General features: G+C 42.0%; 1 protein-coding gene across 1 annotated transcript; it reads left to right on the top strand.

Moving 5' to 3' along the window:
* Positions 1-12,713: 12,713 nt before the first annotated feature.
* LOC142760896 (putative cation-transporting ATPase 13A4) lies at positions 12,714-116,304 on the top strand. The gene is made up of 30 exons (XM_075864066.1): positions 12,714-12,776; positions 27,305-27,478; positions 36,350-36,484; positions 49,763-49,833; positions 49,921-50,001; positions 51,421-51,490; positions 53,951-54,085; positions 56,332-56,404; positions 62,918-63,046; positions 63,850-64,014; positions 67,452-67,609; positions 70,582-70,770; positions 71,846-71,907; positions 77,340-77,490; positions 77,777-77,848; positions 78,045-78,201; positions 79,136-79,253; positions 81,100-81,224; positions 82,207-82,370; positions 96,371-96,493; positions 105,087-105,166; positions 106,013-106,055; positions 106,147-106,256; positions 106,935-107,031; positions 109,578-109,650; positions 110,777-110,951; positions 112,153-112,355; positions 114,326-114,414; positions 114,558-114,638; positions 116,086-116,304. The coding sequence occupies exons 1-30, from the start codon at positions 12,714-12,716 to the stop codon at positions 116,302-116,304; spliced, it is 3,585 nt and encodes a 1,194-aa protein (XP_075720181.1).
* Positions 116,305-144,179: the final 27,875 nt, after the last annotated feature.

Raw genomic sequence — 144,179 nt, forward strand, 5'->3', positions numbered from 1 at the left:
AACGAAGGGAAAATGTATAAAATGCATACATATACAGTATTGTGCAAGAGTTTTAGGCAGTTGTGCAAAAATGCTGCAAAGTAAGAATGCTTTTAAAAATATAAATGTTAATAGTTTTTATTATCAATTAACAAAATACAAAGTGAATGAACAGAAAATAAATCTATATCAAATCAATATTTGGTGTGACCATACTTTGCCTTCAAAACAGCGTCAATTCTTTTAGATACACTTGCACAAAGTCATGGATTTTGTAGTATAATTAACCAGTTATACCAAACAGGTGTTAATGATGATAATTTTCATATGTAGGCTAAAACAGTCATTAACTGTAACAGAAACGGCTGTGTATGAGGATTAAACCTAGGAGAGGAACAGCCAGACCCTGCTACAAAGGTGAAGTTGTGGAAAACAGTTTCATGTCACAGGTCGGTCCACCATGGCAAGACTGAGCAGAGCCACAAGAAACAAGATAGTTATACTGAATTGGCAAGGTTTCTAAACAGCAAAGATTTAAAAGCAGACTGGGCTTTTAAGACGTGCCATTCAAGCTCTTTAGAAGAAGCACAAAAAACGGGGCAACATTTAGGACCATAGACGCAGTGGTCGACCTAGGAAACTTAGTGCAGCAGATCAAAGACACATCATCATTAAATACAATAATTCACATACTAAAAATAAGTCCCTGGCCAGAGCATTGCAGGCTCTCCTATCTTGGAAAAGCCCTTGTCATCACTGTCCATATATGGACAGTGACGTCAGAGGCTACTCCAGGAGCGGAATCCCCAGCCAGCATCTACAGTGCCCTCTGTAGATGCTGCCACAGTGCCCTCTGTAGGTGCTGCCACAGTGCCCTCCGTAGATGCTGCCACAGTGCCCTCCGTAGATGCTGCCACAGTGCCCTCCGTAGATGCTGCCACAGTGCCCTCCATAGATGCTGCCACAGTGCCCTCCGTAGATGCTGCCACAGTGCCCTCCGTAGATGCTGCCACAGTGCCCTCCGTAGATGCTGCCACAGTGCCCTCCATAGATGCTGCCACAGTGCCCTCCGTAGATGCTGCCACAGTGCCCTCCGAAGATGCTGCCACAGTGCCCTCTTTAGATGCTGCCACAGTGCCCTTCGTAGATGCTGCCACAGTGCCCTCTGCAGATGCTGCCACAGTGCCCTCTGCAGATAATGGCACACACACCCCAAGTAGATAGCTCCATTGGGGCTCCCTCTAGGAGCGTTGCCAATGCTTTGGCTAGGGATTCCTCTACTGTTGGAGCCCCTGACGTCACTGTCCATACACAGTGGTGTCAGGGGAGCCTCCTGGACTGGAATGTGATATCAGGGAGAACCCCAGAGTCGGTGTCCTTGAGCAGAGCACTAGTATATGCTCTGCGCCGGGAACTCTGGGGAAGCCACTGACATCAGTGTCCATATATGGACAGTGATGTCAGGGGCTTGCCCAGAGCTGGAGTCCCGGAGCAGAGACGCTTCTAGCTCTCTGCCTGGGATTCCAGCTTTGCTCCTGACATCACTGTCCATATATGGACATGGATGTCAGGGGCAACCTCAGAGCAGGAGTCCCTAGCAGAGCGCTAGTAAGCTCTTCCTGGGACTCCAGCTGTGCTCCTGACATCACTGGGACTCCTACTCTGGGGAAGCCCCTGACATCACTGTCCATGTATGGACAGCGATGTCAGAGGCTTCCCCAGAGTCACGGAGCAGAGCCTATACTAGCGCTCTGCCCGGGACTCCAGCTCTGGGAAAGACCCTGACAACACTGTCCATATATGGACAGCGATGTCAGGGAATTCCACAGAGTCACAGAGCAGAGCCGATACTAGCGCTCTGCCCGAGACTCCGGCTCTAGGGAAGCCCCAGACATCGCTGTCCATATGTGGCCAGCGATGTCAGGAAATTCCAGAGTCCCGGAGCAGAGCCTGTACTAGCGGCTCTTTGTCCCGCGGGCCACAGACGACAGCCCCAGGGGCCGCGTGATTGAGATCCCTGGATTAGGGTTTCATGTCCCCTAGTGGGACAAAATTTTTTTTAAAAAGTTCATAAAAATAAGGTAGAATAATAAAAAACTAAAGTTTAAGATCTTTTATAATAAAAGACCATAGTAAATAAAAAACTAAAGTTTATGGTCTTTTATTATAAGAAAAAAATGAAAACATTTAAAAAAAAGTACACATATTTGGTATTGCCATGTCCGTAACCACCCGAACTATAATTATATTTTTTCCGCACTGTAAACGCTGTGAAAAAATAATAAAAAAACAATGCCAGAATCACTGTTTTTTGGTCACCTCACCTCCCAAAAAATAGAATAGAAAGTGATCAAAAAGTCGTATTTACCCTAATAGAGCCTATAGACTGTCCCGCAAAAAAACAAGCCCTTACACAGCCTTATCAGCTCAAAACGAAAAAAGTTTTTTTTTTTTAAAAAGTGATTTTATTGTGCTAACGCTGTAAAACACAAAAACAATATACATATAGTATCACCGTAATCATATCGACCCGTAGAATAAAGTAAAAATAAATGTCATTTATAGCGCTTGTGAACGCAGTAAAAAATAAAATAAAAAAGAATACAAGAATTACTGTATTTTGGTCACCTTGCTTCCAAAAGAATTGAATAAAAAGTGCTTAAAAAAATCGCATGTACCCCAAAATGATACCAATGAAAACAACAGATTGTCCCGCATAAAATAAGCCCCCACACAGCTCCGTCGATGAAAAAATTAAAAAAAGTTATGGCTCTGAGAAATGGCGACACAGATGGTGCAGAGTATGTGTCAAGTCCGTGGCTGCGGGCTGTCAGCTCCAATCCCCCCCTGACAGCCGCAGCCACGAGTTGTCAAGCGCTGGCCCCAGCCTCCTCCTCAGGAGATGCCAGCGCTCGCTTCCACTCACCTCAGCCAAATCCCGTACGGTGCGTGCGCACGCTCGTGCCCGCTCTTAAAGGGGCAGCGCACGCACCATACGTTGATAAACATCAGGCCGTGAGTACCCTGGACTATAAGAGGGGTACAGCCCCCTGCTTTGATGCCTGAGCATTGTTGTTGTTTCCTAAGTTTGTCTATGTGATGTCCTCCTAGTGTGTTCCTGTTCCCTGCATTCCGTACTATCCTGGTTGAGTACTGTGCTGAGCCAAAGTTGTGCCATGCTGTATACCACGCCTGTCCTGCTTCACCACGCCTGACATCTGCCTGCTGCCTAGTTCCAGCCGAGTCTGCCTTACTATTGTCCGAGCTGCCAAAGTTACCCGATACGAACTATAGACATTGACCTGCGCCCTGTTGGCCAGCTGCCATACCACCAAGGCGGTACGGCCCAGTGGGTCCACAGACCCTTCGTGACAGTATGTTCCAAAAGGAGGATAAGATTGGGCACCATTTATCAGTGCGACACTGACCACACATCTATGGATCATTATTTATGTACCCCATTCTAATACCACTTTATTATGCACTGATGTACTTTGCCCAGCCTACATATGCCCCCACATTATAAACAGAAATACCAATAAAATCCCAAACAGTACTACTACCAAGCAAAATCCGTGCTCCAAATGCCAACTGGCGCTCCCTCCTGAACCCTACAGTGTGCCCAAACAGCAGTTTACTTCCACATGTATGGCAGTGCTGTACCCAGGAGAACAGGCTTAACAGTTTATAAGATAGTTGTCTTCAGTGGCGCAAACTGGGCACAATATATTGTGTACTAAATTTGCATATCAGCGGAAAATTGCAGTTTTCACTTTGCACCATCCACTGTGCATTATTTCCTGGTAAAAAACACCTGTGGAACAAATATGCTAAAAAACATTCTTGATAAATTCCTTGAGGGGTGCAAACCACTTTTTTCGGTTTGTTAAACTATTTGACCTCAGAGCCCTGCAATTTTCGGCCAATGCTGTGTTAATCGCCAAAATGACATCAATTGCGCATGGTGCATTTTCAGTCCTGAAACCTGTCATATGTTCAGCCATAAGATTACGGCCACATGTAGGATGTATCTTAAGCCAGGAAACACGGCATAATAATTAGAGAGCGTTTTTCTTTTATAGTGGCACAAGCGGAGTACCACATATTGGGCAATGAAATTACATATCTGTGGAAAAATTTTAATCTTCGCTTTGCACCATCCGCTGTGCTGTCAATATGCTCGCTACACCCCTTAAAAAATGCCTTGAGGGGTGCAGTTTACAAAAGGGGGTCACATTTGGGGCGTTCGTTTTACTATTTGGTGTATCAGTTCTGCAATTTAAGGCCAATACTGTGAAACTCACCAAAATAGGCCTCAATGTACACGGTTCTCTTTCACTTCTGAGCCCTGTCATATCTCCAGGAAAATTATAAATGCCTTGAGGGGTGTAGTTTCCAAAATGGAGGCCACTTCTAAGGGATTTCCGCTGGACTTTGATAATTCATAGGCTTTACAAATGTGGCATGGCGCTCGAACAGCAATCCAGCAAAATCTGTGCTCCAAAAGCCAAATGGCACTCTTTTCTTTCTGAACCCTGCAATGTGCCCAAACAGCAGTTTACGACCACATATAAGGTATTGTCGTACTCGGGAGATATTAAAGGGCTTATCCGGGGACCAAAAATTGCATTGCAATAATATATTTATGTGAAACTAAGTAACTTACTAATATACTTTAATCAAAAATTCTGTGCTAAATGGTGCAGTTCAAAACTCATGAATTATTCAGGAAGTGCTGGAGCTTTTCTAAAAGTGATGACGCCCCGACACGGCCCCACGTGACTGAGCTCTTGCTTCATGTGCTGTTCGTGAACATGAGCACAAGGGGCTGTCACACTGCCTATTGCTGGAGTCCCTGAGCAGAGCCTCAGCTGATGCTCTGCTTCGGGACTACAGTACTGTTGCCGACGTCACTGTATGGACAGTGACAGTGACGTGGGCAGAAGTTGTGGAGTCCCCAGGCAGAGCATCAGCTGAATCTCTGCTCGGGGACTCCAGCGATAGGAAACCCCTAAATTGATCAAATATGGATGTCGGAAGCAGTGCTGGAGTCCCGAGCAAAGCGCTAGCTGATGCTCTGCTCAGGACTCAAGCAATAGGAAGTGTGACAGCCTCTTGCGGTCATGTTCACGAACAGCACATGAAGTAAGAGCTCAGTCACGTGGGGCCGTGCCGGAGCATCATCACTTTTAGAAAAGCTCCAGCAATTCCTGAATAATTCATGAGGTTTGAACTGCTTCATTTAGCACAGAATTGTTAATTAAAGTATATTAGTAAGTTACTTAGTTTCACATAAATATATTATTGCAATGCAATTTTTGGTCCCCGGATAACTCCTTTAAGTAACAAATTTTGTGGTGTGTTTTCTCCTGTTACCCCTTGTAAAAAGCAAACATTGGGAGCTAAAATTACATAATTTTGGAAAAAATTTAATTTTTCATTTTCACTGCCTAATTCTAATAAAATCTATGAAGCATCTGTGGGGTCAAAATACTCACTATATATATATATATATATATATATATATATATATATATATATATTTGCAGTCGCAGGTGTTCATGCACCTGCATACACGTTTTGCATCATTTTGTTGGAATTTGCTGACTGTCTCCATTTTTATTCTTGCACTTCTCCCATTCTGCCCTGGGTGATTTTAATTAGTTTAATGCTGGTTCCTACCATCCCCAGATATATATGTAGGCTTAGTCCCAGTTCTGGGTGTATGTGCAGAGTAGGTCCCCACCTTACAGTCGCCTTGTCGTGGCAGTTGGGCAAACACTTTTTGATCAAAATGTGCACTAAGAACCTCCCTATTTGTAAGTAGATTTAGCAGTAATGCATATTTATTTATATTTAGTGGCTTAGGTGGCATTAGTGTTCGCAGTGTGCTGTCACCATTTCTTTTTCTGCTATACCCCTAGATAAATGCCCTGAGGGGTATATTTTCTAAAATTTAGTAATTTCTTAGGGGTTTCTACTGTACTGGTACCTCAGGTACTCTGCAAATGCAACACGGCTGTAAAGGATCTGCCAGGCACTGCGGGGTTAACTCCCAGAACTAATCAGTCAGCACCTGAGAATACATCCCTGAGACTGACTCCTGCTTCCACCATTCAGGCTGGCAGGCTTAGGAGTGGGAGAGCCTATCGTAACCTGGCCAGACTCAGCTAGCTCCCGCCCTCGGTCTATTTAAGCCTGCACTTCCTGTCCCTCGGTGCTTGTTATTGCTTTTGTTTCCTTCCTTGTGGTTCCTGGCCCAGCTACAGCTCCTGCTATTTTTGATCCTGCTCCATACCGACCCTGGCTTACCGACTACTCTTCTGCTTTTCGTTTTGTACCTCGCACACTCCTGGCTTGACTCGGCTCGTTCACCACTCTGGTTGCTCACGGTGTTGCCGTGGGCAACGGCCCCTTTTCCTTGCTCGTGTTCTTTGTATGTTTGTCGTGTTTGTCGTGCACTTACTGAGCGCAGGGACCGCCGCCCAGTTGTACCCCGTCGCCTAGGGCGGGTCGTTGCAAGTAGGCAGGGACAGAGTGGCGGGTAGATTAGGGCTCACTTGTCCGTCTCCCTACCCCCTGCCGTTACAACGGCACCCAAAAACCAAACCAGAATATCTACATGCCAAATATTGCTCCTCTCATTCTGAGCCCTGCCGTGTGTCCAAACAGCAGTTTATGATCACATATGGGGTTTTGCCGTACTCTGGAGTTTTTTGTTTTTTTTTAAATGTTGGGGTGCTTTTTCTCCTTTATTCCTTGTAAAAATTAAACAATTCTCCAATAAAGTGTTAAAAATTGGTTTTCATTTTTACGGCCTAATTACAATAAATTCTGCATAAACTTGTGGGATCTAAATGCTCACTATACCCTAGATAGATTCCTTGAGGGGTGTAGTTCCCCAAATTGAGTTACTTTTGGGGGGTTTCCACTTTTTTGGACCTTTAGGGGTGTCACGTTGGGTACGTGGACCCACTGGGCCATACCACCTTGACAGTATGGCAGCTGGCCAACAGGTCACAGGTCACAGTCTATAGTTCATATAGTGTACCTGTGGTAGCTCAGACAGTAGCAAAACAGGCTCGGCTGGGACTAGGCAGCGGGCAGGCGCCAGGTGTGGTGTAGCAGAACAGGCGTGGTATACAGCACAGCACGACTTCAGCTCAACACTGGTACTTGACCAGGATAGCACGGGATACATGTTACAGGTAGCCGGAACGGGAAACACTGGAGACCACTAGGAGACCATTTGCTTAGACAGACTAGGGAACGACAACAAGGCTCAGGCAAGGCAGGAAGTGGCTAGGCCCCTCTTATAGTCCAGGGTGCTCATGGGCTAATTATGTACCATTTTCAGGTGCACGCACTGGCCATTTAAGAGCGTGCACGGGGCTTTTCAAATGCGACATTGCACCCAAAAATTATTCCAGAAAAATGTGAGCTCCTAAAGCCAAGTTGTGCTCCTTCACTTCTGAGCCCTGCCGCGTGTCCAAACAGCAGTTTACGACTGCTGGGTTATTGTTCAGGGTATTTCCGTACTCTGGAGAAATTGCTTTACAAATGTTAGGGTACTTTTTCTCCTTTTTTCCCTTGTGGAAATAAAAAAATTCTGCCTTTTAATGGAATTTTTTTAATATTTTCTCATTTTGACTGCCTAATTCAAATGAATTCAGCAAAAAAACTGTGGGGTCAAAATGCTCACTATACCCCTAGATGAATTCCTTAAGTGGTGTAATTTCCCAAATGGAGTAACTTTTCGGGGGTTTTCCCTGTTTTGGTACCTCGGGGGCTTTGCAAATGCAACATGGCACCCAAAACACATTACAGCAAAATTTGTGCTTCAAAAGCCAAATGGCGCCCCTTCCCTTCTGAGCCCTGCCATGTGTCCAAACAGCAGTTTATGACCACATATGGGGTATTGCCGTACTCGGGAGAAATTTCTTTACAAATGTTGGGGCACTTTTTCTCCTTTATTCCTTAAGAAAATAAAAAAAAAAAGAAATAAAACTTGATTTTATGAGAAAAAACTGTAGATTTGGATTTTCACGGCATAATTCCAATACATTTACCAAAAAAACCTTTGGGGTCAAATTGCTCACTATACCTATATATATATATATATATATATATATATATATTGGGGTTTTTTCTATGGGGGGGGGGGTTTCCTGTGTTTTAGAACCACAAGACCTTAGATACAGTGAAGGAAATAAGTATTTGATCCCTTGCTTATTTTGTAAGTTTGACCACTGTCAAAGACATGAACAGTCTAGAATTTTTAGGCTAGGTTAATTTTACCAGTGAGAGATAGATTATATTTAAAAAAAACAGAAAATCACATTGTCAAAATTATATATATTTATTTGCATTGTGCACAGAGAAATAAGTATTTGATCCCCTACCAACCATTAAGAGTTCAGCCTCCTCTAGACCAGTTACACGCTCCAAATCAACTTGGTGCCTGCATTAAAGACAGCTGTCTTAAATGGTCACCTGTATAAAAGACTCCTGTCCACAGACTCAATTAATCAGTCTGACTCTAACCTCTACAACATGGGCAAGACCAAAGAGCTTTCTAAGGATGTCAGGGACAAGATCATAGACCTGCACAAGGCTGGAATGGGCTACAAAACCATAAGTAAGACGCTGGGTGAGAAGGAGACAACTGTTGGTGCAATAGTAAGAAAATGGAAGACATACAAAAGGACTGTCAATCGACATCGATCTGGGGCTCCATGCAAAATCTCACCTCGTGGGGTATCCTTGATCCTGAGGAAGGTGAGAGCTCAGCCGAAAACTACACGGGGGGAACTTGATAATGATCTCAAGGCAGCTGGGACCACAGTCACCAAGAAAACCATTGGTAAAACATTACGCCGTAATGGATTAAAATCCTGCAGTGCCCGCAAGGTCTCCCTGCTCAAGAAGGCACATGTACAGGCCCGTCTGAAGTTTGCAAATAAACATCTGGATGATTCTGAGAGTGATTGGGAGAAGGTGCTGTGGTCAGATGAGACTAAAATTTAGCTCTTTGGCATTAACTCAACTCGCCGTGTTTGGAGGAAGAGAAATGCTGCCTATGACCCAAAGAACACCGTCCCCACTGTCAAGCATGGAGGTGGAAACATTATGTTTTGGGGATGTTTCTCTGCTAAGGGCACAGGACTACGTCACCGCATCAATGGGAGAACGGATGGAGTCATGTACCGTCAAATCCTGAGTGACAACCTCCTTCCCTCCACCAGGACATTAAAAATGGCTCGTGGCTGGGTCTTCCAGCACGGCAATGACCCGAAACATACAGCCAAGGCAACAAAGGAGTGGCTCAAAAAGTAGCACATTAAGGTCATGGAGTGGCCTAGTCAGTCTCCAGACCTTAATCCCATCGAAAACTTATGGAGGGAGCTGAAGATCCGAGTTGCCAAGCGACAGCCTCGAAATCTTAATGATTTACAGATGATCTGCAAAGAGGAGTGGGCCAAAATTCCATCTAACATGTGTGCAAACCTCATCATCAACTACAAAAAACGTCTGACTGCTGTGCTTGCCAACAAGGGTTTTGCCACCAAGTATTAAGTCTTGTTTGCCAAAGGGATCAAATACTTATTTCTCTGTGCACAATGGAAATAAATATATATAATTTTGCCAATGTGATTTTCTGTTTTTTTTTTTTTTTATATATACTCTATCTCTCACTGGTAAAATTAACCTAGCCTAAAAATTCTAGACTGTTCATGTCTTTGACAGTAGGCAAACTTACAAAATCAGCAAGGGATCAAATACTTATTTCCTTCACTGTATATTCTACTTAAAAGGAGGCCCCAAAATCCACTAGGTGCTCTTTTGCTTCTGAGGCCTGTGTTTCAGTCCAGTAGCACACTAGGGCCACATGTGGGATGTTGCTGAAAACTGCAGAATCTTGGCATCAAATATTGAGTTGTGTTTCCCTGGTTAAACCTTCTGTGTAACAGATAAAAAAATGGATTAAAATTGAATTTCTGCAAAAAAAATTACATTTGTAAATTTTATCTCCATTTTACTTTAAATCCTGTGAAATGCCTAAAGGGTTAAGAAACTTTCTAAGTGCTGTTTTGTATACTTTGAGGGGTACAGTTTTAAAATGGGGTGATTTATGGGGGTTTCTAATGTATGGGCCTCTCAAAGCCACTTCTGAGCTGAACTGGTCCCTGAAAATTAGGTTTTGGAAATCTTTTTGAAAATGTGAGAAATTGCTGCTAAAGTTGTAAGCCTTGTAACGTCCTAGAAAAATAAAAGGACGTTAAAAAAAACGATGCCAATATAAGGTAGACATATGGGAAATGCTAACTAACTACTATTTTGTGTGGAATAACTGTCTGTTTTACAAGCATATACATTTAAATTTGGAAAAATGCAAATTTTTCCACATTTTCTCCAAATGTTGGTGTTTTTCACAGATAAACGCTGAATTTAATGGACCAAATTTTTCCACTAACATAAAGTACAATGTGTCATGAGAAAACCTCAGAATTGCTTGGATAAGTAAAACCATTCCAAAGTTATTATCACATAAATTGACACGTAAGAATGGGCTGTGTCCACAAGTCCAAAATTGGCTGTGTCTCCCAAGGGGTTAATGTCCGCATTATTTTGCGAGTAAAACTGCGGTTTACCTGCAAAATCGTGCAGACAATTAAGGGTATGTTCACACGGCTTATTTTTGGACGTAAACGGCCGAAAAAAGGTTTAAAAATCCGACAGGCTGTTTTTTTACGCGATATATTCGTGGTGTTGTATATCCCCCACCTGGATAGAGATAAATTCGTTCTCCGTAATATTGAAAGAAATGAAAATAGATCCTGAGTAATAAAATATAACTTTTACTGAGCTTGTTTAAAATGGATAACAAACATGTATCAATAAGTAAGGATATCATATGCCAATACTGCATGCCAATTCTTATTCAGTGATTTATATCAAAATAAAAAAATTCCTGAAGACAGCAAAAAAGTCAGTCCGCCTTGATAAGGTTTCCTAATATTATGATGTATTATAATTACTTTCATCAGGAGGTTTATCCAATATCTTTTCCTCTTGCAAAGACCACATATACAGGTAAAGTAAAAGACCTGGGGCGATTGCCCTCCTACCCCTTATTTTCAGTTGGTAGTCCTTTTGGTCAATGTGTCCGAGGATAGTTATATGGCTTCTCCTGAGATGATAGATGATAGATATTTCTCCCAACGCGTTTCCTTGCTGACCAGGCAGTTCCTCAGGGGAGATGGGTCAAAACAGCAGCTGCATCCAAATTTGAGGTTTAGCTGCCCAAAGATCAGTATTGCTGTCGATTAGTGTGAAGAAAAAAGCTCATAGGTTCCTGGAACAGGCGTCTTTTTGTTTACCTCCAACTTGTAAGGACTAAACTTCTTGCCACTGCAAGAATGTTTTAAACAGGATACCCCTTGCCACTGCAAGCATGCTCAAACCTATGAGCTTTTTTCTTCACACTAATCGACAGCAATACTGATCTTTGGGCAGCTAAACCTCAAATTTGGATGCAGCTGCTGTTTTGACCCATCTCCCCTGAGGAACTGCCTGGTCAGCAAGGAAACGCGTTGGGAGAAATATCTATCATCTATCATCTCAGGAGAAGCCATATAACTATCCTCAGACACATTGACCAAAAGGACTACCAACTGAAAATAAGGGGTAGGAGGGCAATCGCCCCAGGTATTTTTACTTTACCTGTATATGTGGTCCTTGCAAGAGGAAAAGATATTGGATAAACCTCCTGATGAAAGTAATTATAATACATCATAATATTAGGAAACCTTATCAAGGCGGACTGATTTTTTTGCTGTCTTCAGGAATTTTTTGATTTTGATGTAAATCACTGAATAAGAATTGGCATGCAGTATTGGCATATGATATCCTTACTTATTGATACATGTTTGTTATCCATTTTAAACAAGCTCAGTAAAAGTTATATTTTATTACTCCGGATCTATTTTCATTTATTTGTTTTTTTACGCGGCTGTTTTGAAAAACGGCCGTGTAAAAAAACGGCCGCAAAAAAGAAGTGCATGTCACTTCTTCAGCCATTTTTGGAACCGTTTTTCATAGACTCTATAGAAAAACAGCTCCATAAACGGCCGTACAAAACGATGCGAAAAACCCTGCGAAAATCACGAGTGGCTTAAAAAACGTCTGAAATTCAGGAGCTGTTTTCTGTTGAAAACAGCTCCGTATTTTCAGACGTTTTTGATTCTGTGTGTGCACATACCCTTACAATGTGTTTAAAAACCCTGCATCCCACATAAGGCTGTGGTTTGCAGACGCCACTACGTGGGACCATACCCCATCGCTGTGACACATAAACTTGCCCCAGTGATAATTACTTTGATACATCTTATTGTAAAAATAATCACTATAGGTAAGCGCAATTTTAGGGCAAAATATTTTTTTAAAAACTGGCAAAGAAGGGGGTTAGGCAACGATAATGTACTTTATTTTGTATTTGACAGCTTTGCTGGTTTGAAGTCACATTAACTTTTCAGTTTTAACTTGGCAACTTTAGCCATGAATACAAAGTTTTACCTGTATGTAAAGGGTTACATCACCTGGCTGATCCTGAAGGTGGAGCCCGCTTTCAGTTCCTTTACAGTAGAAGCTTATCTGTATCACTGACTGTCCAGGAAGGTGTGTGTGGATTTCACTACTCTGGAGGTTGAAGTAGGAACATTTGCCTGGGATTGATGGGGGAAACTCTAATGAAAAATCATCATGCTTTACTTAATCAGGATGAGGAAAATGAGATGGTAAGTTTTAGAGTTTAATCCATTTTCGCCAAAACACAAAGCCTCTGTGTTTAAAGAAAAAAAAAAAGTTTGGCTCAGCATACAAGAGTTACCTTATACAACACATCTTAATAGGTTAAAGAATGTAATACATGCAGATTTAGCAGAGCTGAGTTTGTCATTCCAGCACCTTCGTGTTACTTGGGGTTTTCATAAGACTAAAGGTAAACATATCACAATGAGTTATTGTACCAGATTTCATGGGGCACATATAAAACAGGACAAACTCTGCTACAACTGTAACTCCTTGCACCGGTAATACACCAGTCAGCATTACTATTAAATATGTCCGCTTGGCATGATCTTAGTCAGCGATAGGATGTCAGAATGTTGGAGGTTCTGATTCAGATCATTCAGACTTGACCTACTGTATAAAGTTGTGTTTGTGTTTTGTGTGGTGTGAAAATGTATTTTTAGTAAGCATTTAAACCTATTAGGCATTACTATAGAGACTGCATTTTTGGAGTACACTTGTACTTGAATATGAATTTCTATTAAGGAATTTTTTTTATTGTTTGAGGTAAATGTCCTGTTTGTTTTCCTGCTCAGAAACAGCCTAGACCAGTTTGAGACGAATCTGTCTCTACAACTCCTCAATTCTGCCAAAGGGGACAAACATTCCTCTACGCCTAAGACGGATGAAATTACTAGAAAAATATTATCCTCACCAATATGGCTAGGTTTGCACCACGTTTAAAATTGTATGAAAATTTTTATATGGGCCGATACTGCACTTCTTTGGGCCTGAGATTTACACAGAGTCATGCAGAGGTTTCCTTTCACACAGATTATGTGAGAATCTGTGAGAAAATAAAATGGTGGCAAGCTCCACTGAATTTACTATTCTGCTTCTAGGGAAGAAAACAATACCTCATGGAGGCACCACAAGGCAGCGCATTGTATGCCTACAGGTCCAAAATATAGGCTAGTAGGAGCTCCTTGTCACTGTCCAGGGTGTGTGAAAGAGGCAATGCCATGAGCATGGACTGTTATGGATGTTCTATTCACCACTCTGTTTCACTAATAACGCTAGCTTTTTAAAGCGTTTTACACTTTCCACTTGGCTAGATATGGCCCGACTGCTAGGACACCACTTCACTTCACTTCACCACTTTTTCACTTCAAAGTACCTTTTTTGCAGCTCTTTTTCTTGTGAAACCGTCCACATCTATTTTCTCACACTTCCTGATTCTGGCAGTTGCTAGGGCGTGTCTAGGGGCGTGTTTTACTGTGGGTGATGTTACGATTTGTCTGTATCTTTCATGGGCAGTGAGCTCTGAGGTGATAACTACAATACTGTGAGTGTGCACTGAGCTATTCACAGCACAACACATTATATATAGAGATGTAAATATCTCTGCACACTCCAGAAGAAAGGAATCAGAATTTTTCTTTTTCACTTTCCCTGGCAAGTGCAGGGAAGATAAGACGGGACTGCAGGGTGCTTGCGGGAGGGAGGGGGGGGGATGCACGGATGGTGCAGTCCTAGTCTTATCTGATGCTAATTAGCAGCTCAGATTACAGTGTCCTGAGACTCTTTGCCGGAGGGAAGGGGAAGAATCACCCCGGCACAGAGACCAGTGCGCACAGAAAATTCATCCTAATGGCGAGGAAGTAAAACAGCAGTGCATGCAAGTCCATCACTGCAGCCTGACACAGCGGACAGTGTGATTATCCTGGCTCCTCCTCCTCCTTAGTACAGCCCAGTCAGCGTTAGTGTGGCTTAGGGGCCCGGTCGCAAGTGCGACCGCTGCCACTCCCTATAGCTACACCACTGGGCGCAGGTCTGGCGCCCCCTACCTGTCCCCTCTTCCCCCTGTCCACTGTACTATAACCGGCAGTAGCAGAGCACAGGGAGGGGAATGACCGCTCTGCTACTGTCTGGACTAGAGTGTGTGTGAGAGGCACTTCTGCTACAGAAGCGCCTCTCACACATACCATACACCGCACAGTAACAGAGCTGTCATTCTCCTCCCTGCCGGTTACAGTACAGTAGACAGGGGGAAGAGGGGACAGGCAGGGGGCGCCAGACCTGCGCTTCTTCTACTGAAGCACCTCTCACACACACTATAGTCCGTACCGCAGCAGAGCTCATCAGTGTCTTCCATGCGCTCTGCTGCTGCAGGTAGTGTATAGAGGCAGAGAGACCTTCCTGACGTCACGATGGGGGCGTGCATATCTGATGTCAGGATAGGGCCACCACCCAACCGTACTCATAGGCAGCAGAATCCGTACACTGATACATTCATACGGTGTACGGATTTCTGCTAGCAACAGGAGAAATACAAGAAATAAAATGTGGTAGAAAAGTGTCCATTTAAAACACATATACCACAAAAAGGAGCCCAAATTCATTAATAAAGTATAATACAAAATATATTTATATTACACATGCTGCTAGAAAAAAAAAAGTTGATCGAACGTTTAGTTACGCTTTAAGGCTGTAACCGAAACAGGTGTTTTTCTATCAATTGGACACCATGAATAAGGATAAATAAAGATAATGGGGAAATGGCCAACAAAGTTCATGGTTCGTGCTGTAGTCTCACTGGACTCATTGAATTAATTGTAAATATCATCCAAAGGTGAAAGGCAGGTCTTTAAACCAAAAATATACAGTGACAGGTTTATGCTATATGATAGAGGCCACGTAAGTGAATTCCTATTTTAATACAATGCATAGCTGTTAAATAAAAATTAATCTATCAGAAAGGGGAGACTTAGCGTTCTGCAGCCGCTGACTCCTAGTGCTACACACAGACAAGACAGAATTACTTTATCTATAGCTAACCTACAGGCATTTAACCTAGGTGTTCATCTCTAGCAGCTTGCATTGAGTATTTTAATATTTTTGGTTCATCAATTTGCTCACAGTAGCAAACACAGCCCATAGATTAGAGCTCTTGCTTGGAGAATAACAAAATCAGACCTTTTTTTTCCTTCTCATACAAGACCTCTTTGCATGGCACCTGGGCTTGGTCTCATGGTTTGGCCTTCCTACTCTGGGTGTAATGTCAGGGTAGGGAGACAGACAGGTGAGCACTAATCTACCCGCCACTCAGTCCCTGCCTACTTGCACGGCCCGTCCTAGGCGACGGCGTACAACTGGGCGACGGTCCCTACGCTCAATATGTGCATGACAGAGAAACAGACAAGGGTACACAGAAGCTAAGGGAAATGGGGCAGTTGCCACGGCAACACCGTGAGCAACAAGAGTAGTGAATGAGCCGAGTCAAACCAGGAGTGTACGAGGTACCAAACGCAGAGCAGGAGAGTAGAGCCAGGGTAAATTTGAAGCAGAGGTAAATAGTACTAGCAGGAGCAGCAGAGCCAGGAACCCAGACCGAATCACAGGCAAAGGAGGAGCAGGAAATGAAGGTATAAATAGACAGAGGCCGGGAGCTAGCTCCGTCTGGCCAGGCTGTGATAGGCTCTCCCACTCCTCAGCCTCCCAGCCTGAGTGGTAGCAGATCGTGTCACTCTATCAGACTTAGATGCAGGTGCAGACTGATTAAACACGGGCGTCACCACAGAAGCTGTGTCTGGCAGATCCTTTACAGCACCCTACCTTTTATGAGGGGCCACTGGACCCTTTCTAGGTGGATCTGGCTTATTGGGGAAACGAAGATGGAACCTCCTGAGCAATACCCCAGCGTGAACATCCCGTGCGGAAACCCAAGTCCTCTCCTCAGGCCCGTATCCTCTCCAATGGACCAGGTACTGGAGGGAGCCTTGGACCATCCTGCTATCCACAATCTTGGCCACCTCTAATTCTACCCCTTCAGGGGTGAGAACAGGGACCGGAGTTTTCCTCGAGGTAGCCAAGGACGGAGAGCAGCATTTCAGGAGGGAGGCATGAAACACGTTGTGTATTCGAAAAGACGGGGGTAACTCCAGTTGGAAGGAGACAGGGTTAAGAACTTCAATGACCTTGTACGGCCCTATATACCGGGGAGCAAATTTTTTGGACGGGACTTTAAGGCGCAAATGTTTTGAAGGCAGCCACACCAGATCCCCGACCACAAACAAGGGGTTAGCAGAACGTCTTCTATCTGCCTGAGTCTTTTGTATGCTCTGGGACGCCTCTAGGTTCTTCTGAACCTGGGCCCAGACTGTGCACAGTTCCCAATGAACGACATCTACCTCGATATTGTTGGAACCACCAGGTGAAACGGAGGAGAACCGTGGATTAAACCCAAAATTACAGAAAAAGGGGGAGACCCCTGACGAGTTACTGACCCGGTTATTAAGGGAAAATTCGGCGAGGGACATGAAGGAGACCCAATCATATTGACAGTCAGAGATAAAACACCTTAAATATTGTTCTAGAGACTGATTAGTCCTCTCTAGAGATGAGCGAATTTATGAAAAGTTCGGTTCGGCTGGTTCGCCGAATTTCACGAAAAAGTTCGATTCGAACCGAACTAGTTCTGACCGAACCTGTAATTTCCGTGCGCCGAGCATGGTACTGTCCAGGATGCTGAAAGAGTTAATGGGCTGCACTAACTCTTTCAGCAACTTTGACAGTACCATGCTCGGCGTGCGGAAAATAAAATTTTAATGTAATAAAAAAAAAAAAAAATACGTTCATACTTACATTCCTCCTGTCCGGCCTCCAGCGATGACGTTTCATCCATGTCTCCGCTGCAGCCAATCACAGGCTGTAGTGGCGGTCACGCACGTCACGTGACCGCCTCTGCAGCCAATCACAGGCTGCCGCGGCCTCTGCAGGCAATCACAGGCTGCAGCGGCCTCTGCAGCCATTCACAGGGTTTGTTTGTAATCGGTTACCGTAGAGACACACATGGTGTTTTTAACTGGGCGTGTTTATGTGTATGACGCTGACCAATCAGTGTCTGTATGTTCATTACCCTGCACATAAACTAATCACGTTCTCCGAATATTCACAGCGCAACCAATCTGAAAGTTTACAGTGCTTGGGAATAAGTGACTGGAGCAGAAGAGGATGGAGGCACAGCCTTATATAGTGGATTGAGCGGGTTCCCCAGCAGCATTTAAAAGAAACAGGATCCTGACCTGTCCACAGAGTTTAAGGCAGCACAGAGTATTTCAGGAGACGAGCGTGCGGATCTTGTGCGGGGTGGTGACTTGCCAATCATGTGAAGGTGTTATTGAGGACAGGAGTGGAGGAGAGGTAACAGACTGAGAGCTATGTAATGGTAAGAGCAGAGTTCACAGCAGCACAGAGTATTTCAGGAGATGAGTGTGCGGATCTTGTGCGGGGTGGTGACTTGCCAATCATGTGAAGGTGTTATTGAGGACAGGAGTGGAGGAGAGGTAACAGACTGAGAGCTACGTAATGGTAAGAGCAGAGTTCACGGCAGCACAGAATATTTCAGGAGAGGAGCGTGCAGATGTTGAGGAGTGTATGACGCTGACTGGTCACTGATTGGTCAGCGTCATACACATAAACACGCCCAGTTAAAAACACAATACACGCCCAGTTGGACATAACGAAAAAAAACGCCCAGTTGTCCATTTCAAAGCTCATTTGCATATATGCACACGACCGTAAAAACTCCCGTTATTACGGGTCGTAATTATGACCCGTAATAATGGGCTCATAGACTTCTATTGGCCACGGGTACCTTCCCGTTTTCTTACTGGAAGGTGCCCGTGTCGTTGAAAAAGATAGAACATGTCCTATTTCAGGCCGTAATAACGGCACGGACAGCCCATAGAAGTCTATGGAGCTCCCGTAATGACGGGTGACTACGTGTGTGCACCCGTCATTACGGCAGCGTTGCTAGGCGACGCCAGTAAATAGTCACTGTCCAGGGTGCTGAAAGGGTTAACTGATCGGCAGTAACTCTTTCAGCACCCTGGACAGTGAATTCCGATCAGAATATAGAGCAACCTGTAAGATAAATAAATAAAAGACGTTCATACTTACCGAGAACTTCCTGCTTCCTCCAGTCCGGTCTCCCGGCCGTTGCCTTGGTGACGCGTCCCTCTCGACATCCGGCCCGACATCCCTGGATGATGTTTCTGCCCATGTGACCGCTGCAGCCAATCACTGGTCAATCACAGGCTGCAGCGGTCACATGGACTGCCGCGTCATCCAAGGCAACGGTGACGCGTCCCTCTCTTGACATCCAGCCCGACCTCCCTGGATGACGCGGCAGTCCATGTGACTGCTGCAGCCTGTGATTGGCCTGTGATTGGCTGCAGCCTGTGATTGGCCTGTGATTGGCTGCAGCGGTCGCTTGGACTGAATCGTCATCCGGGAGGTCGGACTGGAGGAAGAAGCAGGGAGTTATCGGTAAGTAGGAACTTCTATTTTTTTTACACGTTGATGTATATTGTGATCGGAAGTCACTGTCCAGGGTGCTGAAACAGTTACTGCCAATCGTTTAACTCTTTCAGCACCCCGGACAGTGACTATCTCCGCCGGGTTCGGTCAAAACGTGTTCGGCCAAACCCGGTGAAGTTCGTATTCGCTGCGAACCGAACTTTTCCTGATGTTCGGACCGAAACCGGGTTCGGTTGTCCCGGTTCGCTCATCTCTAGTCCTCTCAATTTGGCCATTAGTTTCAGGATGGAAGGCCGAGGAGAAGGACAGATCAATCTCCAACTTTTTACAGAAAACTCTCCAAAACAAAGAAACTAATTGTACCCCTCTGTCAGAAACAATATTGACAGGAACCCCATGGAGACGCAGGATGTGTCTGACAAACAAGGTAGCTAACATCTTAGCATTGGGTCGTTTCTTGAGGGGCACAAATTGGCACATCTTACTGAAGCGGTCTACTACAACCCACACCACCGACTTGCCTTGAGATGGAGGCAGATCAGTGATAAAATTCATGGAGCGAAGTCCTGAATAAACTCAGGTAGAGTGTTCACCTCCTCAGGGAGAGAAATAAAATTAACAGAAAAACATGACGTCATGCATTTATTACCCCATTTGGTAAGATCCCCAGTATTCCAGTTAAACGTGGGATTATGCATCTGCAACCAGGGAAAGCCTAAAACCAAATCGGACGATAATCCCTGCATCACCAGTACAGAACACTGCTCCAAATGCATGGAGCCAACAAGGAGTTCAAAAACAGGGGTATGCTGCGTAAAATAACCATTAGCAAGTGGAGTGGAGTCGATACCCACTACCGGGACAGGTTTAGGCAAATCAATCAATGGCATGGCTAGAGACATAGCAAATTCCACAGACATAATATTAGCAGAAGACCCTGAATCCACGAAAGCACTGCCGGAAGCAGATCTACCCTCAAAAGAGACCTGAAAGGGAAGCAAGGTCTTATTAGGTTTCATATTTACGGGAAATACCTGTGCGCCCAAGTGACCTCCCGGATGGTCACTTAGGCGCGGAAGTTCTACCGGCTGCTTATTCTTACGCCTAGGACAGTTGTTCACTTGATGCTTGTCATCCCCACAGTAGAAGCAGAGACCATTCTTCCTGCGGAGCTCTCTACGTTGTTGGGGAGACACGGAGGCCCCGAGTTGCATTGGTTCATCCGAGTTTTCCGTGGAAGAACGAAGCAACGGAACCTCAGGAGCCATCATGGGGGAGCCAGAGGAGAAGGCACAAAAACGTTCAAGTCGTCGTTCCCTGAGAAGTTGGTCAAGACGTACCGCTAAAGCCATAACCTGATCTTGAGAGTCAGAAGAGGGATAGCTGACTAATAGGTCTTTCAGGGCGTTCGAAAGACCCAATCTAAACTGGCACCTCAAGGCAGGGTCATTCCACCGAGAAGCTACAAACCACTTCCTAAAGTCAGAACAGTACTCCTCAACGGGTCTCTTACCCTGACGTAAGGTCACTAGCTGACTCTCGGCAAAGGCAGTCTTGTCAGTCTCGTCATAGATGAGCCCGATAGCAGAAAAAAAAAGCTCAACAGAGGAAAGTTCAGGAGCCAAGGAGAAGGCCCATTCTTGGGGGCCGTCCTGGAGCCGGGACATAATTATACCCACTCGCTGGCTCTCAGAACCTGAGGAGTGGGGTCTGAATCGGGAAAAAAAGCTTACAACTCTCCCGAAAGGAGAAAAAAGTCTTCCAGTCCCCTGAGAACCGGTCAGGCAACTTGAGGTGGGGTTCAAGAGGTGAGGTGGAGGGCACTACCTGGTTAGCATCACGCTGGTTGCACCTCTGAGCCAAGGCTTGGACCTGTAGGGAGAGACCCTATGTAAAGGATCTGCTTCTGTGTCAACGCCCATAGGTAATCAGTCTGCACCTGCTTCTATGTCTGTGAGACTGACTCCATCTTCCACCACTCAGGATGGCAGGCCTAGGAGTGGGAGAGCCTATCACAGCCTGGACAGACGGAGCTAGCTCCCGCCCTCTGTCTATTTATACCTGCCTTTCCTGTTCCTCCTTTGCTTGTGATTCTTCTCTGATGGTTTCCTGGCCCTGCTGCAGCTTATTGAACTACTTACCCTCTGCTTGTTATTGACCTCGGCTTACTGACCACTCTTCTGCTCTGCGTTTTGTACCTCGCTCTTCTCCTGGTTTGACTCGGCTCATTCACCTCGCTTGTTGCTCACGGTGTTCCCGTGGGCAACTTCCCCATTTCCCCGACTTCTTTGTACCCTTGTCTGTTTGTTTGTCGTACACCTATTGAGTGTAGGGACCGTCGCCCAGTTGTACCCCGTCGCCTATAGCGGGTCGTTGCAAGTAGGCAGGGACTGAGTGGCGGGTAGATTAGGGCTCACCTGTCTGTCTCCCTACCCCATCATTACACCCTGCATTTGCTGAGCCAGGGTCTCAAGGGGGTCCATAATTGTGTAGGAACCAGGGTAGAAAAGATATATGGGCCTGTGATTATGTAATGTTGGGGTAGGGAGACAGACAGGTGAGCCCTAATCTACCCGCCACTCAGTCCCTGCCTACTTGCATGGCTTGTCCTAGGCGATGGCGTACAACTGGGCGACGGTCCCTACGCTCAATAAGTGCACGACAGACAAACAGACAAGGGTACACAGAAGCTAAGGGAAATGGGGCAGCATGACTGGGCTGTAAATCTACAGGGTTTTACACTTTTTCGTAAAGACAGGACAAATAGGAAAGGTGGTGGTGTATGTCTGTATGTGAGAAGTGATATGAAGGCGAGTGTGAAAGAGACAATAGTGGGTGAAGACTGTGAGGAGGTTGAAACCTTGTGGGTGGAACTAGAAAGGGAGGTAAACACTGAAAAAATTACTTTTGGTGTAATCTATAGACCCCCCAATATAACTGAGGAGATGGAAGGTCAGATATATAAACAGATGGAGCGGGCTGCACAGGCGGGTACTGTAGTGATAATGGGAGATTTTAATTTCCGGGATATTAATTGGTGTCATGGTTCGGCTTCAACTGCAAAGGGGAGACATTTCCTCAACCTGTTGCAGGAAAATTTTATGGGCCAGTTTGTGGAAGACCCGACTAGAGGTGAAGCTCTGTTGGATCTGGTCATTTCTAATAATGCAGATCTTGTTGGGAATGTCAATGTTCGTGAAAACCTCGGTAACAGTGATCATAATATAGTTACATTTTACCTATACTGTAAAAAACAAACGCAGGCTGGGAGGGCAAAAACATTTAATTTTAAGAAAGCCAATTTCCCCAGGATGAGGGCTGCAATTCAGGATATAGACTGGGAAGAACTAATGTCAAATAATGGAACAAATGATAAATGGGAGATTTTCAAATCTACTTTGAGTTATTATAGTGCAAAATTTATTCCTACAGGTAATAAGTATAAACGACTCAAATTAAACCCCACATGGCTTACACCTTCTGTGAAAGCGGCAATACATGACAAAAAAAGGGCATTTAAAAAATACAAATCTGAGGGTACAGCTGTAGCCTTTGTAAAATATAAAGAGCTTAATAAAATCTGTAAAAATGTAATAAAATTAGCAAAAATACAAAATGAAAGGCAGGTGGCCAAGGATAGTAAAACAAATCCTAAAAAATTCTTCAAGCATATAAATGCAAAAAAGCCAAGGTCTGAACATGTAGGACCCCTAGATAATGGTAATGGGGAGTTGATCACAGGGGATCAAGAGAAGGCAGAGTTACTAAATGGGTTCTTTAGCTCTGTATATACAACAGAAGAAAGAGCAGCTGATGTAGCCGGTGCCAGTGCTGTTAATATATCAGTTGATATACTGAATTGGATGAATGTAGAGATGGTCCAAGCTAAATTAAATAAAATAAATGTGCACAAGGCTCCGGGACCAGATGGGTTACACCCTAGAATTCTTAAAGAGCTTAGTTCAGTTATTTCTGTCCCCCTTTTCATAATATTCAGAGAATCTCTAGTGACTGGTATAGTGCCAAGGGACTGGCGCAGGGCAAATGTGGTGCCTATTTTCAAAAAGGGCTCTAGGTCTTCCCCGGGTAATTATAGACCAGTAAGCTTAACATCAATTGTGGGGAAAATGTTTGAGGGGCTATTGAGGGACTATATACAGGATTATGTGACAATAAATAGCATTATAAGTGACAGCCAGCACGGTTTTACTAAGGACAGAAGTTGTCAAACTAACCTAATCTGTTTTTATGAAGAGGTGAGCAGAAGTCTAGACAGAGGGGCCGCTGTGGATTTAGTGTTTTTGGACTTTGCAAAGGCATTTCACACTGTCCCCCATAGACGCCTAATGGGACTATAGGTTTAGAAAATATAGTTTGTAATTGGATTGAGAATTGGCTCAAGGACCGTATCCAGAGGGTTGTGGTCAATGATTCCTTCTCTGAATGGTCCCCGGTTATAAGTGGTGTACCCCAGGGTTCAGTGCTGGGACCACTATTATTCAACTTATTTATTAATGATATAGAGGAAGGGATTAATAGCACTATTTCTATTTTTGCAGATGACACCAAGCTATGTAATATAGTTCAGACTATGGAAGATGTTCATGAATTACAGGCAGATTTAAACAAACTAAGTGTTTGGGCGTCCACTTGGCAAATGAAGTTTAATGTAGATAAATGTAAAGTTATGCATCTTGGTACCAACAACCTGCATGCATCATATGTCCTAGGGGGCGCTACACTGGCGGATTCACTTGTTGAGAAGGATCTGGGTGTACTTGTAAATCATAAACTCAATAACAGCATGCAGTGTCAATCAGCTGCTTCAAAGGCCAGCAGGATATTGTCGTGTATTAAAAGAGGCATGGACTCGCGGGACAGGGATGTAATAATGCCACTTTACAAAGCATTAGTGAGGCCTCATCTAGAATATGCAGTTCAGTTCTGGGCTCCAGTTCATAGAAAGGATGCCCTGGAGTTGGAAAAAATACAAAGAAGAGCAACGAAGCTAATAAGGGGCATGGAGAATTTAAGTTATGAGGAAAGATTGAAAGAATTAAACCTATTTAGCCTTGAAAAAAGAAGACTAAGGGGGGACATGATTAACTTATATAAATATATTAATGGCACATACAAAAAATATGGTGAAATCCTGTTCCTTGTAAAACCCCCTCAAAAAACAAGGGGGCACTCCCTCCGTCTGGAGAAAAAAAGGTTCAAGCTGCAGAGGCGACAAGGCTTCTTTACAGTGAGAACTGTGAATTTATGGAATAGCCTACCGCAGGAGCTGGTCACAGCAGGGACAGTAGATGGCTTTAAAAAAGGGTTAGATAATTTCCTAGAACAAAAAAATATTAGCTCCTATGTGTAGAAATTTTTCCTTCCCTTTTCCCTTCCCTTGGTTGAACTTGATGGACATGTGTCTTTTTTCAGCCGTACTAACTATGTAACTATGTAACACCGTGAGCAACAAGAGTAGTGAACGAGCCGAGTCAAACCAGGAGTGTACGAGGTACCAAATGCAGAGCAGGAGCGTAGTCAGTAAAGCCAGGGTCAATTTGAAGCAGAGGTCAATAGTACTAGCAGGAACAGCAGAGCCATGAAACAAGACCGAATCGCAGGCAAAGAAGAGCAGGAAATGAATGTATAAATAGACCGAGGGCGGGAGCTAGCTCCGTCTGGCCAGGCTGTGATAGGTTCTCCAACTCCCCAGCCTACCAACATGGGTGGTAGCAGATCGAGTCACTCTATCAGGCCTAGGAGCAGCTGCAGACTGATTAAACATGGGCGTCGATACAGAAGCTGTGTCTGGCAGATCCTTTACACTGGGCTAGGCTTCCTGTCTCTGGACTCCACTTTCTGGCTTCTGGACTAGCCCTCTTGTCTCTGGGCTTGGCCTCTGGCCCCTTCTTCCCACAAAGTGCTGACCCCCCCCCCCCACTCTGGAAAGAGGTTTGGGCTGTTGAAGGGCTTGTCCAGGATTAAAATAAATAAAATAAAACAAGACTGCTTTCTTCCAGAAACAGCGCCACACATGTCCACAAGTTGTGTGTGGTATTGCAGCTCAGCTCCATTGAAGTGGATGCAGCTATTCTGCAATACCACATGTAACCTGTGGTGCTGTTTTTGGAAGATAGCTGACTTTTTTTTATTATTATTATTATTATTATTATGGAAAATCCCTTTAAACAGCCTAGGACAACTTGGTCATAGAGTTGTATGGGATACAGCTTCTATGTATCCTGTATCCATAGATACTGTATTGTTCTCTCTCCCGAGAGCGGGTCTTGAGTGTCTATGTCACACAGAATCCCCCTAATATTGATCACATCTAAGTTATGAACTTAGATGTGATTGATATTAAGTCGATCCTGTGTTTCAGAGACGCGCAGGACCCGAACTCTGAGCCGTCAGTTGTTTTTTCAGTATCAGTTGGAGTTCCTTAAAGGCAATGTGTTGCCAGAAAAACATGTTTTTTTTTTAAAATTAAACATTTAGTGTGTGGGTGATTAAACATTGTTCAAATTTTTTTTATTTTTTTCACGAGTCAGGAAATATTATAAATTGGATTCAATTGGATTCAAATTTATCGTATTTACCATTTCTGGTCACTAGATGGAGCCATTCCCAAAAATATGTGGTAAAGCAACCACATAGCTTTTCTGCTGCAAAATTGGGTAAAAAGCCCTCGCTCTAGTGAGCTCTCAGCATCCCCCCTCCTTTATCCTGGCTAGTGCCGGGATAAACGAGGGGTTTGAACGGTGTAACCTCCTACACTGTGTGTCGCCATTTTTTGAGCTAACACACAGTGTAGTAGGTTTACATACAGTAGTAAACACACACAAACACGAACATACATTGAAATCTCTTACCTGCTCCTGCCGCCGCGGCTCCCTCCGGCCCGTCCGCTCCGTCTGCTGCCGCTGGTCCAAGTGCACAAGTCCGGAAGCCGCGACTGGAAGTAGTAATATTACTGTCCGGCCACGACTTCCGGTCCACAGGAAAATGGCGCCGGACGGCGCCAATTTCAAATTGGACTGTGTGGGAGCGGCGCATGCGCAGTTCCCACACAGACGCCGTACACACAAGTGAATGGGACGGGAGCCGTTCGCAGTCCCTATGGGACTGTGGCTGCCGTATTCCATGTCTGTATGTGTCGTTAATCGACACACACAGAAATGGAACAAAAAATGGCAGCCCCCATAGGGAAGAAAAAGTGTAAAAATAAGAAAAAGTAAAACACAAACACACAAATAAATATAAACGTTTTTAATAAAGCACTAACATCTTGAACATATGAAAATTTTTTGGGTGATGACACTGTTCCTTTAAGGCTTTCAACATGTGGTCTGGAATTGACCACAGCAGGGAGTATAGGATTTTGTTTTCACTTGCCCTTTAAGAAGGCGTCTTTTTGGGGGAAAGGGGTTAATGTTCTAAATAAGCAGGAACGCCCTTGGATTCTGAGGATCCTCTTTCTTTAGGGGAAATAGTATTTTTTTGTTAAAATTATATAGTAGTTCTCTTTAATTATTATTAAAGGGTACATGGATTACAAATTCCCTTTCTTTCTTATGTGGTCGTTTAGTTATTTCCATTGTTTTATTTAACCTGGAAGGATGGTGGTGTGGCATTTATACCTCCCTTAGGCGTCATGCACACGACCTTGTTTTGTGGCAGGTGTGCTGTCATGACAGCACCCTCTCACTCCCTGCCATAAAATTAAAATAACTATTTTAATGTTGATACTTGGTGATGATGAAATGATGATACTTATGCTATTTATGGCTCCTCTTGAGGTTTTTTTGAAATCCCACTAAAGGAGGAAATGTTTGTTCCCTTTTTTATTTGTTCTAGGTTTCCTGTCCTGAGCGCTCTATATCAGGTGTGCTTTAATGGGCTCAAAAAAATCCAATTACCGGAGAGTGTAATTTTTTTTTTATTCTAATCTCAGACAACCCCTTTTAAATGTACCTGATTTTATTGACGTGTGTAGTTTTTCGAGAAATAGAAGTGATGAAAGCCAAAAACTTTTCCGGCTTCACCCGCTCCCCCTCAACTGTACTTATTGTACCTTTTGGAATTTCATCCTTTTTTTTTTCTCGCAATACTTTTTTTTTTTTTTATGGTCATAATGTTTCATCAAACATTTTTTGAATGAATTGCTGTGCAACCCAAAGAAAAATGAACATCTCTGAAATATATTGTTTTACAGGACATATTTGGATACCGGAGCAGCACCTGTCGAAAATCTTTGTGCATATGTGGATATATATTCTCCCTTGGATTTCTGTGGCTCATATTCTACTGGAAACCAGAATGGCATGTATGGGCTACCTGCATCCCATGTTCCTTGCGAGAAGCTGATGTTGTGTTACTCAGAACCACAGTAAGTTCTCCTAATAAGTGTTATTAACAGTTTTGCCAGGTAAACAGACTACTCTTCAGTCGGATGTAGGTTTTGGCTTTATTATCTATTAGTGCAACTGGAAATATGATTTATTATAGGTTCTCATCTCTTTACCTCTTCTAGTCCAGCTTCGAAAACTTCTGACGTAAGAAGTTTTCGTGGATAGGGGGCTGTGGCCTCCTACTGATCTCTGGAATAAAGGAGCTGCAGCTCTTGCTATAGACTAATACAATTGATGGCTATGTACACCTTTTGAAGGGGATAGTTTTTTTTGTTTTTTTTATATAATTAAAGGTTCAATCAGTGTGATTGGTGCAACTTCATAATTAGTTTTTATTAAAAATTATTTTTAATTTGAGATACAGCTGTTGTTGTTTGTTAAGACCTGAATCCGTCATTTCTGCGGTCCTGACGGGTTCATTGTCAGCGGGTCATGCAGGATCCACCTGTAATCTATCAATCTAAGTTATGAACTTAGATGTGATGAGACACACAGGACCCGCTTTCACTGAACCGTCAGTCCCGAGGACCTGATGGGAACAGGATTTAGCGAACGATACAGCTGCTCTGTATAGAGAATACAGAGCAGCTGTATTTCAAAAAGTAAAACTAATTTTTAATAAAAACTAATTATAATGTTGCACCAACCACATTGATTGACCTTTTATTATTAAAAAAAAAATCCCTTTCAAATGTTTACATAGCCTTTAATAACACATTTGAATGGCCAATCTTTCTTTCTTCCGAGGCTCATGGGTGTCGGAGAGGTGTAATTCTGGGACTAGTGCTACAACCTCTTTGTACTAGCGTAAATTCCATAAATCCAACTAGTTTAACCAATTAAACTGCAGTCTTATTCCAGAGGGAGGCATGAAAAAGCAAGAACGCCACAAAACTTTTTATAGTATGTCTTACAAGAAAGGCATCCTGAGCAGGGGTGTAGCTAAAGGCTCATGGGCCCCGGTGCAAAATTCCGTCATGGGGCCCCCCCAGTTCTCTTCATGGCTGACGGCCCACAGCTTTCAGCTGAATCGCTGGTTCTCCTAAGTGACAAAACGATGCAGTACTAGCAGCCAGGGACGTAGTTATGGTCTTATAACATCAGGGGCAATAAAAAATGTATGTATGTATGTATATATATATATATATATATATATATATATAATTCTATATCGGAGACAACATATCTGTAGCACTGTGACCCTATAGCTATGGATAGGATTAAATACAGTGGCTCAGCAGACAGTATCACACATGATGGGATTAGATACAGCAGCTCAGCAGACAGTATCACACATGATAGGATTAGATATCGGTTGTTGGACTACATCGGATTCGAGGACTACTTAGATGACGGAAATTTTTTACTCTCAGTAAAATGGTTAACAAGGGTTGTGTGTTTTTTTTATAGATTTTATTTCATTAAAATAATTTTTCTGTCTTTGTATTTTTTTAAACTTTATTACTACCGCCATAGTAATGGCTGCTAGCTGATTGACAGTGTCCATTACTAAGGCGGGGCTTAATGTTAGCCGGTGAAAAGGCTAACACTAACCCCCATTATTACCCCGACATCCTTCGTCACCAGGGGTACCGGGAAGATCCAGGTACGATCCAGTACCCGACCATCTGTACTGATGGTTTTATTAGTCTGGTAAAGGCCAGAAACAGTGACCCTTCCCACCCTGGTAATGCTAGCCTGCTGCTGCTATGTTGTATCTGGCTGGTTATGAAAATTGGGGGGGGGGGCCCCACGTCTTTTTTTTAAAATGATGTGCGGTCCCCCTCATTTTTCATAACCAGCCAAATACAACATAGCAGCAGGCTAGTATTACCAAGGTGGGAAGGGCCATGGTTTCTGCCCTTTCCCAGATTAATAGTACCAGCCTGCGGCTGCCTCAGTGCCCGGCCATCACTACAGATGGTCGGGTACTGGATTGTACCTGGCACTTCTCAAAACCCCTGGTGGCGGTGGGTACCGGGGTAATAATGAGAGTTAGTGTTAGCCTTTTCACTGGCTAACATTAAGCCCCGCCTTAGTAATGGACGCTGTCAGTCATTGGCCATTACTAAGGCAGTAGTAATATCAATATAGAAAAAATATTTTATTGAAATAAAACCCCCGCGCACAACCCTCGTTAACCATTTTATTGAAAATAAAAGAAAACGTCATCGAAGTAGTCTTCGAATCCGTCCAACAACAAAACCTATAAAAAGCACAAAAAAAACATTAGTAACATTTAAAAAAGCAAAACAATTATTATACTTACCTTCCCTTGTCCGTGACTGTTAACAAAGCAGTTTACATCACATGGTCCCAGATTATCCCCAGGTCATTGGCCTACTTTTAAAAGTAGGACAATGAAATAAGGTGCCGGGCACCACATGATGCAAACAAACCAATGGGGGCTTAGAGCTGTCACTGCTTGGTTTACTGAGGCTTGTGAGAAGCGCATGATCATCCGACATGCGCCAGAATTTTTGCACATCACGGGCCTGTTCGCCACTAAAACAAAAACCTATTGCGGGGACTCCTTCAGATATAAAGGAGTCCCTGCAATAGGAGTTGCCATTCAGAGTCATGAGGTTGTGTGCGTCGCACATAGCACTGTGACACTGAAAGACATCTAAAGCAGTGCTGCGCTCAGGAATGAGGAGGGTAAGTATACTGTTACTATAGTAACAGAGGCCATTGTAGTTTATTACATAGGCCCCAGTTACTGTAGTAACTGTGAATAGACGTGGTGCGGGGGGCTTCGGGGCCCAGTCTCAATTGTGACCGCTGCGACCCCAATAGCTATGCCACTGTCCAAATCGTAATATCACAAGAAGAAAAGATGAAAACACAGGTATGATGAGCGCTACAGGAGGAAGCCAGTAGTTTGTGGATTAATTTAAATAATTACTTTTATTGTTAAATACTAAGGCCTAGTTCACTCAGTTGTTTTGCAGGCAGAAAAATCTGCCTCAAAATTCCTTCAGGAATTTTGAGGCAGATCTTGACTTGACTTGATTTTTTGGCCGCAGCTATTGAGCGCCGCAGGCAAAAACCACAGCGGAAAATGCTTTCTCTGACTCCCATTGAGGTCAATGGGAGGTCAGAGACTATGACGCCTGAAGAAAGGATACAACTTTTTTTTTCTCGCGAGCGTTATTTTCCGCTCGCGGAGGAAAAAAGACCTCCACCCCCCCATTGAAATCAATGGGAGGTGATTTCGGACGTTTTTTGGCACAATTTCCAATGCAGTTCCGCGTCAAAAACAGTGCCAAAAGACTGTGTGAACTCCCCTTAGGGTATGTGCACACGCTAGCTGCCTTTTACGTCTGAAATGACAGACTGTTTTCAGGAGAAAACAGCTGCGTCGTTTCAAACGTAAAAGCTCCTTCTCGCATTTTGCGAGGCGTCTTTGACGTTTGTAATCTTGAGCTGCTCTTCATTGACTTCAATGAAGAACGGCTCAAATTACGTTGCAAAGAAGTGTCCTGCACTTCTTTGCCGAAGCACTCAATTTACGCGTCGTCGTTTGACAGCTGTCAAACGACGACGCGTAAATGACAGGTCGTCTGCACAGTACATCGGCAAACCTATTCAAATGAATGGGCAGATGTTTGCCGACGTATTGTAGCCTTATTTTCAGACGTAAAACGAGGCATAATACGCCTCGTTTACGTCTCAAAATAGGTCGTGTGAACCCAGCCTTTAGCATTACAGCACCGAACTGTAATCCTATAATTGATAAAGGCACATCTTAGTAGTTATTAATCAAGTAATCATTTAAAGAACTACTGGCTTCATTCTGCAGCGCTCATCATACCCATGTTTACTTGCTACTTGTGATATTAGGAAGTACCGTATTCACAGTGCGGTCAAATTGCTTTTTTTGCCACGGTTTTCACAAAATCGCAGCACATCATGTGATTTGACCGCACTGTGTGATTTAAGCCTAATGTTTTTATGCGTCTTATACTACTTTTTTTTTAAGCAATCTTTGAATTTGTGATATGAATGGTGTGGTTTGCTGCAAGTTTCATAATCGCGGCAAAACCGCACCATTTTTGCCGCGATTACGAAAATCGCGGCAGAAACGCCCAGTGAATTAAAAAACTGCCTTCTCTTCTGCCGACTCTGCTGTTGCTATACTTTTGTAGAAGGACCTGATCGGTGGGCGTGGCTTCTGTTCCTCAAAGGCCAGTCAGGTCACATGGGCATGATGTCCTTAAAGGTCCTTTAGCAAACATCCTCTGTCCAGCTTTAATGCTGCTTATGCAGCATTTTTACATTAGTAACCTCACGAAAATGTGGTGGGGGCCGCGGGCCCCCCTGGCTAAGTGGCCCGGTCCCAATTGCGACCGCTGCGACCCCTATAGATACGCCACTGATCCTTTGTCTTTTTGATGTCCTTCAATGAATGAACCATCAGAAGTTCTTGAGGCAGAGAGTTCCGTAGTCTCATTGCTCTTACAATAAGGCTGGATTCACACGAGCGTGTGCCTTTTGCGCACGCAAAAAACGCAGCATTTTGCCTGCGCAAAAGATACTTGACAGCTCCGTGTGGCAACCCCGTATGATGCGCGACTGCGTGCTTTTCGCACAGCCGCCATCATTATGACACTCCATTTGGATGTTTGTAAACAGAAAAGCACGTGGTGCTTTTCTGTTTTCATTCATCCTTTTGACAGCTGTTGCGCGAATCACGCTGTTCGCACGGAAGTGCTTCCGTGTGACATTCCTGGTTTTCACGCACCCAGTGACTTCAATGGGTGTGTGATGCGTGAAAAACGCTAAAAGAATGGACATGTCATGACTTTTACGCAGCGGACTAACGCTGCGTAAAAATCATGCACATGTCTGCACGGCCCCATAGACTAATATAGGTCCGTGCGACGCGCGTGAAAATCACGCGCGTTGCACGGACGTATATCCCGTTTGTCTGAATAAGCCCTAAAGTGAATCAATCTGTCCTGATAGTAAACCACGTCTTTAAATAGTGGATGACCCCTTGTCATGGTTACAGGTAGGGATATGATAAAATCTCTAGAAAGATCTCAATACAGAGCATTCAAATCTGTACATAATAATTAAATCAACCCTGCGTTCTCCTGTTTTTTTGGGGGTTTTTTTTCCATGCTAAAAAAACCTTCAAGTGTAATAATCCTATATGGTACAATCCACCAATTTCCTTAACAACTCTTCTCTTTTTTCTTTGCACCTGCTCCAGCTATGTGTTTCTTAAAGGGTTTGTCTACCACTGGATAGGTCATCGGTATATCAACGGTGCGGGTCTGACACTCGAACCCTGCACCGATTAGCTGCTCTGGTGACCTGCGGGCACCAGATGTTATGGCACTGCTATGGAATCAATAGTTGAGCAATTGTCAGTGAAAGTTTATAGGATTGCTTGGTGAACGATTCCCCAAAAGGCCGCTGGAGACTGTCAGGATCAAGCGAGCAAGTAAATCCGCAATGTCAAAATCGTCACAACTCTGATCAACAGAGTCTAAGGCTACTCTATGGTTTTAGTCAGAGCCTACCGCAAGGCAGGATGGTCTTTGCTGCATAGAACCCAGGTTGTTTTAGCACAGTTCATTGTTGGGTAAGAGGTGCAATGCGGGCAATACCAGAACAGGTAACAAGACAGCCAGAGGGTTAACAGAGAATCCAACTCACAAAGCTAGGGGATGTCCGGAATAGCAGAGGTCAGTACCAGCTGGGATCAGATCCAAATCTGTAAGCAAGGGGTAATCTAGAGACAAGCCGAGGTCCAGTTCCAGGAAGTCAAAAGCCAGAGGTACAGGGGATAGACACAGCTTTACACCTGATAGGAAAACTGACAGCGAAATAGGATAGGAAGAATAGCTAAAACCAGAACCACCCATAAGCTAGACTAGTAGTCATGGTAATCTTAAAGTGATGGATGTTTCCTAACCGGAACATTATGCAATATATTGAGCCGGAAGCAGTTGGCTCCGTACATTGCATAGCGGCCGTGCTGACGAACTGCAGCTCTACTCCTATTCACTTGGATAGGAGCAGAGCTGCAGCTCAGACGCTATTCCATGACCGAAGCTATCTGCTTCCGGCATGGACGTTCGGTACTTGGAGGCAGCCGGAGCAGCTTAACGGTGTGGGGTCCGGGTGTCGGACCCCACAGATCGTGTACTCATGTCCAATCCAGTGGCCTAAAAACTACACACAATATTCCATGCGTGGTCTGACTAGTGATTTGTGTAACTGTAGAATCATATTCTTGTCGTGCATCTATGCCACTTTTTATGCATCCCCTGATTTTTGCCTGGCACTGGTTGCTAAAGTTGTTTTATAAACTAACATTTATAACCTTACCTTTGTCTACTTTAAATGCAATTTGCCATTTCTCTGTCTAAGCCTTCAAATTCTCTAAATCCCTCTGTAGTATTACATTATGCTCCTCTGTGTAAATTACTCTACAGGGCTTAGTATCATCTGCAAATGTTGAAATGATACCATGTAAACCATCTGCAAGTTCATTAAACATATTCTACAGTAGGTGGTCCAATACTGACCTAATCTGAAAGTGTTTCATTAATGACAACCCATTGTCTTCTATTCTTTACCCAGATATTAACCTGTTATACACATTTCCTCCCAATCCCAGCATCCATATTTTACACATTAAGCTTTAAAGAGGCTCTGTCACCAGATTTTGCAACCCCTATCTGCTATTGCAGCAGATAGGCACTGCAATGTAGATTACAGTAACGTTTTTATTTTTAAAAAACGAGTATTTTTGGCCAAGTTATGACCATTTTTGTAGTTATGCAAATTAGGCGTGCAAAAGTCCAAGTGGGTGTGTTTAAAAGTAAAAGTGGGCGTGTATTATGTGCGTACATCGGGGCGTGTTTACTACTTTTACTAGCTGGGCGCTCTGATGAGAAGTATCATCCACTTCTCTTCAGAACGCCCAGCTTCTGGCAGTGCAGACACAGCGTGTTCTCGAGAGATCACGCTGTGACGTCACTCACAGGTCCTGCATCGTGTCAGACGAGCGAGGACACATCGGCACCAGAGGCTACATTTGATTCTGCAGCAGCATCAGCGTTTGCAGGTAAGTAGCTACATCGACTTACCTGCTAACGCCGATCTCTGTGCGGCTTTTTCCGGAAAGCCAATGTATCGGTGTACGGACTCATAGACTTTCTATTGAGGCCGTACACGATACATTTATTTCCGGAAAAAGCCGAACAGAAACTAAGCAGCTGAGTGCTCACACGAACGCTTCAGCTGCTTCGTTCTAGCGATTGGTGGGGGTCTCCGTGCTCGGACCCCCACCAATACAAACTTCAGACATGTCACTATGACATGTCAGAAGTTTGTCGAACATTTAGCTAAACTTTAAAGTGGGAGAGTATAACATGCTTTAAAAAAATTTAGCTATACAAAGTCACCAGCTTTACTAAGATCCGCTATAGAAATCCCATCCTCATAGACTACTCTCCTATAAAACCATGCTGATACTGTATTATAACTTTATTTTTATTAAGATACTTCGGAATAGGAGACCTTTAAGCGTTTTCCCCAAAATGGACTTACTATGGTCTATCATTTCCAGTTTTTGACCCCTTTTTAAATATTGGCACCACATTTTCTATGTGTCAGGAGAAATTCCTGCACTTCGAGTCCTTTTTGGACATAACATAGTTTAGATTTAGGCAGGAGATGTTTATTGTTCACAACTTGAATGTAACCTCATGTCTGTCTTCTTGATATTTTTTTTTGTGCACATGTAACTGTCTGGAAATTCAATTTATTCACATGGGCTACGATATTCCCACAACTTAAATGGTTTTACCGGGACCAGTTAACCATAGCTAATGTATCTTCAATTCACATGGCTGATTTAAACAAATGGCCATGCGATAAATACAAAAGAAAATTGGAAACGAAGCATGGAAAAAAAATTGTATTGTGGGGGTTGTGGAGGACACTAGTAATGCAGCCAATGAGTTTTAAAAATAATTGTTAAAACCCTTTTAATGGGGCACATTTACTGATTCTGACTGCAGCAGTTTTTTTTTGTCATATTTTGTGACCAAATGTGGCGTTTCGTAAGAACGTCCGTTCCTGTAAAGGGGATAGTAGTCAGCCAATGAACAAGCAAACGCTCATTGGCTTTTATATGACCACAAAAATGGTCGCCTGTGGCCAGCAAGTCTCCCTGTGGGGGATGACGATCGACATTCTGTATTGTAGATCGGCGCTTGTGTAAAAGGGGCTTTAGACAGCATGAGTAAATCTGCCCCAATGTATACCTCTGGTCTACATCTGTCATACCATAGCTACAAAAAAAAGCTGTCTCCCCAGCCTTTAACCCCTTTCCAACATCTGCCGTGTATATATACACTGCAGAGGTTGGGTAGGGGAGTATAGAGCAGACCTACAGGCTGAGTCCGCTCCATAAAACTAACCTGTCGGCTTCATCTTGCACCCTACACTTCAGGGAGGGAAACGGCTCGTTTAACCTCTTAAATGCGACGGTCAATAGCGAATGTGGCATGTAAGCTGTTCGATTGAGGGGGATGGCTTCCTCTGACATCCTATCGGCCCCAATGGTAGTCATGGCAGCCTGGGGGCTTAATGAAGGCCCCCAGGTCTGCCATCTTTGTACTCGTATTAAACCCTGCTGAGGCAGTTCTTAGTAGGAGTCTGTCAGAATCATTATATACTGCTATACATTAGTGTTGCAGTATATCATGGAAGCGATCCAACAATCAGCAATGCAGCAAATAGGTTTGTATGTTACTTATTTTAAAAGTGTATTGTATTGGGTAAAATGTGCCGTTAAATTGATCTATTGATGTGATTTTCTATAGGATGCTTTCAAAGAACATACATGGAAGAACGTAAGCTCCATTCAGTTATCTGCCTCTGAATACAAGTCTTACAGTGCCGTCGCACAAGATGTGGATTCTGTCATTAATAAAGCAGTGATTAAACCAGACCTGTGGGTAAGTTTGCTCTTGGGTTTACGTTGCACGTAAATAATGTACATAGCAATAAAAATTCTGAATATGTGCTATATAGCACGGTTGTGAAGATATATATATATATATATATATATATATATATATACTTTTTCACAGTGTGTAAGGTACATCAGTATCTCTCTTGTGCAGCATTTGCCACATTAATTTTATTTTATTTTTTTGATCCGTGTGGTTGATCTGCATATTATAGAACCGGTCCTATTCTTCGTATTTGCAGCCTGTCTCGCCCATTCTAGTGTATGGGTCCGCAAAAAAAAACCGGACAGCACATGGAAGCAACTAGGATTCGTGTTATGCAGTCCACAAAATGGCAACGGCTGTGTGCATGAGCCCTTTCTGTAAAAAAAACCCCTTTGTTATTTTGATTGCGGAAACACTTCTCCTCCCACATGCCATGAATGTCCCCTGGGCCTTTGTAAAGTCCAAGGAAAGAATTAGGCCCCAAGCAGACAAATGTGTTTTTGCGGCCACAATTCACCCGCAAATCTGCGGGTAAATTGCGGTCCCATTCATTTCTGTGGGCCCATGCACACGGTCCGTGCATGGTCCGGGCTCATTGAAATGAATGTACACGGCCATGTGCACTGCGCGGCCGTCCGAACTGCAAATCACGGGCCGTGCACACCACTACGGTTGTGTGCTTCAGCCCTTAATCATGTGCTAGTTCTTTTGTATTGACTACACATAGTTGTTAATAACATTACCTCTAACGGTGCTGAAAACAAGCGCCGATCAGCGAGGCAGCTCCTTGATCGCACTTGTTTGCTCCTTTCACAAGGATCAAAGCTTGGTTATGTATGGGAACAAGCGATCGTTACTTCGATTGTTCATCCCCATACATTTCTATCATATCGGCAGTACATCCTCCTATTTATACAGGGAGATGTTCTGCAGACAATGATAATATTTATTGTTGCATAAACGAGCAGATTAGCCAATAAACGAGCGTTTACTCGTTCATCGGCTGATTGTTGCCCAGTTTACACAGAGCAATGATCGGGAACGAGCGTTCATATGAACAATCGTTTTCCTGAACATTGATCCTGGTAAAAAGGGCTTAAGTCATCTTTTTTTTTCCAAGCTGAACAAGCCCCATTTTTTTTTAGCCATTCAAGAGACCTCCTATCCCCATTAACAATCTTGTCATCCGCCTTTGAATCCTATCCAGCATTCTTATATTATTTTTACAATGTGGAGGGCAAAACGAAATTCCATTAGGGATGCACGATGCATCGAAACTCTGATACCGTGCATCCCCAAATGGTTCAATACCGTTATTTCATGTATTTCGATACTTACCTGTGCGGCCGCACAGCTAAGTATAGTAACACATGAATGTATGAGCGGGGTTGCGGCTGTGTAATACAGCCATTGCCCTGCTCCTGAGTCCTGATAAGTGTGCGGGGTCAGGATGATGCAATGCGGCCGGCGCTGCACTAATGAGCGGCGGCACTGAAGACAGAACACGGCGGGCGCACTACAAAACACCTCATGTTCTGTCTTCAGTGCCTGCGCCGCCGCTCATTAGGGCAGCGCCGGCTGCGTCACCTCATGGTTGCGCGCGTGCTTACTGTCAGGAGCGGGGCAATGGCTGTATTACACAACCGCAGCCCCGCTCTATAACGGCGGAGATCAGGGAAACCTCTCATCTCCGCCGCTATTCTCCTGAATGCTGCGATCAAAACTGACAGCAGCATTCAGAGGTAAATGAGAAGAGGGAAGCCCCTTTGGATCGAGTCACAGGGAATTCCTGTGATGCGATTGAGGGTCATACCATATATGGGCAGACAGCCCAGGGTCCATTGAAGGACCTCAGGGCTGTCTTACCATATTTCCTGTTGATAGGGCATACTTAGGTATGTTCTAACAACTGCCTGTGTACTATCCGTACACAGGCTAATGTACTGGCATATAGATATATGCCAGTACATTAAAGTAAAAACTTAAAGTAATATTACATTTAAAAAAAATACACATACATCTTTTTTACAATACACATTAAAATAAGTCTCAATACATAAAATAAACACAATCGGTATTGGCGTGGCCGTAATAAATGACGCAAAAAAATTGTTGTGCAGGTTATGATGTGTACACTCTAAAAAAAAAAAAATAACTGCTTTCTTTCACTTATTGTGAAGCACAAGGTGTGATGAATTTAACCTCATGTGCCTCACATTAATAGTAATTAACCCCATCATGTGCCTTACACACTAACCCATTATGACTGGATACCATGATGGGGTTAATTACTATTAATGTGAGGCACATAGAGGTTAAATTCATCACACTTCGTGCCTCACATCAGAAAATGGAAGAACTTCTTATTTTTTTTACATTTTATTACTTTTTGCAAAGTATCGTTTTGGTATCGAAATTGCAATACTACACAAAATATCGGTATCGAAGTCCAAATTCTGGTATCGTGACATCCCTAAATCCCATATTCAAGATGTGGCCTTACAATCTTTTTTTTATACACCCTAAAATCCGATTTGCTTTTTCAGCTGCTGCTTGACATTGAGTACTGCTGCTTAGCTTACTTGTAACCAGAAAATACATGTCCTCCTCTCGTTCTGTTCTCCCCATTTTTATTTAATTTAATGTATAAGCATGTATACTGTTACTGTGACCTAGGTGCATTATTTTAGATTTAGCAATATTAAAATTTATCTGCCGTGATTTTGTCCATGCTGCCAACTTATCGAAGTCTTTCTGTAATATTTTACAATCAAGCAGATTTTTAACCCCTTCCCGCACCTTGGCATACATGCACTTCCAGGTGAGCAGTAACTTTGCGCACCTGGGTGTGCAGTTACGTCTGCGCTTTAACAGTTAACCGCCACGCGGCGCTACACCGGTTAACTGTGCAGGGTGTCTGCCCTGCTCTCCCCGTTGCCGATCAGCGGTCCATCGCCACTGAAATCGGCAATTAACCCCTTCCATGCGGCGGTTGATTGCGATCGCCACATTGAAGAGGCTTAGAGAAGATTGGCAGCCCCCCCGGGCTGCCATGTACAGAAGCCTTTTGAGGACCAGCCGGAGAATGAGGACCAGCTGGTTCTCATAGGCTTCCTGTCAGAGTGACTGTCACGTCACAATGACAGTTAGAACACATTTCACTACGTAGGTAGTGTAATGTGTTCTAGCAGCAATCAGAGCTGCAAGTCTAAATGTCCCCTAGTGGGACAAGTAAAAAAACATCAGAAAAAGATAATAAAAGTGTAAAAATAAAAGTTAGATGTTTACATAAAATTCTTATTATAGGAAAAAAAGCATTGTTGTTTATTATAGGAAAAATATGAACACGTTAACAAAAAAAAAAAAAAGTACACATATTTGGTATCACAGCGTTCATAATGACCCCAACTATAAAACTATAATATTATTTTTCCCGCACAGAGAACACGGCATAAAACATAATTAAAAAAACAAAGCTAGAATCACTATTTTTTTGGTCACCACTCCTCCCAAAATATACAATAAAAAGTGATCAAAAAGTCGCATGTACCCCAAAATGGTACCAATAAAAAAGACAACCCGTCACTCAAAAAACAAGCCCTTACACAGCTTTTTTGACTGAAAAATAAAAAAGTTATGGCTTTCAGAATATGGTGACACAAAAAATAAATTATTTTTATAAATAAGTGATTTTATTGTGCAAACGCTGCAAAACATAAAAAAAAAAGATATACAAATGGTATCGCCGTAACCATATCGACCCGTAGAATAAAGTAAAATGGTCATTTATAGCCCAGGGTGCACAGCATAAAAAAACATTGTCAGAATTAATGATTCTTGGTTACCTTGCTTGCCAAAAAATGGAATAAAAAGTGATCAAAAAAATTACACATACCCCAAAATGGAACCAATGAAAACTACAGATTGTCCCATAAGAAGCCCTCACATAGCTCCGGTGAAGAAAAAAATAAAGAAGTTCTGGCTCTCAGAATATGGCGATGCAAAATGTGCAGTGTTCCAAAAGCGTATAAGATTGGGCACCATTTATCAGTGCGACACATATCTGCAGATTATTATTTATTTACTCCATTATTATACCCTTATTATGCCCCTGATGTTCTCCACACAGATTACATATGCCAACATATTATAAACTGAAATACCAGCAAAATGCCAAACAGAACAACTACCAAGCTAAATCTGCACTCCAAAAGCCAAATGCCACTCCCTCCCTGCTGAGCCCTACAGCGTGCCCAAACAGCAGTTTACACCCACAGATCTGGCATCACCATACCCGCGAGAACCCGGTTAATATTTTATGAGGTATTTTTCTTCAGCGGTACAAAATGGGCACAACATATTGTGCACTAAATTGGCATATCAGTGGAAAATTTTAATTCTCACTCCACTATCCCCTGCCCATTAACCCCTTCGCGCACCACGACATAGAATGTCGTTGTGTGGGGGGTGATGTATGTAGCGGGCTCACGCGCTGAGCCCGCACCATACGCTGTGGGTGTCAGCTGTGTATTAGAGCAGACACCCAGGACTAACGGACAGGAACAGCGGTCGCGCTTTTACAGGAGCCTGTAAAAATGACAATATACTGCAGTACATTAGTAATGCAGTGTATTGTACCAGCGATCTACTGATTGCTGGTTCAAGTCCCCTAGGGGGACTAATAAAACGTGTAAAAACAAAAGTAAATGGTTATTAATAGTGATTAAATATTTATTAAATTTTTAAGTCCCCAAAAAAAAATGTCACATTTTTTCTCTCTAAAGTAATGTAAAAAATATACACAAAATTGGTATCGCTACGTCTGTAAAGTCAGAACTATTACAATATACCATTAATTAACTCGCACGGTGAACGCCGTGAAAAATAAAGGATGTAAAACTGCAAAATCTATATTTTTTGGGTCACCTTGGCGCTACCAAAAATGTAATAAAAAGTGCTCAAAAAGTTGTATGTACCAAAAAATGGTACCAATAAAAATTACAGCTCGCCCCGCAAAAAATAAGCCCTCAACACTCTATTGACGGAAAAATAAAAAAGTTATGGCTCTTGGAAAGCGGGGAGGGAGAAACGAAAAAAGAAAAAGCAAAAAATGGTTCAGTCCGGAAAGGGTTAATTACTTTCTAATGAAAAAACATTTACGACCACATAAGGGGTATTGCCGAAATTGCTTTACAAATGTTGGGTGGCTTTTTCCTCCTTTTATTCTTTGTGAAATGTAAAAAATTCAAAATTTTAGTGGAAATAATGTTGATCTTCATTTCTAATTCTAATTAAATTCTGCAAAAGACGTGTGTGGTCTAAATGCTTACTATACCCCTAGATAGCTAGATCGGCCTCTCAGGGGCTTTGCAAATGCGACATGGCACCTGAAACTATTTCAGCTAAATTTGAGCTCCAAAAGCCAAATAGCGCTCCTTCCCTTCTAAGCACCGCTGTGGGTCCAAACAGCAGTTTATGACCACATATGGCGTATTTCCGTAATCGGGAGAAATTGTTTTACAAATGTCGATTTTTACCTTTACAGACTAATTCCAATGAATTCAGCAAAACAACTGTGGGGTCAAAACGCTAACTTTACCCCTAGAAAAATTCCTTGAGGGGTGTAGTTTCCAAAATGGGGTCACTTTTGGGGGGGGGGGTTCCACTATTTTGGTCCCTTCAGTGCATTGCAAACGCGACACGGCACTGAAAACTATTCCAGCAAAATCAGAGATCCAAAATCCAAATAGTGCTCCTTCTCTTCTGAGCCCTGCTGTGGGTCCAAACAGCAGTTTATTACCACATATGCAGTATTGCTATAATCGCGAGAAATTGCTTTACATATGTTGGGGTGTTTGTTTTTTTTTCTCCTTTATTCCTTGTAAAAAATTCAGAGGTTTTTTTTCAGAAAAAAAGTAGATTTTCATCTTCACATACTAATTCAAATAAATTTAGCAAAAAAACTGTGGGTTCAAAATGCTAACTATACACCTAGATAAATTCCTTGAGGGGGTGTAGTTTTCAAAACGGGGTCACTTTTGTGGGTCTTTACTGTTTTGGCCCCACAAGACCTCTTCAAACCTGACATGGTGCCTAAAATATATTTTTAAAAAAAAGAGGCCCCAAAATCCTCTAGGTGCTCATTTGCTTCTGAGGCCTGTGTTCGTCCAGTAGCACACTAGGGCTACATGTGGGATATTTATACAAACTGCAGAATATGGGCAATAAATATTGAGTTGCATTTCTCAAGTAAAACCTTCTGTGGTACAGAATTTTTTTTTATTACAAATGAATTTTGGACAAAAAATATGAAATTTGTAAATTTGACCTCTACTTTGCTTTAATTCCTGTGAAACGTCTAAAGGGTTAAAACACTTTCTGAATGCTGTTTTGAATACTTTGAGGGGTGCAGTTTTAAAAATGGGGTGGTTTATGGAAACTTTCTAATATATAACGCCCTTGAAGCCACTTCACAACTGAACTGGTCTCTGAAAACATAGGCTTTTGAAATTTTCTTGAAAATATGAGAAATCGCTGCTAAAGTTCTAAGCCTTGTAACGTCCTAGAAAAATAAAAGAATGTTCAAAAAACAATGCAAACCTAAAGTAGACATTTGGGATATGTGAACTAGTAACTATTTTGTGTGGTATTACTATCTGTTTTACAAGCAGATACGTTTAAATTTAGAAAAATGCACATTTTTGCAAATTTTCTCACTCTTGGTGTTTTTTACAAATAAATATTGAATTTATCTACCAAATTTTTTCACTAATATAAAGTACAATATGTCACGAGAAAACAATCTCCGAATCACTTTGATATGTAAAAGCATTCCGAAGTTATTACCACATAAAGGGACACATGTCAGATTTGGAAAATCGGCTTCGTCCTGAAGGCCAAAACAGGCTCAGTCCTGAAGGGGTTAAGTATCCTGCAAAGTTTTATATCAGCAAAAACTGACACTTTATTATCACTTCCATCCACAATGTCATTAATTAAGAGATTAAGAATTTGGCTTAATTTAGATACTTGTGGTACTCCACTTCTGATTTTTACAAACCATCTTTGTTTTCTGTCCCTTAACCAATTCTTTACCCACCTGCATACATGGTCCCCCAGTCCCTGCATTTGTAACAGCAGTACAAGGCTGTTGTGTGGTACAGTATAAAATGCTTTTGAAAAATCCAGATATATCATATCAGCCGCATGACCAACATCCAGATTTGCAGTTAACTCTTTATAGAAATCGAGCATGTTGTTCAGGCATGACCTGTTTTTCATGAATCCTTGCTGGTTATTAGATTATTCACCGCTATATACTTTTGCAGTTTATCTCTTAGAATACCTTCAAATATTTTACATATCACAGATGTCAAACTTACTGGACGGTGGTTACTCGGTTCCACCTCCTTATCCTTCTTAAATATTGGTAGAACATCAGCCGTTCTCCAATCCAGTGGCACTGATCCTATTGCAAGAGAGTCTAAAAACATGAGATGCAATGGTCTGTCAATTACTGAGCTAAAACTCCTTTAACACCCGTGGATGAATGCTGTTTGGGCCGGTGGCTTTATTAATATTTAATTTGCTCAGACGCAGTTGTACATTTCTCCTATGTTAAACAGGCAATATTGGGTGCAGAACCTCGATTTCTGTCGTCCTCAATATCCGCCATTGGCAGCCCATCAGTGAACACAGATGAAAAGTAAATGTTAAAAAGGGTTCTCCACTACTAGACAACTGATGACCTATCCAACGGTAGTGAAATACCCCTTTAATCCCTCAGCCCTGCCTTTGTTCTTTACAATTCAATTCTCATTTTTAAGAGGGTCAATATTTTCAGATATTTATTTATTTTTTTGGCATTTATATACGTATAAATACATTTTGGACTTATTTTAATTTGGTTAGAGATTTGTTTTTCTGTGGATTACTTTGCTAAGTTGATTTAAAGCGACACTCATCTTAAATATGACTGGGAATATGGAGTAATATTAATATAAATTAAACAAAATAAATGTACACAAGGACCAGATGGGTTACAACCTAGAGTTCTTAAAGAGCTTAGTTCAGTTATTTCTGTACCCCTCTTCATAATATTTAAAGATTCTCTAGTGACTGGTATAGTGCCAAGGGATTGGCGCAGGCCAAATGTGGTGACTATTTTCAAAAAGGGCTCTAGGTCTTTCCCGGTTAATTATAGACCAGTAAGCTTAACATCCATTGTGGGGAAAATGTTTGAGGGATTATAAACAGGATTATGTGACAAAAAATAGTATTATAAGTGACAGTAAAACCGTGCTGGCTAAGGACAAAAGCTGTCAAACCAACCTGATTTTGCTTTTAAGAAGAGGTGAGCAGAAGCCTAGACAGAGGGGCTGCTGTGGATATAGTGTTTTTGGACTTTGCAAAAGCATTTGACACTGTCCCTCTTAGACGTCTAATGGGTAAATTAAGGACTATAGGTTTAGAAAGTATAGTTTGTAATTGGATTGAGAATTCGCTCAAGGACCGTATCCAGAGAGTTGTGGTCAATGATTCCTACTCTGAATGGTCCCCGGTAATAAGTGGTGTACCCCAGGGTTCAGTGCTGGGACCACTATTATTAAATTTATTTATTCATGATATAGAGGATGGGATTAATATAACTATTTCTATTTTTGCAGATGACACCAAGCTATGTAGTAATGTTCAGTCTTTGGAAGATGTTTGTGAATTGCAAGTGGATTTAACCCGTTAGTGACCGGCCCATCGTGTTTCTACGTCGGTCACTAACGGGCCTTATTCCGATGCCATAGACTTTTTACGTTGCGGCATCGGAATAAGTAAACAGAGCAGGGAGCTGTCAAATCTCCCTGCTCTCAGCTGCTAGAGGCAGCTGAGGGCTGGGAGCGTCCCTGCTCTGCCGTGTGAGATCGATATTAGTATCGATCTCACACGTTTAACCCCTCAGATGCGGTGCTCAATAGCGAGCACCGCATCTGTGTGGTTTTGGAGAGAGGGAGGGAGCTCCCTCTCTCCCCCACCGACACCCGGCGATACGATCACCGAGTGTCTGTGTCTCTAATGGCAGCCGGGGGTCTAATAAAGGCACCCAGGTCTGCCTGGAGTGAATGCCTGCTAGATCATGCCGCAGGCATGTCCTAGCAGATGCCTGTCCGTTTTAAACGGACAGGCAGTAATACACTGCAATACAAAAGTATTGCAGTGTATTATAAATGCGATCGCAGAATCGCATATTATAGTCCCCTAATGGGACTAGTAAAAAAGTGAAAAAAAAGTTTAATAAAGTTAATTTTAAAAAAAATGTGAAAAAAAATGAAAAACCCAGCTTTTCCCCTTACAAACTGCTTTACTATTAAAAAAACAAAATAAAGTTAAAAAGTTACACATATTTGGTATCACCACGTCCGTAACGACCCCGACTATAAATCTATTACATTATTTAACCCGCACGGTGAACGCCGTAAAGAAATTAATAAAAAACTATGGAAAAATTGCTGTTTTCTGTGAATACTGACTTTAAAAAAATGTGATAAAAAGTGATCAAAAAGTCGCATCTACTCCAAAATGGTACCAATAAAAACTACAAGTCGTCCCGCAAAAAAAAGCCCTCATACAACCACATCGGCGAAAAAATAAAAACGTTACGGCTCTTCAAATATGGAGACACAAAAACAAATAATTTTGAAAAAAAAGCGTTTTTACTGTGTAAAAGTAGTAAAACATACAAAAACAAATTTGGTATCGTTGCAATCGTAACAACCCGCTGAATAAAGTTATTGTGTTATTTATACCACACGGTAAACGGCGTAGATTTAGGACGGAAAAAAGAGTGGTGAAATTTCAGGTTTTTTTCTATTCCCCCCCAAAAAAAGTTAATAAAAGTTAATCAATAAATAATATGTACCTAAAAATGGTGCTATTAAAAAATACAACTGGTCCCGCAAAAAACAAGATCTTACACAGCTATGTCGACGAAAAAATAAAAACGTTATAGCTCTTGGAATGCGACGATTGAAAAACGTAAAAAATAGCTTGGTCATTAAGGTCCAAAATAGGCTGGTCATTAAGGGGTTAAACAAACTGAGTGTTTGGGCGTCCACTTGGCAAATTAGGTTTAATGTAGATAAATGTAAAGTTATGCACCTGGGTACGAACAACCTGCATGTATCATATGTCCTATGGGGAGCTACACTGGGGGAGTCACTTGTTGAGAAGGATCTGGGTGTACTTGTACATCATAAACTAAATAACAGCATGCAATGTCAATCAGCTGCTTCAAAGGCCAGCAAGATATTGTCGTGTATTAAAAGAGGTATGGACTCGCGGGACAGGGATGTAATATTGTCACTTAACAAACCATTAGCGAGGCCTCATTTAGAATATGCAGTCCAGTTCTGGGCTCCAGTTCATAGAAAGGATGCCCTGGAATTAGAAAAAATACAAAGAAGAGCAATGAAGCTAAAAAGGGGCATGGAGAATCTAAGTTATGAGGAAAGATTAAAAAAAACTAAACCTATTTAGCCTTGAAAAAAGACGACTAAGGGGGGACATGATTAACTTCTATAAATATATTAATGGCATATACTAAAAATATGGTGAAATCCTTTTCAATGTAAAAACCCCTTTCAAAAAACAAGGGGGCACTCCCTCCGTCTGGAGAAAAGAAAGGTTCAACCTGCAGAGGCGACAAGCCTTCTTTACTGTGAGAACTGTGAATCTATGGAATAGTCTACCGCCGGAGCTGGTTACAGCAGGGACAGTAGATGGCTTTAAGGCTTAGATAATTTCCTAGAACAAAAAAATCTAAGCTCTTATGTGTAGAAAAAATTTTTACTTCCCTTTTCCCGTCCCTTGGTTGAACTTGATGGACATGTGTCTTTTTTCAACCGTACGAACTATGTAATACCTGGTACCCTCCTATTGTGTCCCTCAGACGTGGATCCGCCACTTTGGGGTCACCTCTGTGTTGTGCCAAAATGGCCACAGTGTATGCTAACATCACTTTACCTCTACTCAGCCTTCTGTATTTAGTTTGGATGAGAGTCCAGACTATTTTATACTTCTTAAACTAAAAAGAAATGTTGGACTGGCAGTACTTCTGGACTATTGGATGCCAGATAAAATAATTGTTACTGTATATAGAAAGACCTTACAAAACCCAATATATAAAATATATTTACCTATACACAGAATCTATAAAATCTTTCCAGTTACCTATGTAATTATCATTGATTATTGAATAACATATGCTGGTACCCCCACCATGTGCAAGAGTGAAGGGGCACTGGTGCTTTTACGAGTGCAATACATCTCCAGCTTGTAGCTCAGAATTCTGCTTTAACTCAGATCTCTATAATTCTGAACGATTGTGGCTGTCGCCTTTTTTGAGTAGCTCCAGATGGATCTAGCCATCTCTCAATCTATTTGTCATCCATTTAGCCTAGTCCTATTATTCATTATATTCAGTCCCGTAGTTTTGAGTTGTCAGACAAAAATAATGCATGAATTCAGTTTCATTGTACGTATACTGGCTGCAAAATCATAAATGTAATCGATAGTCTGCATATAGTTACCACTAAGGCTGCTTGCTTATTTCATTGGCTGCTTTCTGGGTGTTTATGATCTAAATTTGTGGGTTCCTGCAAACATGGAACAAAGTATGTTTCCTAGAATTTGCAATTGGTCAATGGAAATGCACAGAGCCTCAAAATTCAGAACATTGGGGCAGATTCCATGATGAGACTTTGTTAGAATAAGCTTGTGTTTCAGTTCAGGCAGATTTTGTTGCTTTCAACGTTTTGCCTTGACCTACAATTATAGGAATGACTAGATGTGGGTTAACCCTAATATGCATGATAGGTTAGGAATGCGAACGTAAAGTTCAGCTTCATTGTTTGCATATAACCACTTATATTATTTTAATATATAGATATATTATTTATTTATAAGACCACAGGCAAAAGTGTGTAGCCTGTATTTAAAATGTACAGTAAAGAAAATGTAACCTGTGCAGCACATTTATCGTATACAATAGCTACAGATATATTGTATTATGACTTCTTTGTGTAGTATTTATGTTGAAAAAGATGACCGTTTCTGCTTATTTTGAGAAATATAGTATATACTCAAATGAAAATCAAACAAAACTGCCCTCTCCGAGCTATTTGAATGGCAGCCTGTTGTCAGTAAGCCTTTACAGAGTACAGTTTGTTGTAAAATGCAGCCCTTAGTTGGAATGGGTTATGTAGTGACAGGAGTTTTTATGTTTAGCTGCACTGAAGTTCTTGCCAGATTCCAGAAACGCCTGTTCTCAAGGTTTGACAAAGGTAGAACATTTTGAGATTTGCCCAATCGGCAGTAAAGATAGAGTAGCTAAAACATCAAGGCTACTAATGTCGTCTGTATCAAGTTATATCACGGTCGGAAATTCTGCAACTACAGTATATATGTTTTATGATTTTGAAATGGGTTTTCTGGGAATTTTCTTTCATGAACTATTCTTAGGATAGGTCATCAATGTCTGGTGGTTCAACTTTCTCTGGGAACTTCACTGATCTGCAAAACTAAGGGGCTATGATTCTTGCTGAGCTTGTTCCCGATAATTGCCCTGTGTAAACAAATGCTCGTTCATCAGCGGATTGTATTGTTTTAAATGCCCAAAATATCGTTGCCGGCAGCACATCTCTATCAGGGAGACATGCTGCCGTCATGATAGTAATATATGGTGATGAGCGATCGGAGTAGCAATCACTCGTCCCCATGCTAGCTCCTTATGAAAGGAGCAAGCGAGCGTCTATCAATGAGCTGTCTCGTTGATCGGCGCTCGTTGTAACAGTCAAAATGGCCTAGTGTAAAAGGACCCTAAGGGCATTTAAAACGATACAATCAGCCAATAAACGAGCGTTTGCGCGTTCATCGGCTGATCATCGTCCTGTTTACACAGGACAATTATTGTGAATGAGCGTTCTGTGAACGTTAGTTTGGCCGGTGTAAAAGGGCTTTTAGGTACCCTTAAAACTGGCCTCAGTGTTTGCGTGCGTATTTATTTAGGCCATTTACAGTCCATTTTACAGCCTGGGGCAGTGGAAGATAAGTACTTATTAAAAGCATTCAAAAATGCAGATTTCTGGAGTACTTTGAGTATATGTAACAATTCCTATGAGGGTCTGAAGATAGCACAGTGAGCCTTTAAGGGACCATAGACCAGAGAAAAGAGTAGAAACTGGTGTTTTTTACATTTTATATTATAAAAAAAATGTTTTGCTTCTATAGGTTCGATACATACAAGTGCAGAAAATCCGATACATATGGGATGAATATAGTAATCAGTTTACAAAGTCTGGGTAAGTTTGTAGAAAGGAAAGCACTTGCATAATAATGTAACGGAATTATTATCTTATTACCATATATTTTCATTATTTTTACTCCAGAATTTTGGAAGATCATTACACTTGTGCATCTATACATGAAAATTTTGGACATGGTTTTATGAAAGAGGAGCAAGATGTCAGGTAAACATGTCTTAATACAAACACTTCAGTAGCTCTGAAAAGGTCCTGTGCTGACTGTCCTGGCAGAAAAATTATTTGCGTTTTGTTATTGTTTAGGTTCTGTTCACACTACCGTTTTGGGGTGCTATTGGGATTTTACATCAAGCTTTCCGGTATTTTTGACAGCAAGAATAGCGCAATCTGCAGTTCTTTGCCGTAAAAAATTTATGTCAATGCGATACGTAGGTTTGTTTGGAAAAACGGAAGCCATGATGCTAGTGGGATCAGAGCCATGAGTATTATAATGTAGTGGCATATGATTCGCACTAATCTGTATTCAGTGGAGCACCCAATTGCAGTGGATGAAGTCCAGCAATCCACTCAGAAATACATATATAAAGATTATATGCAATGGGGCTACACACTGTATAGTCCAGATAAAAATTCAACACTCTGTCTCCAGGAAAAGTTTCTCACCATCCCCAATATCAAGCAGGTTAGATGTGGTAGATGAAGTTTCGGAACACTCTTGATATTTATACTGCACGGTCTCCCAGCCTTCACATATAGTGCACTGTTCTGCAGAGGATAAAAGCAGATGGACATCGCGAAGACAGCAGCGTTGGATAAATCTTTCTCACAGAGTGACAAATTAAAAAGAGCTCATACATTTTTAAAATCTCCACATTGCCCGTCAAGCCTCTCCTGCCCTGCGCTTTTAACTTTGTCACTCTGTCAATATATGGAATAAAGTACCGAAAGATTTTATCCAACGCTGCAGTCTACGCAATGTCCATCTGCTTTTATTCTCTGCGAGAACCACTATATGTACCACATCTAACCTCCTTGATATTGGAGATGGTGAGAAACATTTCTTTTAGTCTTCATGCACACAACCTTGCCTGTAATTACGGGCACGGCCGGCCGCGGTCAGAGGGAAGGTGTCGGGCGGCCATAGAATTTTATCTGGACTATACAGTGTGTAGCTGCAGTGCATATTGTCTTTGTACAGTATATTCGGAAAGTATTCAGATCCTTTCACTTTTTATGTTGTGGCCTTGTGCTAAAATAAAAAATAAATTATATTTTTTCCCCCATCATTCTGCACTTAATACCCCATACAACTTTCTGAATACATTGTATATCTATTTGAGTGTAAGGTAGGTTTATTTTCCTTTTGTGCATTTTTTTTTGTTGACACACGTTTTTGGCGTGAAATCAAAGAGAATATTCCCAATGTAGGGCTGTGGAAATATTTTTGTATTCCTTAACTGGGATATGTTCCTGTATTAAATAAAAAAAAAAAAATTAGAAAACAGTCACACGTAGTCTTTAAATTAGTTTTTTTTTTACATTTTTTTTTAGCCATTTACTGTTTCAATGTTTTGCGTATATTTATATGTACAGTAAAGCACAAACGGAAAACTGCTGTCATTGCAGGAGACTCATCTGTGGGCCCAACATAATAGATGTTGGAATTGTTCCAATATGGAAATTGCTCTTTAAAGAGGTAAGATTATCTTTAATAACCATTAATAACCGCAGACACATTCCCAACATTAACCTGTAATTACGGTGGGTGTTTGCATATTCCTCCCAGCCTGTTGCATAGATTTCAAATATTTAAGTCATGGAAAATCTTCATCTCTTGCAAACTTCATATAAATTCTTGTACCTTTGTCATTTATTAGACCAAGGGTTATGTCAGACCAAAGAAGACTAAGGTTCACACGCAGTAGCAAAATACGTCTGAAATTACGGAGCTGTTTTCAGTGCTCGCGTTTTTTGCAGCGTCTTTTACGGACGTTATTGGAGCTGTTTTTCAATGAAGTCAATGAAAAACGGCTCAAAAACGTCCCAAGAAGTGTCCTGCACTTCTTTTGACGAGCCGCCATTTTACGCGCCGTATTTTGACAGCGACACGTAAAATAAAGGCTCGTTGGAACAGAACATCGTAATTCCCATTGAAAGCAATGGGCAGATGTTTGTAGGCGTAATGGAGCCGGTTTTTCAGGCATAATTTGAGGCGTAAAACAGTGAATAGACGTCACTACCAGCCGGGACGTGATGTCTATTTAGAATCCTGACAATTCGGTAACGTTTGTGTGAGATTTACAGTGCAGCAAGCGTAATCTCGCGAGATTACGCTGTAAACTGTCATTTAAAACGAGATGACGCTTGCTGTGCTGTAAACCCCACACAAACGTTACCGAAGTGTCAGGATTCTAAATAGACATCACGTCTCGGCTGGTAGTGATGTCTATTCACTGTCAGGACACTTCAGTCACGTTAATATGTGAGTAAGTGACTGCACATAGTGATCTAGCTAGATCACTATGTGCTGTGTAAATGAATCGGGAGAAGTGTATGACGCTGATTGGTCAGCGTCATACACTTCTCTCCACAGTGCCCACTTGGTCAAAAAGTAAAACACGCCCAGTTATCCATTAGGAAAGTCATTAGCATAAAGCTAATATAGGTCATAACTCCGTCAAAAATTTTAGATTTTCTAAATAAAAAAACACTGCTGTAATCTACATTACAGCGCCGATCACATTATGCACAAGATAGGGCACTTATAATGTGGTGACAGAGCCTCTTTAAAGAGAGTCATACACTTCTTCTCATTGTTCCATCCCAGCATGATCCACAGCACAGCGGGATTGTGTGGTGAAAGAAGCTGGGCTGGAATAATGAGAAGTGTATGACGCTGATTGGTCACTGATTGGTCAGCGTCATACACTCCTCTGTACAACGCCCAGTTGGTAAAAAGTAAAAACACGCCCAGTTGTCTACATTACAGCGCCAATCAGATTATGTAGGAGATGGGGCATTTATAATTTGGTGATAGAACCTCTTTAAGTAACTAGTAAGATTCTCTTTTAAAGGGAGTCTGTCAGCAGAAATATACATATCAAACTTGCAACAGAGTAATATAGAGTAGGCTAACCTGAATCTAACGTCTATCACCTTTTTCACATGGGTGCCTCCCAAAATCGTTTTATTCAGTATATGCAAATGAGCATTTTGTAGCAATGAGGGTGTGACCGTTGCACCAAAATGCTATGTCTTCTTTCCCCAGTCCAACCCTCCCTTCTTTCATTGATTGACGGGGGTCAGGAAGTGTAATAGGCAAGTTCACGCCTGACCCCGTAGTCTCCTGAACGTGCGTGCGGCTCTGCTTCATAATCGGCGCATGCGCAGTACATCCTTGATGTTTCACCGCTTTACTCAGCAGTACTGCGCATGCACCGATGACATCAGACTAACAGTGCGTTCTTCTATTAAAAAGCACAAATAGATTAATACCTCAATGTAATGATTATCCCCTGTAATATAGACATGTTTTATTTTCTCCATCTCTATTGCAGCACATTTTATTTTCCTGAATATATTTCCTTGAATTACAATTTTACTGGAGATTTTAGTTTGTTGTTTTAACAGCATTAGGCTGGATTTACACGAGCGTGTGCGTATTGCGCGCGCAAAAGGCACTTAACAGCTCCGTGTGTCAGCTGCGTATGATGCGCGGCTGCGTGATTTTCGCGCAGCCGCCATCATTATGACACTGTTTGTATGTTTGTAAACAGAAAAGCATGTGGTGTTGCGCGAATCACGCTCGTCACACGAAAGTGCTTCCGTGTGTTGCGCGTGATCTTCACGCACCCATTGACTTCAATGGGTGCGTGATGCGCGAACAATGCACAAATATAGGACATGTCGTGCGTTTCACGCAACGGACATACGCTGCGTGAAAATCACGGACTGTCTGCACGGCCCCATAGACTAACATAGGTCCGTGCGAAGCGCATGAAAATCACGCGCGTTGCACGGACGTATTACACGTTCGTCTAAATAAGCCCTTGCATGTTTTGGAGTCTTGTATTTTAAGTTACCAGCTAGTGTCAGACCTTCAGTTAAATTTTTTGGACTTCGTAAATTATTTGTATATTTATTTTTCTTTTTTTAGGTACTGAGTCCATTCTATGTGTTCCAGCTGTTCAGTGTTTGCCTATGGTTTGCCGAAGAATACATTGAATATTCTGTGGCCATTATAATCATGTCTGTGATTTGCATTGGCCTGTCTGTGTACACATTAAGACAGGTATGTTTTTAATTAGTAGTATGTTACTACAGTTTGGGTATGTGCACACACACTAATTACGTCCGTAATGGACGGACGTATTTCGGCCGCAAGTCCCGGACCGAACACAGTGCAGGGAGCCGGGCACCTAGCATCATACTTATGTACGATGCTAGGAGTCCCTGCCTCGCTGCAGGACAACTGTCTCGTACTGAAAACATGATTACAGTACGGGACAGTTGTCCTGCAGCGAGGCGGGGACTTCTAGCATCGTACATAAGTATGATTCTAGGAGCCCGGCTCCTTGCACTGTGTTCGGTCCGGGACTTGCGGCCGAAATACGTCCGTCAATTACGGACGTAATTAGTGTGTGTGCACATACCCTTTCTGTATTAAAACTTTGTGTATTTTGTGATTTGTAGTCTGACAGGATAAACATACGAAATGCAACTTTTTTTTTTTTAATTTTTACAAATGTATTTTTCATCTAATATTGTGATTTTACATATATTCCTACAAATGCATTTCCGTATAGTAATCGCTCATCAATCTAATTTGTTTGTAAACTTAATGTGAGGATACATCTTGGAGCCAGTATTAGGCTTTATTCAGACGAACGGGAAAAACGTCAGTGCAACGCGCGTGATTTGCACGCGCGTTGCACGGACCTATATTAGTCTATGGGGCCGTGCAGACATGTCCGTGATTTTTACTCAGCGTGAGTCCTCTGAAAAAAAGTCACGACATGTCCGTTCTTTGGCCCTTTTTCGCGAATCACGCACCCATTGAAGTCAATGGGTGCGTGAAAACAACGCATGCCGCACGGAAGCACTTCCGTGTGAACTGCGTGATTCGCGCAACAGCTGTCAAAAGGATGAATGAAAACAGAAAAGCACAACGTGCTTTTCTGTTTACAAACATCCAAACGGAGTGTCATTATGATGGCGGCTGCGCGAAAATCACGCAGCCGCGCATCATATGCTGCAGCCACACGGAGCTGTTAAGTGGCTTTTGCGCACGCAAAATGCCGCATTTTTGCGTGCGCAAAAACGGCACGCACGTATGAATGAGGCCTAAAGCTTACATTAGGGCAGTGCTTTTGAAACTGTGAGTTAGGCCCCACTGGTGAGGCCACCCCCTACCCTAGTTTTTGGTGAAGTGCAGTTGGGGGAAGCAATTTTGACGGAAGTGATCATAATCTGCAAAGTCCTTGTTCTTGCTGCACCAATCTCTGGTTAATAAACATAACGGACTCCATTTGTGCATATTTTAATGTTCTAGTGGGTTCTGAAGACAAATCTTAAGCTAAATTGAGGTCCTTATTTAAAAAAATTTGGACAACGCCTAATGGTTAGGCACAGGCATCACCATGTTCTGGCTAGTGAATCCCCAGTAAAAAAAGACTAAAAAGCTGTGCTTTAGGACATTGCATGAATAGAAGTTCTGTACAAGCGGGAGTGATTGATTAATTGCCAGAAAGTTATGACTCCCTGGTCCTGGATGTAGGGTAGGAACCAGACCCCCCCCCCCCAACCCTCACGTTAGTCCTGCTGTACTTTTTATATTGAATAGATGTCTTTGGATTCTCTCTGGCACTAAGGGTGCTATTTCACTGCCCAATATGGGTGCCCTATTGCTCCTTTTCACAAGGAGCTATGATCAGTTATGTATGGGGACGAGTTTTTGTTACTACGATCGTTCGGAGATGTGCTACCAACAATGATATTTATTGCTGCATAAATGAGCAGATCAGCTGATGAGCGCTGGTTTGCTCGATCACTGGCCCGTGTAAAAGAGCCTTAAGGCCTGGGTGTGTCTCCAATCTGCACCCTATAGAGCCACGCCACTGATGACAGAAAACTCGTGACAATGCAATCAAGAACAACAAGGTTTTTTTTGTGAAGATTAACCCTAATCCCAGTCGATCTAATCTTCGTTTAGTGACACAATGACTCATTGCCTGCAAAATGTTTTCTTTCTGTGGAATAATCTTCATTTTTGTGCTGACATGGGATTGAAACTTTGCATGGAAGCAAAACAGTGAAAGCACAAACCACTTAATATTTACTATTTGTATGGTCTATTTGTCAAGGATCTAGGAATGTCTTTTACAGACATCTCATTTAGTACAGTAGCTCTATTTTTTAAATACAATGTTTTTTTTTTGTTTTTTTTTGTACTATTCCCTAATAATACATTATAAAGCATTATCAACCTTTCTTTTCTGTTCTAACATTTTACACGCATCTGCTTCCCCCAATTTACAGCAATCCGTTAAACTGCATAGACTAGTTGAGTCTCATAATAACATCAAGGTTTCTGTATATGGAAAACACAAGGGTGAGTTTCTTGTACATATAAATTTCCTTTAGATATTGTGGTCTTCTTTTTTCCTCTCTTTCCTTAATCTTTGTTTAATTTTTAAACTAATTCTCAATCGAACTGCTGTTTCTGATAACCAGAAATATGGGAGAACCAGGGTGTGCAAAGTACTGTATGAAAATATACAAAACGTCATTTCTAGTTCGTTATGACCTGAAAGTTGAGCTCTGGTTTAGATCATATGTGCAGCAAAACACAGGGGTTCTTTACTGTAATAAAATTGTGCTTTGGAGGCTGAATTCACATCCTAATTTCCCAGATCTTCCTCCTCACACCAGAATTGCTGTATAAGTGTATGTCCTGTTCTGAACATAAGAGAACACTTCCTGGGCAAGATGATCAGGATATTGTTTTGCATAACTCCTTTACTGCCCTTGTAAGCCCCTTGATCAGTTTGGAGCTGTGACAAGGTATATATTAGAAAGTGACATCCCTGAAGACATCCCCTTTCCATATTCCCAATAGACCATATGAGCATCCTAGAGGGGGGAAAATCCATACTCTGGACCCTCCTCTGGGCCAGAAGAGACCTGGCCCGCTAATACATTACATGGATGACCATTCATTTGCACGGCAGCCATGTAGTAATTCCTGTCTGGCAAGACACAGCTTCCTTGTGGCAATAAAGCTGGTTGCCAGGGGTTTGAGAATCTTTCAATGGGTTCTCCCACCTCAACAACTTATAGTTTATCCACAGGATAGGTGATACTGTATGTGTTTGATTGCTGGGGGTCCCACTGCTGAGATCCCCACTAATCAAGAGAATGGGGATCACGAGTCCCCTGAATGAATGGAGCAGCGGTCGGGACTGCCGGAGATAGACCATTAATACACTTCATAGTTGATCAAAACATTTTTCTTGACTTCTATATTTTGCTTGTAATTTTTAAGTCTGGACTCCTTTATAGTCCTTATCTTGCCATGTAATTTTTTATATATAAGCATAGCCAAAAAACTCTAAACAACCAAGATCAAAAGAAAGCATCAATGGTAATTACAGTGCCTCAGTAAGGTCCAGGGCTGGAAGTGAAGGTTAAATGACATCCACCAACACCAACCGGATGCTTGACTTTAATTGTCTGTTTTTATTAATGCTGCCTGATGGCTAAAGGAAACCACAAAGTACATCTGATGAATGATCGAAAAGCGAGACTTTTGTATAACGTACAAACATTCAAACATTCTTGTTTGTTTTTGTGTAGATCAAAATCCCCCAGGCGCTGCGGTAAAAGGAAACGCCATGTCATTTGTATTTTGTATAAGTATTTAAATAACCACATGAATGTAGGATGTACAACAATGTTGTTGTAAGCAAACTTCACATTACCTATGTACCATAGGGCAATCCTGTGGCCTGTGGGTAAACCAACATTTGTCTGCACGATGCATAGTTGACAAATATCAAGAAGCTTATAGTTTTCCATTACTGCAAAAAACCTATTTAAAGAGCTTTTCCGGCTTTGTTAATAAAGATTAATCATTGTACAATGAAAGTTTTGTCAACTTTCTAATATACTTTGTGTATTCGTTCCTATCCATATGTGTTCGCAGTCAGTGAATGAAACCTTTTTGTTTACATCTAGAGGCTGAAAACCCCTATAAATCTAGACCTTTTCTTCATGGAAATTGCCTTGTGGTGTGGCTTTTGAAATCCACATCATGTCAATTCCTGTTGCAGAATGAGCACAGATTTGTTGTGAATTTTTTTTCTCATTGACTTCAATGAAAAAGTTAAATTCCACGAAGTTTAGTGTTGCAGATTTTGTATTTTTTTTTGCTTTTTAGGAAATCTGCAGTGCCAAATCTGCACCAAACTGCCCAAAACCGGTTTGCCACTGTATATTTTTTGCACATATACTGCTGAACATTTTTTGCAGCAAATGCACTACATGTGAACTTCATCTTAGTGTTGTGTTAGTGCACAGTGAATGGCATCACAGCTCGTCTACATGAGCCCATAGTACGTATTAGATTCTATCAGTGCAACAGCGAAGCTGGCCATACGCATTATATCAAAGTAGGCCACATCTACCAGGTTCAACTGGAGCGACCAACAATCTAATAAGTAAGGGAGGCACTCTGACAGTCCCTCAACTGCAGATGTTGGTGAGAAAGTGAGATAGTAAATGTTGGATATTTTGTTGCTGTGGGAGATGAGCTACTGTCAGAAAAGAAAAGGCTTATTTCCCTGTCCCATTGAAATAAACATGCACGCTTATATGAGATGAGTGTGCATGTTTATATGGTCTGGGAAGTGTGCTGGTGCCTGAACGAGGGTTTGGTCAAAATCTATCAATTCTGTGTCACGATCTGTGTGTCACGATCTGTGGGTATGTGGATCCACTAGGCTGTCCCGCCATAGTGGAGTAGCAGCTGGCCAAACAGTGTACCAAGTCTATACAAAGTCCAATCACAAGGGGACCTGTAATATTCCGGACAGTAGCGGAGGCTTAGCCATAGATGGTACTTTCATGATAGGTGATGCGAAACGTGGCAGGAGGTACCATGCGTGGCAGATGACACCAGACATGGTGTAAGACAGCAGGCGTAGTAGATGGCACAACACGACTCCAACACTAGAGGGCACAGGAACAAATACAGCACGGGATACAGGATAGAGGTAGCAGGGCACGGGAACACTGGGAACACAATACGACTAAGGGAACATTTGCAAGACTAACATAGGAATACAAACAACGCTCAGGCAAGGAGTGAAAGGGCAGAGCATGGTCAGAAGAAGCGCGATCCCCCAGCACGAAAAAGGCTGTAACCTACAACTAGCTGTCCTCCCTGTAACACTTTTATCTTTGCCAAGATGTTACAATAAAGTTATGAAGAATTGCAAATGGGTGAGTGCCGAATTTTCATTTCTCTTATCTACATAATTAGTTACATGTGTGCGCGCTGGCCATTTAAGGCCGGGAATGAGTTTACGCGCGCACCCTAGTGTTCACTGCAGGGCAGAACAGCCGCATGTGCTGGCGTCTATGGGGAGGGAGATGTCGGCAGCATGAGCGGGGTCTGCGGACAGCGGCTGTTACATTCTATAGCCAGCTTTACGAATCTTTATCTATATGTGTCTTGCAATATGTAGGCTACAGTAATCAGATACAGTTGTTAAATCTTACATTAATTTAAATAAACTATAGAATTACCCAGAGTATTGCAGGGTAGAAAATAAAAGGTGTAAGCACTTTCCAAAGGTAATGACTTGCATATAGTAGTTTTAAAATATTTTTCGACCCAAAATTACAATGAATGTTACTTTTTCGCTTAGTCTACACAATATTTCACTTTTTAGGGCAGCAGTTTGTGCTGTAGGGGTACTGTTCTGAGAGCCATGAGGGAGGCTATGAAGTATAAGCTGTCGAATTCTGTTTAATCTTGATTGCTTGACTTCTACATTCTTTGATCCATATGTTATGCATGTTTTTGTTTTTTACATACAGACTGTTGGCAACAATTACACTATTTATGTAATGTGAGTTATCACTGGTTCATGTAAAATATTCCTTCAAATCAATCTCCATATTTTTATCATAATATTTTTAGGTCTAAAGCTTTGTACTAACTAATTATTATATCTTTATATACACCGATCAGCCATACCATTAAAACCACTGACCGGATATCTTGTTACAATAACTTCTGTTAAGGGGTAGGATATATTAGGCAGCAAGTGTGTGTGTGTGTGTGTGTGTGTGTGTGTGTGTGTGTGTGTGTGTGTGTGTGTGTAATGGTTAGTACTTACTAAAGTGGCAATCAAGGCTCGTGGAAATCGCTGGAACTAGTTTTGGTTCCATGTGAAATTCATTGAGCAATGTTACATAGTTACATAGTTACATAGTTACATAGTTACATAGTTACATAGTTAGTACGGCTGAAAAAAGACACATGTCCATCAAGTTCAACCAAGGGAAGGGAAAAGGGAAGGAAAAATTTCTACACATAGGAGCTAATATTTTTTTGTTCTAGGAAATTATCTAACCCTTTTTTAAAGCCATCTACTGTCCCTGCTGTGACCAGCTCCTGCGGTAGGCTATTCCATAAATTCACAGTTCTCACTGTAAAGAAGCCTTGTCGCCTCTGCAGCTTGAACCTTTTTTTCTCCAGACGGAGGGAGTGCCCCCTTGTTTTTTGAGGGGGTTTTACAAGGAACAGGATTTCACCATATTTTTTGTATGTGCCATTAATATATTTATATAAGTCAATCATGTCCCCCCTTAGTCTTCTTTTTTCAAGGCTAAATAGGTTTAATTCTTTCAATCTTTCCTCATAACTTAAATTCTCCATGCCCCTTATTAGCTTCGTTGCTCTTCTTTGTATTTTTTCCAACTCCAGGGCATCCTTTCTATGAACTGGAGCCCAGAACTGAACTGCATATTCTAGATGAGGCCTCACTAATGCTTTGTAAAGTGGCATTATTACATCCCTGTCCCGCGAGTCCATGCCTCTTTTAATACACGACAATATCCTGCTGGCCTTTGAAGCAGCTGATTGACACTGCATGCTGTTATTGAGTTTATGATTTACAAGTACACCCAGATCCTTCTCAACAAGTGAATCCGCCAGTGTAGCGCCCCCTAGGACATATGATGCATGCAGGTTGTTGGTACCAAGATGCATAACTTTACATTTATCTACATTAAACTTCATTTGCCAAGTGGACGCCCAAACACTTAGTTTGTTTAAATCTGCCTGTAATTCATGAACATCTTCCATAGTCTGAACTATATTACATAGCTTGGTGTCATCTGCAAAAATAGAAATAGTGCTATTAATCCCTTCCTCTATATCATTAATAAATAAGTTGAATAATAGTGGTCCCAGCACTGAACCCTGGGGTACACCACTTATAACCGGGGACCATTCAGAGAAGGAATCAACAAATTCTTCGAAATGACTCATAAAAAATGTTTCCTACTACTGACTGAGAAGATTTATGCCTGGTCTAACCTGACATTTATTTGCTCCAGTTTTATGAGGCAAAATTCAGTCTTTAAAGCAAAACAAAAAAATTTAATTAACTGTGAGGAAAAAATCTTGTTGGTGGGTACAGAACAAACCATCTGAAACCGTTTTCTTCCAGTTTTTAATCTACTACACAAGGCCAGCTATGTATCTAATCTGTCCTCATCCCTTTATAATCTAAGGGCCTGCGCACATCAGCTTCGGGCTTCTGTTCATGAGTTCCGTTTGACTTTCCTTTGGAGGAACCGATGAGCTGAAAGCCAAACGGAAACCTTAGCTTCCCTTGCAGTTGGTTTCTGTTCCATAAGATTTCAGTTTTTTTCGCTGAAACAATAGCGGTCGACTATGCTATTTCCGTGAAAAAACCCTGAAACCTTTATGGAACGGAAGCAGACGGAATCCAACTGCACAGAAAAGCATTATCATTGAAATCAATGGTAATGCAAACGGAAGCTATGGTTACCGTTTGGTTTTCCGTACATCGGATCCTCCAACAGATAGTTTGAATGGAAGCCATAAACGGAAACCAACACTGATGTAAACACAGCTTTATGCACATATTATAGCGCCAACTCCATAGGTATCCAATTTTATAGCGGTTGTCCAGTTTTATCCAGCTAAAGCTTAGTTACTGTATAAATGACAACTTTCGAACATGCTTTTGTTTCAATTCCTCACAATTTTCAGAATATTTTATTTTCGGTCAGTGAATGAGAACCCTCTTATTTATATTCAGCTGCCTCAAACTCGTAAAGACTTATGTTCTGAGCTGAGAAGTGGATAGAATTGTATCAATCTGGATTCTAGGCAATGCTCTGTAAGCTAAATACATCAGAAACAATGGCACAACTCTTACCTATAGTTTGCTACAATGTATCAGTTTGCAGTTTTGGCTGTTTAACTCCTAGAGCATTGCCTAGACTGGATACAATTGTATCCACTTCTTAGCTGAGAGCAGAACTCGGTATCTACTGATTTGCAGCCTCCGAATTGTAAACAGTGTTCTTATTCATTGCGTTTTACACATGGATTACAACAAGGATTTGTTGCATTTAACCCAAAGTGACACACCACAAGGTTCTGTAGACAGAATACAGATTCCTAGAAAATTGTGAGGGTACTCTAAAAATATTGCAAAAGAACAGTGATCTCCTGCAATCTCACCATAAACTTGATGTTTGACCAAGAGTGCATGATTATTCCAGCTAATAATTTGGCGTGTTCACATGCAATGTCCGGTCCTAGTTTTCCCACAACGTCTGCCAATGGGGGACAGTCGGAAGGCCGTCATGCACATTAGATGTTTTCGGCGGGAATACGACGGCAATAATCTGTGTATGGGCAGATTTACTATTCTAGCTTTTGCCTGCTTTTAGATTTTATTTAAAAGTGGGAGTTATACTTTAATATAAATTTGGAACCCAAAAGTAAAAAAGTTAACATTTTTATATTGGCCTCTGGTTGTGTCTTACTAATGTATTAGCTTTATAATCATTACAGGTATTTTCCAGGAGGAATCTCATCACTTGGCACCAGGTGATGTAATTGTGATTGAAAGAAATTCAATTCTTCCTTGTGATGCATTGCTTATCAGCGGAACCTGCATAGTCAATGAAAGCATGCTTACAGGTAACGTTTTTGTAATATAACTATGTATGTTTTGATCTAGTTAGGCAGACGATTTCTCTCTGGCTTGATGTGATGAGTAGGTTGATGATTCCCCTTAGGCTGGGTTTACACTACCTATTTTCAGGCGTAAACGAGGCGTTTTATGCCTCGATTTACGCCTGAAAATACGGCTACAATACGTTGGCAAACATCTGCCCATTCATTTGAATGGGTTTGCCGACGTACTATGCCGACGACCTGTAATTTACGCGTCGTCGTTTGACAGCTGTCAAACGACGACGCGTAAAATGACTGCCTTGTCAAAGAAGTGCAGGACACTTCTTTGGACGTAATTTGAGCCGTTTTTCATTGAATTCAATGAAGAACATCTCAAATTTACGGCCGTCAAAGACTCCTCGCATAATGCGAGGAGGAACAATTACGTCTGAAACGACGGAGCTGTTTTCTCCTGAAAACAGTCTGTAATTTCAGACGTAAAAGCCAGTTATCGTGTGCACATACCCTTATACCATGCAGTTCCCTCCAGGAGCACTAGATGAGAGTTATACAAGAAAGTTGCAGGAACCACTGAAATCAACTGCATCTCCCTTTTACATTCATGCATTTTAGTAATAAAAAAAACCCCAATGAAACTGCATATTTTATGTCATAGACATGCATATTACTAATTTGTTAAGGTCTATGTTATGAAATGTCCACTATATTATTTTATTACAGACATTAGATTTATACACACGATCCATGTATAATTAGTTTTTAAATTACTATGGTTTACTTTAGGCCTGTATTTTTTATGGTTAAAGGTGAAAGTATCCCGGTAACTAAGACTCCTCTGCCCAGTACAGACAACACTGAACCTTGGAAGGTTCACAGCGTGCATGATTATAAGAGATATGTACTATTCTGTGGGACTCAAGTGATCCAGACCAAGTCTTCAGACTTTGTAAAAGCTGTTGTAATGAGAACAGGTAATATCATTTTTGCTTTAACATGACACGATCATGAGGAACAATGAAACAAAAATACCAACGGTTTACAATATCTCCAATGTAATGTCTCTTTCACTAGCAGATGGCAGACCGCATTCCATACAGACTAATGTACAACGGCCCAAGGGCGAAATGTTAACCCACCCCCCTCTTTTGTAAGTCTGACTGTTTCCATGAGAATAAAATAAAGGGCTGACATATCATATGTGCAACCCGTACATCTTCCCAGGGTCCCTACAAGTAAGGCTATCTTAAAAGAAAAAGATATAGTATTCCAGACTTTTCTCACCAATGCCTTACTATTCGAGATGGAGAGATACACTGCCTTGCAGCTACAGAATTTTGCATGCGGTTGTCAGGCAGCATGTCCATAGCAGGAATCTTTCTCAGATGATTCAGGTCATCAGATCCAAGTATAATTGTCACTTTAATAAGGAAGGTCTCTAGTTTAGAAAACTAATTTTCCTATAGCCTATTAGGGAATTCTACATTAATAGAGGGTGTCCTCTACTCTGCAACTGCTCTTTATTCAGGATCCTCATCTCTTAGACAAAGACTTATTCTATCCTGCGTTACACAGACAATCCAATGATTTGAATGGACACTTTGTAATGCTTAAAGAGGATCTGTCACTAGTTTAGTAATGCCCTCTCTCCTAACTAATCTAATAGATGCTGTCACACCGATAATGATAGTCAAAATTGTGTCCCAAAACATTTATTATATTAAAAGTTCTGAGCTTTTTTCTAAATATGTAAATGAGCCTTTATTAGACAACTGGGAAGTAACAAGCGATTCTCCTGAGGTGGAGCTACCGCACAGCCTCTGACACTGTCCTATCAGCATGAAGCTGCTTCACACAATGTGAGAGACTGAGGCTGTAGGGAAGGGGGATCCCTTCAAACAGCCATATCTCAGGCTGTGGACCACCTAGAACAGCAGTGGCATATGAAAAAGGAGATTCTAATCCTTCATATGCCACCAGGATCACAGTTCTAGCCGTGACACAACCGGTGATATCGCCAGTTGAATACAGTCTGGAATGGAAGCTGTAGGGGGGGGAGAAGCTGTAAGCTGATTGGACAGCGTCATACAGAAAACATTACACTGCCCAGAGTGAAAAAGAGTCACCTCCTATTTGGCTATTAGCGCCACATTAGCATATTTAGAAAAATGCTCATAACTTTGCAAATAATATCTACAATAGGATTTGTTTTTAAAAAATGTTTAGCGGCAAAGCGCCTATTAGATTAGTTAAGAGATAGGGAATTAATAAACTGGTAACAGAGTCCCTTTAATTTTTTCTGTGGTGTCACTGCAGGGAAATGAAACACTTACTGCCAGGTTTCCTTACAGATTAGAGCTGACTGCCGGGGGGGGCGCAGTAGGGGAGACTATGTGATGTGCTTATTGTCGAGGGGCCCTTCTAACAAGTAGAGATTGTCCAAAGCGGAAAACCCTTTTAAGTAGGCTTGGTAGAATTCAAGTGAAAGTCTTACTTGCATATTATGCACATTTGCCGTCTTATGGCTTTGCTTTGTACGGAGCCGTGGAAGTATTCTTCTCCAGAAGTATTTCTTCTAGATGAGAATATCCCTGTACACACAGAATCTAACCCGAGCCTGTATGTCCATTCTATGGAGCCATGCAGTCTCCATTCACTGACTTACATGCTCCGTGTGAGTGTGCATGAGACTGATTCTGAAAAGTCACTGAAGATGTGATGAGCATTGGTGTAACTACAACTGTGGCAGACATAGCAGCTGCTGCAGGACCCAGAGGCTGCGGAGTCCCACTCAAGTGTAGAAATATACCATCTTGTGTGGGAAAAAAATCTGTGATGGTTTCTCCTTTTATGTAGAATATTTGCTATATTACCCAACACTCCATCCTTCAATTGCTTCTAAAGTAAAAGTAGTTCAACTGCTGTTTGCGTTACAACCGTAAAGTTTATTGTCAACAAGATGGATGGTGGGAAGGTGATTTCTTGACTTTGCTTTGGTGCCCTACGGATTCTAGTTACTTCCCTGTCATAAGACACAAAGTTTGAGTTAATACAAAGCAAACTACCCACAATATGTACTGACATAGAACTTTTTTTTTTTTTTTTTTACACCAGGTACACATGATTGGCATGGCTAAGCAGATTCTATATGACCATATACATTCAGTATAAGCACGTCGTTTTTTTTCTTGCCAAACACAGTGTAGGAAAGATCTAGTATATCATACATGTACAGAATTTCTTCTTTTAAGAAACCAATATTTGAAGTATCCTATGACATGTTCATAAATATGTTGCACAACTGACACTGTTCATACATGAACCCAGTTTTATTATGTGTGTTAGAAACCGTAAATGTACCTAAAGAAAAGTTCTTTAGTGATGCATGGAAAAGTAGAAAAAAAAGTTGCAATGATTGTATCCATCTCTGTATACCTTAAGTGCATCTCTAGGCAAAAGTTTGACAATTCAGAAAGTTTTTCACGTTCCTGTTAAGAGCTGGAGATTTTTTATATTTGAACTGTGACTATTTTAGAATTTGGGGAAATTCCTTCCTCTAAGCCGTGGGACTGTGGCGAAAAGGCTAGAAACCTTCTGAACTAATATGGGAAGGGGGCTGTTTATTCTAATGTATTAAACCTCACTGTTCTCATGGATTGGTGTCATGTCTAGCCCTGTCTATTTAGCGGGTGGGATGGGCCACATGAACCTTTCTTTGCAGAAGGTCTCACCAAGTATGCATTAAGAATAAATAATGGAGTAGTCGGGACACCACATTAAGCGAAACATCGGCGTATGTATAGTAGGTCAGTCCTTGAGTGATGCGGTGAGCAAGCTGCACTGGTTCCAGGTATGCACTTAAGCAAATAAACACTGACACCTCCACTGCTTTATTTAAACATGAACATCTGGGATGTAATCCATGGATTCTATTTGTGACCCATGCCAGGTGCTGATGTTTTAATAAAAGGGCATGGAGCTTTTAGCCATGGAGGTGCCAGTGTTACCATATAGGCAGTTAGAACTCTGAGATCTGTGTCATCAGACCGCAGGTAATTAAGGTTTTGGGTTAAGGGTGTGAACAGTAACACAAACAAAAATCTTTGGTTTCTGCCTTTTTGAAGTTGAACTTTAAAGGTGAGAACATAAGGAGGGGCAGCTGGACGCGGCCAAAACCACGCTTACGTGTGGCAACGAATGGCTGCATGATTATGACAGTAATAGCATAGTTTTACCAGCAAAATTGTGTGGCCATTTGCATCCGTATGTGGGCATGGTTTTGGCCGCTACATGCAAATGCGACTGCCACTCCATGTGTATTCGCCCTAAATATGAAACAAATTTCTCATCATTGGCTTGTATTCATTTTGCAATTATTTCCTTTCCTCATTTGTTTGACTTTTAATTTTAGGTTTCAATACAGCTAAAGGTGACCTGGTACGGTCCATTCTGTACCCCAAACCGGTGAACTACAAGCTGTACAGGGATGCACTGGTATTCCTTTGCTGTCTGATTGGTTTGTCCTTGGTCGGAATGGTCTATGCCATCGTTGTATTTACTTTGGATGGGGTATGATATGTTTTTAATGTAGATATTCACTAACAAATTTTAATTCTACTCTTCAGCAACCTGCTTTATTTTGCACTTGGCAATAGGAATGTATGAACTATAACTGCTGCAAAACTGACTAAAATACATTTAAAACATCTTAAACAAATAGCAAATGTGCACCTTAATGTCAATGTGACATTTTAGAGGACGGTATAGGTAGGGGTTTTTGCCCCTTTTGGCTCCAGTTGGCTTCAATTGGAAATGATGCTGTTGGGCGATTAGCCTATTACACAAAGTTGCCCATTTGCTCTTAAAACTGACAATCACCACTCACCAGTTTTAAAAAAACAAACGTTTTATTTTTGACAAAGTTATGAGCATTTTAAGTGTTATGAAAATTTGTTGTTCATGCCAAAGTGGGCGTTTTTTTACTCTTGACCAAGTGGACGTAGTAAAGAGGTGTATGACGCTGACCAATCAGCATCGTACACTTCTCTTCATTCATGTCCAGCTTAATCCACAGCACAGCGTGAACTCGCGAGATCACGCTGTGCTGTTACTTACTCCCGTAGTTCCTTCACACAAGTGACCGGAGAAAGACCGGACATCGCCTCCAGCCTGGAGTGCCACTAGAAAATAGTTTTTATTATTTTTGGAAATCCCCTTTAAAGTATATCTCTATGCAAAAAATAGAATTCAGATAAAATTTTACTTCCTTTAGATTTTGCAACATATAAGGGGGAAATACTAAACGCAACATCCTGGGAATGTCCTTTAGGCTATGTTCACACGCTTAACAAGAAAACAGCTGAAAATACGGAGCTCTTTTCATGGGAGAACCGCCTCTGATTTTCAGCCGTTTTTTAAGCAACTAGCAATTTTTGCTGTGTTTTTTACGGCCATTTTTGGAGCTGTTTTCTATGGAGTCCATGAATAACGGCTCCAAAAACGGCTCAAGAAGTGATGCACTTCTTTTTACAATGCGCTTTTTTACGCGGCTGGTTTTTAAAACGGGCGCGTAAAAAAAGGCTGTATATCTGATGTGGTGCATCACGTACTACAACAGCTTCAAATATATGTTACAATAAAGGTAACATGAGAGATTATACATTTTCACTTAGCGTCTGGGGATAAATGGTCTGTCTGTTAGGCCCTTTTCCCATCACGTTTTTTTGTCTACGTTTAGCATGTACGTTGGGAAAGCTCCTGACGTACAAGCTAAACATGTCCATAGGACTCCATTATCCGAAGAAGGTCAAAAAGGTATGGAATAGCGCATGCTATGCTATTCCATGCAGTGGAGTCTAAGGGAAAAAAACTGTGTACATTAGTTACACAGCATTTCCTGCAAAAATCACCTGCTAATATAAGTTGTTTGTCAAGATCAAGGGACGGACACATTCTAATATCTGCCATTACAATTCCTATAGGAGTTTGTGCTTTTTTAAGGGACAATTTACGGGTTATTTGGAATGAATATCAAATTAACATTGATGAATTATATGTAGTTAAACATGGATAGTAAGATAGATATGGATAGAAAATTTCTGCAGCAATTCCGTTGAAAGTCAAAGGCTTTCCACTGTGGAAAAAACACCATTTCCTGCGGTTTTTGCAGCAGAAAATGTTGTGTAAATTGCTGTGTTTTTCCCGATGTTAGCAGATGGAGACCTCTGAAAAGTTCAGCAATTCTGGACACTTTCCGTAGCAGGAATTGACATGCTGCAGTCCGAAAAATACGCACCGCAGGTCAATTTTGGCTCGGAAATTTTACGCAGCGCGTGGATGAGATTTGTTAAAACTCATCCACTATGCTGCTACTGTATTCTGCTACAATTTTTCTGTCAAATTCCAGAACGCAACAACTCCGTTACGTGTGGACGAGCCCTAATAGTGAACTAAATAACACAAACATACAATGTAGCCTCCAGAACTGCTTGCTAGTTGAATGCTCTGCGGTACATTGTTTAGATTGAAGGGAAGAAAATCTATTAGTAGGTTGCAGAAATAAATAAGACTAAGGCCTCATACACATGACTGCAAAAATCCTTTGCTGTGCATCAGGACTCGTGGATCTACAACAATTCACCAGTATTGGTGAATCCGCAAGTTTTTGTGGTCCGGATTTGCGGCCCCCACACATATCCGTGTAAACCTTGGTCGTGTGCACGGGGCCATAGAAAAGAATGGGTCCGCAATTTATTCTACAAAAATTCAGATAAATTGCGACCACAAAAAGCACGGTCATGTGCATGAGGCCTTACAAATTATATTACATCATGAACAAAGTCTCACAAGACAATTAATAGTGGGGTAGGTGATACCTGATTCGGATTACCACCTCCCAAGTAACAAATTGAAAAAGCCGTCCTATACTATTGCTGGTATTGAAAAAGTAGAAAAATCTAAATTTTATTAAATGACAATAGAGATAAAAATTGTACACAACATGGACTTGTGATGTGGACTATGTTTAGCACATATACAGTTATACAGATTTTATACTCTGTGTGCATTTTGTAATATTGTGATTTTAATAAAATTTAGATTTTTCTACTTTTTCAATACCAGCTATACTTTTTCTGTGAGTATATGAATTATATTATATGTAGCAAATCTGCCAGTCATACTAGCTGCTGTAAGACAGTGGCCTAAAGGTGCCCATACACGTTAGACAGGACTCTGGTCGACTATCTCATGTTTTTCTGGGTCATCTGATTCTCCGCCCAGCAACAGATATTGGGGAAGAGAAGGATTTTAACATGATACTTTGTACACATTGGAGATAAGCCGCTGCCAATGTGTCTGTTATTTAATGTGTATGGCCATCTTTAGGTAAACAAAGACCATAGACAATGCGGTCACATGATTGTCATGTGATCAAATGAACGTGGCATCGCAAGGAAACCATACCACTGAAGCCTATCAAAAACTGTCTCCACTACTGGGAAACCCCTTTAAGTCCCATATACTTTTTCAATTTGGACCAGGCCGAAGTTGGAGAAGTTGTAAAGAAAGCTCTAGATGTCATCACTATTGCAGTTCCTCCTGCTCTTCCAGCTGCCCTCACGGCAGGAATCATCTACGCTCAGAAGAGACTTGAGAAGTCTGGAATCTTCTGTATTAGTCCTCAACGTATCAACCTCTGCGGATCTGTGAACCTATTTTGCTTTGATAAGGTACTAATGTAGATCTGTCAGAATGGTAACCATGGAAATTTATTTTCTAAGTTTAATTTTCACTTGTGGTTACAATTGTATTAAATATTATTATAATTCCTAAAGTATTCCGAAGCAGGATTACAAGAAGAATACCGCTTAAACGTGAAAAAAAAATTCCAGATCATTTGGGATATATATATATATATATATAGAGATATATACATAGATATAGATATAGATATAGATATATATATATATAGAGATATATACATAGATATAGATATAGATATAGATATATATATATATATATATATATATATATATATCTATATCTATATATATATATATATATATATATATATATACCATCACTGTTGATAAAAGCAGTACTTGATTTACTTTAGGAGCCATAATAAAAGCTTCTACAAACCGTTTTTTATTTTAATCTATAACGGTCTGTAGAAGTTTTTATCATAGCGCCTAAAGTAAATCAAGTACTGCTTTTATCAACAGAGGTGTTAGCTGGTGTTCATAAGAATAACATATATTTTTTTCAGTTAGACAATGTCATTGTGTATTTGCATGCATTAACATAACTTATATGGGATAATGATATTATAAGACTTAGGAGTTAGGTTAGGAGTTAAAGTTCTTTTGGCCATATAAAACCAATGTATACATTATACTTTATAAAATATTCCAGCTCCAACTACTGTAGAACTACTTTTTGTGGGGAAAAAAATGTAATGGAAATCATTTTTGGAGAAAAAGGGCCTTCGGTTAATGATTAATGGCAGAGACCCTGCGAGGACTTTTAAGTGGTATAACCCAACAGAGTGGTGTGGTGCAATTAACACAGTTTAATACCACAACCGGCTGATTTATATAAGTATTATTTACATAGTAATTTGTATTTTACTGCAGTCTAACTTTTTTCAGGAGTTCTGAATAATCCCTTTAAGATAAATCTACCCCATTGTCAACCAGTAAATCTGTACATACTGTTATTGTTCTATTGCTGACAACTTCTTATATATGATATTGGATACACATATGTATGTAACATATGTGCCCATTTTACTGTTTTTGCAAGACTGGAACCTTAACAGAAGATGGCTTGGATCTTTGGGGAATTGTCCCTTCTAATGGATATCGGTAGGTGTTAAAATACATATTGTCACCATGAACCGATGGGACAAAAATTGGTAATCTGTCACCAAAAGATATCAAATACCTAAAAAATAGACCTAGTAATAAACTAGTATTGTTTGTGGATTTTTTTATGTGAATTAGTTGAGTGCTAAAATTGTGAAAAGTTTGCAATTCTTATGCCTCTACTTAAGCCAGTGCAGAGAAGACCAAAGGTAGGAAGGAAGGTCTACATTCTACACCCACCTATCTCCTAACCATGCTTCTACATGTTCTGTGATGCCCTTTATTGCTATACGTACAATTATCAGATTTTATTTTACATTAGTGGAAAGAAACCGAGAATCAAGTTTGTTACAGTTAATCTTCTTTATTATAGTTTATCAAAGAACCCTAAGAAATTCTAACGGTTACATGACGTTTTTGGCAGCTAATTTGACATCGTCCTGACACCTTGTGTTGAGGCTACACACAGTTCATTCTAAACTATACTATTTTATACTTTTCTATCTGAAGCAAACATCTACAGGTGGAGATGTATTCTTTGTATTGCTCTGTCTGGTTTCACACTGGACAACCCAAAAATTATTCCATCAAAATTTTTTTTACTTAACGTGAAACGGTCATAAAAAAAGTAGGCCATTGATGCTTTGAGCGTTGTACAGTTGCTCAGCAACCGCTGCATAGGTCTTGGTTTATGTTGTACAGAAAATACTTTTCCAGATTGTAGCAATTTAAGGCTGGGGTGAACCTGGAAATTGTTGTTTTCTGAAATGTTGTTTCCAGTAGTAAATAATACCAAAAAAGCTACTTGGAAAATGACGTGTACATGTAATTGTCAAATGACCTTTTTCATATTTCTCTATGGAGGAAATTAACTGCAACTTTCTTGTAACTCTGAGAAATGAAATTGGTAGCGGTTCACATGGTCGCATCGCTTTTCAAATGAGTCAATGTATTCAAATGGATTGAGATTGTTGTGCAACTTTTTGAAGTCCTACGACAAAATGTCTGCATGTTACCCCCAGTCTTAGGCCACATGCACACGACCGTAAAAACACCCGTTATTGCGGGTCGTAATTACGACCCGCAATAACGGGCCCATAGACTTCTGTTAGTCACTGGTACCTTCCCGTTTCTCACGGGAAGGTGCTCGTGCCGTTAAAAAAATAGAACATGTTCTATTTTTTCATTTTACGGGCCGTGCTGCTATACTTTATAATGGCAGCACGGTTCGCAAAAGCGGCCAGCTGCCCGTGGCCGCCCGTGCCCGGCCGTGCTCGTAATTACGAGTCGTAATTACGAGCACGATCGTGTGCATGAGGCCTTAGCAGTGAGCGGAATGTACAGAATATCCTTTAGGCCGGGTTCCCACAAGTCGGATACATTGCGTAAAAATCACGCAGCGTGTCCGACCTGGAACCCGCAATAAATTCTGTCCAAAAATCACACATGTGGTGCGGTTTTTCGGACAATTTCCGCTGCGTAAAAAAGTGCTCGTACTTGCCCTCTTCCTCCTTTGACGTCTGCTCCAGCCTCCTACGATGATGTTGCAGGCCATGTGATGCTGCAGCCTGTGATTGGCTGCAGTGGTCACATGCGATGAAACATCATCTCCGTTGGCCGTACTGCAGGAAGAAGGAGGGCGTTCTGGGTAAGTATGATATATATTTTATTTATTTTCTGGAGTTGCAATTTTTATTTTATTTTTTTGCAGCGTAATTGCTGCGATTACGCCACAAAAGTCGAAACACTTGGTTTTCTGTTGCGGGTTTTGCATCCCTATTGAACTCGCAACGGAAAAGCCACAAAAACGCAGCATAACTTTCGCACCGTAGGTCAATTGCTGTTTACGCTACTCTTTTTTCCACAGTGTGGGCATGAGAATGACTAAATCTCATCCAATTGGCTGCTACTGTAAATGCTGCAGAATTTCCACACACAATCCCGTGATGCAGAGATTCCTCTTTGCAATAAATTATTTTGAAAAAAAATCACTAAAAAGCCATAAACGCAATACACATTAATACATGCGTTTTTTTACGAGGCAAAATAAACCACTGGAGGTTTATGGGAGAAAAGCGCCACTAACTGCTGACAAAAACTTTCCAAACCAAGCTAACCCTTGCTGCAATTTGGAAAATCCGCCACAAAGCCAAAAAACACAAGGCAAGCGTAAAAAAAACTAAAAATTTGTTTTTTTCCTGTAATGCCACACTTAGGCTACATTCACACGAGCGTATCAGATTTACGCGCGTGAAAAACGCACGTGAATCTGGTCCGTTATGCATCAGTGTTCTTTGCAAGGCATGCGTTATTCACGCACTCGCAAAGCACATTTTTTTTAAACATAATTTTCAATTGAATTGATGCATAAATCACACACACCGCACACGGATGTGCATGCATGTACTGTGCGTGATTTTCACTCACCCTTTGACTTCAATGGGCGATAGGTGCGTGAAAAACGCACCAATATAGGACATGCAGTGAGTTTTACGCAACGGACACACGCTGTGTAAAAACTCCTGCTTATGTGAACGGCCACATTGAAATCAATGGGTCCGTGTGCTGCGTGTGATTTCCCTACGCAGCACACGGACGTTATTCACGTTCGTCTGAATGAGCCCTTAGGGTCAGTTCACACATTGCGTAAATACTGAGGATTTACCGCAACGGAATTAGTTGCGGAAAATTTGCAGCATAATACAGTAGAAGCAAAGTGGATGAGAGAGAACAAATCTCATCCACACGCTGCGTAAATACTGAATGGAAAAAACGCTGAGAAATTGACCTGCGGTGTGGAATTTTATTCCGCAGCATGGCAATTGAATTTGCATAAATGCTGGTTATTTGTTGCGTCTTTTCCCCATTAAATTCAACATAGCCGTTGTTGCGTTCTTCTTTTTTTTTTTTGTGGTGGAATCGCAATAATCTCATACTTACCCAGTAGTCTGTTTCTTCTTCCAGGCCGGCCTCCTAAGATGACGTTTCATCCCATGTGACCGCTGCAGCCAATCACTAGCTTTAGCGACGATTAAATGGGATGAAACGTCATCCCAGGAGGGCGGCCTAGATGACGTCAAGAGGGCCTGGGATGAAATTTCATCTCATGTGACCACAGGCTGCAGCGGTCTTCTGGGATGAAACGTCCTCACAGGAGGCTGGCCTGATAGCAGGCTGGCTGAATGCTGCAGTTTTCCGCAGCAGACATTCTGGGTGAAAAACTGCACCACAGTTTGGTGCGGTTTTTCGCCCGGAATTACCTCCGGCCACCAGGGCGGATATGCAGTGTAACTTTACGCAGCATATCCGCCCCATGTGAACTCTGCCTTAATGAATATATTCATATGGTATATTGCCTGCACTGCTCAATTTGAAAAAAATATAGTGATTTCTCAATCACAGCGCATAGTACTGAATGCTTTCATCATTGGTGATTTTAAATGTTTAGAATTCTTTTAAATACACGCAATGTGAAAACCTCTGCAGCGTGTTTAGACTCGTAGGGATTTAGTGCTAAGCCTTTTTGCTGCTTTGAAATGTATGTTTCTTTTAAGTTTTTATTTACTTTTTTTTACACCATAGATAAAGAGCAGAAAAGTAAATTGTTGATTACAGGAAAAATGTGTTTTGTTTTTTTTGTTTTTTTTTCTATGATGGGCTATTGAAAGACATGCTACTAGAATAAGATAAAGTTTTCATTAAAGAGGATCTCACACTAGTTTAGTAATACCCAATGTCCTAACTAATCTAACAGGTGATATCCCACTAAAAATTGCAGTGAAAATTGTGTCCCAAACGTTTAGAAAATAGCTCATAACTTTTAAAATAATAAATATGCAAATGGACTATACTAGCCGAAGGGGCGGTAACTCTGCTCTTTCTGTGGCCTGTGTTTGTGTTGTCTGTATGACGCTGTCCAATCTGCGTCATACATCTTCTCCCCTTCCCTGCACAGAGCGATCTCCGCTTCAGTCGTGCGATCACGCTGTGATTACACTTCTGGCCGCAGCTTCTTCAACACATCACCTCACCACTACTCCAGGAAGACGGTTTCTGGTTGAGCGCTGAGGCGATGTGTTGGAGGAGCTGCGGCCAGAAGTGTAAACAGCGTGATAAATTAGAAATCATAGTCGCTGATTAAAACATAATTTTTAATCCTATAATTAAAATTCAAGACTACAACAAACAGGAACTAGACAAACCTATAAAAAGCCATGATGCACTTCTTTAGCATAAACTCTATGCACCTTTATAATAGACTAAAAGAAAAATGCATAAATGAAGGTAAATACTACAGTCTCACAGTTCCTATGGCTGTAAGGCATCCACTTAGAACAATGTCCGTTGGCTACTGTTCAAATCAGAAAGAGGCAGTCTTACCTTACCAAACCTTAAATAAGTGCCTGAACTGAAAAAACAATAGAGGTAACCTCCGCAAAAAGGATGACTCCTCCGGATACCTGCCCTAATTATCCGGTAATTCATCAAGGGGGTATATGTTATGACTGTTTGGATGGTCTCCAAACCTACAGTTGTGGGCAATATACCGTATCATTCGTTATGCACATGGCAACCAAGCTATGGTTCTAAAATTAGGCCAATCCGATCAAACGTGAACTGTATGTTAGAAACTACATTGAGGATATCTTACTTCTGGCTCATGAATCAGAAAATGTGTCCATTGTAGGGTATTCGTACAGAAATGAGCGGGTTTTCTAAATGTTATAAATGTAACATACGGATTCTGTAGATTGTTAGAATAACAGCTAGATAAGGGTCAGCTCACACTGAGTTATATGGCACTGATTTTGGCTCTGAAACCACGGCGAAATCCCTGCCAAAAAATGCCCCAAATCGCCCTGTATTGATTTCAATGGGAGGAAGAGGTGTTATCTTTTTTTTCCAGGGCGGCTTTTTGCCACTTGCGGGAAAAAAATGTGGCATGTCCTTTCTTGCCGCAGTTTCCGCCTCTGATCTCCTATTGAAGGAAAACCCGGCAGAAAAAACAGGCGGTGCTAGTTTGAGCGTTTTTTCTCAGCATTCTTGCCCTCGGTACTTGCATTAGCTTTAATGGGCGCAGGCGAAAAACGCAGCAAAAAAAAAAATTTTTAAAATATTTGCAGGCAGCTCAAAATCTGCCTAAAAATTCCTTAAGGAATTCTAAGGTAGATTTTTTTGTGCCTGCAAAATACTCAGTGTGAACAGGGCCTAACTGGCAGAAATATAATATTTTTTGCTTTATGCACAATATTTGCTTGTGATTTTTCTTTGGCTGTGCCTCAATAAATTTGTGGACAAACATAATATTTGAAAATAAAAAAATGCTGAAAATTGCACATGTAACTCACTGTTTTTTCATGAGAAAATTCTGTGGTAGTAGCTCAGATTTTTTATTATTATTATTACTAATGCTTTTATTTGCTTAATTCTAGATTTCAGGATATAATTCCAATCACAGGCGGCTCATCACTTTCCTGGGGGCCACTGTTGGGAGCTATGGCTTCCTGCCATTCATTGATTGTATTAGATGGGAGTGTACAAGGAGATCCGCTGGACCTGAAAATGTTTGAGTTCACGTGTTGGGTAAATTCTTGTATGTCTTATTACATGATCAGAGTATAAAAAATGTGAAAGCATGTACTGCAACAGAATTGGTTAGAACCTAGTCATAAACTACTAATATTATATTAAAGAAAATTGAATGATTGCAATGTAGCGTTCGATGGATAATTTGCTTATTTTGCTTCTCAGTAGACTTACAAGTTAAAAAATAAATAGTAAAATATATATCAAAGTAAAAAGTAATTCCTAATGGCATGGTACATTTTATTTTTATACATATATATTTTTTTTTATACATATTATCAAGGACATTGTAGAGGACCCAGAAGGTGACTCTGAAGACTCCATGACTCTGAAACCAGGGCCTGAAGCAAATAAGGTACAGTATATTTAAATATAGATACCAATATTATAGGTACGGTATACATTTGCAGAGTGTTTGCCTGCTGACCTTGTTTGTAATTTTATATAGTTATATCCTTACAGCAAGTACAGCGCACCTTATAAGTACTGACTGCATGGCATGGAAAGACCACTGAGCTTGATATACATGTCTCTTAATTTATGGCTGTTAGGTCACTGTTGAAGGTATTGTCATCCTGCAACAATTCCCATTTTCCTCCGGCCTGCAACGCATGTCTGTGATCACCCAAATCCTCAATGGTGATGAATATGCTGTCTACATGAAAGGAGCTCCAGAGATGGTGGCCTCATTTTGCAAACCAGATACGGGTTAGTAGAATTTCTCAAATAAGGGATTTGGCTAAGAAGATTAGTTGAGCAAAGGGATGTTTTTTAAATACACTGTAAGCATCACAAAAGATGACTGAGGAGGGGAAGATCTCTTACCAACCAGAAGACACATGCCTGTGAATGGATATGTTTAATGGTGTAAACTTGATGCAACGGAGGAAGAAACCAGCCATGTCACCCCTTTCCCCAACGGGGGGTTTTCTCTGTATTTTAGTAATAATAGTGTGCAGTGGTAGTATGGTGAGGGCCATTTTAATGATTGTTATGGACCGTCTTTCGTGTATTAATGCCTCTGCGCTACTGCCATGCTGTTGATTTTTTCGTTTGTTTAATATAAAGCGTACAAGAACCTTTGATAAACTTACACTTATATTAAGAAGATGCACAAACAATATTCACTACTAACTAGTTTCAGAATTGCTGTTTTCATAGCCGGAATGTTCTCATGGTCGAAAAGGAAAAACATAGGTCATTCAAAATCCCTATGGATGCTTGCATGTAGCTCGTCTCTGTGGTTCCGTATGCAGAATACAGGCAGCCTGAAGTAGCAGTCAGTTTTGCTGACAGATGATCAAGGCAATAGCTTGGAAAGTCCTGCAGCCTGCAAAATGTTTGACACATTCCCAATTGAGAAGGGAAGCATAACCATGACCACAATGAAATAAGGAATTGCTGTTCAACTCTTCGTTAAATTTTCTAATAAAAAAGGCTTGGTTTGGCACTCAACAGTGCTGGGGGCTTACTGTGGATATTCTACTTGTCATCCAGACTAACTCTTTATGGCTTTCTTCTAGATGCCCCTGTTTCTAGTGCTCATATTTGATAACAGGCACTCTTTAAATGTTTAAGTAAAATAGTAGTCTATATTTTTTAATAATATTGAAAATTATTATATTTTCTTTTTATCAAACAGTTCCTATCAACTTTTCAGATGAGCTGGAACTTTACACAAAGCAAGGGTTCCGTGTAATTGGGCTGGCATACAAAGTGTTGGACAGAAGTGGAAATCTAAACATCAAAGCTTTAAAGCGGTAAGGTGATTTTTTTTTTAATCATGTAATATACAAAATAATTATACTCTGAGGAAATGTACAGCTTTATTCTTGGATTGATATCTAGTAGTTCTAAATATCAAAGATCATAGATTTTGATGCTGTTAGTCCAGAGGCAGAATGCAATAATATCATGTTATCCAAGCAAATACCATCGGCATGCTCTAGATCAGTGTTTTCCAAACAGCAGCTCAGCAGCATTCTACTGTGTGTGGGGATCTATAGGGGCATTATACTGTGTGTGGGCAGCTATAGGGGCGTTATCCTGTGGAGGAAAGCTATAGGGGCATTATATTGTGTGTGGGCTGCTATAGGGGCATTATACTGCATAAGAGCAGCTATGGGGGCATTATAGTTGTAGAGGGCAGCTATGGGGGGCATTATATTCTGTGGGGGCAGCTATAAGGGCATTATGCTGTGTGGGGGCAGCTATAAGGGCATTATGCTGTGTGGGGACAACTAACGGGTCATTATACTGTGTTGGGGGCCCACTGGTACAGGTCCCACTCAGATGTTTCTCCCCTGTGCTAAACCCCCATCTACGTCTGATTGCCACTGATGGACGGGTCTGGTCACATGACCCACCATCAGTATCCATAATCGGGCCTAAGCGACACGTAGCAGCAGGATACCTTGAGCCCGTCCTATCCCTCTCCCGCACAATAGTCATTTTCGATGTTGCAGGGACTTGTTTTTTGAATGGCACTAAGTACCGGCATCTAACTACGAATAATGTTGACATACGTCAGATGAAATGCAGCTAAGTATGGTAGTGGGGGGTCCCAAACAAAAGTCACGGCCAAAAGTGGGACCCGTCCTCAAAGTTTGGGAACCACTGCTCTAGATGATTATTTACTGCTGACACTGACAGGACGTAGAAAGTGGATTGTTCTCTGCATAATGTGCAGTGCAGAACATTTTTCTCATTATATTCCATGTCACTATTGTTGAACCATAGTTCTGGTATTGAGAATGATGTCCTTGCAGTTACCTGAATTTTTTTTTTTTTTTGTTGCTCTAGCAACCTGTAAGAGAACTTTGTCCTTGTGTGTATTCAATTTTTTTTTTTTTAAGCTGTATAAACCTAGTTACAGTGCAAAGCTCTGTGAAAAAGGACTGGTTACGTTTTATTTGCATAAAACGAGAAAACTTGTTTACGTTTTTAATATTTCCATTTGTTTCTATACAGACAAGGGGCAAAATTGGAGAACTTTTCAATTTTAGCATTCCTATTGCCAGTCTTGGCATCTTCTTATTTTTTAGATTTGGTAATATCGCCATTATCATTAAGCTCCAATTCATGCCTCTAGTTGTATGATCTTATAAAGGTAATGCATGAAGATACAGGAATTCAGAGAAAAAAATAGTAGCGTATTGGTCTGGAACATAGCTCCGAAACAGAAATAAATAAAGCCTCTTTTTGCTGCTTTTTACCACCCCTGTAAGTTCTAGGATAGCACCTCCCAGTTGGAACACGTAGAGTAAATTTTCTCCTGTCCTCCTCATACCAGTGTTGGCGCAGACATGGTCCATGACCCAACTCCCTAACAATAGGGATTTTAGAGAAGATACTGGCATTTGTACCTGATTATTTTTTTCTAACTGCCCTAATGTAATCCTTTTATTTTTGTGTGATTGCAATTCAGAGTTATTATGTAGCATCTCTGGGTATGGCCACTTTTTATAAAGGGGATTTTTGGTTTCCAGATCATTCAGTGTATTATTATGTAGCACCTTGATTTGCGTCTAACATGACTCACCGGTTTGTATTATAAATATTGATTTAAAAAAAAAGGACATTTTATATTTTACTTTATGTAACAAGGGATGAAGTGGAGTGTGACCTATCCTTCCTTGGTCTTCTTGTGATGGAAAATCGTCTTAAATTGGAAACCAGACCAGTGTTAAAGGAGCTCTCTAATGCCAGGATCAGAACTGTCATGATTACAGGTATGATTCGAAGTCCTTCTGGAACCCAGATAATTTGTCTTTCCAAGATACAATTACATAATATGCACAAATATTGAGGCTGCAATGTAGCCAAAATGTTCTGATCTCTAAACCTACAATTTAGGATGTAGATGTTGTTTTTTGTATTTTGAGCATCTTTCATGAAGTTCAGAACAATCAAATTGACAGGAATTTGGTAACAAAAATAGTTTTTCATAAAGCTATGACATTCTGTTTTGTATCACATTGCCTTATAGTAGAAAATGTTAACTTTTTTTAAGGTTTACTATTAAGTCGGGAAAACTATATGTAGGGAAAAAAAGTTATCGGGCCTTATAGCCATTAATAAAAGTATTCTCAAAAGAGACTGATTGGGGCTCAGCTGCAATACCACAAACATTGCATGGACACAAGTGGTGCTGTATCTGGAATCATACAATTCCTTTAAATATTTTCTTATTTCTTAAAATAAAATCTCCATGCAGTACCTCTCCTGCCAATCTCTAATTTTATTATCCACCATATTCAAGTATTAAAAATCTTTATTTTTTTAAATAATCCATTCCCTTGAAATAAATTGGGGCAATTGGGTGCGGTGTATCAATATGAACCACCAATTCTTCCGCTACATGGTGAGTGGTACTGCTAAATCTCAACAAGGCTACAGAGATCTGGCAGTGTCGTATGCAAGCAGCAGTGCCTGTGTTTTTTTGTTTTTCCCCCATTACTACTTTTTTAATGTGAGTATTTCGTAAGACTTTTGTCAGTGATTGAAGTGTCTAAAGAAAACATAGTCCTGGAGCAAGAAGTGAATAGTGAATAAGAGATAATTCTAAAGTGTTGTGCTTTTTTATTTTTAAGCAGTTTAATGTATTAATTATTTTATATGTGGTTTTGCTAATCAACATTTTTGGCATAAAATGTTCTCCTTTTTTTTTTCCTTCTGATTTTGTAATATACATTTGTAATGTTCATCCTTCAGGTGACAATCTGCAGACAGCCGTAACTGTTGCTAGAAACTCTGGGATGATAAGTGAAAGAAGCAATGTTATCCTGGTAGATGCCAAGGAGCCCACTGATTCTAGATTGGCCTCTATTAGATGGACTGTTGTACAAGTTGTGAAACCGAAGAGTTTTGAAGAAGTGGTAAGTGGCTCAGTTATAAAATGTATGCATATTTATCGGAATCACTGTCCATATAAGTTGTGGCTATTTATTTAGGGATATTTCTCCCTATACTTTTAATTGGTGTAGATTTTCCATGACATACAGTACTTCTCATTTGCCCTGATATGCCAATAGTGCCTTTGACCAATGGTACAATATATATGTATAGCCCGTTATAAAAGTATAACAATTTTTTTAATATATGAATATTATAGTATAATGTACTACAATGTAATTTATTTTTAGTCTTCTTGACAGCTACATTTTACTTTATACCACATCCCATTACAGTGCATTGTTAAAACAACAAACAATTTTAATAGACTGAAACTCCAACCATATCATAAATGTAATTTGATGTGCATACCAATTTTATGTGAATGCACATTGTATTCTTGTAAAACAGACCAGGGATCGCTACAAGATTCTGAACACACCTGGGGCACTGGTGATCGAGTTAAGGTCATGTCGTTGGAAAACTCGCGTCATGTGAAATTTTTTTCCCCTTAGGCATGTTTCGCAGGTCAGATCATTAAAAAAAATAAATATCCAATGACTCCGCTGACGTCTTCTTCTTTAAATGTAGTCATTTGCTTTCCCCATCTGGTTTAGACTAGCATGAAGGCTTATTCTGCTACAGCACACTGTATGAATAAGTACACCCCTTCTGAACATAAAGATATATTTCCATTTCTAAATGATTAGCACTACAATTAATGCAAGCATGACAAAATTGTAATTGTATTGAATATAAACTTAAAGGGGTTTTCACATCTTAGACATTTTATGGTATATCCACAGAATATGCCATAATTGAACAAAATATCTCTAGAACGGGGGGACATAAAGCCCGTTCTACCTTGCTCAGCTCCCACTGTTTCACAGCCACTTCCTGATTAGGTGGTCGGGAGTTACGGAAACAACTGAGCTGTGCTGTTTCCGCAACTCTCATAGAAGGGACTGGGGGTTTTGAAAACCACGTAGCACGATGAGATATGCAGTTTTTTTGAACACCGGAGCTACAGCAACAGTGTTGTTTGCCATACTACACTGTTTCCATGACTCTCATTCACTTCTATGGAAGTTACGAAAACAGCGTAGCTCACCGAGCTTGGCTGTTTCCGTAACTCCCGACCACCTAGTCAGGAAGTGTCCAGGAGGCAGCGGGAGTTGAGCAAGGTAGAACAGGATTTAGATGGCCCTGTTCTATAGACAGATGGGGGTCCTAGAGGTGGGAACCGCATCTATCGGACATTCATGGCATATCCTTTGGATATGCCAGAAATGTCCAAAATGGGAAAATCCCTTTAACCTCTTCCCGCTCCTGGACGTACTATTAGGTCATGGCAGCTGTATCGTTCGCGCTCCATGACCTAATAGTACGTCTCGGGAGTAACGGACGTTTTGGCCGTCCTCCCGACACACACAGGAGCTGTGACAGCTGCTGTCTCGTACAGCAGCTGTCACAGCTCCTACAGTGGGGACCGATCGCTGTGTCCCCGCTGATTAACCCCTTAAAAGCCGCGTTCTATAGAGATTGCGGCTTTTTAGGGGTTAAGCTGCCATCGCCGGCCTGCTACACGATAGCGGCCGGCGATGGTGACTATGGCAACCGGACACCAAACAATGGCGTCCGGCTATGCCATAGACGGAAGCCTAGTGGGTCCTGAAAAAGTCAGGACCCACTATGCTTGCTGTCAGTGAGTAGCTGACAGTTCTAATACACTGCACTACGCATGTAGTGCAGTGTATTAGAATAGCGATCAGGGCCTCCTGCCCTCAAGTCCCCTAGTGAGACAAAGTAATAAAGTAAAAAAAAGATGTGTAAAAATAAGAAAATAAAAGTTTTAAAAGTATTAAAAGTAAAAATCCCCCTTTTTACCTTATCAGTCATTTATTATTAATAAAAATATATAAACAAACAAATAAACTATTCATAATTGGTATTGCCGCGTCCGTAACGGCCTGAACTACAAAATTATTTTGTTATTTATCCCGCAGGGTGAACGCCGTAAAAGAAAATAATAATAAACCGTACCACAATCACAATTGTTTGGTCACTTCACCTCCCAAAAAATGGAATAAAAAGAGATCAAAAAGTCGCATGTACCGAAAAATGGTACTGATCGAAACTACAGTTCGTTACGCAAAAAATAAGTCCTCGCACGACTTTATTGATTGAAAAATAAAAAAGTTCTGGCTCTTAGAATATGGTAACACAAAAAGTGAATGATTTTTTACAAAACGTATTTTATTGTGCAAACGCCATAAGACATAAAAAAAAACTATAAACATAGGGTATCGCCGTAATCGTATCGCCCCGCAGAATAAAGTGAATATGTCATTTATAGCGCACAGTGAACGCTGTAAAAAAAAATAGAATAAAAAAACAATAGTAGAATTGCTGTTTTTTAGTCACCACGCCACCTAAAAATAGAATAAAAACTGATCAAAAAGCCACATGCACCCCAAGAAAACTACAATGGATTCCTCAAGGGGTCTAGTTTCCAAATTGGGGTCACTTTTGGGGGGTTTCCAATTTTTTGGCACCACAAGACCTCTTCAAACCGGACATGGTGCCTAATAAAAAAGAGGCCTCAAAATCCACTAGGGGCTCCTTTGCTTCTGAGGCCGCTGCTTCAGTCCATTACCGCACTAGGGCCACATGTGGGATATTTATCAAAACTGCAGAATCTGGGCAATACGTATTAAGTTGCGTTTCTCTGATAAATCCTTTTGGGTTATAAAAAAAATGGTATAAAGAGGATTTTCTGACAAAAAAAAAAATTTACATTTCACCTCTACTTTTCTCTAAATTTCTGTGAAACACCTAAAGGGTTCATAAACTTTCTAAATGCTGTTGTGAATACTTTGAGGGATCTAGTTTCTAAAATGGGGTGTTTGATAGGGGTTTCTAATATATGGGCCCCTCGAAGCAACTTCAGAACTGAACTGTAACCTAAAAAAATAAATAAATGAGGCAATACTATGCTTCTTACATTATACTGATAATGAGCCGTGCCCACCCCGAGATGACCCCAGTTTTGACCGTTTGTATAAACGGAGACCCCTATTAGACCGTTTCAGTGCCCGGCTTTCCCAAGCATACACCCCCGAGAAGTATATTTCTATTGATGAGTCCCTGGTACATTTTAAAGGGAGGGTTCAATTCCGCGAGTACCTGCCGGATAAGAGGGCAAGGTATGGCGTGAAGATGTATAAGCTATGTGAGAGTGCATAAGGGTATACCTACAGGTTTAGGATATATGACGGAAAGGCCACCCCCAAACCAGACTGCATCCTGGACTACAATAGGTACATGGGAGGGATGGACTTGTCAGATCAAATCCTGAAGCCCTACAGCGCCATGCGGTGTGGTATAGGAAGCTGGCCGTGCACATCATACAGATGGCTGTAATGATGGGGGTAGGGAAACAGACAAGTGAGCCCTAATCTACCTGCCACTCAGTCCCTACCTACTTGCAACGACCCGCCCTAGGCGACGGGGTACAACTGGGCGACGGTCCCTACACTCAATAAGTGCACGACAGACAAACAGACAAGGGAACACAGAACCTAAGGGAAACGGGGCAGTTGCCCACGGCAACACCGTGAGCAACAAGAGTAGTAAACGAGCCGAGTCAAACCAGGAGAGTACGAGGTGCCAAACGCAGAGCAGGAGAGTAGTGAACAAGCCGAGTCAAACCAGGAGAGCACGAGGTACCAAACGCAGAGCAGGAGAGTAGTCAGAAAGCCAGGGTCAATACGAAGCAGGGACAAATAGTACAAGAAGCTGCAGCAGGGCCAGGAAACCAACAGAGAAGATTCACAAGCAAGGAGGAACAGGAAAGGCAGGTATAAATAGACAGAGGGCGGGAGCTAGCTCCGTCTGGTCAGGCTGCGATAGGCTCTCCCACTCCTAAGCCTGCCATCCTGAGTGGTGGAAGATGGAGTCAGTCTCACAGACCTAGAAGCAGGTGCAGACTGATTACCTATGGGCGTTGATAAAGAAGCTGTGCCTGGCAGATCCTTTACAGTACCCCCCCCTTTTATGAGGGGCCACCGGACCCTTTCTAAGTGGACCTGGTTTATTGGGGAAACGAAGGTGGAACCTCCTGACCAATATCCCAGCGTGAACATCCCGGGCGGGTACCCACGTCCTCTCCTCAGGCCCGTATCCTCTCCAATGGACCAGGTACTGGAGGGAGCCTTGGACCATCCTGCTGTCCACAATCTTGGCCACCTCGAATTCTACCCCCTCAGGGGTGAGAACAGGGACCGGAGGTTTCCTCGAGGGAGCCAAGGACGGGGAGCAGCGTTTAAGGAGGGAGGCATGAAACACGTCGTGTACTCGAAAAGATGGGGGCAACTCCAGTCGGAAGGAGACAGGATTGAGGACTTCAATGACCTTGTAAGGCCCTATAAACCGGGGAGCAAACTTCTTGGACGGGACTTTCAGGCGCAAATTTTTTGACGATAGCCACGCCAGATCCCCGACCATAAACAAGGGGTTAGCAGAACGTCTTCTATCTGCCTGAGTTTTTTGTATGCTCTGGGACGCCTCTAGGTTCTTCTGAAACTGGGCCCAGACTGTGCACAGTTCCCGATGAACGACTTCTACCTCGGGATTGTTGGAACTACCAGGTGAAACGGAGGAAAACCGCAGATTAAACCCAAAATTACAGAAAAAGGGGGAGACCCCTGACGAGTTACTGACCCTGTTATTAAGGGAAAATTCGGCGAGGGGAATGAATGAGACTAAATCATATTGACAGTCAGAGATAAAACACCTTAAATATTGTTCTAGAGACTGATTAGTCCTCTCAGTTTGGCCATTAGTTTCAGGATGGAAGGCAGAGGAGAAGGACAGATCAATCTCCAACTTTTTACAGAAGGCTCTCCAAAACAATGAAACAAATTGTACCCCTCTGTCAGAAACAATATTGACAGGGACCCCATGGAGACGCAGGATGTGTTTGACAAACAAGGTAGCTAACGTCTTAGCATTGGGTAGTTTCTTGAGGGGCACAAAGTGGCACATCTTACTGAAGCGGTCTACTACAACCCACACCACCGACTTGCCTTGAGATGGAGGCAAATCGGTGATAAAATCCATGGAGATATGGGTCCAAGGTCTCTGGGGAATGGGCAAGGAACGTAGTAAGCCCGCTGGTCGGGACCTGGGAGTCTTGGATCTAGCACAAACTACACAAGCGGCGACGTAGGCCTTAACATCTTTAGGCAACCCAGGCCACCAATAGTTTCTGGCAATGAGGTGTTTGGTACCCAGGATGCCTGGATGACCAGATAGTGCGGAGTCATGATTTTCCCTAAGTACCCTTAGCCGGAATTGCAGGGGAACAAACAGCTTGTTCTCAGGAAGGTTCCCGGGAGCTGAACCTTGATCAGCCGCAATCTCAGAGACTAAATCAGAATCAATAGAGGAAATGATTATACTTGGAGTCAAAATACAAGCAGGATCTTCCTCCGAAGTAGGGCTGGCCATGAAGCTACGCGACAGTGCATCAGCCTTAATATTTTTAGACCCAGCCCTATAGGTAACCAAAAAGTTGAATCTGGTAAAAAATAACGCCCATCGAGCTTGTCTCGGGTTTAGCCTCCGGGCAGATTCTAGGAAAACCAGATTCTTGTGGTCGGTAAGGACCGTTACCTAATGCCTAGCCCCCTCCAGGAAGTGGCGCCACTCTTCAAATGCCCATTTAATGGCTAAGAGTTCGCGGTTGCCCATATCATAGTTACTCTCAGTGGGTGAAAACTTCCTGGAGAAGTAGGCACAGGGCCGGAGATGAATGAGGGACCTGGTACCCTGGGACAAGACAGCCCCCACTCCCACCTCGGACGTGTCAAGCTCCACGATAAACGGCTCCATTTGGTTGGGCTGAACCAGCACCGGGGCCGAGATAAAGCACTTCTTAAGGACCTCAAAAGCCTGGACAGCCTCAGGAGGCCAGTGGAGGAGATCAGCACCTTTGCGAGTGAGATCCGTAAGAGGCTTAGCGATGACCGAGAAGTTAGCAATAAATCTCCTGTAATAATTAGCGAACCCCAGGAAGCACTGTAACGCCTTCAGGGAGGCAGGTTGGACCCATTCCGCCACAGCCTGGACCTTGGTGGGGTCCATGCGGAATTCATGAGGAGTGAGGATTTGACCCAAAAATGGTATCTCCTGCACCCCAAACACACATTTTTCGGTCTTCGCAAACAGTTTGTTTTCCCGAAGGACCTGCAGCACCTTCCTGACATGCTCAATGTGGGAGGACCAGTCCTTGGAAAACACAAGTATGTCATCAAGGTACACTACAAGAAATACCCCCAGGTAGTCTCTTAAAATCTCATTTATGAAATTCTGGAAGACCGCGGGAGCATTACACAACCCAAAGGGCATGACGAGGTATTCAAAATGACCTTCGGGCGTGTTAAACGCAGTCTTCCACTCATCCCCCTCTTTGATGCGGATAAGGTTATAAGCCTCCCGTAGATCAAACTTAGAGAACCATTGGGCCCCCTGAACCTGATTCAAGAGATCAGGAATCAAAGGAAGGGGATACTGGTTCCTCACAGTGATCTTATTCAAGTTTCAGTAGTCAATGCATGGCCTAAGACCACCATCCTTCTTCCCAACGAAGAAGAAGCCAGCCCCTACCGGAGAAGTAGAGGGGCGAATGTAACCCTTGGCCAGGCATTCCTGGATATACTCTCTCATGGCTTCATGTTCGGGACAAGAGAGATTAAATATCCTACCCTTAGAGAGCTTAGCTCCTGGTACCAAATCGATAGCGCAATCGTATTCTCTATGAGGGGGTAACACTTCGGAGGCCTCCTTAGAGAAAACATCAGCGAAGTCCTGAACAAACTCAGGTAGCGTGTTCACCTCCTCAGGGGGAGAAATAGAATTAACAGAAAAACATGACGTCAAGCATTCATTACCCCATTTGGTAAGATCCCCAGTATTCCAGTCAAACGTGGGATTATGCAACTGCATCCAGAGAAGGCCTAAAACCAAATCGGATGATAATCCCTGCATTAACAGTACAGAGCACTGCTCCAAATGCATGGAGCCAACAAGGAGTTCAAAAACAGGAGTATGCTGTGTAAAATAACCATTAGCAAGAGGAGTGGAGTCGATACCCACTACCGGGACAGGTTTAGGCAAATCAATCAAAGGCATAGCTAGAGACATAGCAAATTCCACAGACATGATATTAGCAGAAGACCCTGAATCCATGAAGGCACTGCCGGTAGCAGACCTACCACCAAAAGAGACCTGAAAGGGAAGCAAGATTTTATTACGTTTCATATTTACGGGAAATACCTGTGCGCCCAAGTGACCTCCCCGATGATCACTTAGGCGCGGAAGTTCCTCCGGCTGCTTATTCTTACGCCCAGGACAGGTGTTCACTTGATGCTTGTCATCCCCACAGTAGAAGCAGAGACCATCTTCCTGCGGAACTCTCTACGTTGTTGGGGGGACACGGAGGCCCCGAGTTTCATAGGTACCTCCGAGTCTTCCGTGGAAGAACGAAGCAACGGAACCTCGGGAGGCATCATGGGGGAGTCAGAGGAGAAAACACCAAGACATTCAAGTCGTCGTTCCTTGAGACGTCGGTCAAGTCGTACCGCTAAAGCCATAACCTGGTCTAGGGAGTCAGAAGAGGGGTAGCTAACTAGCAGGCCTTTCAGGGCGTTCGACAGGCCCAACCTAAACTGGCACCTAAAGGCAGGGTCATTCCACCGAGAAGCTACGCACCACTTCCTAAAGTCAGAGCAATACTCCTCAACAGGTCTCTTACCCTGACGTAAGGTCACCAGCTGACTCTCGGCAAAGGCAGCCTTGTCAGTTTCGTCATAAATGAGTCCGAGAGCAGAAAAGAAAAGATCAACGGAGGAAAGTTCAGGAGCGTCAAGAGCCAAGGAGATGGCCCATTCTTGGGGCCCCTCCATGAGCCGGGACATAATTATACCCACCCGCTGGCTCTCAGAACCTGAGGTGTTGGGCTTTAAGCGAAAATAGAGCCTACAACTCTCCCGAAAGGAGAGAAAGGTCTTCCCGTCCCCTGAGAACCGGTCAGGCAACTTGAGGTGGGGTTCAAGAGGTGAGGTGAGGGTCACTACCATGGTAGCATCAGGCTGGTTGACCCTCTGAGCCAGGGCCTGGACCTGTAGGGAGAGACCCTGCATTTGCTGAGCCAGGGTCTCAAGGGGGTCCATAGTAGTGTCAGGGACCAGGGTAGACTAGGTATATTGGCTTGTGAATATGTAATGATGGGGGTAGGGAAACAGACAAGTGAGCCCTAATCTACCCGCCACTCAGTCCCTGCCTACTTGCAACGACCCGCCCTAGGCGACGGGGTACAACTGGGCGACGGTCCCTACACTCAATAAGTGCACGACAGACAAACATACAAGGGAACACAGAACCTAAGGGAAACCGGGCAGTTGCCCACGGCAACACCGTGAGCAACAAGAGTAGTAAACGAGCCGAGTCAAACCACGAGAGTACGAGGTGCCAAACGCAGAGCAGGAGAGTAGTGAACAAGTCGAGTCAAACCAGGAGAGCACGAGGTACCAAACGCAGAGCAGGAGAGTAGTCAGCAAGCCAGGGTCAATACGAAGCAGGGACAAATAGTACAAGAAGCTGCAGCAGGGCCAGGAAACCAACAGAGAAGATTCACAAGCAAGGAGGAACAGGAAAGGCAGGTATAAATAGACAGAGGGCGGGAGCTAGCTCCGTCTGGCCAGGCTGTGATAGGCTCTCCCACTCCTAAGCCTGCCATCCTGAGTGGTGGAAGATGGAGTCAGTCTCACAGACCTAGAAGCAGGTGCAGACTGATTACCTATGGGCGTTGATAAAGAAGCTGTGCCTGGCAGATCCTTTACAATGGCATTGTACAATGCGTACGTGCTACATCGATGTACAGGCCAGAGGGGAACTTTACTGGAATTTCAAGAGGTGATTATCAAGAACCTAATCTTTAGGGACCAAGAAGGGGGGGCACCCAGTACTTCTGGAAGCGGGGCCACACGCATTGTACCAGGGCAACACTTTCCAGGAGAAGTTCCCCAAACTGGCAAGAAGGGAAAAAGTCAAAAGAGGTGCAAAGTCTGCTATAAGAGGGCGATAAGGGATGACACAATATATCAATGTGACACGTGTCCCGAATAACCAGAGCTCTGTATGAAAGAGTGTTTTAAAATTTATCATACATCCCTTGGTTTATAATTTACCCCAATTTTACTTACCCTGATGCACTCCGCTCAGCTTATCCCCCTTCGTCTTTCCCCTCTGGGCCCTGCTGTGTGCCCAGGCAGCTGATAATAGCCACATGTAGGGTATTGCCATACCCGGGAGAACCCACATTACAGTTTATGGGGTGTAGGTCTCCGGTCAAAATGCTCACTACACCTCTAGATGAATGCCTTAAGGGTGTCGTTTTTAAAACAGGGTCACTACTTGCGGGTTTCAACTGTACTGGTACCTCAGGGGCTTCTGCATACATGACTTCGCACTAGAAAATCCCCAGTAGGCCAAATGGTGGTCCTTTCCTTCTGAGCCCTCCCATGGGCCCAAACGGCAGTTTTTCTCCACAAATGGGGTATTGCGGCACTCAGAACAAATTGCGCAACAGAATGGGGTATTTTGTTTCTTGTGGAAATAAGAAATTTTCAGCCAAAACTACATATTCTTTGAAAAAAATTATTTTGTTTTAATTCCCAGCCCAATTCAAATAAGTTCTGTGAAGAAACTATGGGGTCTAAATGGTCACATTACCCATAAATGAATTCCTTGAGGGGTGTAGTTTCCAAAATGGGGTCACTTCTGGTGGGTTTCTATTGCTTTGATACCTCTGAGGCTCTGCAAATGTGACATGGCACCCGAAAACCAATCCAGCAAAATCTGGACTCCAACAAACACATAGCGCTCCTTTCCTTCTGAGCCCTCCCATGGGCCCAAACGGCAGTTTATCACCACAAATGGGGTATTGCCACACTAAGGACAAATTGGGCAACAAAATGGGGTATTTTGTTCCCTGTGAAAATAAGAAATTTTGATCACAAATGACATTTTATTGGAAAAAAATGACATTTTTTTCATTTCACAGCCCAATTCAAATACGTGCTATGAAAAAACTCTGCTGTCAAAATGGTAACAACAACCATAAATGAATTCCTTGAGGGGTGTAGTTTCCAAAATGGGGTCACTATTGGGGGATTCCTACTGTTTTGGCACTTCAACATCTCTTCAAACCTGGCATGCTGCCTAAAATATATTCTAATAAAAAAGGACTCAAAATGCACTAGGTGCTACTTTCTTCTAGGGCTTGTGTTTTATTCCACGAGCGCACTAGAGCCACATGTGGGACATTTCTAAAAACTGCAGAATCTGGACAATACATATTTAGTAGTGTTTCTCTGGTAAAACCTTCTGTGTTACAGAATTTTTTTAATAAAATTGAAATTCAGCAAGAAAAATGAAATTTGCAAATTTCACCTCCACTTTGCTTTAATTCCTGTGAAATGCCTAAAGGGTTAAAAAAACTTTCTAAATACTGTTTTGAATACTTTGAGGGGTCTAGTTTTTAAAATGGGGTGTTTTATCAGGGTTTCTAATATATAGGCCCCTCAAAGCCACTTCAGAACTCAAGAGGTACCTTAAAAAAAAGGCTTTTAAATTTTCTTAAAAATATGAGAAATTGCTGTTTATGTTCTAAGCCTTGTAACGTCCAAGAAAAATAAAAGAATGTTCAAAAAATGATGCCAATCGAAAGTAGACATATGGGAAATGTGAACTAGTAACTATTTTGGGTGGTATAACCGTCTGTTTTACAAGCAGATGCATTTAAATTCTGAAAAATGCTATTTTTTCAAAATTTTCTCTACATTTTGCAATTTTTCACCAATAAACACTGAATATATCGACCAAATTTTACAACGAACATGAAGCCCAATGTGTCACGAGAAAACAGTCTCAGAATCGCTTGGGTAGATTTAAGCATTCCGACGTTATTACCACATAAATTGAAATATGTCAGATTTGAAAAATGGGCTCTGAGCCTTAAGGCCAAAGCAAGGCTGTGTCCTTAAGGGGTTAATAACAACATAAAAAGATATTTCATTAATATCTGTAAAATAGTCAACTCTGCTCTAATTTAAGGTTGCAAATTTGAGTAAATGTAATATACTAATACTTAGCAGGGAGAAATTATTAAACGTTCTAGGCCAGTTTTCTGGCTTAGAGAAGTCGTAAATTCCACAAAAGTCGCGGCTTTACAAATCATAATTTACATCAGAAACTGGTGTCAATTATAGCTACTATATCTGCAAGAATATAACTAGTGTAGATGCGACTAATTTATTGAGGTGTGTACCTCTTAATCTAAAAGCGCTGGATTAAGATGCACCTAATTTTTTAACACTGGTGTATGAAACGCAAGTCTTAACAAATTCCCCTACTATGTCCGCCATTACTTTTAAATACTACACTGACACGTCCTGTACATGGAGTGTACAAGTATACAACATACTTTCACGTCTGTCTAGACATCTCTCTACCATGATGCTTGATGGGGAGTGCTGCTGAACATGTCTCCTCAAAATTCCCCACAGGTTGACGTTGGCGGACAACCTTGGCCTACATTATTGTCACCTTGCTTTCCCTAAAGGGTAACTAAACTTTACGAAAACTTCTGACATGTTATAGTGAAATGTCAGAAGTTTTGATCGGTGGGTGTCTGAGCACTGAGACCCCCACCGATCACTAAAACGAAGAGGCAGAAGCGCTCGGGTGAGAGCTGAGTTGCTTAGTTTCTGATTGGCTTTTTTCTCGAAAAGCCGATGTAATTGTGTACGGGTCGATAGTTTCTATGTAACGATTGAGCCCGTACACCGTTACATCGACTTTCTGAGAAAAGCTGATCAGAAACCAAGCGGCTCATCACTCACCCAAGTGCTTCTGCTGCTTCGTATTAACGATCGGTGGGGGTCTCAGTGCTCGGACTCCCTCCAATCAAAATTTCTGACATGTCACTATGACATATCAGAAGTTTTCTGAACATTTTTTTTTTTTTTTAAATCAAATCGTTTTTGACACGTGTTTTCATAGTATACAAACAACTAACCCATGAGACAAGAACATCCCACCCACTTGCAAAGAGTACTATGCACTGTATTGCTCTACTGAAGTACATCCAGTCTCCCAACACTTCCCTACCTACGCACCGTCCCCCACCAGATAGTAGTGAGTCTAATCCAATAGCCTGACAGATACACTGTTCATAAGAGAAGCTGATGGCAACCCTAAGTTTTCCGAACATTTAGTTACAGTTTAAGAATGCAGCAGTGGCTTTGGAAGAATGTTTGGGGTCATTATCATGTTGAAAAACTGTGACTTTGGCAGACCCGAATATGGATTACAAAAAACGTGTTGACAGTATGTCCAATATGAGCCTTGGCAAAGCTAAATGAGCTGAACAAGAAATTGCTGAATTGATCAGGCTTCAGAGTGGGTGTGCTTATTTATTCAATGTACTGTATGATACAGAGTTTGACACCAAGTTTGATACCTCTTCAGAGCTTGACACTAAGGCATCTTTAGCTTCTCACTGATATGCCATTACTTACTTTAGTGGATATGCAAGTAAACTCTCCTATGGGAGAAGGAAAACAATCTCTCAAGTGACATCTATTGGAGGTAGCTTCCATGTAAGTGCATGTCCAGCCCACAAAGGAGCCTTGAAACATTAGTACTTTTAGCCAAGCCAGAATCTCCTTCAAAAGGAAGAGAAACACATCTGTTGACAGCAGTTTCAGAGTTTTTGCCCCTCATCAGTACAGAGCAGGGTGCTGGCTGGTGGGAAAATGTCGTTAAATAGACATTAAGTTTTCAGATAACTTATGCTAATATAATAGTATACCTGATATTTATCAACTTTGTGATTTACTTACTTTTACAATGTAGTAGTTTTATCCATGCAAATTCTTTGAGAAGTTACTGCCACTAGTGTTCTCCCCTCCTGTAATCTGCTGTCCACCCCGTTTTATGCAAAATTCCTAGGGACAGACAGACTGCAGAAGGTGGGGTGTTTCTCTTCAAAGCCTGTCAATACAAGTCTATGGAGAGGGGAGGAGGGAGTAGAGAAGAATAGACAAACCTGCTGCCCATACAAGTCTATGGAGAGGGGAGGGGGAGCAGGAGCAGTCCTCTGAAAGGTTAGGAAGCTTCAAGAATTCACGTTTGTTCACCTTTACAATACTTTACATCCTCATTGTATTTAAATATTTGAATCATGTCCCCTTCTTCCCTCTCCTCTTCTGGACTATATATATTGCTCTTTGATTTTTTTTCTTGAACGGTTTAAATTTGTAACACACATATCCTTTTAATACGCCATATCTGAATAGATTCTATTTTAATTCAATTGCCTGTGATTCATTACTTTAATGTTTACTTTTGCCTATTCCGCATTTATCGTGATTCGAAAGATATTGCCAGTCTTTTCATTCACATCTGTGTTGGGACTCCGTTCAAGGGTTCCGTCTGAGCTTTCCGTCAGGGAAACCCATGAACGTAATTCAAACTGAAACAAATGGAAACCATAGGTTTCCGTTTGCATGACCATTGATTTCAATGGTGACGGACCCGCTGCAAATGGTTTCCATTTGTCACCGTTGTGCAAGGGTTCCGTAGTTTTGATTCCAACAATACCGTTGTTGACTGCAATATTCATTCCATCAAAACGACGTAAACCCTTACTCAACGGGGTCAAACGGAAACCATTTGCACCGGATCCTTCACCATTGAAATCAATGGTGATCCATACAGAAACCTATGGTTTCCATTTGTTTTAGTTTGGATTCATGGGTTCCACTGATGGAAAGCTCAGACGGAACCCATGAACGGAGTCCCAACACAGATGGGAACGAAGCCTTAACTGAAAGAATTTTCATTTATGTCTTTCTAGGACATTTATATTGATACTCCGGATAAATCCAATCCAGACATTAAAAAACCTCCTTATTATTTTGCCATGACTGGAAACACATATGAAATTATTTTGCGTTATTTTAATAATTTGCTGCAAAAGGTAAGATTGTATTCCTCATTTCTGAATTGTAACCAGTATTAGAATCTAGGAATGTTTAAAATGGCTAAAACAGATCACTAGACATAACTAAATAACTGATCTACTTACTACATATGGAAGTAGGGGGATAGACTACTTGTTTACATATTTCTCATCCATATGGATAGGCTTTGTTCATATAATCCGTTTTTTTCACTAAACATCCCATAATTGCAGGCCCTACTTTCATCTGTTCATGATTTCACAGCATGAATGAGCATAAATCTAATTTCTTGTAGGGCTGAAACCACCGTTTAATTCTATTTGACAAATGTTGTTGATCCACCCTTAATATTAAAAGGGAAAAGGCCTATTAAAGGTATGGCCAAGTCTTATGGTTCTTACCCTAGTGTTAAGTCTGTTTATATAGTGCCTTGTAAAAGTATTCCTCACTTAGGCCGGATTCACACGAGGGTGTGCGTTTTGCGCCCAAAAGTTGTGTGGCATATGTATATGGTGCGTGGCTGCGTGATTTTCGCGCAGCCGGCATCATTACGACACTCTGTTTTTAGGTTACGAAACAGTGAAGAAGGAGGGGCTTTTATGTTTCCCTTCACTTCTTTAACAGCAGTAGCGCGAATCACGCACGTCACCCGGAAGTGCTTCCGTATGCCATGTGCGATTTGCACGCACCCATTGACTTCAATGGGTGCGGGCTGCGCGAAACACTGGCAAGTATAAGACATGTTGTGAGTTTTACGCAGCGAACGTACGCTGCGTGAAAATCACGACCTGTCAGAACTAGGGATGTCACGATACCAGAATTTGGACTTCGATACCGATCCTTAGTTTAGTATTGCGATTTAGATACCAATTCGATACTCTTTCCAACAATAATGAAAAAAAAAGTTCTTCCATTTTCTGATGTGAGGCGCGTGGTGTGATGATGAATTTAACCTCCATGTGCCTCACATTAATAGTAACTAACCCCATTATGTTTCTCAGTCATAATGGGTTAATGTCTGAGGTACATGATGGGGTTAATTACTATTAATGTGAGGCACATGGAGGTTAAATTCATCATCACACCTCGTGCCTCCCAATAAATGATAGAAAGCAGTTTTTATTTTATTTTTTTTACAGCGTACACATCATAAATGATGCAAAATAATTGTTTTGCAGGTTATTACGGCCGCGCCAATACTGAATGTGTGTATATTTTATGTAGTGAGACTTATTTTAATGTTTATTGTAAAAAAGGTGTATGTGTATTTTTTTTATTTAACATTACTTTGTTTTTACTTTATTTTTTAAACTTTAATGTACTGGCATATATCGATATTACAGGACATTAGCCTGTGTACTGATAGAACACAGGCAGTTTTTAGGACATACCTAAGTATACTAACAACAGGAAATATGGTAGGACAGCCCTGGGGTCCTTCGATGAACCCTGGGCTGTCTGCCCATATATGGTATGTCCCTCAATCGCGTCACAGGTATTCCCTGTGACGCGATCCAAGGGGCATCCCCCTTCTCATTTTCCCCTGAATGCTACAGTCCGCTGTGATCGCAGCATTCACGGGAATAACGGCGGAGATGAGAGGTTTCTCTCATCTCCCCCGTTATAGAGCGGGGCTGCGGCTGTGTAATACAGCCATTGCCCCGCTCCTGACAGGAAGTGCGTGCGCGGTCAGCATGAGGCGTTGCGGCCGGCGCTGCACTAATAAGCGGCAGCGCAGGCACTGAGGACAGAACATGGGGGTGTTTTGTAGTGCGCCCGCCATGTTCTGTCTTCAGTGCCGCCGCTCATTAGTGCAGCGCCGGCCGCATCACATCATCCTGACCTCTCTCACTTGTTATCAGGACTCCAGAGCGGGGCAATGGCTGAATTACAAAGCCACAGCCCCGCTCTCATATATTCATGTGTTAGAATACTGAGCTGTGCGGCCGTACAGCTAAATATCGAAATACATGAAATAACGGTATCGAACCATTTGGGGATGCAAAGTATCGAAACAGTATCGAAGTTTCGATGCATCGTGCATCCCTAGTCAGAACGGCCCCATTGACTTACATAAATCCGTGCGACGCGCATGATTGCCACGCGCGTAGCACGGACGTAATACGCATTCGTGTGAATAAGGCCTTACTGGTTTTCCTTTTTCTTTTTGTTGCATTACATCTTGGAATTAAAATCGATTTTGAGTTTGATTTTATGAAATGGACCTGACTAAATAGTAAAATTGTAAAAGTAGAATTTAAAAAAATGTCTAGTTTAAAAAAAATCATAAAGATACAAAAAACGTAAAAGTACACACACCCTTTGCTATGAAACCCCTAAAAAAAAAGTGTGGTCAAACCCATTAAAGAGTTATCATCTCCCAACTTCAGCATCTTTTCCTTTGCCACTGTGCCCCTTGTTCCCCTGCTGTGCCTGTTTTGTGTGCGAGACTATCTGCTTTGCGTGTTCCCGATGTTGCTATACAGTAATCTATGCAGCATCAGGAGTCTTTATTTCTTAGGAGTTTGCAAACAGTATGATGGCTACAGTAACGTGAACGGGAGCCTGGAACAGATGCTCTGTTTCAGTGTTACCATAACACTGCTGGCTCCCGTATCAGGCATGGAGTGCTCTGTGTCTCCGAGGCTACCGTTACTGGCACTGGAGCCAGCAGTATATCGCAACCTGCTGGCTCTGCTACCCGCAACGAGAGCCTTGGAGGCACAGAGCGATGTTCTGTTTCATTGTTTCCATTCAACTAGTATGTAAAAGTGGTGGCTTCCGTACAAGGGATGGGAGCCAGCAATGACTAAGTGACTCTGTGTCCCTGGGTGCATATAGCGGCACAGTCCATAGGTGCCCATGAGCAACAACCACGATGGAGCTTACCTCTAATTAGTACCCCAGCGTTCCAGCGCTGCAGTGTTCCAGTAGCAGGCTGGTCAGTGTGCTGATAAGGCGGCATGGTAGTGCTGCAGCCCACAAGCATAATCTAGGCACCAGTTTCTGCCGCGGTCTGCAGCGGAGGTATCAGCGGGTGGTTAGCTGCTGTTGCACCTTGCAGATAGGAGAAGCAAGTGTCTTCTGTTGTCGAGCACAGGGCCGCCATCAGGAATTTCAGGGCCCCATACAGCTAAATTTTCTGGGCCCCCCTACCGTGGCACCGCCTGTTAACGGTACTCCGTCCAGCACTATATCATGCTACCCAGGGCCGCCATCAGGGTAGGTATTAGGGGTACTGATGTGAGGGGCCCGGTCAAACCTAATTGAAAGGGGGGCCCGGCAACTGCCGCGACTTGCCTTTGGTAGAAAAAAAACAGGCCCCTGCAATGGTGCCCGTTTTTTTCACCAAAAGAATGTCGTGAGCTGCGGGCCCCCCCGCTCATCATGGGGGCCGTCAAACACCGCCCGCGCGACCGATCGCGCGCACCCGCAAACTCCCGCGCGTGCGCACTTGCGAGCGCGCACCCGCGACCGCACGCACCTGCGACCACCCGTGCACCCGTGACCGCCTGGAACCGCGCACCGAATTTTGAGGCAGATTTTGACCTGCCCACACTATCTTGCCACGTTTTTTGCCTGCGGCGATTGAGGACAGCAGGCAAAAAACGCACCGAAAAATGCATTTTCTGCCTCCCATTGATTTCGATGGGAGGTCAGAGGCGGAACAGCGGCAAGAAAGAACGTGCTGCTTTTTATTATTTCCGTGACTGGCTCCCATTGATTTCAGATTAAATCAATGGGAGGCGGTTTTGGAAGTTTTTTGGTGCTGATTCTGACGCAGTGTCCGAGTCAATATCAAGGCCCAAAAACTCTGTGAACTGGGCCTTATTGTTAGGGCTTATTCAGACGAACGTGTAATACATCCGTGCAATGCGCGTGATTTTCACACGCCTCGCACGGACCTATGTTACTTTATGGGGCCGTGCAGACTGTCAGTGATTTTCACGCAGCGTATGTCCGCTGCGTAAAACTCACGACATGTCCGATATTTGTGCATTGTTCGCGCATCACGCACCCATTGAAGTCAATGGGTGTGTGAAAATCCCGCCCAGCACTTCCGTATAAACTATGAATGAAAACAGAAAAGCACCACGTGCTACAAACATACAAACAGAGTGTCATAATGATGGCGGCTGCGCGAAAATCACGCAGCCGCGCATCATACGCTGCTGACACACGGAGCGGTTATGGACCTTTTGCATGCGCAAAATGCCACGTTTTTGCGCACGCGAAAAGCACACGCTTGTGTGAATCCGGCCTTAGGGTAGGAACACACTAGGCATGAACCCTGCGGATTTTATGCAACACATTTTATTGTGGAAAATCCGCAGCGTATTACAGTCGCAGCAGAGTGGATGAGATTTGAACAAATCTCATCCACACGCTGCAAAAAAAATTGACCTGCAGTGTGACTTTTTAAACCGCAGCATGTCAATGTATTCTGTGGAATCGCTGCTCCTCTGTTGCGGAAATGCTGCGGTCCTGCCGCGAAAATCACAAATGAGAAAAAAAAAAGGCACTTTTTTAAATTTATAAAAAAGTTTAGACTTACCCCGGTCGTAGTTTAGGTGACGCATCTCTCTCTTCTGAATGTAGCCCCGCCTCCTGGGATGACGCTGTAGACCATGTGACCGCTGCAGCAGTCACATGGGATGAAACGTCATGACAGGTGGCCGGGCTGCGCTAAGAATAGAGGATCGCGTCACCAGGACTACGGCCGGGGTAAGTCTAAAACTTCTTTATAAATTAAAAAAAGTACCTTTTTTTTTCTCATTTGTGATTTTTGCGGCAGAACCGCAGCATTTCCGCAATAGAGGAGCAGCGATTCCACAAGCGGGCGGTGTTTAACGGCGGTGTTTGACGAGAGGAGGGCCGCAGCTCACGGCGGTGTTTGACGAGAGGGGGGCCCGCAGCTCACGACATTGTTTTGGTGAAAAGAACAGGCCCCATTGCAGGGGCCTGTTTTTTTCTACCAAAGGCAAGTCGCGGCAGTTGCCGGGCCCCCCTTTTCAATTAAGTTTGGCCGGGCCCCCTACAGTAGTACCCCTAATACCCCCCTGATCGCGGCCCTGGTCGGGCAGCTCATTAGTGAAAGTTGGAGAGGAAAACCCAGCGCAGGCTCCTCCGTACGGGAGCCAGCAATCTTGCATCTATATTACAGTTGCCATCAATCACATAGTAGCAGAATGCTCTGTGGCTCCTCTCCCCATTATTGCAGCCCACAGTGTAGATAGCTTTACAATGCTAACAATAAAACAGAGCATTAACTCAATGGAGTGGTGACTGGGCCGGGAGCAACTGCTCATGAGCAAACCATGCACATTCCCGAGAACCCAGCCAGCCTAAGTGAAATATGCACAGAAGCCCAAGCGCGACCACCACTGCAGGACTGCAGCAGTGACTGTATCCAGTGGAAACTGGACATAAACAACAGAAGGGAGTGAGTGAGAATTAAGTAGAATGCTGCAGTAAAAAAAGAAAGAAAGGTATTTGCATATTTTCTTAACTTTGCATCAGGTACAATTTAGGATGTGATTGCTGAGATGGGAATACCCCTTTAACTTTGAAAGTCCCATAATTAGTTGAATAAGGTCCCCATGTGTGCAATCAAAGTGTCACATGATCTGTCACATGATGTTAGTATAAATACACCTGTTCTGAAAGGTTCCGGAATCTGCAACACCACTGAGCAAGCAACATGAAGACTAAGGAATTCTTCAAACATGTCAAGTAGAGATCCAGGTTGGATAATAAAAAATAAAAAAATTCCAACTTTGAACATCCCTAGGAGCATCATTAAATCCGTTATAACAAAATGTTACAAATATGGCACATCTACAAACCTTACAAGAGAAGGCGCCCACCATAGCTCACAGACCGGGCAAGAAGGACATTAATCAGAGATTCAACAAAGACACCAACGATAACACGAATAGGAGTTCCAAAGATCCACAGCGGAGATGGAAGTATCTATCCATAGGACCACTAAATACTGCACACTCCACAGATTGGTACTCTATGGGAGAGTGCTAAGAAAAAAGCATCTTGTCAGATGAGACTAGAATTTAAAATTTTTGGCATCATGGGAAACGCCACATGTGGAGCAAACGCAACATTTCCTATCACCTCAAAAACACCATTACAACAGTGAAGCATGGTGGTGGTAGCGTTATGCTTTCTTACAATGTTTTGGGGATGCTTTTCATCAGCAGGGACTGGAACAGTGTCCCAGCAGGACAATGACCTTAAATATACTGCTAAAACTACACTGGAGTGGTTATTTCTTGGAGTAGCCTATTCAAAGCCCAGACCTCAATCCAATCTGTGGCAGACTGCTGTACACTAATGCAGCCCATCTAACCTTAAGAAGTTAAGGTGGTTTTACCCAGAAGAATCTGCAAAAATCCCAGTGTCTAGATGTGCTAAGCTAATGGAGACGTCCCCCAAGAGACTTGCATCTGTAATTTCAGCAAAAGGTGACTCCACAAAGTATTGACTTTCAGGGGGCAAATACTTTGGCACATTAAATTCTGATTTTTGTTCTAACGATTGTTTTTGTGTCACATTAAAAAAATATTTTGCACCTTCAAATTGGTCGGCATGTTTACATTAAATTAGACAAACCCCCCCCCCCCCCCCCAAAAAAAAAAACCTATTTTAATTTAATCTTCTGATGCAACATTGAAAGGCGCTAAATCGCATTACTAGGACTTGGTATCCCTAGTGCACAATAGTATAAGTTGGGGAGCCACAAACAGGGGGCCTGAATCACTGGTTGGGGAACATTGGTCTAATGTATGGATTTTAGGCAAAGTACTGTATTAAAGAGCAATATTCTGTGATATTTTTTTAATAAGAATTACTGCACAACAATGATGTAGTACATAGATTGCAGTTTTATTTCTTATTAGCCATAGTTTTCCGATTTGGCATTGAATTTCTCTAGATTTATTTTCTTATTTAGTAGAATAATGTATGTGGTGAAATACATATTCAACATTTGCTAGTTATAACGTAGACCCTGTATCTTATCTTTTGCTGATAGGTATCCAGTGGTATAGGTAAATAGGTTGCAGAGGTTGGAGTTGCACTCCGGTCCTGGCACCATTGGGGGTCCAAATGCCCCTTTTTCACATATGAGAACATATGTATTATATAGGGACTGTACAAAGGTAATGATATTTCAGTGTTGTAATAACTTTGGACAGAGATCCTGCTATGCTACAAAAAAATACTAGGTAATAAGTAATTCCACACCTGGTTGGGGGTTGGTGACACAATTTTTGTATCCGGGCACGAAAGCTTCAAGCCGAGCATCTGTAGCTATCTTGAGCCATGTTTGCGCCATTTTGTTTTGCATTGTCTACACTTTGTATACAATATTATTTTTCTCTTTACCCTAACAAATATCAGAAATACACATTGATCATTGTTAATAAAATGTACAGATATATTGTTTGGCTTGCATGTTTATCTTTACTTTGTAGCTAACGTTTCACATTCTCATTTTAATGTTTAACTTTTTTTTGCCATATGCACACAGACTACGCTTTTACCATCCAAATTACCTGGACATCTGTGACAAACTTTACTCCTATATGCTGACCCTGTTCTTGTTGTGACATTTCTCAGACTAAGGGCTTATTTAGACGAACGTGATATACGTCCGTGCAACGCTCGTGATTTTCACGCGCCTCGCACGGACCTATATTACTCTATAGGGCAGTGCAGACTGTCCGTGATTTTTACACAGCGTGAGTCCGCTGCGTAAAACTCACGACATGTCCGTTCTTTGTGCGTATTTTGCGCATCACGCACCCATTGAAGTCAATGGGTGCGTGAAAACCGCGCATGGCACACGGACGCACTTCCGTGTGACGCGCGTGATTCGCGCAACAGCAGTAAAAAGTATGAATGAAAACAAAAGCACCACGTGCTTTTCTGTTTACAAACATACAAACAGTGTCATAATGATGGCGGCTGCGCGAAAATCACGCAGCCGCGCACCATATGCTGCTGACACGGAGCTGTTAAGTACCTTTTGCGCGCGCAAAAAGTCGTGTTTTTTACGCATGCTCGTGTAAATCCGGCCGCACACTTGCTTCCCTCGTCATCGACTAAATCTGATACTTAAGAATATATATTGCCTTTAAGGCTAAATAAATCAAGATGATTTGCTCTTCCTCTACAGAGGTTTACAATGTACTTTTAAGATATTTCTGTCTGGTGGACATGACATATCTGAAATTTGTTAATATACTAAACATGCCACAACATGCTAAACTTGTTTTATGAACACAATTTGAACTGCTCGGTGAATCCTGTGACGCCTTAAGTGGATTTGCTTGGAGATCATTCCGTCTCAAAGAACCTATGATAAGGCGCTCTCGAAAGACGCCTGATTTATTACTTTTACCCTTGCAATTGGACATTTCATACCTAGTCGTGATTTCACTGTTAGTGGTTGGTTTTGTTTTGTTATATTGCATTGCCTTCTTTAATCATAGTTTGTTTCGCCTTGGTCTGAATCTCTGTTTTTTTTAACTTTTCATGCAAGCTACAGTACAATAAATCTGCTTGGAACATTTATTTTATGATTATTTTCAGATACTTATAAATGGAACAGTTTTTGCTCGGATGTCTCCGGGGCAAAAATCTAGCCTTGTGGAGGAATTCCAGAAATTAGGGTAGGTTATACTTGGGGATTTATTATTATTATTTATTTTTTTTCTACTTCTTTCTGTAGATCCATTTATATTTTGCATATGGTTGACATTTTTAAATAAAAACATATTAAAAAAAACATTACATATACACAATTGTTTTTTGTTTTCTGTTGTAATAAACCAACAAATTACTCTGTTAAACAACAATTATCTCTTGATGAAAATCTGAAGCAAGACTAGACCATGTGGTATGACACAATTGAGAATGGTGTGCTGACTGCTTTTTATTTTTCATTTTTTTTTTTCGTTTTTTTTGTTTTGGAATGCATAGTGGTTAAAGGCTGTGTACACTTTTTTTAAAATTGTATTTATTTATATGAAATGTTTTCACTGAACCAGTCAGTCCTGCGGACCTGACTGATTCAGGCCTTAGCGCACGATACAGCTGCTCTGTATAAAGAATACAAAAAAGCTGTATCTCAAAAGTTAAAAAACAATTAGTTGCACCAATCACACTGCTAAACATTTTTATTCTAAAAATAATAAAAAAAAAAATTTCCAAAGTGTACGCTTTTGAAATGTTTGTTTATTTTTAGAATAAAAATGTTTATCAGTGTGATTGGTGCAACTTTCAAAACACTTTTTTTTTATTTTAAATATATATTTTTTTATTTTTATTTTTCTTTCTGTAGATACATTTATATTTTGCATATGGTTTACATTTTTAAATAAAAACATTAGAAAACAAAAAACAATTGTGTGTGTGTGTGTATTTAATGTAATAAGCCAAAAAAATGACTATCTGTTATACAACAATTATCCATTGTAAATGAGTATTTGTTTTCATTATTTTTGTTTTGTTTCTAGGTATTACGTTGGTATGTGTGGTGATGGTGCAAATGACTGTGGTGTAAGTATGGAATTTTGTAATCCTTTATTTTTCTATTGTCAAATACTTCTGCATGATTTTGATTACTTACTTAAATCATTATTTATTTCAGGCCCTAAAAATGGCTCATGTTGGAATTTCTCTATCTGAACAAGAAGCTTCAGTGGCCTCACCATTCACATCACACACTCCGAATATTGAATGCGTCCCACAACTATTAAAGTGAGTTCTTCCAGATCCTAATTACTGTGTTATTTTAACTGTGGAAATAGTAGCATAGTACAATGTCCCAAAGGTACCAATATAAAGTGACCTAATAGTACCACTATAAAAAGTCAAAATAATGCGATCTTACATAGTCCAAATAATGCCGCCATGCAGTGCTCAAACAATACTACCTCCGTAGAGTGCCTATGGAATATTACCAAACAAAGGCCTTATAATACAGTTTTACAATGACTGAATAATAATAACACTCCAAATAATATTGCCAAACCTTGCCCAAATAATATTAGCATACAACTAATTCTCTGTCCTTTTAATAAATAGGGGTGAAATCATTATAAATTTATCGGTACGGTAGTGCGTCTGTTACTCCCCAACAAGGCACTATTTTGCACTTTATCTCATTAAAAGAGAAGCCCTCATGGTGATCAAAAGAGACACTCAGAGGAACACTAAACTGCCTCTAAGCTGCTAAATGTAGAGATGATTTCAAGCACATCATAACTTTTTGAAGAATACACCATTTTCTGCACTTTCCCACATTTCACCCGAGGTGGCTGGCTTTCCTGTTCACCCCTTGTCCTGTCAAAGGTCAAATATTTTATTTTTGATTTTTCATGGGAAAAAGTCCATGTATTCCTCTTTTAATGGATTTGTTCCTTTCGTTTCTTCCAGGGAAGGAAGAGCTGCTCTGGTTACCTCCTTCTGTGTGTTCAAATACATGGCACTTTATAGCATGATCCAGTATATTGGGGTGCTGCTACTCTACTGGGTATGATGACTAACTGTTCTATAATATCCTCTATACATATTGCAGGAGAAAGTGCTCATGAGAAGCTACCTATTATTGAAGAACATTCTAGAGAAATAGCTCCAAAACTTTTATTTCACTAATTTGCTTATCTTGTATTGCTGTGTTTTTAGTACCAGAATATGCTGACAAAGTGACATTTAGCAGTCTGTGGCTAAGGACCATCCGGCAAAGTATTAATAGAATTAAAGTGGATCAGTGAGCTGAATGTGCCGCTATATGTTAGGGTAGCATATCACAGCTACAGGTCCGTGCTCATGTCATCCAAAATGGAACAAAAAATTGTTGTGCCGTTTGAGAAATTGTAGCGATGAAAGAATACACCGGACTCCTAGTTATGAATATACTGTATTCATGAGGGGAGTGCATCCCACCCTGCCCCTCTACGTGGTGACTGACAGACTGCTGTGTATACAGATACGGTAAACAGCAGACGACAGTCAATCACTGTGAGGAGGGTGGGGGAGTGCTCCCCTCATAAATGCATCAGACATAACTAGGATTCCGGTGTATTCCTTGATTGTTCCTGCTGCATTACCCGAATGGCACAATATTTTTTGTTTGTCCCATTTTGGCTACTATGAGTACAGACCTGTAGCTGTAATATGCTGTCCTTACATATGAAGGCATATTCAGTTAGCTACAAAAGCCCAAAAAGCAAAGGCCGTACTCCCTTGATACAAGGGCAGGTTCAAACAACACTTCCCAACATGATGCAGACAAGCCACAATGGTTATACAAGGGGAGATCCCAAAGGTGCAAAATACTGATAAACAGTCACTTGTCTGCATCCTGTTGGAAAGTGTTTTTTGAACCTGCCCTTGTATCAAGTGAGTATTTTTGTGCTTTTGTAGTGAGCTGAATATGTTGCTGTGCTTTTGTAGTAAAAATGTCCTTTTTTTTTGTTGTGTTTAAATATAGAAAGCGAAGAGTTCTAGTATAGGGACTCGCAAGACGGTGAGAACCCTTGATGTGGGTTGCAAGCTTGCGTATTTTGGCCAAAATATCAACTAATACATCATGTTTGTCATTGATATGTTTTTTTGGGATGCAGCCAGGCCTTGTAATGCTGGGGGCGACTGGCACGATAACGTAATCGTACGCAGGATCCACCTGCAAATTGCAAGACCAGCTGTCACTGAACCCATCAGGTCGGTGGGACTGACCGATTCAGTGAACAGCGCTAGATACAGCTGCTCTGTATAGAGAATAGAGTTCCTACCCCAATACACGTTTTTATTTAAAAAAACAACAACAACAAAAAAACACTTTCACATAGGACATCAACATGTCCAATATCATGTCAACCCAGCTAGCATAGTAAGAAGGTGGGGAGATAAAGTAAGAGAAGAGAAAAATAAATAAAATGAAAAATAAATGTGGTATAGATCGGGGACAGGGGAGCTTAATATACAATGCTCCAAAGAAAAAATATTAATATATAAGGTTTGGAATTAAGCTTTCCATTGGGTAATATTTAATTAAATAATTGCTATAGGTCCATAAAAGAGTACGAGACAAAAAAACAGTAATCGCAAAAAAGGATTCATATTCTCCCCCCAGCAGGCCCATTTCTCATTCAAATTATGCACTATAGAGACCCCTAATTCATTCATTGTTGCTTTGTAACTATGATATTCTTTTACTTTATGTATCCCGTTATTAATCCTGGGAATAATATCAGATTTCCAGTTAGAGGTCACTTCAGATCTGGCAGCTGCGCAGATCATATTTACACCCATCTGCATCTCGGGGGGAGGTCTTCAAAAGCTAGGCCTAATAAAACAGTTTCTGGCATCAACTGGTCCTTAGTTTGGCAAATCATTGAAATTAAATCTGAGACTTCTTGCCAGAAACTGACTAGTTTGGAACAGCCCCACAATAAATTAACCAAGTCTGCTTTGGCATTATTGAAGCCAACACCAATCTGAGTAATCCGGGAATGACCTAGCAAGTCTTGCTGGGGTTAGGTACCAATGCATCTGAAGTTTTCTCAAGGCCTGCGTATGGTTAATACATCGCATGGTTTTACCCGACCATCTCACAGCCCTATACCAGGAATGAATTGAAAAGCTTTTCTTTAAATCCCTTTCCCATTGTAACCTGTATTAAATTTTGCTTTGACCCTTATTACTCACTTACTTATAAATAATGCCAATTCCCCCATTAACTGTATCCTTTCTAAGGAATTTACCCAATTGGGATCTATTTGATATTAATGCATCTATCTTTTATCGAATGTAATCTATTATTAACAAAAGTTTTTACCCGCGGATATAGAAAATATGATGTCTGTGGAAGATCACATTTATTACATAACTCTAAAAAGTCAAGGGCTTAAATCCTGCGGAAAACTCAGCCAGTAAAGGACCAAAATAAATTTTTATTAAAATAAAAAAACTATTTCAAAGGTGTACATAGTCTATAAGGCCAAAATAGGCCTGGTCGTTGAGGGGTTAAAGTCAGTTCATGTAGTGAAATTATTATATTTTTTTTTCACCAAACAGAAGAAAAATTCCTATGGAAACTACCAATTCCTCTTCCAAGACTTGGCTATAACTACTATCATTAGTGTGACAAGTAAGTGAAAGACTTTGTATTTACCCATCATACTTAATGTTCTAAATTTATACAGAAGTATACAGTAATTTAAGCAAAGATTTAAGGGGTTGTCCACGAATGGACAACTGATGACCTATCCACAGAATGGGTCATCAGTATATGATCGGTGTGGTTCCGACACCCAGACCCCACATCGAACAGCTGCTCCAGCTGTCACCGCGCACGGATTTTATGAAGGGTATGCAGAAGTTGGAGCCGGAAGCAGATGGCTCCGACCAATGCATAGGGGCTGTGCTGCAGTACTGCAGCTCAGCCGCTATTCCTTGAACAGAGCCATCTGCTTCGAGCATGGACGTCCGGTTCCCGCAGGCAGACGGAAGAGCTGATCGGTGCGGGGGCCGGGTGCAGAATGTCTAAATCAGTAAGCAAGGGGTAAATCCAGAGACAAGCCGAGGTCCAGTTACAAAAGTTCAAATTGATCAAGCTCCTGATTATAACCTATACATTTGACTAAAACATGCAAACAAGGAAAATCACAACCAAAGGCCCCATGCACACGGCCGTGCCCCTAATCACGGCCCGCGATTGCGGGCATGGCCGGCCGCCGACTGCCCCCAACATCTTCGGGCCGTGCTCCCATTCAATGTATGGGAGCACAGCCCGCAAAATGCAAAAGAACTGACATGTTCCATAATTTTCAGAACATTTCTACAGCACGGACACCCATCCGTAGCGATACGGAAGGGTGTCCGCGGCCAATAGAACTGAATGGATCCATAATTGCGGACCGTATTACAGTACGCAATTGCGGACAATTTTTACGGTCGTGTGCATGGGGCCAAAGAATACAGAACCAACCCAGATTTATATACTCCACCCTTTAATCTGATAGGAAGAAAGACAGAGAAGTGGGATTTGCTCTGCTTCCTAACAATTACACAATGCACAATGAAATCAACGGGCTAGCCACGTAATGAATGAAAAGGTTAGTTCCTCCAGATAGAGAGAGACAGATGCTCTTTGTGCCCAACCTCCTCTAGATAATAGATGAGGGTTCAAAATGGGGAAATATGTTTTCTAAACTAGACAACCTCGTTGATAACTTGTCATTTGTACACTTGACAACTGTTCTTTTTTGTTCCAGTGAGCTTGAATCATGCCTATCAAAAGCTTGCCCCATATAGGCCACCAGCGCAACTCATATCTCCTCCTCTGTTACTTTCTGTGATATTTAACATTATCCTCAGTCTCACCTTACAAATATGTGGCTTTCTTATTGTGCAAAACCAGATGTGGTACAGCTCAAGTGACATCTATAGGTAAGAAAAAGACAGCCCAAATCTGTATTCACAATTTAGTAGGATGTTTTTTTTTATTCAACTTCCATCAATATGATCTCCTTAAATGTCTATATGACTTGTCAAAAGAATACTCTGGCTTGTTGTTATTAATGGCTAACACTGCCCATACACGCCAGCTAAATTGATGTCAGATCCTGCCATAGCCAGCAGGATTATGTGTAGTGAGGCATCCGACTATCCCAATAGCCGACATTGGGCAAACCATCCCTTGCACTCCATAACATAATGCCCTTTCAGACGTGTCTGCCATGTTTTTCTAAATGTTTTTTTTTTCTTTTTCTTTTAACAGTATTTACTAATGGTTATATTAGATCAAACTACATTTCAAAATGCCAGAAAACTGAGGCCTATATTTCGTCACTCTCACTGCATCTATATATATATATATATACATACATGTAGGAATATTTAATGCTTAATATACCATGTTTTCAGACTATGAACTTGTGTGAATCTTATCAGATGAGTCCTAGAGTGTAGAAAACTAGTAGTTTTTTTTTTTTTTATAATATTATATATATCTCTATTACTATTGGTGCATCATTTGATTGACAAGCTGACAGCGGGTGGTGGGGTAGTACATGTGACACTTGGGGGCACTTTGTTGGTGACAGGGTGGGGTGCATGTGAGGAGGGCTGGGTAGAAGCTGTGCATTGGGCTTTGTGTTGACGGGCAGTTCTCAGGACATGCAGTCACAGAGGTAAAATCCAGAACAGAACCTGAACGCTGTGCTGTGCTCTCCTGCTGGGGACGGATTATCAGGAACACGCATAAGACCGTACCGGATGAGGCTGCTGTCCACACTCCAACTGGGTCTTTGCACCCTTAGCTACTGGGTATCACAATAAATGTGAAAAGATATTGTGAATTTTGACTCCTATTAACAATAGATACAGGCAAACAAAAGGTATTTTGTGCACTTTTACACTGTATGTGATAACCGGTAGCTAATGGTCCAAAAGGGACAATAGCAAAATGGAAAGCAGCTCCATCCTGTGTTGTATATTTATGCTGATCAGCAGTAGCTTCTCTTGGACTATAAGGCAGAGGCACCTTTTGTTATTCTTTTATCCTGTTTAAAAATGCATTTTATAGTCAGAGAAATATGATAATGAAATAAAAAGAATATTAAAAGAATACTGTTTTTCTCTACCACAGCGCCTGCAGGCCAGCTAATGGGAGTTATTTAAATGACACAACTGGAAACCATTATATTCTGCAGTCGCAGGACCCGACTGTGAAGACTGAGTACCAGAGTTATGAAAACACTACTGTTTGGTTGTTGGGAACTTTAAACTGTTTAATTGTCGCTTTTGTATTCTCAAAAGGGCAACCATTCAGACGACCTATTTATACCAATTGTAAGTAAGACTTTTTAGTCAAGTGGAGAGATTATAAAATTGTTACAATTGCATGTAATTAAACAGTGTTACAGTATATACTAGAATATAAAATAGTAAGTGCACCATAGTACTCATGTATGCACTTTTAGGGTATGTTCACACGGCCTATTTACGGACGTAAATCGGGCGTTTTTGCCCCGAATTACGCCCGAAAATAGCGCCTCAATAGCGCTGACAAACATCTGCCCATTGAAAGCAATGGGCAGACGTTTGTCTGTTCACACGAGGCGTATATTTACGCGCCGCTGTCAAATGACGGCGCGTAAATAGACGCCCGCGTCAAAGAAGTGACCTGTCACTTCTTTGGCCGTAATTGGAGCCGCTATTCATTGACTCCAATGAATAGCAGCGCTAATTACGCCCGTAATGGACGCGGCGTTCAAGCGCCTGCACATGCCGTTACGGCTGAAATTACGGGGATGTTTTCAGGCTGAAACATCCCCGTAATTTCAGCCGTTACGGACCCCCGCCGTGTGAACATACCCTTAAAAGATATCTGTGGATCTCTCCAGCAAATTTTAGTGGACTTGCATGACAAGAGTGTCCACCACTTACTATCATGATGAATGAAAGCCAGGGCTGTACATAGAAATCATAGGGCCCTGTAGCAAAAGTCAGAATTGCCCTCCCTCCCGATCCCTTACACCCATCATCACGCTGTAGACCAAACGGGTGACTGCAGTACTGATCAGACGCAGTCAATGGCAGAATAAATATTTACATGTAGTGGCTTGCAAATGAGATCTTCTCTGACTGGACCAAATGAAGAACGGGAATTAGGACACCAGACTGCCATGACGACTTCTCCCGATCTTCTTCTATGCAATGTTTACTGCCCAGATGTGATCTACTCCTCACTTATGCTGCAATTCCTCACACTCTGCCCCTGAAAACAACAATATCACATATAGCACCTTAAGGACACGGATATAGTTTCAGGGGCCTGGTCGTCATTAATCGGGCTGCGGTTGGGCCCCTTGTCCCTGTGCCACATAGCAGTGGCGTGGTCTGTCTCCATTGGAGGTATGCCACTGAGGAAAGCCCTTATCACATCGCTGAATTTGTCTATTTAGATTACGTATGGGGCATTGCGAGGGTCTTAAAAGTTTAGGGGCACAAGCCTCAAGCCATATGTATACCCCCACCCGAAATAGATATATATCTCGGAGTCAGCATATCTACCCAGCTGTCGATAGTTCTACACCCCCCCCCTTTGTAGATTATGCCACAGAGCCTTCCTTTGTAGATGATGCCCCCAGTAGACGATACAAATTTTAAAAAAATAAAAATAAATACTCCACTAGCCCCATTCCTACGACGAACGGAGCGGCAGAGTCTGTTTCCTCGGTTCCGAAGCCCTTGAGACGTCGAGACTGGACCATTGCGTAGGCCAGTGTGATCCAGTGGCGTCATCGTGCCGGCCTGCGCAGGGAACCTGTCCCAGCGTCTTCTAGGCTGCAGGCCTAACGTGGTCTGTAGTCTAGTGAATCACAAGGCAAGGAGCTCAGCTGATAGCTCCCGGCTCTGCCGGAGAATTCAATTCCTGAGGACGCAGATACAGTTAAATGTGTCAGTCACCCGGAGATCCGGGGCACCAGGCCAAAAATCACAAGGTAGGGGCCAGGATGCATGGAACTAGCGATGCAACTGGATTACATATCCATTAAACGATTGCCATAGTAGTTTATGGGTGGTGGATGCCACTGTTAGGCATCTGCCACAGCCTACCTTTAACATATACAGTAGGGAGGTTTTCCCTGTGTATACATTTAACATAGGTCAAAAACATGACGTGAATGGTGCTTAAGACTTTATGCGGTGGGTGACCAGGCTAAAACTGTATTTTAAGACCTTGCCTGGAATGTAAGGTTAATCAATGCACTTGATTGTATAGGAAATAATTGGTAAATTGTTTTCTTCTCTTCCAGATATATTTGTAGTTGTGATTCTAGTCCAGGTTGCAGTGTCTCTTTTTCTACTATTTGCAAATATTTCTAATTTATACACTGCTATGGAAGTAAGTACTGACATATTTATATAGAATATACTGCTTCATGTGCTGGGGACACCTGCAGTTACACCTTCTATATTTGCTTACTTTTCATAATAATCTATTTGTGATGCATGGAATGTAATTATTTGTTGTTTTTTTTCTTGCAGCTTGTATGTACCCCCCTCCTGTGGAGAGGTTCTATAATAATTATGCTGCTCATTATATTATCACTTTCATATGTTTCTGAGGTAAGTGACAAGCCTTGCCATGGCTTAACTGTGAAATGTCAGAATTGGAAAGTTTTTGTTTTTTTATAGCTACCATACAGTTGCAAATTTGCCTTTGGAAAGTTTAGACAATCAGTTTATTTAAGGGTTTGTTCACATCAGCTTCCTTTCATCGGTTCTGTTCGACCTTTCTGTCAGAGGAACCGATGAACGGAAAGCCAAACATAAACCTTAGCTTCCGTTTGCTATACCATTGATTTCAATGGTAATGCTCCCGTTGCAGTTGGTTTCCGTTTGTTTCCGTTTCGTACAGTTTCTGGTTTTTTTGCAGAAAGAATAGCGTAGTTGACTACGCTATTGTTTCCACGAAAAAAAATAGAAACATTACGAAATCAAAACAGATGGAAACCAACTGCAACGGGAGCATTACCATTGAAATCAATGGTATGGCAAACGGAAGCTAAGGTTTGCGTTTGGCTTTCCATTCATGGGTTCCTCCGACGGAAACTTCAAACGAAAGTCCGACCCTGATGTGAACACACCCTTTGGAGGACCTGTGAGTTCACGGGACATGTCTGTTTTAGTAAATACTTGTATTCCCTGTGAAATAACAACTCTGGCGGAAACATTTTTGTTTTTTAACCGTTTTAAATATTTTTCTCATAAAATAAACTGAATGATATATAAATTTTCCTGAAAATGGTTCCTATAAATCTACAACTAGTCATGCAAAAATAAAGAAAAAAAGACGACCTACAGCAACATTGCATTTTGTTGTTGTACATAAATTTTTCATTTTTTCATCAGAGGGGCGGTCCATTTTACTGGTCAGTAAAATGGACAAAAGGTGAGGGAATGATGTGTAAAATATATTTGCATGAGACATAAATTAAATGTCTGCAATAAAAAAGAGAGACCTTTAAAACAAAAAAAAAATTACAAAAAAAAAATTTTTTTAAGTATCGGACCTAATAAAACATGATTTTGCTTTTGTTTTAGCAATACCATTTTACTAATCTCATATCACCCTTTTATGTCCAGGATCACACAGTTTTTATGCAGTTTTTGTCTTTGTGTCCACTCCGTGTTTATTTAAAAAAACACTAACAAAATGAGATTCATCAGTCTTTTCTTTATACCTTTCCTCCATTTTGGATCCACTTTTCGCTTTAGCTAAAAGAAAAAAACTGAGCCAAAAACCACATCAAAACTATGTGTGTGATCCTGGCCTTAAAAGGGTGGTATGAGATGAGTAAAAAGGGATTGCTTTTTTCCACAGTAGGCATCATTCTTGTCCATGGCTGGGTCAGGTATTGACGTTTAGCCTTATTCAATGAATGGTAATACCAGACACAGCCCATGTACAGGGTGCTGTTTCTGTAAAGCGAGACCCGTTTTTTTAATCTCCCTAAACTCCTTTATTAAATAACAGAATAATTCTTTAAGTAAAACACTTTTACTTTTCCAGGAAACCCTAATTGAAAGCAGGACGCTCTGGAACTTGCTGAAAAGTCTGACCAACTATAGATCGAAGAGTCCATATAAGAAACTACAACGCTTACTGTCAAAAGACTCTGACTGGCCTCCGCTTAACCATACAGAACTTGCAATTCCTACAGACGTTGCTATAACTAGTGAACTGGGAGATTATGTAAACCCAAGTTTTGAAAACAATGAGAAACTATGACATGTTAAAATTAGCAAGTGATTTATTGGTCTCACTTTAATGAGCTCAGATGACTTTTTTTTTAAAAACCCAAAAACATTTTTCCCAAAAATTTATTTTTTAAATTAAAAATATTTTCTGTCACCAATAGCCACATACAGTCTGTTAATGATCATCCATGGTCATCAGAATTTGTAACTTTTAATTGTTGAATTTTTAAATGTCATTATTTTCCTAAAGGGATGAGAATTAATAGAATGCTAAAAATATCTTGAATACAGTATGAGGTTCCTTTTTAATTGTTATATGACCGTTTCCTGATGTAGTTTCTTTTAGAATGTAGAGTTTTTATGGGCTGGGTTCACACACAGCATACAAATTAGGCACCATGCACACAACCATAGATTTCGTCCGTAATTACGGACTCATTTATTTCTATGGTCGACTGACACTTTCCCGTATATTTACGGGAAGGTGTCTGTGCCGTTGAAAGGCTCCGCAAAACCTAGTCATGTCCTATTTTTTGCTGTTTACGGACCGTGCTCCCATACTTTTTATGGGAGCACGGCCCGCATATGCGGGTGGCTGTCCACGGCCGGCTGTGACGTAATCGCTGACCGTGATTGCCAGCACGGTCGTGTGCAGGGGGACTTACACAGTGGAACCGACCTACAAATCTGCAACAAAATCCGCAATGAAATCTGCGTGCGTTTCCATGCAGATTTCATTGCGGATTTTGCTAATGATGTAGCCGCGGATTTCACGCTTTGCATGAATGAACGAAATCCGATGTGACAGTCCACAGCATTTCCGCAACAGATAGGACATGTGGCGGATTTGAAAATCCACAGCATGTCTAGTCTGCTATGGATTTTTTTTTACGTTGTGAGTGAATGGGGTTTGTTAAAATACTATTCACTTTCAATGCAGTGTGCTTTGTTGTGGAATTTGTGTGGATTCTGCAACTAAAATTTCTCAACAAATACCAAATATGCGATGTGTGAACGTAGCCATATGTGTTTTTTATTTATCTTGAGTAAATGTGTTCCATCAATGTAAAATTATTTCACTGAAAGGTTATGCCAGATATCCAAAATGTAATGCGTAATAGCCCCAAATATGAACTCCAAATATCTCCACATATGTTCCTTTAAAATGACCCGTATTGTGTGCCTATCCTTTCATATACTTGATTAACAAAAATTGTAGCGATTCCCAATTTTATTCCCATGTACGAACCCCTGAAAACTATAAAGGCTATGTACACCTTTGTAAGCAATGTCTTTCATTGTTAAATTAATGTATTTTTTGTGTTTAGGCAACTTTCAAAATCACTACTTAGATGTGATCGATATTATCTGGATCCTGTGTGTCAGAGACATGACCCGCTCTCAGCTAAGCCATCGGTTCAGCTGAACTAATTGAATCGGCTGACAGAAAACTATACAGATTCCATATATACGTGATACATAGAACCTGTATCTTAAGGGCTTATTCAGACGAACGTGATATACGTCCGTGCAACGCGCGTGATTTTCACACGCCTCGCACGGACCTATATTGTCTATGGGGCCGTGCAGACAGTGCGTGATTTTTACGCAGCGGGTGTCCGCTGCGTAAAACTCACGACATGTCCTATATTTGTGAGTTTTTCGCGCATCACGCACCCATTGAAGTCAATGGGTGCATGAAAACCACGTGCACCGCACAGAAGCACTTCCGTGGGATGCGCGTGATTCGCGCAACAGCAGTGAAAAGTATGAATGAAAACAGAAAAGCACCACGTGCTTTTCTGTTTACAAACATACAAACAGAGTGTCATAATGATGGCGGCTGCGTGATTTTGCACCATATGATCATGACACACGGAGCTGTTAAGGGCCTTTTGCTCGTGTGAATCCGGCCTAAAAGTAAAAAAAAATGTTTTAGTAAAAGTGATATAGAAAGTTGCTTAAACACACAAAAAAATATTGTTTCAAAGGTGTACATAGCCTTTAACTTTTGGGGGAACACATACCCTCATCCCATTTCTATACCTCCCAACCATCCCATTTTTCACAAGACCGTCCTGCTAAATGGACATTAAATGGGGGGAGCTTTGTAAATGTGCCTAAAAGTGTGTGTTTCTGGGATGATGTGTGGGCTTTCTTGGGTGGATTGGGGCAGAGTTTAAAATTGTCTTGCAAATGTCAGGGGGTATGCGTTTCTATCTCAAAGACGCTTGGTGCAGGGATTGATAATTTATATTATGGCGCCCTTTTCATCTTTGCCGCCTTTACCACCCTTCACATAATAGTTACTGTGCAGCATCTGTGCCTAATAACCTTATTAATATTCATGCGCACCTTACTTAGCAATGGCTATGTAAGCAATGGCTATGTAAGCAATGGCTATGTAAGCAATGGCTACAGTGGTTTTTTTTTGTTTCTTCTGAAAAAGGTGAGGGTCAAATATTAACATTGTGCAAGTGGTGTTGTTCATAGCAACTTGTTTTTCCACCTGTCCTCTTGTTAAGTTAGACAATAAAGACAAACTTCTGATGAATTGCTATGGACAGCACCATATTTATTTCTGTGATTTTATACCTGACCTTTTAGGCCAGGACTACACTGAGAATTTTTGTAGCGCAACTGATTGATTTTAGCTACAGTCCATATTAATACATTGAGTTGCATGCAATCTTATGGACTGCAGCTGTCGTTAAAAATCAATCCGTTGTGCTATAAAATGTCTTTGTGTAGGACAGGTCTTATGTTTGAGTTTGTTTTTTTCCAGCATAAAAAATAATAATATTAATACTAATAATAAATATACAATAATGTTCATTTTAGAAGCATATGTGGCAAGATTTCTATTTATAGACCGGAAATAAAGGTAAAATCATATTCTATAATGAAATATTGTATTGTATTATATCTGTAAATATAAATGTAGTTAAGAAGTTTGCGATATCATCCAGATATGTCCATCAAGCTAGATTATATGGTAACATTTAAGTTTTGTTGTTTTATACATCGACGGGTGAGCATGCAATATTTCTGACACAAAGACATCGAAAAATAACAACAACGTTTGCAGAATGGTGGCCAAACACCTCACCTGCTGATCATATGGAAACATCTACTGCAGTGCCATAATAGTATGTACCAGAGCGGGAGTGCGCTAGGCGGAGCCTGGGAAAGTGGAGCTAACCACGTGACGGGCAGGTCCTTTTTTGACAAAATCAATACATTTTGTGACCAACATGTTGCATGGTATGTGACTAGAATGAAAAGTACAAAAAGCATATTGACATTCTATATATACTGCAGAAGGGCCTGTTCATATCTGCGTCGAGTTTCTTTTGGGGTTTCCGTTCATCCATTCCGTCAGAGGAACAGATGAACGTAAAGTATACATTGCGTTTGCATTACCATTGATTTCAATGGTAATACTTCCGTTGCAGTTGGTTTCCATTTGTTTCCGCTCCTCAAAGTTTCCTTTTTTTTTTCACAGAAACAATAGCGTAGTAGTGGAGAGGTTAAAAGCCACAGACCACTCTTCCTCATGTACATAAATATTTGTCTTATTGCAATTCTCATATTCACCACTAGAGGACCGCCTATCCTAGAAATTGGTGTTCTTCAAATGTAAAGTTAACGTTGGAAAATATTGTATTACACAAAGGTGTCAAAATCATGTTCATGGGGAAATGACATATACTACAAAAATGTTTTAAAATCTCTAAGATATAAATACAGTAGCGCTAATTTATGCAGGAAAACGGAACTTTTTATTCCTAAGCAGGAATTCTCTATACTCTAGTCTATCTGGAAACCCTTAGATATGCTCCTAGAATAGAACGGTGTTGAACACACAACTGAGTGCCCCTGTGCAAAAACAGCATGCGTGTGTGCCCTTGGGCCCACATACCCACATCTTTGACCTACCCATATTTTAAAATAAATATTGACTGTTGGGGAATTACCGGGGAGAGGGTTTGCAAGAGCAGCAGTATACTGGTTTACCGCACGGTGAACACCGTAGAAACAAAACCCCTGAAACAATTGCCTTTTTTTTTCCCATTACACTCCACAAATTTTTATTCCATTTCCCAATCCATTATATGGTAGAATAAATGGCGCTGTGAAAAACTACAACTTGTTCCGTGGCGGCAAGAGGTTAAAACCTTCTGCGGATATAGTGGACCCCTTTGCAGCTGCACAGGCTATATGTCCACCCCTGGAATGCAATCTAGAAGTCTATAGAAGTGCATACTTCAAACATAGAACTAAGCTAAGGCCCCATTCAGACCACTTTTATGCCCTATGGTTAGCGTGCATGTCGGCAAAGCTCCTGACATAGATGCTAAACGTGTTCATAGGGCCTTCACCTAAAAAACATCTTGCGTATCCATCCCTACAGTACCTCTTCACTGACACTGCTAAAAGACTAATCCAGGCCCTAATCATTTCTCGCCTCAACTACTGTAACTCACTATTCATTGGAATGACCGGTGGATGGGATAACTTGCTCCTTTATTAACTAACCAACCTAAATAAATACTCAGACATATGTTGGAATAAAACTCAGGTTGTAATTAATAAATTGCCTTGGCCACTCTCTGTACATCCGTACAGATACTCCAAAAAATGTTAGCCAGCCATATAACATAACCTGTTATCCAAACCAATCATAAATTAACATAATTAACATAAAATTAAACATTTTACCCGGAAAGGGATGGTCTTCATGCCCCACCCAGTTTACGACTGAGTGAGAATGCGCTCCGACTCCCTTTATTCAGCCTACCACACCCCCATGCTGACTAACCCCCTGCCTTGACAAAAACCACACAACCCCCACCAATCCCACCATCAGAATAGCCCAATACAAGCTACTCCGTCCCATACAATCAGAACCAGTAAACCAGCGTAACACCCACCAACACAAAGTACAAATCTTAAATTAACACCAATGTTCAGGCGTAGTTTTGCATTTCCCATTTCTTTCCCAATTCTTATCCTCCCTTTTTTTTTAAATTTTCTAATCTATTTTTTATAATTATTATTATTATTTTTTTTAAACATTGTACTGAACGCAAAGCAGCCAACAATTGCCGACAGATTCCCATAACAACATGAATCTCCCCCTTAATGTCCCCTCCTCTGCCTTCTCCACAGGGTGGACGGGCGGGCAAACGCTCCTTCACCTTCCCTTCGTCCGGCGCTTCTTCCGGACTCCGCCTCTTGGCGAATGCGCAGCGTCTCCCCACCCGGTCAAGCCGCTCCTCCCCCGACGCGCCGTGGCCCTGTTGCTCCCATTCTACTAAACAAACTGGCTCTGCTTTACTCCATCATGAACACAGCGGTCAAGTTGATCTCGCACTTGCTTTCTCTCACTCTTCTACTAACACTTCTATTCTTTGTTGTACACTATTTATCTGTTTCTTGCAGAAATAAAATCTACGATTCTACAAAGCTTTCCACAATGCTGCACCACCATACATCTCCATACTTGCCAACAGTCCCGACTTGTCCCGGCAACTGCTAAATTCAATTGTGTATGCGTCCTCAGGACCCAGATAAAATTGAATACGAGGTGGAAACGATCCGCTTCTTGCTCTGCCATTCACTCCTCATGGAGCGCTGGAATCTCCGGCCAAAGCGTTGCTGACGCACTGTTCGGTGATTCCGCAGGGCGTCAGCCACTGATTTCACTGTCCATATAAGGACAGTGATGACAGGGGCACATCCTGCAGCGAAATCTCACACCAGAGTGACGGCAACAGTCTGGTTGGGGATTCCCCTCCTAGAGGTAGCCACAATGGCTCTATCTACTGAGTAGGGGGATGGGAATGGTGCCACACCCCCCCCCTGTAGATGGAGCCATCTACAGAGGGGTGTGTGTGGCACCATCTACAGGGGGTGTGTGTGGCACTATCTACAGGGGGTGTGTGTGGAACCATCTACAGGGGGTGTGTGCGGCACCATCTACAGGGGGTGTGTGCGGCACCTACTACAGGGGGGGTGTGGAACCATCTACAGGAGTGTGTGTATGGGGCACCATCTACAGGAAGCGGTGCGTGGCAATATCTACAAGGGGCAGTGTAGCGCACCATCTGCAAGGGTCACTGAGTGTGGCACTATCTACGCTGGTTTTTACGCTACCAGTAGTGGTCAGAACAGATCACCTAGCCCTAGTGATAAAGTGAGACCTCATCTGCCTGTTTTAAACAACTAGCTATCCAGAGGGATACCGGCCACCATAGTAGTTGTCAGCCAAACTAGTGCAGAAATTTTTGTAGGTATAAATGCTGGAAAGAAAGTGAAGCCCACCAGCCACACCCACCAGACAAGCCACCCCCCATATGACACACCCACCAAATACACCATACCCTAAGGCCTCATGCACACGACCGTGTTTTTGCGTCCGCAATTCCACCGCAAATCCACGGGTTAATTGCGGACCCATTCATTTCTATGTGGCCATACCCACTATCCGTGTTTTCACGGCTCTCCGCATGTCCGCACATCCGTGCCGCAGAAACTCCGGACATGTCTTATTACGGGCCGCAAATGCGCTACGGACATGCCAATAGAAGTCAATGGGCCCGTGGAAATTGCGGATACACCTCCGTGTGTCATCCGCAGTTTTGCGAATTTGCGGAAGTGTTGCTAGGCGACGACCGGGAATGAGTTCTGTCGTCATCATGTTTTACCTAGGCTTTTTTTTTTTCATCCGCATTTTGCGGATTACATACGGATGAACTGCGGAGGACATACGGATGAACTGCGGATGACATTTCACGGAACACGGTCCTGGAATTTGCGGACCAGAAAAACACTATGGTCGTGTGCATGAGGCCTAAGTGTCCCAGGAAAAAAAATGTTGGCAACTATGCATCTCTGTTCTCATCTTTATCTACCAGCCCACTGGTGCGCTTTGCTTAACTCTCCTCTTCCCTTTTAACATCCTCTCTGCAGGATACCCATACTCTGGATCTCACTGTTCCAGACCATTGGGCTACATTCACATGTAGCATAATTGCTGCAGATATTCTGTCTTTTTTTTTTATGCTCTTCTGTTTGCAGATTCCTTTGTAGATTCTGGGTCAGATTTGTTGCAGATCCACAATTTCTGAACCATGTGGACGTAACCTAAGTCTTGCTTCTAATGCTACATGCACACATTGCGTATTTTGCTGTGGAAAATATGCACTAAAACCGCAGCAATACACAGGAAAATCTCAGGTAAAAAACCGCATCGTACGTTTTTCGGTGCGGTTTTTAGCTTTTGATGGGTTTTTTTGGCGCGTTTTCATTCTGCGGATTTTGGTGCAATTTTCCTCAGCACTAGGCAGATACAATTCACAAGCGCAAACGCAAAATAAATTGGCATGCTGTGAATTTTAAAATCTGCACCACAGGTCAATTTATGTGCAGAAAAATACTCCAGCGTGTACGTGAGATTTCCCGGGATCTCATTGACTTTCTGGTACTGTATTACGCTGCCGTTTTGCTGCACGCAATTAACCGCTTCAAAGCTGCATGTAATACGCATCGTGTGCCCCTAACCGTTCTAGTTTTAAGCGTGCTATAATAATTACTTTCTTTAACCCTTTAGGGTAGGAACACACTAGGCGTAAACACTGCGGATTTTCCGCAATGGATTTCATTGCGGAAAATCAACAGCTTATTACAGTAGCAGCAGTGTGGGTGAGACTTCAACAAATTTCAACCCCACACAGCAGAAAAAAAGACGCAAAAAAAAAAAACACCTAAAATGACCTGCGGTGCAGATTTTTTTGACATGCTGCAGAATCGCTGCTCTTGTGTTGCAGGTTTTCCCCATTGCATTCAATGGGGGCTTAAACCCGCAACAAAGTGGTGTGTGTTGCGACATTCGCGCCAGAATCACAGCGAATCCGCCGCAAAAATAGCAAGTAAGAAAAAACCCCAAAACCTATACCTACCCTGTTTCTCCAGTCCGTCCTCCTGGGATGACATTTCATCCCATATGACCGTTTCAGCCAATCACAGGCTGCAGCGGGTCACATGGCCTGCAATGTCATCCCAGGAAGCCAGACTACGCACAGAAGAGTTGGAGTATGAAGGTGTTTTTATTTTTAAAATTTTTTTTTGTCTTCCGGCATGGCTTTCTGCAGCGGAAAGCTTGCCTGAAGAAACAGACTGCATTCCCTGCGGTGTTCAGAGTGGATACGCTGTGCAGCTTGACAAGGCGTATCGGCCCTAAACATGCTGTGTGTGTTGCTACTCTTAAAACGTAAAAACGAAAAATGTCTGGGTCTTTGAGTTTTTGACTACCTGCCTTCCAAGAGCCATAACTTTTTCATTTTTCCGTCAATAGTGCTCAAAGGGATTAGCTTTTGCGGGGGGAGTTGAAGTTTCTATTGGAATAATTTAAAGTACCATATAATGTACTGGGAAACGGCAAAAAAAAATATTTGTGGGGTGGAGTTGGGAAAAACCTCAATTCCGCTGTTGTGTTTTTGGTTTTACGGCTTTCACCGTGCAGTAAAAACGACAACTTAACTTTATTATGCGACTGAATATCATTACGGTGATATCAAATTTATATAGTTTTTTTTTGTTATATATTTTTCTACTTTTAAAAAGAAAAAAACTATTTGTTAAAAAAATAAATTCTAGTTTTGTTTCACCACAATCTGAGAGCAATAACGTTTTTTTATTTTTTCGTTGATTGAGCAGTGTAAGGACTTATTTTTTTGCAGGATAAGCTGTAGTGATTTTTTTGGAACATTTTTAGTTACATACATTTTTTTGATCACTTTTTTTATTAAATTCTTTTTTTTTAGCGCTACGGTGACCCAAAAAAAAACAACTGTTCGGGCATTTTAAAATGTATTTATTTTTTATGCCGTTTACTGTGTGAGTTAAATAATGGTATATTGTAATAGTTCGAACTTTTACAGACGCGGTGATACCAATTGTGTTTTATATATATTTTTTTCATTTTTCTACATCGTGCTTGAGGAAAAATAGGAAAAGTGTTTTTTTTTAAATTTTCAATATTTTTTTTATTTTACTCCTGAAAAATGTATTAATCTTTTTTTTTTTACACTATGTTTTTTATTAGTCCCCATAGGGCACTTGAACCAGCTATCGTTAGATCACTGGTACAATACACTGCAGTTTATTGTCATTTTTACAGGCTTCTGCTAAGCCCTGCCGGAGCCATGGCCTAGCAGAGGCAAACAGAATTCTGACCTGGGGGGTCTTCAATAGGCCCCCTGGCTGCCATGACAACCATCGGCGTTCCTCGATCGTGTTGCAGGAGAGCTGTTGAGCTGTTGAGTTGTCTGAGCTAAAGGTTTAAATGATGCAATTGACCACGCCATTTAACTAGTTAAACGGCCAGGAACCGTGTGAGCCCTCTCCAAACTTCATCCCCTCCTGCTCCATGACATACCGGCATGTCATTGATTGGGAAACGGTGAAAGGGAAGGTGTCACGAAAAAAAATAAATTCTATATAATTTTGCTTTTAGTATGTCATTAAAATAAAATGTATTTGTGTTTTTGTGTTGTACTTTTTTATTTTTTATTTCTTTTACTTCTCTATGGGGGCTGCCATTTTTTTTTCATCTCTGTATGTGTCGATTAACGACACATACAGAGATGGAATACGGCACATACATCCCCATAGAGAATGCGAATGGGAGCCGTTCCATTCACTATAGCGCAAGCCGTCCGTGTGGGAACAGCGCATGCGCCGCTCCCACACAGACCAAAAGGAAGGTCTTTGGTAGAGCGACATCCGGCGCCATTTTCATGTGGACCGGAAGCCATGGCCGGACAGTAAGATGACGACTTCCGGTCGCAGCTTCCGGCCATATGTTGAAGTCAGCGTAGACGCAAGGACTAGGAGCGGAGGCGGCAGCGGGGGCAGGAGCAGGTAAGTTATGTTTGTGTATGTGATGTGTGTGTATGTTAGTGTTATACTGTCTGATTACCACTGTATCTAATCCTCCTACACTGTGCATTCGCTCAGAAAATGGTGGCACACAGTGTAGGAGGTTCGAATATTCAACCCCCTCCTTTCTCCTCGCACTAGCCAGGATGCAATGCTGCAATTTTGGGAATTGCTCCCTCTAGTGACCAGCACATGGAAATGTTATAAATTAGAATCTAATTTATAATATTTCCTGACTTGTGAAAAAAATCAAAAAAATTAAAACAATGTGTAATCATTTATATACTAACTGTTTAACTGAAAAAAATAAAAAATTCTAGCGACACTTTCCATTTAAGGAGACTTATGTCACATAACATTTGTTTTAGTTAGAATCATAGTCCATGGCTCATACACAACCTTATCTGGTTGCCGACCTCTCCAGTCCACTCTGTCTTCAACCAGCTCTCGTTGTCGCATTATATTCATGTTGGCTCGGATACTGGTTGGGTGACTGGTTTATGTAGCTTTATATATATTCCCATTGTCAACAACATTTTGTCTGTGTAACTATTATCACTCCACCCATTCCATTTAGATTGTAAGCTCTTATGGGCAGGGATCTCTTTTTTTAATTTAATTTTTTTTGTCTTATTGTTTAATTTTTTTTGATCACTTGTCATTTTAATTTTTTTATTACTTAAATAGTAAAGTGCTGCTGAATATGTTGGTGCTATATAAATATTATTTAAAAACCGAATACACTTTTGTGTGAAACATGTTCTCTGACTCTGTTAGTCACATTTATTGGGTACGTGTTCTAAGTAAGAGACACGTTCAAGAGAAAAAATGTAAATGAATCTAGATAAACATTGACACAAATGCAAAGGAAGTCCTAAAGAATTAGATTTCTAGAAATAAGCTAATTCAGGACAGTTGTTTATATTTTATTGAATACTGACCCCTAAGGGTATGTGCACACAACCTATTTTCAGGCGTAATGGAGGCGTTTTACGCCTCGAATTACGCCTGAAAAGACGGCTCCAATACGTCGGCAAACATCTGCCCATTGCTTGCAATGGGTCTTACGATGTTCTGTGCAGACGAGCTGTCATTTTACGCGTCGCTGTCAAAAGACGGCGCGCAAAATTACGGCCGCGTCAAAGAAGTGCAGGACACTTCTTGGGACGTAATTGGAGCAGTTTTTCATTGACTCCAATGAAAACCAGCTCCAATTACGTTCGTAAAAGATGCCGCGAAAAACGCGTGCACTTGTAAAAAACGTCTGAAATTCTGGAGCTGTTTTCTCCTGAAAACAGCTCTGTAATTTCAGACGTATTTTCCGTTGTCGTGTGCATATACCCTAAGACTTTTTGCTCTTGATAGACTGGAGTCAGATACCTGTCTGAGATGTGTGGTACATTATGTACTGATCAGTATTCAGTATGAGTAATGTTCTATGGGCACAATTGTGGGTTGAGCAATTTGTTCTCTACAAATTATTCTCGTAACATTTATGCAATTTGGGGGAATTTTAGAACTGCTTTACACAAGTTTTCTAACTTGTGACTTTTTGCTGTTTTTTTTCCCTACTGTCCCCATTGTAAAAAAAAAAGTGGCTGGTGTTTAATTGGAGGGGCGGGGACAGGTTTACTAAAATTTATGCCAGAAATTGGAGTAAATTTATGGGCAAAATCTATTTTATTTCACAGCTCCATGTACTGTATCCCTCTCCTATCTATAGGGAACGTTTAGCACTGCGCTTCCTGGCTTTTTGGTTGGTGAATATAATTCTGGAACTAAACGAAACAATGCTGAAATGGTTAAATAGAATATGAAAAATATTTTTTTATGGAAAAATGCTGTTTAATAAAAACTCATTAGCACTGTTGCCTCATATCGACACGACTCCCATTTCCCAATCTTACGCACTACATCCTCTGCCACCCTCCACCGAGCCACATCGGTAGCTGCACCAATTTGAAAGGAATTTGACTCGAAGTCCTTCGTATTCAAACCGCACTTAACCAGACACCTGAAAAATGCTAACAAACTGATAAACAGACAAGGCCGACCAACTTCACAGGGCATTCCCGCACACCAGGCACTCCCAGCCATTCTATCACAAATCCCCTCCCATTAACGTCAGTCTTGGACTTCCGCAAGCAGCAACGCACCACACCAGGTTCACAACACACATCTGAAAGCTGCAAACCCCCATGTACCGTCATAATCTTACCAATTCACAAATCCGAAAAGCCCCAAAGAAGGCCGTAACGAAAGCCACATTAAACAAGCAACACTCCTAATCGGATGCACAAACTGCCCCCAATGAATCCAGTAAACCACCAAGCAAATCAAAAGACACAGGCCGGCGCCAATCCCGCATTACCTTTCCCCTCCTATACCCACGGAGAGCTTGACGCACCACAAAATCCTTAGTAACATCTCGCAGCCCCATCAGTTTGAACTAAAACGCAAGTCCAGCCATCCGACCATTCACCACCAATACCGATGAACCATCCACACCAGCCTTACCCAACATATACAGCACCAGAACCACACGGTCATCATCAGAATTACAGCTGCCTACAAAGGCTTCCAGAGTCCCCCACAAATCCCACACTGCAGAATACTTATCCCACGTGCCAGGAGCCAAGGACTCCCTCCCCAAATTCACCGCTGATCCAAGGCTATGGTGAAAAGCGAACGAGCCCAATCGGAACCCACTTGCTCCGCGTCCAGCGCCAACTCCCGGAACCGATCCCACTGAAATCGAGACAAAGCATCAGCCGCAAAATTCTGTAAACCCGTCACATGAGAAGCACAAATCCACACATTAAAGCTCAAACATTTCAACACTAAATGACGCAACAAATAGAAGGAGAACTGTCAGACAACGTGTTCACACAATGAACCACACTCATGCTATCACATAAAAAATGTACCCGTTTATTTTGGAGCTCGTCACCCCACACTTCCACCGCAATAGGGAAAAGCTCCAGCAAAGCCAGGTTCCTGGTCAATCCAGCCAATTTCCACGTCTGAGGCCATTCACCAATACACCATTTTCCAGCAAAATAGGCCCGAAAGCATGTGCACCTGCAGCATCAGTAACCAACTCCAAATCCACATTCGACACCATCCGATCCATCCACATTGAATGACCATTGTAACACTGCAAAAATTCATCCCAAACATCGAGGTTCGCTTTATGACCAGTAGTCAACCTAATAAAATGCAAAGGGCGCGAAACTCCCACTGTCGCCTGGGACAGGCAATGCGAGAAAACCCTACCCATGGGCAAAATCCTGCAAGCAAAGTTGAGCTTGTCCAACAAAGATTGCAGCTGATGCAACCGTATCTTCTTTACTGATAAGGCAGACCGAATACAACAAATTAAGTCCAGCAACTAATCTTCCGGCAACATGCATTCCATAGTTAAGGAATCCAACTCAATCTCCAAAAATGTATTGACAGATGTCGGACCCTCCATCTTGTCCAGGAACAAAGGTATCCCAAAATGACTAGAAACTGCTCCACAGTGCGCAGAAGGACTGAACACATAGGCGACGCAGCCAGGCCAATACATAAGAAATCATACAGATAGTGAAGAACGGAATCCAAACCGGATTCGTCCCTCACCACCCATTCTACAAACATGCTGAACGTCTCAGAGTATGAACAAGAAATGGAGCTGTAGCTTCCATGGCCGCGGGCCGTCGGGTTTACTCACCTCCCGACGCCCGCAGCCATGGATTCGTGAGCGCTGGCCCCTGTCTCCTTCCTAGGAGACGCCAGCGCTCACTTCCGCTCTGTCCTGCTGTGTCCCGTAGGGTGCACGCACTCGCACGCGGCCTTAAAGGGCCAGCGCGCGCACAAAAGGATCGTCATCATCATCAACTGACATGATTTCCTGGTCTATAAGAAGGCCCCAGGCCTTCTGATCCTTGCCTGAGCGTTGTTAGTCTATCCCAGTCTGTCTCGGAAATGGTCCCTTAGTGTTTCCCCGTTCCAGTTGTTACCCGTGCCCTGTTACCCGTTCCTGTATTCCGTATTGTTCTAGTTCCTGTGCCTACCAGCATTGGAGTCGTGTCTACTGCACCTGCTGTCGTTTGCCACGTCCAGTGTCGTTTGCCACGTCCAGTGTCTTCTGCCACGTCCAGTGTCTTCTGCCATGTCCAGTGTCTTCTGCCATGTCCAGTGTCTTCTGCTACATCGGATACTGCCCGCCACGTCTGGCGCCACCTGCCGCACCAGCCTCCTTCCGTGCTAAAGCCACAGCCACCGTCTGGACTATTTCAGGTACCCAAGCATTACTGTCTGCCATAGACTTTCGCATAGACTGTGACCTGGTCAGCTGCCTCCCCGCTACCGCGGAGCACTCTAGTGGGTCCACATACCCTGTGTCCGTGACAACGACATACCAGTGCAACACCTGTCCCACCCAACCTGGACTGTGTATAAAGGAGTGCTTCCGGATATACCACACCTCTCTGGAGTCCTAAATTTTATTTTCATCTATCCCTTTTATTTATAATTATAGTCTCTTCCATTTACAATTACCGTGCCTTTGATTTACCATAACCATTTCACCATTTAAAAATTGAAGATCCCCCATAACAAAACTAAAAATACTCATTATACCCCTAGATGAATACCTAGGATTTGTAATACCGTGTAGTATCTGCACAATTTTTTTAGGCCTTTGCAAACATGACATGTGCCCAAAAATCATCCAAGTAAATATAAGGCCTCAAAATCCTTGTGGTATTCCAATACTTTCTGGCCCTGCCATATTTCTAGCAACAGCAGATTAGGGCCAATTTGAGGATATTTCTAAACTCAGAAGAAATGGGCCAATAAATGTTGAGGTGCTTTTTTTCACTTGCATTCTCTGTATCTGAAAAATCTGTCCTAGAATTTGTGAAAAAATTTGAAAATGTTCTTTGACGCCATATTTCCACAAGATTCTGCAAAAAAACTGTGCGGTCAAAAAAGTGATGACACCCCTAGATAAATTCCTTGAGGGGTGCAGTATTCGAAATGGGTTCATTTCTGGGTGTTTTCCATCGTTATGGGGCTCAGAGTCTCTTCAAAGATCAAATGGGGATGTTGAACCAATCATGCAAAACTTGGGCCCTGAAAATCTAAGGCTGCTCCTTCACTTTCAGGCACTGCCATGTGTTCCCACAACATATTTGTCACTGAACTTGGTACAAATGGGCCAATAAATGTTGAGGTGCTTTTCTTCACTTGCATGCTCTGAACAATCTATCCTATAAATGAAACATTGGTGAAAAAAATTGTAAATAGTTTTTTTCACGCCACATTTCCACAAGATTCTGCAAAAAAAATGTGTGGTCAAAAAAGTGATCAAACCCCTAGAAAAATTCTTAGAGGGGTGTAGTTATCAAAATGGGGTCATTTCTGGGGGTTTTCCATCATTATGGGGGCTCAGAGTCTCATGCAAAGCTTGGGCCCTGAAAACCTAATGCTGCTCCTTCACTTCCAGGCACTGCCATGTATCCACACAAAATATTTGGTCCACTTTGGGGGTATTTCTTTACTCAGTACAAATGGGCCAATAAATGTTGAGGTGCTTTTCTTCACTTGCATGCTCTGTGTCTGAAAAATATGTCCTATAAATGGAGCATTTGTGAAAAATTTTAAATGTTCTTTTTCACGCCAGATATCCACAAGATTCTGCAAAAAAACCAATGGCGTTAAATAAGTGATCACACCCCTAGAAAAAAATTCCTTGAGGGGCGCAGTTTCCAAAATGGGGTCACTTTTGGGGGTTTTCCACTGTTTTGGTCCCTCCAGTGCATTGCAAACGCGACATGGCACTGAAAACGATTCCAGTAAAATCCACGCTCCAAAATCCAATTGACGCTCCTTCTCTTCTGAGCCCTGCTGTGGGTCCAAACAGCAGTGTTTTACCACATATGAGGTATTGCCGTAATCGGGAGAAATTGCTTTACAAATGTTGGGGTTCATTTTCTCCTTTATTCCTTGTAAAAATTACAAATTTCTATGTTTTTTCATAAAAAAAAGCCGATTTTCATCTTCACACACCAACTCAAATAAATTTAGCAAAACAACTGTGGGGTCAAAATGCTAACTGTACCCCTAGAAAGATTCCTTGAGGGGTGCAGTTTCCAAAATGGGGTCACTTTTGCCGGGTTTTTACTCTTTCGGCAGCACAAGAACTCTTCAAACCTGACATGGTGCCTAAAATATATTCTAAATAAAGGAGGCCCCAAAATCCACTAGGTGCTCCTTTGTTTCTGAGGCCTGTGCTTCAGTTTGTCAGCGCACTAGGGCCACATCTGGGATATTTCTAAAAAGTGCAGAATCTGGGCAATAAATATTGAGTTGCATTTTTTGGGAAAAACGTTCTGTGTTACAGATTTTTTTTTATTACATATGAATTTTGGAAAAAAAAAATTTAATTTGTATATTTCACCTCTACTTTGCTTTAATTCCTCTGAAAAGCCTAAATGGTTACAACACTTTCTGAATGCTGTTTTGAATACTCTGAGGGGTGCAGTTTTCAAAATGGTGTGATTTATGGGGACTTTCTAATATATAAGCCCTCAAAGCAACTTCAGAACTGAACTGGTCCCTGAAAAAATAGCCTTTTGAAATATTTTTACAATATGAGAAATTGCTGCTAAAGTTCTAAGCCTTGTAACGTCATAGAAAAATAAAAGGATGTTCAAAAATGATGGGATATGTGAACTAGTAACTATTTTGTGTGGTATTACTATCTGTCTTCCAAGCAGATACATATACATTTCGAAAAATTTTGTGCAAATTTTCTCCAAATTTTGATGTTTTTCACAAATAAATATTGAATTTATCGACAACATTTTTTCACTAACATAAAGTACAATATGTCACGAGAAAACAATCTCAGAATCGCTTGGATAGGTAAAAGCATTCCCAAGTTACTACCACATAAAGTAACACGTCAGATTTGAAAAAATCGGCCTAGAGGCCAAAACAGGCTCAGTCCTGAAGGGGTTAAACAAATAATAAAATATATATTTTTAGACTCTTTCATCGCTATTTGTGTTTATTTATGTGCTGTACATTTTTGCTGACTTCAGCAGACACTTTAACCTGAATTCTGTATACTTTTTTTCTTTGAGAGCGCGTAACCCATAAAAGACCGTTTTCTGTGCAATCTTGGATGGTCCGCTCAAAGAGGTTTCACTGTATTCACATATAAAAATAAGAAATTAAATCTCACCAGTGTAAACCTTTGTGTAAACTCCCAGATGTATTGTAGGCATATAATTATCTGCCCATAATTTTCTTGTCCATATGTCATAGTCACTATTGGTACTTTTCCTACTGACTAGTCAGTCGGCATCTGCACTAACTTGACGACCTATTTATATATTCCAGTCTTTAAATAAATCTGTCATACAGTAATAGTCCTTTTCAATCAACATTTGAGGAGCTGACATTGAGCGGATATTGATAGTGCACATCCCCTACAAAGCCACACACCAGGTGCATATTTCTTGTGGGATGTATAAGGATAGGTCCAAACGTAGCAGAAGAAATCCATGGTGATTCCTCAGCAAAATTTACATGTGTTACATGCCATTTTTGATGTTGATTCTGCTGCGGATTCACCCTATGGCAATTCAACCCAATTATAATCAACCAATTAACAGATTAAATGTGAAGTAACAACATGCGAATTCTCTTCCTTAATGTATTAGTAAACAACAAGCTTCCATTATCTATGGAACATAAACTTGGCAAGAACCCACATATAGTGCTTAGCATTATAATAAATAAATAACATTTTTAAATACAGGGTAGAAATGATATTGAATGTAAATTAATTTACATAGTACATTTAGTACCAATGTCCAACTGTATGTTTAATACTTCGGGATGTGATCTTCATCGCTGAAGTAACACATATAATACCGATTTAAAGAGATTGTCATAAAAGTCTAATCAGATGCTGAGAAAATATGGAAGGGTGTGTACCATAGTGTGGAACCATATAACCATTGCTGATAATGAGTAGAAGTGAAGCTTCTAAAGCTAGGCACAAGGCTATTGTAGGCACATAGTAGATGTAAGGGCACGCTGGCGGTTCCCTGTAGTAGGACACTGGATAAACAAATGTGAATTCAAATAATGAAGGATATGAAGAAGTGAGGAAAAAACAGGGTTGCTAGGAAGGTGTTGCCCTAATAGTTCCAAAAACATGAAGCCAAATCCAATTATGAGTATTTGTTTAAAACACAATTTTCAATAGTGATTATCTGTATAGTAGTAGTCGAAACTCCTTCCTCAGGTCACTAAGAAATATCAGAAGATGACATCGGTAGGGGTATGTGACCTGAGACCACCAAATGCTTTATAGAACCGCTGCGTGATCTCAGAGTTTGTATTCAGAAATTTCCAATTCAGAACTGAATGAACATGTTAATGAAATCAGTCCAATGAAAAAAGTGGACTTGTTGCCGTAGAAGCAGTTGCAGTTTATAAAATTAAACCTGAGTTCATTGGTTAACCTATACGAATTATGAAGGGTTTTATCTAGGCTTTTGGCACCAATGAACAGAAAAGGTGAATAAAGTGATCTACAGTCATTGCAATTATTTAGCCTAAACGAACTAAATACGTAACTACTCACCCCTATTATTATGACACCTAAATCATTATCAAACAGCCAGTGGAACAAACTAAAAAAACTTCATATGAAGTCTCCGGTACAGTATGTACAGGTACAGGTACAGTATGGCAAAAGGTGGGCAGAATAAGGCAATATCTCTACTACACTGAGGCCACCCATTTTCTACACCATCTCTCCACTCCCAGCTATAGTATCTTCTCAGTCATCTCTTTCTTTCTGAGATGGTTCTTTTTAGTCACTACTGCCTGCTATCTGAGAGAGGATGCAAAATTAAATGGAAAAAGTTTCTATTGTCCACTGAAATATGTAGTGGCTGGTGGGTGTGGCCAACCATCGACATAGGAGGACCTCCGTACCTGCAGCTCCTGCACTAAACCCGTGATTCTAAACATCCTGAAAATGATCCTGTTGCCAAATTCTTCTCTGAAACCCAGAAGGATGTGTCAGACTCCCAACATGTCGCCGCTTCTTTCTCTTCTCTGCGCCTTCTCCACTGTGATGTGCAGATGCTTCGAGGCAGATTGCATCATGCAGAGGACCCCATCTCCTCAATTGAAGACAACACGTCTCTCCCGGGACTGGTTACAGCACTAAAGAAGAAGGTTGAGTTACGGCAGCAAAAATGTAATGACCTGCAGAAATAGGTACACCGCAACAATGTCTGGATCATGGAGATGATTGAAAGGGCTCTAACCCAAGCGCATTCATTAAAAAATGCTTCCAGGAACTATTTCCGACACGCCAATTTCCCCAGCATATGCGATGGAGAGGGATAACCGGGTATCTGCTACCCGGAGCTGCACCTCTTACTTTACTTCTCAGTCTCCTCAACTGTAAACATATAGACTTAATTCTTCAGCTTGCCAGGATCTGCATTTTGAGAATACTACCATATCTTTGTTAACTGATTTTTCAGCCGAACTGTAAAGGATCTGCCAGGCACAACTTCTGTGTATACGCCCATGGGTAATCAGTCTGGACCTGGTTCTATGTCTCTGAGACTGACTCCATCTTCCACCACTCAGGATGGCAGGCTTAGGAGTGGGAGAGCCTATCGCAGCCTGGCCAGACGGAGCTAGCTCCCGCCCTCTGTCTATTTATACCTGCCTTTCCTGTTCCTCCTTTGCTTGTGATTCTTCTCGTGTGGTTTCCTGGCCTTGCTGCAGCTCCTAGCTATTTGACCTTCCTTCATACTGACCCCGGCTTACTGACTACTCTCCTGCTCTGCATTTGGTACCTCGTACATTCCTGGTTTGACTCGGCTCGTTCACCTCTCTTGTTGCTCATGGTGTTGCCGTGGGCAACTGCCCCCTTTCCCTTTGCTTGTGTCCCCTTGTCTGTTTGTCTGTCGTGCACCTACTGAGCGTAGGGACCGTCGCCCAGTTGTACCCCGTCGCCTAGGGCGGGTCGTTGCAAGTAGGCAGGGACCGAGTGGTGGGTAGATTAGGGCTCACTGTCTGTTTCCCTACCCCCTGTCATTACACGAACTACAAAAGAAATGTTCCACATATGGACATGTGAAGAGGAGACTACGTGATTTCAGTCATCCATTTTTCTTTGTCAATCCGGCCCATCTGCGGGTGGTAGACAGTGAAAAGGTTATTTTCTGTACAGATTTGAAAGAAGTGATAAGTGGATCTCCAGAAAGCCTGGGTCATCTAAACCCGATTTTGACTTTTGCATTACTTTCCTAGGAATGCTGAAATTATTACGTTAGTTATACAAAAGAAGTGACTTCTTTAGGTTTATTGGAGTTTTTGTCTCCCTATCGGTTTGGTCATGGATACCCTATAATGTGAGATCCTGTCTAGACTGTGTTTGTTAGCAGCTTTACTGTATACCTTTGAGTAATGTGTCGCTCTGACAGGGCAGAGAATTCTTCCTTGCGGTGCGAACTTGAAGTGCCTATGGTTCTAAACTTACTGTATCTTAAGAATATGGGACTTAATATTATGACACACCTTTCACCCATGCTGCGTTAATGAGAGACTTTCCTTCCCTCCGGTTTATTATGATTAATCTATTTATGTAAAGCATAATACAGTGAAGGAAATAAGTATTTGATCCCTTGCTGATTTTGTATGTTTGCCCACTGTCAAAGGCATGAACAGTCTAGAATTTTTAGGCTAGGTTAATTTTACCAGTGAGAGATAGATTATATAAAAAATAAAACAGAAAATCACATAGTCAAAATTATATATATTTATTTGCATTGTGCACAGAGAAATAAGTATTTGATCCCTTTGGCAAACAAGACTTAATACTTGGTGGCAAAACCCTTGTTGGCCAGCACAGCAGTCAGATGTTTTTTGTAGTTGATGATGAGGTTTGCACACATGTTAGATGGAATTTTGGCCCATTCCTCTTTGCAGATCATCTGTAAATCATTAAGATTTCGAGGCTGTCGCTTGGCAACTCGGATCTTCAGCTCCCTCCATAAGTTTTCGATGGGATTAAGGTCTGGAGACTGGCTAGGCCACTCCATGACCTTAATGTGCTTCTTTTTGAGCCACTCCTTTGTTGCCTTGGCTGTATGTTTTGGGTCATTGTCGTGCTGGAAGACCCAGCCACAAGCCATTTTTAATGTCCCGGTGGAGGGAAGGAGGTTGTCACTCAGGATTTGACGGTACATGGCTCCATCCATTCTCCCATTGATGCGGTGAAGTAGTCCTGTGCCCTTAGCAGAGAAACACCCCCAAAACATAATGTTTCCACCTCCATGCTTGACAGTGGGGACGGTGTTCTTTGGATCATAGGCAGCATTTCTCTTCCTCCAAACACGGCGAGTTGAGTTAATGCCAAAGAGCTCAATTTTAGTCTCATCTGACCACAGCACCTTCTCCCAATCACTCTCAGAATCATCCAGATGTTCATTTGCAAATTTCAGACGGGCCTGTACATGTGCCTTCTTGAGCAGGGGGACCTTGCGGGCACTGCAGGATTTTAATCCATTATGGCGTAATGTGTTACCAATGGTTTTCTTGGTGACTGTGGTCCCAGCTGCCTTGAGATCACTAACAAGTTCCCCCTGTGTAGTTTTCGGCTGAGCTCTCACCTTCCTCAGGATCAAGGATACCCCACGAGGTGAGATTTTGCATGGAGCCCCAGATCGATGTCGATTGACAGTCATTTTGTATGTCTTCCATTTTCTTACTATTGCACCAACAGTTGTCTCCTTCTCACCCAGCGTCTTACTTATGGTTTTGTAGCCCATTCCAGCCTTGTGCAGGTCTATGATCTTGTCCCTGACATCCTTAGAAAGCTCTTTGGTCTTGCCATGTTGTAGAGGTTAGAGTCAGACTGATTAATTGAGTCTGTGGACAGGAGTCTTTTATACAGGTGACCATTTAAGACAGCTGTCTTTAATGCAGGCACCAAGTTGATTTGGAGCATGTAACTGTTCTGGAGGAGGCTGAACTCTTAATGGTTGGTAGGGGATCAAATACTTATTTCTCTGTGCACAATGCAAATAAATATATATAATTTTGACAATGTGATTTTCTGTTTTTTTTTTTTTTTAATATAATCTATCTCTCACTGGTAAAATTAACCTAGCCTAAAAATTCTAGACTGTTCCTGACTTTGACAGTGGGCAAACTTACAAAAACAGCAAGGGATCAAATACTTATTTCCTTCACTGTATGTTATATATGTGTTTGTGTTGTGGGATGAAATCTCTTTCATCTGGGTCATAATAGTTGTGGGTAGTGGCGTAGCTATAGGGGTCACAGCTGTGACCGGGGCACTAAGCCTGGGGGGCCCGCAGGCCCCCCTCGCCACACTTGTCCGTATCATTACCTCTTAGATAAACTTGATCTTTACTCAGCACATGTGCAGCAGCGTGTGTATCTAGAATCCCCCTCCCTTCTTGTGCTCTGAGGCACTGGATTGGAGGAGACAGGGGAGAGGTGTCATGGTCTGTGGGTATGTGGACACACTAGGCCACACCACCATAGCGGGGAGGCAGCTGGCCAAGCAACAGAGCATCTAAACAATACAAGTCCAGCACAAGGGTAACAGAATAGTTCAGGCAGTGGCCAAGGCTTTAGCATGGATGGAGGTGGGTGCAGCAGGTTATGCCAGATGTGGCGGATGACAGCAGGTGCAGCAGGTTGCGCCAGACGTTCCGGATAACACTGGACGTGGCAGATGACACTGGACGTGGCAGAATACACTGGACGTGGCATTAGACACTGGACGTGGCAGAAGACACTTGACGTGGGAGATGACAGCAGGTGCAGTAGGGCACGTCTCCAACAGTAACAGGCTCAGGAACAAGAACACAGCACAGGATACAGGATACAGGTAACAGGGCACTGGTAACAACAGGAACAAGATAACATTAAGGGACCATTTGCAGACCATTACAGACATGGGAATACTAACAATGCTCAGGTAATGAGAAAAGGGGCAGGGCCCTTCTTATAGTCCAGAGAATCATAGGCTAGTTGCGGATGATGATTCCAATGTGCGCGGGCTGGTCCTTTAAGGTCGGGCACGAGGGTGCACACCCTACGGGACACAGTGGACCGGAGCGGAAGTAAGCGCTGGCGTCTCCTGGGAAGGAGATGCGAGCCAGCGATCACAGATCCATGGCTGCGGCCGCCGGGGAGGTGAGTAAAACCGACGGTCGGCGGCCACAGATGCTACAAGGAGTTGTCTATATACACATGCTGCCGCACGCTGTGTAAGGAAGAAGCTCATGTTTCATCGCAGCTCGTTTCCCCCAATATCTATGTGAGCGCAGGACAGGCATCATTCATGTATTTACATTGTCTTTCTTTAGTTTTTTTCCTATACTGTGTTTTATCCTTGCTGTTTCTTTCTGTTCTGGAGCTGTGCTGTAATATGAAACACAAAGCCCTGCTATGCTAGTGTCCATGTGGAAACTATAGATAATAAAGAGGTGGCTCCTACAGTTTTATTAGATATTATCTAGTAACAGGGGCATTTTCTTAAAGGTTTTTATTTTTTTGCCAGGATCATAAATTATCACCTATCCTTAGGATAAGTGATCACTTTGTTATCACTGGGACCCCCACCGATCATGAGAACAGGGGTGCCAAACCCACCATTCCTCCTCACTGTAAGCAGGACATTGAATGGAGCAGTGGTCGTGCATGCACTCTACTGCTCCATTCAAAGTCTATTGGAATGACAGAAACAGTAGAGTACAGCGCTCGGCTGTTTCCGTCATTGTCATAGACAGTGAATGGAGCGGAAGGCGTATGCTCAACAGCCGCTCCATTCAAGCTCCTCTTTACTGCAGTGGTGCAGTGAGCAGGATCTGAGGGTTTGGGACGCCTGGTCTCATGATCACCTCTAGCAATAAGAAATTAATCAAATATACTGTGGATAGGTGATAATTTAGGATTCTGGGAAAACCATTTTAAATAGGTTGCAATTAATAAGATTATCAACTGCCCAGGTGGAATCTATCCTGTGTAGTAGGACATAGGGTCAGCAATCCCTTTGTGGGGGAAAAAAAGTGGGTATTTTTACTGTATAAGGCACAAAAGGAGGCTACTATTACTGTCGGGCACAAAAAAAGGCATTAAGATTTTGTGGTGGGACACTATTACTTTGTGGTGGGGGCACTATTACTTTGTAGGGCATAAAAGGGGGCACACGTACTGTTTGGGGCACAAAAGGGCCACTTTTAAGGTGTAGGGGGCACTAAGAGGGCTATTGGGGCTAGCAGCATAATTTGCAGTTTGTGTAAAGAGACAAGTTGTGGCTGGGAGAAGTGATCATGGCGGTCTAGCCTGGATAGAGAAGAAAATGGAAATCGGAGAAGACGCCTCCTGTGAGTCATGGGACACAACTGTAGTGTATTCATTTTTAACTGCGTAGAGCTGGTATATGACCATTATTTGGTGACTTCATTATTTAGGTAGACTATTATACATTGAACTGTGCCGCTGTAAGCCTGCCATGTTATAAACGTTTTATTCGGTCTCCGATGTATATATTTTTGTTTGGAGGGGGAAGCAAAACATACGAGTTGGGGCTTGTGCCCCATATCTTTTAAGACTGTAACAACCTCCCTGGCTGCTAGTGCTGCATCGATGGTTACTTTAGAGACCCAGCAATGCAGCTGAAAGTAAGAGGGAAGTTCCGTAGGGGGGGCCCAAACTGAACTTTTGCACCTGGGCCCATGAGCCTATAGTTACACCCCTGGTTGTGGGTTATCTTAAATATTTACTAACATGGCTACCCTTAAAGTTATGTTCAGGAATGTACGTGGTCTTGGAGGCCCCCATTAATGCATCACCACCTTCTCTCATTTTCTTAAGTTTGGACCTTATATTGTATGCCTTCAGGAGACTCACTTGAACCAGAATACTGAGGGAAGGCTGGCTGAACCATAGATTCAATTGGCTATACATGAACTATATGCCTCCTATTCTCATTAGGTTTCACTATTGATTCAACGATCAGTGAGATGGGACACCGCCAGGACCATTATTAATACACAGGGTAAATATATATTTGTACATGTTTATATAAACTGTATTTCCTATGGGACTATGGGGCTTTACATCCTGCCTCCAGTGACTGTCAGCGTTTGGGTATGTTCACATGCTTAACAAAAAAAAGTATTGAAAACTGCTCCTGATTTTCAGCCGTTTTAGTTTTTTTACGACTGTAAAAGTCTCAAGAAGTAACATGCACTTCTTTTTCGCAGGCGTTTTTTACGCGGCCGTTTTTCAAAATGGCCGCATAAAAAAATGCCCTGTGGTAACAGAACACCATTTTTCCCACTGAAATCAATAGGCAGATGTTTGGAGGAGTTCTGCTTACGATTTTTCTGCCGTTTTTTGGCCGTTTGAACATACACTTACAGCTAGCCATTGATTTTGTCTCCAATTATCCAGGAACAAATGTGATATGTAAGTGTGACTATAATATGTTACAATACCCTGACTTAGATAAGTTTAGAGTTGCAGGACCTACCGACAGCTCTAACCATTCAGTCTCTCCCCTGGATGAAATGGTTCGACCTTTGGAGACAGCGATACCCAAATCAGGTAGGTGTTTCTTGTTTTAAGCTAGCTAGGGGAGCTTTATCCGGGATAGACTATATATTGGGGAGCGACTAGGATAACATATTTTTCCATTTCCAATATGTCATATGGGCCACCTAATGTATCAGATCATGCTCCCTTACAATTGGAAATTATATTTTAATCCCTAAGGGCCCACACCATTAGTAGGGGGATACATCCCATTTTGATCTCCTAACTTGGCCCAAACGATCACATCCCGGATCAACTGAAATTGTTTTTAGAAGTTAACTAGGAGTAGCAGTGGCATTGCTAGGGTCTTAAACAGTGGCGTAACTACCGCTGTAGCAGCCGTAGCGGCTGCTACGGGGCCCGCGGCATGAGGGGGCCCGTGTCGCCCGCCGGCACGGGCCCCCACCATGGCCGGAGGCTCCGCTAGCAGCCGGTACGGCTGCTACAGCGCGATGACATTTAACAATACGGCAGAGCAGGGAGGTATCTCCCCGCTCTGCCATTAAACAAAATACATGTATCCCCTATCCACAGGATAGGGGATACATGTGTGATCGCTGGCATTGATAGGGAGAACAGGAGACTGAAAGTCCCCTGAAGTTCTCCATCACAAACCTCGGACTTCCGGGGTCTGTGTCGGCAGCTCTGTAGAAATGAATGGAGCGCCGGTCGCGCTTGTGCGCATGCGTGACCAGCGCTCCTTTCATTTTTATTGAGCTGCGCAGACGCCGGAAGTCAGAAGTTAGTCATGGAGAACTTCGGGGGACTTAATGCCAGCGATCACACATGTATCCTGGCTGAAGAGCTTTGTGATCGGCCTGGGGGCGCTAGTGGACTCCTTGTGTCCTTCATCGTACATCTTATCCCTAATTCAAGTGATTATCTTGATAGACCCTACAGCGGCTCCATGTTATTCTTTATTTGATGCAGCTGATCCCCCAACGCTGCTCAATACGGCACATTTAACACACGTCTGAGTCACCTTGGTCTTCTACACAGGCTGGGCGACTACCATTACAGTGCCAACAGGGCTTGGCACCCAGCTTTCCACAGATCCTGAATGACATATACACATTTATACCCCCTGCACTCCCTCTTACTGCACTGCCTGGGTCAGAGTAGTTCATGAACCAGGAGGCTCAGGATGAGCACTTACACTTTATATATCTGACAGCTGTTGCTCCCGGCTCCCCGTACACAGGCGCACGTGGCTGGTAATTCATGTTTATGTCAATGGGGAGAAGGAATAAACGGACGCACGACCCCCCCCCCCCCAGTCAGCGGGATATCTCCTGCAAGAATAATGGTGAAATCCAACATGCCCCCTATCCTGTTACCTACAGGGGGGCAGTATAGCGTTACTTACAGGGGGGTCTGTATGGTGTTACCTACAGGGGGCTGTATGGTGTTATCTACAGGGTGGTGTATGGCATTATCTACAGGGGGGCTGTATGGCGTTATCTACAGGGGGGCTGTATGGCGTTATCTACAGGATGGGTCTGTATGGCGCTATCTACAGGGGGGGCTGTATGGTGTGATCTACAGGGGGGCTGTATGGTGTTATCTACAGGGGGGTTGTATGGTGTTATCTACAGTGGGGGCTGTGTGGCGTTATTTACAGGGGGGCTGTATTGCGTTATCTACAGGGGTGCTGTATGGCGTTATCTACAGGGGGGGCTGTAAAAAAAAACACTATCTACAAGGGGGGGTTGTGTGACACCCAGGGGAGGGGGGGCCCCAGTCAAAAGTTTGCTATGGGGCCCAGTCTTTCCTAGTTACGCCCCTGGTCCCAAAAGATATGGGGCACAAGCCCCAAGACATATAATATTTTATTTATTTTTTTACATGTATATCAGAGATAGCATATCTATAAGATTAAGGGCATGGCCCCACGTGGCGTATTTCTTCCGCTACTGTCCGCATCAATGCCGCACAGAATCTGCGTTGCAGATTCTGTGGCGGATCTGTAATGCTGGGGGTAGGGAAACAGACAAGTGAGCCCTAATCTACCCGCCACTCAGTCCCTGCCTACTTGCAACGACCCGCCCTAGGCGACGGGGTACAACTGGGCGACAGTCCCTACGCTCAATAAGTGCACGACAGACAAACAGACAAGGGTACACAGAAGCTAAGGGAAATGGGGCAGTTGCCCACGTCAAACACCGTGAGCAACAAGAGTAGTGAACGAGCCGAGTCAAACCAGGAGTGGACGAGGTACCAAACGCAGAGCAGGAGAGTAGTGAACAAGCTGAGTCAAACCAGGAGTGTACGAGGTACCAAACGCAGAGCAGG

Source organism: Rhinoderma darwinii, chromosome 4 (genome assembly GCF_050947455.1).
Source record: "Rhinoderma darwinii isolate aRhiDar2 chromosome 4, aRhiDar2.hap1, whole genome shotgun sequence".
Classification (NCBI taxonomy): domain Eukaryota; kingdom Metazoa; phylum Chordata; class Amphibia; order Anura; family Rhinodermatidae; genus Rhinoderma; species Rhinoderma darwinii.

What these genes read in the sequence shown, in the direction of transcription:
- LOC142760896 (XM_075864066.1), top strand. Translation starts at nt 12,714, where the DNA reads ATGGGGGAAACTCTAATGAAAAATCATCATGCTTTACTTAATCAGGAT. An exon ending in CTGTGTACACATTAAGACAG is followed by an intron (nt 54,086 to 56,331) that starts GTATGTTTTTAA and finishes CCCAATTTACAG; the next exon opens with CAATCCGTTAAACTGCATAG. An exon ending in TTGTATTTACTTTGGATGGG is followed by an intron (nt 67,610 to 70,581) that starts GTATGATATGTT and finishes AATTTGGACCAG; the next exon opens with GCCGAAGTTGGAGAAGTTGT.